General features: G+C 38.2%; 5 protein-coding genes across 10 annotated transcripts; 3 read left to right on the plus strand and 2 right to left on the minus strand.

Moving 5' to 3' along the window:
- Positions 1–4,693: 4,693 nt before the first annotated feature.
- LOC127623148 (2-hydroxyacyl-CoA lyase 2) lies at positions 4,694–28,122 on the plus strand. The gene is made up of 16 exons (XM_052097421.1): positions 4,694–4,757; positions 4,929–5,072; positions 6,810–7,011; positions 7,422–7,549; positions 7,720–7,858; positions 9,022–9,133; positions 10,866–10,965; positions 11,772–11,869; positions 14,899–15,035; positions 15,160–15,294; positions 22,147–22,261; positions 22,432–22,601; positions 22,757–22,827; positions 23,878–23,949; positions 26,745–26,850; positions 27,285–28,122. Exons 2-16 carry the CDS (start codon positions 4,971–4,973, stop codon positions 27,461–27,463), a joined length of 1,866 nt encoding a protein of 621 aa, XP_051953381.1. The 5' UTR covers positions 4,694–4,757; positions 4,929–4,970; the 3' UTR covers positions 27,464–28,122.
- Positions 28,123–30,716: 2,594 nt separating this feature from the next.
- Positions 30,717–51,471, plus strand: LOC127623167 (protein FAM118B-like). Of its 3 annotated transcripts, none has more exons than XM_052097467.1 (8): positions 30,717–30,812; positions 36,720–36,809; positions 37,738–37,990; positions 41,416–41,643; positions 46,558–46,686; positions 47,250–47,559; positions 49,304–49,369; positions 49,668–51,471. In XM_052097467.1, exons 1-8 carry the CDS (start codon positions 30,787–30,789, stop codon positions 49,679–49,681), a joined length of 1,116 nt encoding a protein of 371 aa, XP_051953427.1. In that variant the 5' UTR covers positions 30,717–30,786; the 3' UTR covers positions 49,682–51,471. The 3 variants fall into 3 exon arrangements, with proteins under 3 accessions (XP_051953427.1, XP_051953429.1, XP_051953428.1); XM_052097469.1 differs by lacking the exon at positions 30,717–30,812 and adding an exon at positions 31,311–31,377 and having other exon boundaries at positions 49,484–51,471; XM_052097468.1 differs by lacking the exon at positions 30,717–30,812 and adding an exon at positions 33,077–33,474 and having other exon boundaries at positions 49,484–51,471.
- Positions 51,472–53,081: 1,610 nt separating this feature from the next.
- Positions 53,082–67,858, minus strand: srpra (SRP receptor subunit alpha). Of its 3 annotated transcripts, none has more exons than XM_052097688.1 (15): positions 67,807–67,858; positions 67,534–67,683; positions 65,205–65,288; positions 64,803–64,966; positions 64,418–64,578; positions 64,034–64,193; positions 63,148–63,295; positions 62,894–63,018; positions 62,632–62,750; positions 60,558–60,644; positions 60,270–60,442; positions 59,185–59,398; positions 58,226–58,389; positions 54,812–54,910; positions 53,082–54,530 (listed from the first exon to the last, which is right to left on the minus strand). In XM_052097688.1, the coding sequence occupies exons 2-15, from the start codon at positions 67,654–67,656 to the stop codon at positions 54,402–54,404; spliced, it is 1,950 nt and encodes a 649-aa protein (XP_051953648.1). In that variant the 5' UTR covers positions 67,657–67,683; positions 67,807–67,858; the 3' UTR covers positions 53,082–54,401. The 3 variants fall into 3 exon arrangements, with proteins under 3 accessions (XP_051953648.1, XP_051953650.1, XP_051953647.1); XM_052097690.1 differs by having other exon boundaries at positions 67,798–67,845; XM_052097687.1 differs by lacking the exon at positions 67,807–67,858 and having other exon boundaries at positions 67,534–67,791.
- A 3,281-nt stretch (positions 67,859–71,139) lies between these two features.
- On the plus strand, positions 71,140–87,897 carry LOC127623251 (ADP-ribosylation factor GTPase-activating protein 2-like). Of its 2 annotated transcripts, XM_052097607.1 has the most exons (17): positions 71,140–71,239; positions 72,347–72,465; positions 74,046–74,118; positions 74,278–74,409; positions 74,916–74,996; positions 75,434–75,548; positions 75,667–75,723; positions 77,585–77,629; positions 80,385–80,437; positions 81,835–81,971; positions 82,190–82,318; positions 82,562–82,690; positions 83,383–83,532; positions 83,655–83,781; positions 84,373–84,463; positions 86,233–86,354; positions 86,494–87,897. In XM_052097607.1, exons 1-17 carry the CDS (start codon positions 71,168–71,170, stop codon positions 86,512–86,514), a joined length of 1,653 nt encoding a protein of 550 aa, XP_051953567.1. In that variant the 5' UTR covers positions 71,140–71,167; the 3' UTR covers positions 86,515–87,897. The 2 variants fall into 2 exon arrangements, with proteins under 2 accessions (XP_051953567.1, XP_051953569.1); XM_052097609.1 differs by lacking the exon at positions 77,585–77,629.
- A 23,439-nt stretch (positions 87,898–111,336) lies between these two features.
- LOC127623124 (peroxisomal membrane protein PEX16) lies at positions 111,337–121,420 on the minus strand. The gene is made up of 11 exons (XM_052097386.1): positions 121,216–121,420; positions 120,825–120,860; positions 120,476–120,552; positions 117,985–118,118; positions 115,939–116,039; positions 115,580–115,657; positions 115,225–115,374; positions 112,846–112,918; positions 112,627–112,746; positions 112,124–112,188; positions 111,337–112,016 (listed from the first exon to the last, which is right to left on the minus strand). The coding sequence occupies exons 1-11, from the start codon at positions 121,340–121,342 to the stop codon at positions 111,958–111,960; spliced, it is 1,020 nt and encodes a 339-aa protein (XP_051953346.1). The 5' UTR covers positions 121,343–121,420; the 3' UTR covers positions 111,337–111,957.
- Between the last annotated feature and the right edge of the window lie 22,759 nt (positions 121,421–144,179).

Genomic DNA, 144,179 nt, shown 5'->3' on the forward strand with positions numbered 1-144,179 from the left:
ATCAAATAATCATGACAAGATTCCATTATTTATTGAAACATTATAGAGCAGGGACTCCACACTGTGCTCATTTTGAAGTTTCTGTTAAAATTAGTATGTGTTTTTGTGGCAGACGGTAAGGGCATACAGTATTAGACACAAGCACTTGAAGGGGTGGATATTTTACTTTATCCCCTTCACGTATGCTCTTTTATCTTATGTTATCTGAGGGGTAATAGAGGGTCTGGCCCATGCCAGGAATACAGTGATAATTAATTTAGCCCGGCTCCCAGAGAAAATGCATTTACATTGTACTGTATTCATATACTGTATATTCATTCATAATCATTGTATATCATTATAATCTATTTGATTCAACCTTTATTACTGTAAATCACATCATAATGAATGGAGAGATTTTATTACATGCTTATTATTTTGACTTTTCTGTCATGGTTCGTAAAAGCAACCATAGATGGATGGATGGATAGATCGATATGCCCAAGTGTTTTGCGGATGGTGAGGTCCTGCATTCCACAACTAGGTGATAACTCACATGATACACTGTGTAAATTATCTAACTGAAGGCTTTTTTATAGTTCATTTTTGACATGTGACTACCATAACAGCTGGAACCTCAGAGACATCCAGAAAAGTGGTGTGTTCCAAGTTTTTGTGTAAGAAGATTTTTTTGCAAAGTGCCTTTTTTGACTAGAGGGATGGATTTAAAAACATTACAGTAAATAATGCTGGAAAAATGAAAATATTTTAAACAAAATAATAAACCTCAAAGCTGAATGGCATGGATAAAGCTAATACTTTCACATGATTATAGTTAGTCCTGTTCAAATATTCTCCACCCTTGAGCCACCATGACAGTAGGATATATGTTTGTTTGTTTATATATATATATATATTGTGACACCTTCAGCCACTAGAGAGACAGAGAATGACAGATAGAGAGGAACTGAGAGCAGACTTGACTCACTTCACTTTGGAGGGAGCACCATTTCGGATCCTAGAGGGCTCCATCCACTACTTTCGGGTCCCTAGGGTCCACTGGTTGAGACCGACTACCAAAACAGAAGGCCTGCAGTTTTAACACTCTCACTATGTAATATGATGACATATTTTCAGGACAGTTTTGAAAAATAGCTTTTTATCTCAAAACGTTCTTGAGAAATTCTATCAGTTCTGTCTTTCAGGTTTATCTGTTTCACAAGCAGCTGATCTGGAGTGAGAGCTTTCAATAAACATTTGAACTATTCTACCAAAGAATAAGATAAAGATAAGATCAATCTAAAAAAAATGTATTTAATTGATAAAAGTGTCTATCAATGCAAAATGTTATATTATGCAAAATATTGCATAATATCAAAATGATATTATGCAGTTGCCAAGTTTTTCTGATTTGCTGGCAACTAGAGTCAAAAGAGTAAACCCCCAGGTGTCTATGACCTTTTCACGTTTTTCAATGCTAGTCTTTTTCCATTTTTTTATCGTCCATTTGATTGCTGATAGCTTAGAAAAGTGAAAACACACCTCTCCTCAACATTGTAAAAAAAACATTGTCATTGTTAAACCACAACAGCTTTATTTCCATCCATTTAACTCAATTTATGTCATTATTTACATAATTTATGAGCTTTCAGTTTCAACTCGATTTTCTAAATCAGTAATTAAATTAAAAATGTTTGAAAATGTTGAATTAACATATCATTGCAGGTTTTAACCTTGCCACTAGCCACTTTGATTGACAGTACGTTGAGTAGCAGACGAGACTTGTAGAAAGAAACCAAGTGCCATTTATTATTAAACAATGTGAAAGCAGTAAAGAAACAAACAAAAGATAGATCGAAAAAAACGCCAAAACTTGACTAAACTACGATAAAACCAATGAACAAGAACCATAATAAAACATTACCAAATCAACACACGACAAAGGACAAGGAGGACATGATGGCTCAAATACATCAAAGCAAATAAGATAACAAGACTAATCAACATAAACCAATCACAAGACAAGACTAACAAGGGACGTGCACAGAAACTTTGAGGATCAGGGGCCGATAAAGATAACACATCTGATTTTTGGTTGCCATGATTTTATCCGTTTACTTTTGTCCATGACATTGTCTCTCCTCGCCCTACAGATTTAAAAGAGGGCCCTGTTATTGCTATTCAAGTAGAGAAAGAATATAGTTCATATGGATGAACAGTACCTGTCATTCATCAAAGAGGTATGGAATGTAATAACATACAGCACACAACAACTAAATAATAATAATCTGCATAAAAGTAAGCCAAAGTTAGGGAGGGAAGGGAGGAAAGCCAAGGTGGAGCCAGAGGCAGAGACCAATGCGGGACCGGCAGGACAGACCAGGGGAGGGAGTGTGGGGGAAACCAGAGGAAAGGCTATAGAAAGGGGGTGGGGTGCTACAGCCTAGAAGGAAAAGAGAACAGGAAAGAGACATGGTCCGATGGCCAGGGAGGAGGCTTGAGGACAGGGATGAGATGCCACTGATGAAGGGTCAGACTTGGTGGCAGCACCCGCTGGAGAAGGGTTAGACTTGGCAGCGACATCCACTGGCAAAGGGTCACACTTTGCGGCGACCCCTGGACAAAGGTCAGCGGTTACTGGGCTGGGGTGGCAACCGTAGACAATTGGACTGACTGGCTGATGGCCGCTGGATTGGGGTCTGTCTGGGTGGTGGCCGCAGGGAACTGGACTCACTGGGAGGTGGCCGCTGGATAGGGTTCAGTCTGAGTAGCGGCTGCTGGACAAGGATCAGTCTGGGTGGTGACCACAGGGAACTGGACTGACTGGGCAGCTGCTGCTAATGAGAGGTCAGGCTGGTTGGCAACTACTGGTGAAGGGTCAGACTGGGAGGCAGCCACTGGACAAGAGTCAGGTAGGATGACAGCCGCTGGACACTGGACAGAATGGGCGGCGGCCACTAGTGAGGGGTCAGACTGGGGCATGGCCACTAATGACGGAGATGGGACATGGCGACCTCCACAGAAGCGTATATATCAACGTATGAACTTAAACAGGCTCCAGGGTGTGAGACATACATCTCGAAGGAAGGATGACATTTTCTATGAAATGGTTAAACATCTTTCAGATTCTCCACTGGGTAGTATTTTGGATCTTTTTAGCATGGTATGGGAAGAAGGGAAGCTGCCATTCTCCTGGAAACATGGAGTTATCATACCTATTGCAAAACCTGGGAAAGATCTTTCAAATCCAGTGAATTACAGACCCATAGTTCTAACATCAAATCTGTGTAAAATAATGTAACGGATGGTGATGTCACATCTGACATATGTGCTGGAAAGTAAAGAGCTATTAAACCCATATCAAAATGGGTTTAGGAAGGGTCGCAACACAATAGATTCGACTATATGTCTTGAGAATGATATTAGAAAAGCTCAAGTGAATAAAGCAGTACTAGTGTGGGAGTGTTTGTTGATGTAGAGAAGGCCTATGATATGATGTGGAGGTAAGTGATATTAACTAAACTAGGAAAAATAGGAATAAAAGGGAAATTATATAATTGGATTATGAGTTTCTTAATGGGAAGAATAATACAAGTTTGAGTGGGAGAATCATATTCAAAAATACTGATAATGGAATGCCTCTAGGAAGTGTGTCATGTCTAATAAATTTTAATATAATGATAAGCAATGTTTTTTCCTATGTAAGACCTGAGATAGGAAGATCAATACACGTGGTTGATGGAGCATTATGGAAGAGAGGAAGAAATGTATGTTATGTGGAGGGAAAAATACAGGAGGCTATAAACGATGTAGGAAAGTGGGTGAACTGTTGGGGATTTCGATTTTCCGCCTCTAAAACCCAGGTAATATGAGTCCAACAATAGCAATGCATATTATACCATCATGGTTATTACCCATTCCTTCAGTTGATCTCCAGCTGAAGAACATGATTATGGATATAAAAATATGTATTTCGAAGCAGCTGTCAATGATGCAATACTTTGAACAGAAATAAAATCATTGTTTGGAAATATATACTGATGGATCAAAAGATCCAGATTCTGGGCGAATAGCTTCAGCAGTGGTCATTCCCCAGTTTGAATATATAATAAATGTAAGGAAAACAATTCATTTATCTGTTTGCACAGCAGAAATGATTGCAGTTCTGTTGGCAATTCAGTGGGTGGAGGGCACTCATCCATTAAATGTGGTGATCTGCTCAGTTTCTTTTTCTGTTTTATTAAGTGTAATGAATGATAAATCATCACCAATACAAGATAAATCATTAGAAATCGATTTGTGGAAATAGAAGGGAGGATTCGGTTATATCACATCTCCAAATCAGTCTATACATATCATAGGAAAACATGATGCAGGCTTGTGTAGCACATGTGGACTACCAGAGATAGTGGAGCATGTGTTATTTCAGTGCACAGGATATTACAATGACAGGATCATGCTCGAAAATCAAATCAAGTCATTAGGTATGAACAGATTGTCACTTCAGAATTAGCAAAGAAAGTCACCAGAAGTTTATAAGGTTTTACTAGACTATTTGAAAGCAACTAATCTAATTAAAATAATTTAGTACAGATATGTTTTTATTATTATTAATTATTTATTTTTTTCCCCTCAACATTAATGCTCCACACTCCATCTCAGTAGGTGGCGGAAATGCACAATAAGTTTGTTTGCCAACTGCCGCAAAACTGATAGAAGAAGAAGAAGAATAATAATAAGAAGAAGACGACTGCAGCCGGGGTGAAAAAGCTGGGCAGGTATGTTGTTTGACTTTAACCTAGCCGTGCTAAGTTTAGACATGACAACCAAGCGACACGAAAAAAATCACTTTATTTATCTTTCCAGTACCTGCACGAGAATAAACTCCAAAGCCCGCTTCATTGTAATGTCATTGGTTATTTATTTGTGTTCCTGTTTTTGCTGGACAGGTCAGGTGGAAATTAGTTTGAGGCTCTCCTCTTACGCAAGCGATGGACATTAGTGTGTTTTTGGGCTGCTCTCTGGGTGCTGCTCTTGGGGCTCTGCTCTTTGCTGCTAGTAAACTTGCTTTACTGTACCAGCTATTTCATAAGGTACGTAACATTGAAAACAAACAATGAATTATAAATGAACCTTTTAGACAACTCCATGTGCAATTTGACACCTTCACCTAGCACTTCACTACAATTTGTTAAAACTTATTTGAACCTGTCATGCAAGCAAAAAACTGGAAGACCTGTCTGGCACATTATTTCCATTAATCAAGACACTGTAGGTTGTAATGGTTGAACTTGAGCTTAACGCATCCAATACATGCTTTTAACTCTGGTTCTCAATTGGTTTTGGAGTGGTGATGGCGTAGTGGGCTAAAGCACTGAACTGGTAAGCAGAAGGTTGTAGGTTTGATCCCCACAGCCACCACCATTGTGTTCTTGAGCAAGGCACTTAACTCCAGGTTGCTCCGGGGGGACTGTCCTTGTAATAAGGGCACTGTAAGTTGGTTTGGATAAAAGCGTACGCCAAATGCATAAATGTAAATGTGTTGTGCTTCAGGATCCTGATTTGTATTTAAAAAAATATGTTGTTCAAATGTATACACAAGTCAACAAAATGCCCTGAAATCAAATATTAACATTCATTTAACTATGTCTTTATTAATTATATTTATTAAGCCAATTAACCTCCCAACACACATCCTTGTTCAGGGTTCCAACATGTTTAGGACGGAATCTGCAAATAATAAATTAATTAATCCACATATTCGTGCATAAATATATTTATAATAATTAAATATGCAAATAAGTACATAAATAAATGCACCCATGAATACATGGTTGGGGATATACAAAAATGTAAAAGGAAATGCAAAATGTAAAGTTTATTTTTAATTCTTTCAATCATTTATTTCCGTATGTAGTTGTATATTTATTTTTCCTTTTGTGCAGTATGCTAATGATAGGAGGTAAATCAAACATCGGCTGATCAACTTTCAATTTAGAATTTCATTTAGTATTTTGGCATTTCCCCAACCATGTATTCATGCTTTATATTGTGTTATTTTTGTGTTGGTTGGTGCATTTATTTATTTATTAATGTATTTAATTATATGTATATCTCCTCGCACATTTAATTAATTATACATGTATTTATGCACACATGTGGATTTATTTATGGAGGTTTCATCCTCCATAGCCATGGTCATCGAAAACCTGGAAATATCAGAGAATTATTTATTAGTGTTTTTCAGGCCTGGCAAAGTATTGGAAATTAATCAAATCTTAAAAGTCTTGAAAAAATCATGGAAATTTCTAAAGTGAATATACGTTTTTGTGGTTAGCTTTGCTTTAAAATATTTTATTAGCTAGAAATCACCCTTGTGTAGAGTTAAACTTGATCATAACAGAAGCCATAGTGCCCAGCTCAAGTCTATTCAATTAATTTGTGTATCGATCTGAATCAAAATACATTTTTTAAACCTTTTATAGTAATCATAAATAACTGGAACATTTTTGGAAATTCATTGGTTTAAAAAGGATGGGAACTCATCACATTGCAAGTGAAGTGCAACATAGTCTGGATGTTTTGTTAATGGTTTTTATAGGTTTCTCTTTAGTTTCCCTTGGTGTTCGCCACCCTATCACATCAGATCTGTGACCCTTTTTTTGGGCTGCAACCCACAAGTTGTGAACGACTACCTTAAAGGCTTTAAGTCTGCATCTCCTTTCAGAAAAAGCCTCCTATGGCCATGTGCAGCTAAGCTTAGATGCAATTTTCAACTTTAGCTTAGTGTGTAGAGTCTGTAGAGTAATACCAATGTTCACCATTCTCAGACAGAGAGTAAGAGCCCTCGGCATGGAGGGGAGAGTGTGGCGGAGGTTCTGCGGGCTCATGGGGTGAAGTTTGTCTTCACATTGGTGGGAGGACACATCTCACCCATCCTGGTGGCCTGTGAGAAACTGGGAATCCGCATTGTTGACACCCGCCACGAGGCCACAGCTGTGTTTGCTGCAGATGCTGTGACAAGACTTTCAGGTAAGATTGAATTGAACAGCAACGTATTTTTTGTACATGGGGCACCCATGATGTCACTGATGTTAAACCTTCCAACGTGTCTAAAGGGACCATATTTGATTCACTTTTGCCAAATGGAAAAGATAAAAGCCATGTGGTTTAGGTCTTTTGGCTTTTGAAACAATGTGTATTTTAATGTAAATGGACTGGCCCCAGTACAGTACTCTGTAACTGTGATTTCTCCTTTTTCTTTTTTTTATAATTTTTTTTTTAACAAATGAGTGACAGTTTTTTTTTTTTTGTGGTAATCAACATTATCCCACAAATGCTGTTAATTGAGCTTAACAAGTATTGGACCTGGGATGTTTTTTTTTTATATATATATCAGTAGCAGTAGAGGAGGCTGATAATCTTATGTTTTGCTGACATAGGCACAGTCGGCGTGGCCGCAGTAACAGCAGGACCAGGGCTGACCAACACAGTAACTGCAGTGAAGAACGCTCAGATGGCTGAATCACCGCTGCTTCTTATCGGTGGTGCTGCCGCTACTCTCCTGCAGGTCAGGAAATGCTCCTTTACATTTCAAATGAGTCATTTGCACATGCACTTTGTGCATGTCACCTGCATATTTCAAATGTAATCGTCATTTTTCCAAAATTCTTAGTGCCGTTGTCTCCAGACACAGGGGTTGTTGGTAGTATTTTCTCTGACTGTTTTTCTGTTTTGCAGGGTAGAGGTGCCCTGCAGGATATTGACCAAATGTCGTTATTCAAGCCCCTCTGTAAGTTCTGTGCTTCAGTGAGGACTGTGAGAGAAATTGTTCCCACTGTAAGAAAAGCTTTAGCCATCGCACAGTCCGGCACTCCAGGTAATGTTTTGCTACAGCACAGTTCAACAATATAAAAATATTTTTGTTCAAAGAATGTTTTATTTTCATTTTTAAACTTGTTTCCTGAACAAATTATCCTAAAGTGAAATGCAGTTTTTTTTCAGACCCAAATTTAAAAGCTCGTTTTACAACTTACAGAGCACTAATTGCATAGTTTCATTGGTCTCATTTGACAGAGTCTTTAAGATGTCTTTCAGGTCTTTGTTATGTTTCGCAACATAAATACCAAAGTGATTGAGTTCTATGAAAAGTTCAAAAGTCTTAAGCTTTCAAATAGTACCACATATGCCTGATTTGTGGATCAGGGGACTTTTATTTTGTGATCCTAAACTTATAACATACTCCTGGCCCCACCCACGGACCCGATACCAGGTCCACAGTGTTGGTTTAGGTTAAAGGAATAATTCAACTGAAAATTCTCATCATCATTTACTCACCCTCATGATGTTCTGAACCTATATCACTTGTTTGTCTTCTATGAAACACCTCAATCACCATTAAGTTTCATTGCGTCTTATTTCCATACAATGAACAATGAAATTGAAAGTTGACTGAGGTTAACCTTCTGGGTAACATCACCTTTTGTGTTCCATGGAAGAAAGAGAGCCATACAGGTTTGGAACAACATGAGGGTGAGTAAATGATGACAGTATTTTTTATTTTGGGAGGATCTATACCTTAAATCTGCATGACGATGAATACTGATTGTAAAAGAAGTATATACTTTTTTATCCCCTTTTCTCCCAATTTGGAATGCCCAATTCCCACTACTTAGTAGGTCCTCATGGTGGTGTGGTTACTCACCTCAATCCGGGTGGCGGAGGACAAGTCTCAGTTGCCTCCGCTTCTGAGACTGTCAATCCGCGCATCTTATCACGTGGCTCGTTGTGCATGACCTCATGGAGACTCCCAGCATGTGGAGACTCATGCTACTCTTCGCAATCCACACACAACTTACCACACACCCCATTGAGAGCGAGAACCACTAATCACGACCATGAGGAGGTTACCCCATGTGACTACCCTCCCTAACAACTGGGCCAATTTGGTTGCTTAGGAGATCTAGTTGGAATGAATACTGTTTGTTGTCATACCGTAACCGTATGAGTGCAATTATTTGTAATGCTCTGCTTACTTCACAGGCCCAGTGTTTATTGAGTTTCCCATAGACACGCTCTACCCTTACCATGTGGTGGAAAAAGAGTTTGCCCCTAAAAACACACCCAAAGGGATGATGGGGAAAATCATTGCATGGTATAAACATGTTTTCGTATTTACATACACTATTAATCTAACACTTTATCTCCTTAATAAAGGAGAAATAATCACATTTAAAGCAGCACTCAGTCATTTTTGTAGTGCTTTTTCTGTAATTTTATGTAGCAAATGCCAATATGGCAGTCATCTGAGCCTTGAAGTATTACACCTTATGAAAGCAAAAGCTTTCAGTTACTGATGCCATTGTAGAAATGAGTTATTCACAGTCAGCCAAAATGTATTACAAGAGCAAAAGTGTCAGATAACAGGGGAGTTACCAAGATAAAGTGAGTCATGTGATCTCAACATGGTGACCTCCATGAAGGGACCCTCTCCATTTAAAAATAACAGGTTTTATTAGACCACTGATATGTCTAGAGTCTTATGCATATCGTTTAAATAATATTTTACAATGGTATTATTCAATTCTTAATGTGTAAATCATAAACTGGCAACCAAAAGTAATGGAATAATGTACAGATTTTGCTTTTATGGAAATAAATTGGTACTTTTATTCACCAAAGTGGCATTCGACTGATCACAATTTATAGTCAGGACATTAATAATGTGAAAAATGACTATTCCAATTTGAATTTTTTTTTCAGAACTTCTTAAACTACTTCCAAGAGTTCTCATCTAAAAAATCCTTCACATGGAGCAATGACAGCTTTGCAGATCTTTGGCATTCTAGCTGTCAGTTTGTCCAGATACTCAAGTGACATTTCACCCCACACTTCCTGTAGCACTTGCCATAGATGTGTCTGTCTTGTCGGGCACTTTTCACGCACCTTACAGTCTAGCTGATCCCACAAAAGCTCAATGGGGTTAAGATCCATAACACTCTTTTCCAATTATCTGTTGACCAATGTCAGTGGTTCTTTGCCCACTCTAACATTTTCTTTTTGTTTTTCTGTTTCAAAAGTGTTTTTTCTTTGCAATTCATAAGTCCTGAACCCCTGAGTCTTCTCTTTACTGTTGTACATGAAACTGGTGTTGAGCGGGTAGAATTCAATGAAGCTGTCAGCTGAGGATATGTGAGGTGTCTATTTCTCAAACTAGAGACTCTGATGTACTTATCCTCTTATTTAGTTGTTCATCTGGCCTTCCACATCTCTTTCTGTTCTTGTTAGAGCCAGTTGTCCTTTGTCTTTGAAGACTGTAGTGTACACATTTGTATGAAATCCTCAATTTTTTGCCAATTTCGAGCATTGTATAACCTTCATTCCTCAAAACAATGATTGACTGATGAGTTTCTAAAGAAAGCTGTTTCTTTTTTGCCATTTTTACCTAATTTTGACCTTATGACATGGCAGTATATTGCATACTGTGGCAACTCAAAGACAAACACAGACATTGTTAAGCTTAATTTAATGAATAGCTTTCAACTGTGTTTGTTATAATGTTAAGTGATTTTCTAGTACCAAATTAGCAACTTAGCATGATTACTCAAGGTGATGGCTTCTGGAAATGGGGCCTGTCTAGATTTGATCAAAAATGACTTTTTTTCAAATAGTGATGGTGCTCTTTTTTTACATCAGTAATGTCCTGACTATACATTGTGATCAGTTGAATGCCACTTTGGTGAATTAAAGTACTAATTTCCTCCCGAAAAAGGAAAATTTGTACATTATACCAAACTTTTGGCCGCCAGTGTATGTAACGATGAAACAAATATTTAGTGCACTTGTGACTTAAGTCATTTGAAATACTTTTTTTTGTCATCTCACAGGTATCTTCATAATCACTTATCTAACTTATTTGCTGGAGCTTGGGAAACCCGTGATTTGACCCCACTTCCTGTTCACATCCCTCAGGCCACAGAGGATGAGGTGAAACTTCTCCAAAAAACTGTTATGGGCAATTTTCTGTATTGGAAAATAATAGGGCTGTCAATTGATTAAAGTGGTTAATCACTATGAATCAATTTGCGGCAATTTGCGTGGATAACATTCCAAGTGAAAAATACTGTATGTGCATATCTGTGTAATGACACTGGAATGAGGTAGATTTCTGCAACACTGTACTTTACTCATTTTTCTCGTGCAAAAAACAAACAAAATCTGTATCCCGCAAACTGCTTTGAAATGCAGGAGAAATGCAAACACAAAATGCAAGAACGCAATTTTCAATTCAATTCTATCCAATCAGAAAACCACTTCCCCGCTCTTTATTGATGTAATCTCACGTGCCGTACTCCGTCGCATGCCTTTGCATTATCATTTCATTGTTGTGGGTGATATTTCACTTAATGAGCTTCGATGATAATTAAATTACACCATAAAAAGAAAGCCAAATTACTTTTGATAGGTTTGATTTGTCACATCAAATTGAAAAATAAATAAATAATAATAATAAAATAAATGCATTAAAAAACAAACAGCATTAAACATATTTCATTATTTGCTGCATTAATGTGTTAATTTTGACAGCCCTAAAATGTAAAGAAACAAATGTTAAATTATCTGATAATGATACAAGATTTATGTTCACAACTTTGTTTATTAGAAGTCCTATAATATAACAATGTAGCATGTAACAGGACAGCACATATTGGAGCCTGTGACTTTTGCCCCAAATACAGAAGATTAGATAGCATCTTGACTTGAATGCCCTCTAACTGTTATACCCTTCCCAGATCCAAAGGTGTGTGGAATTGGTAAGCAGAGCTAAGAAACCTGTCATACTGTTAGGCAGTCAGGCAACCTTACCCCCAACACCTGTGGATGATATCAGGTAATTTTAAGCTTTTCTTCCTTGTTTCATTGTGCAGCAAACTCTTTAGATAGTTAATGGAACAATTCATGGAGGTTTGAACCTATGGGTTCAATGTTTAAGTCACCAGTCCTGATCCCTAAATTAAACAAGTAAAATTGGATTTAAAGCCTGACACGAATGCATGCTGTACCAGTTCAAAGTTTTACACGCCTACTCATTCTTTATTATTAATATTTCACACATTTTATAATAATGATAAAATATGATATGATGCAAATGGAACTGTGTGAAGAATCTTATAACCAACTTATATTTATGCTAGGGCTGTCAATTGATTACAACTTGTAATTTAATTAATTACATGGTATGCCAATTAATTAATCAACTTAATCGCAATCAATGGCATATATGAATATTTGCTGAAAAAGCCCCTCAAATAACAATTAAATATATAGTGATTAAATAATTATGTTTAGTTATATTTAAATGATTCTAAATAATATATATATACACAGTATATACAATTGAAGTCAGAAGTTTACCTACACTTAGGTTGAAGTTATTAACTTTTTTTAACCACTTCACATATTTCATATTAGCAAACTATAGATTTGGCAAATCGTTTAGGATATTTACCTTGTGCATGACAAATAATTTTTCCCACAATTGTTTACAGACATTATTTCACATTTAATTGACTATATCACAATTTCAGTGGGTCAGAAGTTTACATAAACTAAGTTAACTGTGCCTTTTAAGCTGCTTGGAAATTTCCAGAAAATTATGTCAAGCCTTTAGGCAATTAGCCAATTAGCTTCTGATAGGCTAATTGGAGTCAATTGGAGGTGTACCTGTGGATGTATTTTAAGGCCTACGTTCAAACTCAGTGCCTCTTTTTTGTTTTTTATTTTACATCATGGGAAAATCATAAGAAATCAGCCAAAACCTCAGAAATAAATTGTGGACCTCCACAAGTCTGGTTCATTTTTGGGAGCAATTTTCAAATGCCTGAAGGTGCCATGTTCATCTGTACAAACAATATTATGCAAGTATAAACACCATGGGACAACACCGCCATCATACTGCTCAGGAAGGAGATACATTCTGTCTCCTAGAGATGAACGTAGTGTGGTGCGAAAAGTGCAAATGAATCCCAGAACAGCAGCAAAGGAGTCTACCTGGTTCTTCCAGCATCTTCACAAGTATCTACATCCACAGTAAAACAAGTCCTATATTGACATAACCTGAAAGGCTGCTCAGCAAGGAAGAAGTCACTGCTCCAAAACCACCATAAAAAAGCCAGACTACAGTTTGCAAGTGCACATGGGAACAAGAATCTTACTTTTTGGAGAAATGTCCTCTGGTCTGATGAAACAAAAATGTAACCGTTTGGCCATAACGACCATGGACCAAAGGCACATGCGAGCAGGAAGGCCTTCAACCTGACTCAGTTACACCAGTTCTGTCTGGAGGAATGGGCAAAAATTCCAGCAACTTATTGTGACAAACATGTGGAAGGATAGTGAAAAAGTTTGACCCAAATTAAACAATTTAAAGGCAATGCCACCAAATGCTAACTAAGTGTATGTAAACTTCTGACCCACTGTGAATGTGATGAAAGAAATGAAAGCTGGAATAAATAATTATCTGTCCTATTTTTCTGACATTTCACATTCTTTGTGATTACATTTTTTTTTATTGATTCCCACAGAAGACGCAAAAAACAAAACATATATACATGGAATCAACATTTAAACCCCACCCCGACCCCCAAAACATACTCCTGTGATCACATGAGCATATTCATTCAAATATAAATAAATAAAATGATCATAATCACACATCTACATCTAAACCTCTCTCTCTGCTACCTCTCCCCGAGAGTCCTCCAAAAACGCCAACAACGTGCCCCACTTCCCAACAAACAAATCCAAATTACCCAGTCTACTAAATATAATTTCCTCATACACCGCCACTCTCCCCATCTCCATGCTCCACTCCTGATATGGGGGCGCTCCAGCTGACTTCCATCCCCTCAAAACAATCTGTCTAGCAACCTTCACACTGGTCAGGACCCAGTTCTTTATGCTTTTATTCCACACATCGATGACCTCCCCATTGCCCAAAACATAGAGTCTGGGGCAAAACGAAATCTGAGTGCCCCAACACGTCACACACAACACTCTGAACCTTCATCCAAAACCCCTGGATCTCAACACACCAAAAACAATTCATGGGCCGTGTCTCCATCCTCCAATTGGCATTGCCAGCTGGTGGGTGTGTCTTTAAGACCAATCCTTTACAATCTAGAGGGTGTCCAATAGAATCGATGTATAATCTTGAATTGCATAATGCACACCCTTGCATCTCTAGATGCAGACTTGACGTTATTTAAAATCCTAGCCCACACTCCCTCCTCCAATACCAAGTTTAAATCTTTCCCACATAATCTCTTGATAGAAGTTGAAGCTTTGTCCCCCAGACTCTGAATTAGCAGGGAGTAATACACTGATGCCTTGTGACTTTTTCCAAAAGCAGTAATCACCTCTCCCAGAGTATCAGCCACTTTAGGGGGGTGTATGCTACTCCCAAAAAATAGTAGAGTAGGTGGCGCAGCTGTAAATTCCTAAAATAAAAAGGAATTCTAAAATGTTGAACCAAATCTTCAAAAGATCTCAACACTCCGATCTCATAGGTCACAAAGAGTAGTAACCCCCCTCACAATCCACTCTGACCAGCAGAAAGGGGACTTATTAATACATAATTTTGGGTTCAGAAATATGCTCAAGGCAACATTTTAAATAAATGTCCGAATTAAACATTCTGAATGTCCAATGAATGTCTGAGACCGAATACATAATAATAAAACAAAAATCTTGGATAGGCTGACATTTCACACTCTTAAAATACATTAGTGATCCTATCTAACCTAAGACAGGGAATGTTTTCTACCAGTAAATGTCAAGAATTTTGAAAAACTGAGTTTAAATGTATTTGGCTGTATGTCAACTTCTGAATTCAACTCTCTATATATATGTCTGCCACAGAAATGCCTTGGAATCATTAGGAGTTCCCTGCTTCCTGGGCGGAATGTCTCGAGGCATGCTAGGAAAGAACAGTCCACTGCACATCAGACAGAACAGGAGAGATGCCTTGAAAGATGCTGACCTTGTGTTGCTGGCAGGTGGGAAACGGTGCCACCTACTGTACAGGTGGACTTATAATTTCTTGAAAGCTAAGAATAAAATCAGTAGTTCTGTTGAGTGCCTGTTCCTCTAGCCCAGTAAATGCTTTGTTTTGGCTGATAGGCACGGTGTGTGACTTCAGGCTGAGTTATGGACGGGTGCTGAACAGACGGAGTAAAATTATTGCAGTCAACAGAGACAAGAGTCAGCTATTGAAGAACTCAGACATGTTCTGGAAACCAACAGTGGCCATTCAGGGTGAAGAACTACATTTAATTTCCTTTTACATAATAAATAATAGTTACTGCATAATAGTAGGAAATAACCGTTGTCGGGGTAGCTATTTTGATAAGGTATCAAGCTATTAACCTCTCAAAATGTAATTAGTGAAACTACAGTAAAAAGTAGGAAGGATCACTACTAGTTACTAGGTTTAAGCTATATAAGGGGGTAGTGTCTTTTTGAAATTATAACTATGAGATGACAATTTATTTTACAATCAGATTGATTTGACACAAAACTCTGAACAGATAAATGGACTTTAAAAGCAACTTATAAAACTAGAAACACTTCCTTTTAGCATTTTAACAAAATTTTTTACTTTACATAGCTACTTGTTGGTAACAGCTTGGAAAGTAGCTCATCACTTGAAAAGCTAAACTGATCATCTGGGCTGCTGTCTTGCTACTTAAAAATATAGCTACAATAGTTGTGTCCCTCCTTACAATATACAGTTGTTAGTTATTCCCTAATACTGTATATTAAAGGGGTCATGACATGAATCTAATTTTCCTTGATGATTTAATACATAAGAGGTCAATGTACTATACTATATAAACTTACTGTAAGTTTCAGAACTCAAAAATCTTTCATTGTGATGTCACACTGTGGAAGACATTTGCATCTAACCGCCTCCATATCAACACATCAACGCTTACTTCACCTTATCACTTCTGTATCCCCGCCCAGTGGTGGTAAGCAGTGAGATGGCAAGAGCAGAGAGCCAAACAGTAGGGTGGGCGTTTACTGTCAAGTCTTAAAAGGGAACCAGCACCAAAACCAAGCGTTTCTTACAGAGGGTCAGAATGAGGGTGGAAAATGAACATGTTTTGCAAACATGACTAATTTTTGTGCAACTAAAAAAAACGTAACTTATATTATCACAGGACTTGATGACTACAGACCCCTTGCTCTGACATCTGTGGTCATGAAGTCATTTGAAAGACTAGTGTTAGCCCACCTGAAGGACATCACTGGAACCTTTCTCGAGTTTGCTTATTGAGCAAACAGGTCTATGTCAAAATGGGACTGCGTTACATACTTCAAAGTCTAGACAGACCAGGGACCAATGCAAGGATCTATTTTGTGGACTTCAGTTTGGCTTTTAAATCCATCAACCCTGCTTCCCTATGGACTAAGTTTACCCAGCTCTCTGTTCCCACCTCTGTCTGTTAGTGGATCGCCAGCTTTCTGACAGCTTTCTGCAGTATTTAGTGAGACTGGGGAAATTAACTTCCAGCACCTGTACAATCAGCATTGGTGCCCCCCCAATGCTGTGTGCTCTCCCCACTGCTCTCCTCCCTTTACACAAACAACTGCACTGCCAAGGACCCCTTTGTTAAGCTCCTAAAGTTTGCATACAACCCAACTGTCATCTGCCTCATCCAAGATGACGATGAGTCTGCATACAGAAGGGAGGTTGAACGGCTGGCTCACTGGTGCATTCATAATAACCTGGAGCTTAACACGCTCAAAACAGTGGAGATGATTGTGGACTTTAGGAGGAACACCCCAACACTGACCCCGCTCACCCATTCTAAGCAGCAGTGTGGCTGAAGTGGAGTCATTCAGGTTCCTGGGTACTACCATCTCACAGGAAGTGTGAGACTCACATTGACTCCATTGTGGAAAAAGGCCCAGCAGAGGTTATATTTCCTTCGCCAGTTGAGGAAGTTTAAACTGCCACAAGTTCCTCTCCGGGAACCAGCACCTTATCGTGGTGGAGATGTTTGTGTGCCCTTATGATCCTGAGGGTTGTGTTGTCTGGAGCCATGTGCTCCTGGTTGGGTCTCCCAAGGCAAAGTGGTCTCATGTGAGGGGCCAGACTAAGAATGGTTCAAAATGACTCATGGATAAAACGGCAAGAGGAGGAGTTACCCTGCCCGGAGGAAGCCTGGGGCCCCTGTCTGGAGCCAGGCCCAGATGGAGGGCTCGTCGGCGAGCGCCTGGTGGCCGGGCTTGTCACGGAGCCCGGCCGGGCACAGCCCGAAGAAGCAACGTGGAACCCCCCTCTACATCCCTTGGGCCCACCACCCATTGGAGGAACTGCAGGAGTCAGGTGCGCTGCCATTTGGGCGGCAGTGAAGGCCGTGGGCCTCGACGGACCAGACCCGGGCAGCAAAGGCTTGCTCTGGGGACGTGGAATGTCACCTCACTGGAGGGGAAGGAGCCGGAACTAGTGAGGGAGGTGGAGCGTTACCAGTTGGATCTGGTGGGGCTTACATCGACGCACAGTTTTGGCTCTGGATCCGTACTCCTGGATAGGGGATGGACTCTATTCTTCTCTGGAGTTTCCCAGGGTGTGAGGCGACGGGCGGGTGTGGGGATACTCACGAGTCCCCGGCTGACGCCACTACGTTGGAGTTTACCCGGTGGACCGAGAGGGTCGCCTCCCTACGCCTCACGGGTTGTGGGGAAAACTCTGACTGTTGTCTGTGCATATGCACCGAACAGCAGTTCAGAATATTCAGCCTTCTTGGAGACCCTGAATGGAGTCCTGAATAGGGCCCCAGTAGGGGACTCCATAGTGATGCTGGGTGACTTCAACGCACACGTGGGAAATGACAGGGACACCTGGAAAGGCGTGATTGGGAGGAACGGCCTCCCTGATCTGAACTCAAGTGGATGTTTGTTATTGGATTTCTGTGCTAGTCATGGATTATCTATAAAAAACACCATGTTCGAACATAAGGATGCTCATAAGTGTACGTGGTACCAGAGCACCCTAGGCCGAAGGTCGATGATTGATTTTGTAATCGTGTCGTCGGATCTGAGGCCATATGTTTTGGACACTCGGGTAAAGAGAGGGGCAGAGCTGTCAACCAATCACCATCTGGTGGTGAGTTGGGTCAGGGGGTGGGGAAAGACTCTGGACAGACCTGGGAAGCCCAAGCGAGTAGTGCGGGTGAACTGGAAACGTTTGGAGGAGGTCCCTGTCCGGGAGATCTTCAACTCACACCTCTGGCGGAGCTTTTCAGGCATCCCTGCGGAGGTTGGGGACATTTGAACCGGAGTGGGCAATGTTCAAAGCTTCCATTGCCGAAGCCGCGGTGGAGAGCTGCGGCCTCAAGGTTTTAGGTGCCGCAATGGGTGGTAACCCTCGAACACCGTGGTGGACACTGGTGGTCAGGGAAGCCGTCCGACTGAAGAAAGAGGCCTTCCGGGATTTGTTGTCCCGGAGGTCTCCGGAGGCAGTTGCAAGGTACCGACAGGCCCGAAGGGCTGCGGCCTCGGCCGTGAGGGAATCAAAGCAGTGGGTGTGGGAAAAGTTCGGAGAAGCCATGGAGAAGGACTTTCGGTCCGCACCAAAGTGCTTCTGGAAAACCGTCCGCCACCTTAGGAGGGGGAAACGGGGAACCATTCAAGCTGTATACAGCAAAGATGGGACGCTGTTGACCTCAACCGAGGAGGTTATTGGGCGGTGGAAGGAACACTTTGAAGAACTCCTAAATCCCAACACGCCCTCTATGGTAGAGGCAGAGCCGGAGGATGATGGGGGATCAGATTCTATTTCCCTGGGGAGGTCACTGAGGTAGTCAAACAACTCCGCAGTGGCAAAGCCCCGAGGACTGATGAGATCCGACCAGAAATGCTGAAAGCTCTGGATGTGGAGGGGTGTCATGGATGACACGCCTCTTCAACATTGCGTGGAAATCTGGGACAGTGCCTAAGGCGTGGCAGAACGGGGTGGTGGTTCCCCTCTTCAAAAGGGGGATCAGAGAGTGTGTGCCAACTACAGGGGTATCACACTTCTCAGCCTCCCTGGTAAAGTTTACTCCAAGGTGCTGGAGAGGAGGGTTCGGCCGATTGTCGAACCTCAGATTGAAGAGGAACAATGCGGTTTTCGTCCTGGCCGTGGAACGACGGACCAGATCTTTACTCTCGCAAGGATCCTGGAGGGGGCCTGGGAGTATGCCCATCCGGTCTACATGTGTTTTGTGGATCTGGAGAAGGCGTATGACCGGGTCCCCCGGGAGAGACTGTGGGAGGTGCTGCGGGAGTACGGGGTGGGGGGGTCCCTTCTTAGGGCGATCCAATCCTTGTACGTCCAAAGCGAGGGCTGTGTCCGGGTCCTCGGCACAAAGTCGAGTTCATTCCATGTGTGGGTTGGTCTCCGCCAAGGCTGTGCTTTGTCACCAATCCTGTTTGTGATATTCATGGACAGGATATCGAGGCGTAGTCGGGGTGGGGAAGGTGTGCGGTTCGGTGGGCTGGGGATCTCATCGCTGCTTTTTGCAGATGATGTTGTCTTCATGTCATCATCAGTCCGTGACCTTCAGCTCTCACTGGATCAGCTTGGCAGTCGAGTGTGAAGCAGCTGGGATGAGGATTAGCACCTCTAAATCTGAGGCCATGGTTCTCAGCAGGAAACCGATGGAGTGCGTACTCCAGGTAGGGAATGAGGTTTTGCCCCAAGTGAAGGAGTTCAAGTACCTCGGGGCCTTGTTCACGAGTGAGGGGACAATGGAGCGGGAGGTTGGCCGGAGAGTCGGGGCAGCAGGGGCGGTATTGCAGTCGCTCTATCGCACCGTTGTCACGAAAAGAGAGCTGAGCCGAAAGGCAAAGCTCTCGATCTACCGGTCAATTTTTGTTCCTACCCTCACCTATGGTCATGAAGGTTGGGTCATGACCGAAAGAACTAGGTCGCGAGTACAAGCGGCCGAAATGGGCTTCCTCAGAAGGGTGGCGGGCTTCTCCCTTAGAGATAGGGTGAGGAGCTCAGTCATCCGTGAGGAGCTCGGAGTAGAGCCGCTGCTCCTTTGCATTGAAAGGAGTCAGTTGAGGTGGTTTGGGCATCTGGTAAGGATGCCCCCTGGCCGCCTCCCTAGGGAGGTGTTTCAGGCACGTCCAGCTGGGAGGAGGCCTCGGGGAAGACCCAGGACTAGGTGGAGAGATTACATCTCCACACTGGCCTGGGAACGCCTCGGGGTCGCCCAGTCAGAGCTGGTTAATGTGGCTCGGGATAGGGAAGTTTGGGGCCCCCTGCTGGAGCAGCTGCCCCCGCGACCCGACTTCGGATAAGCGGTTGAAGATGGATGGATGGAAACTGCCACAAGTGCTGCTGATACAGATCTACTTGGCAGTCATTTAGTCTGTCCTCTGTACTTAAGCAACTGTCTGGTTTGGTTCAGCTACTAAGTCAGACATCAAATACTTCAAAGGACAGTTCGGACTGCTGAGAGGATTATTGCACTCCCCTACCCACCCTGCTAGAACTGTACAAATCATGAAAAGGCCTTGAAAAATCACTCTACCCCATTCACCAGGCACACTTCCTTTTCAAACTGTTGCCCTCTGGCCATTGCTGCAGAGCACTGAGCACCAGAACAGTCAGGCACAGGAACAGTTAAAACTGCCCCCAAATACTTTCCTTTTTTCAACTCAACCATGTGCAATATCCAATCCATCCATTCCAACTATATTTCATTTATATTTTTTAACATATCCTACCTCTTCTTCAATACATTACATCACCTGAGCATAACTGTATATCTGCATATAAAATATTCAGACAATATTATTGCTCTTGTATATTTCTGTCTTTTTATTTATTTGTATTTTTTTGTACTTTTGTGTCACTGTTGGTATATATGTTTAAATGTACAATGGTTGCCAAAAGTTTGGAATAATGTACTGATTTTGCTTTTTTTCAACAAAGTGGCATTCAACTGATCACAATGTATAGTCAGGACATTACTGATGTAAAAAATGGCACCATCACTATTTGAAAAAAGTAATTTTTGATCAAATCTAGTCAGGCACCATTTCCAGCAGCCATCACTCCAACACCTTATCCTTGAGTAATCATGTTAAATTGCTAATATGGTAAAAAAAAAAAAATCTCCATTAAATGAAGCTTAACATTGTCTTTGTGTTTGTTTTTGAGTTGCCACAGTATGCAATAGACTGCCATGTCATAAGGTCGATATTAGGTCAAAAATGGCAAAAAAGAAACAGCTTTCTTTAGAAACTCGTCAGTCAATCATTGTTTTGAGGAATGAAGGTTATACAATGCTCGAAATTGGCAGAAAACTGAGGATTTCATTCAAAGGTGTTCACTACAGTCTTCAAAGACAAAGGACAACTGGTTCTAACAAGGACAGATAGAGATGTGGAAGGCCAGATGAACAACTAAATAAGAGGATAAGTACATCAGAGTCTCTAGAGAAATAGACACCTCACATGTCCTCCGCTGACAGCTTCATTGAATTCTACCCGCTCAACACCAGTTTCATGTACAACAGTAAAGAGAAGACTCAGGGGTGCAGGACTTATGGGAAGAATTGCAAAGGAAAAACACTTTTGAAACAGAAAAACAAAAAGAAAATGTTAGAGTGGGCAAAGAACCACTGACATTGGTCAACAGATAATTGGAAAAGAGTGTTATGGATCTTAACCCCATTGAGCTTTTGTGGGATCAGCTAGACTGTAAGGTGCGTGAAAAGTGCCCGACAAGACAGACACATCTATGGTAAGTGCTACAGGAAGTGTGGGGTGAAATGTCATTGGAGTATCTGGACAAACTGACAGCGAGAATGTCAAGGATCTGCAAAGCTGTCATTGCTGCATGTGCAGGATTTTTTTGATGAGAACTCTTTGAAGTAGTTTCAGCACCAATTTCTTTCCATAAGAGCAAAACCTGTACATTATTCCAAACTTTTGGCCACCAGTATATATTTTTGTATGTATATATGGTTGCTTTCTGTTTGCACTGTAAGCTTCTGTCACCATGACAATTTCTTTGTGTAAGCATACTTGGCATTAAAGCTCATTCTGATTCTGATCCTGTTATGCGCTATGTTACAAGGCTTTCTTTCAAAACTTTTTCAGGCGATGCTGGCTCTTTCCTCCTGCGTCTCTCAAAAGCCCTAAAGGGCCACAAGTGCCCAGAGGAATGGCCTCAGAGCCTAAAGGAGGGAGATCATATTAAAGAGAAATCTAACAGGTGATCTTATCCAACTGTTGTGTTGTTGCTTGTTTACTTGAATGTCTCAGGAGACAGAGGGTGGAATTCACTAAGAATGTTTAGTAAATTCATTACTGTAAGCTTTTATTCTCAGAACTATGATTTCATCCACAGTTGATATACTTGATCTTGCTACCTGTTTATCTCAGAACGAAAGCAGATGAGAAGACGGAGAGGCATTTGAACCCTCTGAATGTTTTGCACTGGGTGGATGAGTTGTTGGCTGAGGACAGCATCATAGTGGCAGATGGGGGGGATTTTGTTGGCAGTGCTGCATACATCATGAGGCCACGGGGCCCACTGCGCTGGCTGGACCCAGGTTAGAGGCAGGGCCTTCACAGAAATAAAAGAATGTTATAATAATGTCTCTAAGCTACCATATTGAATGAAATCTGTGCAGCTTTCTGCTTTGTCAAGCTCTGACAAATCTACTCGTATTGGTTTTGTGTGATTTGTGGCTTGTTTTTACACCAGGGGCTTTTGGGACTCTGGGTGTGGGAGGAGGGTTTGCACTGGGAGCAAAGCTTTGTCGACCTGACTCCGAGGTAAGATCTTAAAGTCAACATGACATCAAAATATAGGATAGTCCGTTCAAAAATTAAAATTCTCTCATTAGTTACTCACTTTCATATGGTGTATATGACTTTCTTCAGCAGAACACAAATTATGATTTTTAGAAGAATATTTCAGCTCTGTAGGTCCATACAATTCAAGTGAAAGGTGTCCAGAAATTTGAAGCTCCAAAAAGCACTTTATAGCAACCTACAAGAAATCCACAAGACTCCAGTGGTTAAATCAATGTCTTGTGAACAGATATGAGGTGTTGTTGAGAAATAGATCAACATTTAAGTCCTTTTTTTTTCTCATTTATTTTTTTACTATTATGGCAAATTCACATTCTTTGTGCATATCACCACTTGCTGGTCAGGGTAGGACTTAAATATTGATCTGTTTATCACCTATCATTTCACTTTAGAAATATGGATTAAACCACTGGACTCATATGGATTACTTTTATGCTGCCTTTAGATGCATTTTGGAGCTTCAAATTTTGGCACCCATTCACTTGCAATGTATGGGCCTCCAGAGCTGAAAAATTCTAAAAATCTTCATTTGTGTTCTGCAGAAGAAAAAGTCATACACATCTGGGATGGCATGAGGGTGCGTGATGATGAGAGATTTACATTTTTGTGTGAACTACCCCAATTAATATGTGTTCCTGGTGTTAATATGCACGATTCATCAGAACATATTATTGTAAAAAAAAGTTGTTGTCTTTATCTTTTATTCAAATGTAATAATGTTTTAATGATGGAATAATTTTCACAATCCAATCAGTTCCTGATGTATAACATCAAGTCCCACCCTTATTTCCCCCCCACATGTCATGTCCTGTTTCACTCTAAAATTGTATATATTTCGGAAATAAATTACTTTGACCTCAATCAAATAGCATTATGGTTGATTGACTGTTATATTGGTATTTAATTGCCCCCTCTCTTTGACCAGTTACCCTTTGTAATATGCCCATAGTAACATTTGCCCCAATATATTAAAGAGCTCTTTCTGTAGGGCTTACTATGTCTTTTTAACAGGTATGGATCATTTATGGCGATGGTTCCCTTGGATACAGCGTGGCTGAATTTGACACTTTCACTCGCCACAAGGTAGAAACCACAACTTGTATAACACCCTGTCTTTTCACATGTCAGTATATTGATACATTTTATGAATTGGGGCCATGTTCTTTAGAAGTAGATAGTTTACATATTAATTTAGGCTTTTAACAGCATAAAGTTCAGAATTGATTGGAATGCATTTTTGTATTGATTTATTTATTTGACTTCAAACACTTTTGATTACTTTAACAAATACTGTTGGCTCCTACAGTTTCTATGCAAGGGTTTGGTGAAATTCGGCAAAGAGTTCAGGAAGTTCTGGCTTTCGCTGCTATATCTTTTTTTTTTTTTTTTTTTAAATGGATGAAGATTTTATTTCCATTACATTTCCAGGCCTGGAAATTCCAATGTAATTTTTTTTATTTACAAAAAGTACTGACATGAACGTTTAGAAACTGGGGAAAAGTACACAAGGATAAACAAACAATTTTATATATATATTAAATCTAATGAATAAGACTAAATCAAAAACAAATGTAGTAACTGGTTTAAAATTATAGTAAATATAATAACAATAGTTATTATAGTAGAAAGTAGTAGAAATAGTGATAATAATAATTATTATTATTATAAAGAATACATAAGTAGCAATAGTGGAGGTATAAGAAATTAAATAATACATATTAAATAAAATATTCTGATAATATAACTACATATTAGTAATATTATACAATAGTATAATAATAATAACAATAATAAATAAATAAGTAAATCAATCAATAAATAAACGGTTCATATATGGCAGGGTCCTAGCAGGGTTCAAGAGCTGTCTATACTCCATTTGGGGTGGACCTATTAATAGTCTATGTGATTATTTTTAGTGCTATATGTCTTTCTATTAATATGTATTTGGTTAATAGATGGCACTTCTGGGATATTGAGAGGTTAGTTCTGTCTTTCCAGTTTTGGAGGATCGTTCTTTTAGTGATTTGTTAAGGCTACCAGTATGGGTTGTTCATATTTCAGTGGCGGTTCAACTGATAAATGATCTCCTAGCAGTCAAACAGAAGGAGAGACTGGAATGCTGCGTCGTATAGTTGTGGATAAAGTATGTGTGACGTTTGTCCACAGTATTTGAATAGGTTGGCAAAGCCAGGTGGCATATAGATAATCACCTGTTGTGTTTGATGAGAAGTGTGTGCATGTGTTGTTGTCTATAAGTTTCATTTTATGTAGTTTATATTGTCTAAAGTAAGCTCTGTTTAGAGTTTTATATTGAATGAGTTGCAGTTTGGGTTTGTGGCCCATGGGTCATTGAGAATATGTTATTACAAATGCGCACCCAGGAGTTTTTATCGATTTGAGATGGATAGGTCTTTATCCCAATCTTGAAATGATTGAGGTTGTTGTCTGTTTTTAATAGATATTTATATATTTTTTAGTGTGTGTGTGTGTGTGTGTGTGTGTGTGTGTGTGTGTGTGTGGCTATGAGTTGAAGTTGATTGATCAGTTGAGGGCGTTGTAAAATGTTGTTTGGTAAGCTGATTGTTCCTTTTAAACAATGTTTAACTTGTGAATATTGCAAGAAGCTATTGGGACCGATGTCATATGTCTGTTTTTGTGATTCGTAAGATATGAGTGAGCCGTGATGAAATGTGTAATTCTATTTTTCCATGAATTGATGCTAACGGTTTATTATTGATCTGAAAAGTCCAGGTTGTGCCAAATTGGGGTGAATGTATTTAATGATATGGGGTGTCCAGTGATTTGATTGAATTTCCACCCAGCTGCCAGAGCCATTGCTATAAATGGGTTTTTTAAACTGTTTTGCTTTTTAATTGATTGGGTAAGAACTGGATGTCTGATATTGATAGTTCTTGGCAGTCATATTGTTGTAATATCCAGCCAGGGGTAGTGTGATTGTTGAGTCTCTTGCAGCCATATTGGAATATATTGAAGATGATTTGATTTGTGGTAGAATCTGAAATTTGGGGCAGCTAGGCCTCCATGATTTTTCGATTTTTGCAGAGTGAATAATTTGATTTGTGGTTTCTTATGTTTCCAGTAGAATTTTGTTGTGATAGTCTAAAGTGTTAAACCAATGAGCTGTAGGTTGGACTGGGGTCATGGAAAAGAGATGAAAAGTTTAATTTGGGGAGTTTGGTCATTTTTATAGCTGCTATTCTTCCAATTAGTGATATAGTTTATTATAATTATATATTATAATCATAATTATTAGTGATTATTTTTTATTGATTTTAAGTACATATTTTAAATTGTGTTAAAGGAATATTGTGGGTTCAATAAAAGCTAAGTTCAGTCAACAGCATTTATGACAATGTTGATCACCACAAATATTAATTTCATCTCATCCCTACTTGAAAATAAAGAAGCAAAAATGGAGGTTACAGTGAGGCACTTACAATGGAACTGAATGGGGCCAATTTTTGGAAGGTTTAAAGGCATAAATGTGGAGCTTTTATTTTTATAAAAGAACTTACATTATTTTTTTTTTGTTAAATCTTGTTTATTATTTGAGCTGTTACATTGTATAAATCTCCATTTTAGCTTGTTTACAGCATTGTGTTTTCATGGCAACGAAGTTGTAAAATTGGACATAACTTTAAACAGAATAGGTTAGCAAATGATTTTATCCATTGTAAGTGCAGAACTATTCATGCAGTTTTGTTTCAACTATTATTTTCTATGAAAATTGGTGCAATCAATAGAGTTTAACAGAATTCGCCCCATTTGCCCTTTTAAAAAGACCATCATTGTGATTTATTTGTGCTGTTGTCTTGAAAGTTATAACAACTAAATAGTAACTTATTGTTTCATGCCAGACCCCAGTGATCGCTCTGGTGGGAAATGATGCATGCTGGAGTCAGATCTCCAGAGAACAAGTGCCTATGCTCGGGAGCAACGTAGCTTGCGGTCTTGCCTTTACAGGTGAGTGTATTTAGTGTAATTTTTAACTGTTGTTCACTGCATTTGTTTAGTCCTGTGTCATAAGTTTACATGCATATGACAATAGATTTACTCTACATGGAGTTTACAGTAAATCTCCTGGGTGTTTTGTTCCACCAAAAATGCACAATCTGTGCTGCACAACTAAGCCAAAATGCAATGACTAGCCCACACTGAAACTAAGAAAAATGACTTCAAAGCTTTTTGATTGTCCAGCCAAATGTTTGACTCCATTTTCTCTTAATCTGAGCATAGTTGAGCCACAATCATCTATCATAGGAAAGATCTTAATCTAAATGACCCAATTGTCATAACTCAATTTTGCCAACTTGTGTAGTTACTTACTGTAGTTGTGAGCAATCAAAGTGGGGCATTTCATCACATGCTCATCATTTGGTTTTATCTCTTGCTCGCAGATTATCATATTGTAGCCGATGGTTACGGGGGCAAAGGTTACCTGATTGGGCGAGAGGATGAGTCGCAGCTTGATGATATCATCAAAAAGGCCCAGAAAGAGTGCAGAGAGGGAAAGGCAACTCTGCTAAATGTTCTGATCGGGAAGACCAACTTCAGGGAGGGTTCAATCTCAGTTTAGAGCGAGAGACACTGTGCACCATTTTGCCTAGGAACCCAAAGTATGTTGTAATGCACACCCTTTACTACATTTTACAGATTAAGTTGATTTGAAATAAAATTGTAACGATGAAAATGGGCTATTAACTTATTCCATAACTTGTGCAATCTGTGTGAATTTTACTACCATATCAAGGTTCATGTATGATGGGCCAGTAAAAATGTATTTAATTTTCATAGCATACATTATGAATGTATGACTTTATAATAATAATAATACTATTGAATATTGGTTAAATTCTTTAAAGTCTCTAAACTTTTTCATACAATTGTGTACAATTACTAAATTTGTAATTAAAAAAATCTGCAATTTGGTGGATAAAAAAAAAGGAATAAATTAATTGGTCTTGCAGTTGTTGTGGACACTAATGTTTTACTATGTATTGAATCAAAGGGATCTAAATTTGTTTCTCAAGAAATGTGAATTCAAACCAAAGGAATATCCTTAAAAATATTCAAAAAATCTTTTCCTGAGTTTTGCTGTAATAGGAGACCTGGGTAAACCATTATCAGGTTTGTGATTTGATCACTCCAGCATCACACATTTCGATGTGGATACATCATTTATCAACATATTTATTGCAATAAAATCGTGAAAAAGGACAGTTGTTCTTTTTGTAAACCTGCTTATGCCTCTTTAAAATTCTCCTTTTCTTCTTGTTCAACTTGCTTTTGAAGACATAAACCAGCTGGTGGCAGCAAGGGCATAGATTCCAGGGGGGATGGAGGAGAGGTAACCCCCCACAATATTTATACCATGATCAATGGAAACATGTAAATGCTTCATGCTGCAAGCCTCTCCTATGCACTTAAACACTTAAAATAACATATACATTAGGCATCACTCATCAGATAGTAGTAGAAGTAGTAGTAAAGACTAACTGCACTAAAGGGATCCTGAAGATTTTGGGAAATTGGATACAAATGTAGTGTGTTACCTCCAAATCCCATCGAATGACAATACCATTTCTAATGGCATCACTTGTCCTTTGCACCGGCTTATGCATGACCCTGCACACATACAATATAGTCCCACTAAATGACCATAGTTGTCTTTTAACTGTTTTATGGAAGGCAGTATTCGAATGAGGACATTTCCTACGTTTACTGAGATGGAATTGCCATAAAAGAACAACTTCCCTGACTTGAGCCCTTTCTATGGCCATCTGCTAATGAGTTGTGTCTTTGCAAACATTTGTAATTATTATATTGTATTGTATTATGTTATGATGATGAAGCATGAACAAGCCTAAAGCCTATCAAATCTCCATGTTTAGCCCATGTATACCCAGGGTTGGGAGGATTACTTTTGAAATGAATTCCACTACAGTTACAGAATACTTGCTGTAAAATGTAATTTGTAACATATTCAGTTAGATTACTCAAGGTCAGGAAAGTATTATAAATACTTTGGATTACTTCTTCAGCACTGGTAGATTGTTTCACATGTTTTGACTATAAAAACTCTACCAGTACAGTAAGACAAAATACACATGTTAAAATTACATTCTCTGAAAAAAACTAAATATATTATGCAGTGTTGTTTCTAAAACAAGAGCAATCAAATTGATTGATAAATGTGTTGATTCTATATGTTCTAGATATTTAAAATGTCAAAATAAAGTTTAATTATTTTCTAAAAATACAATTATATAATATCAGATTTATCAATAGAGAAGAACATGATTTAATATCACACATCATTTACTGGACCCAATGTTTAATTTAGCTGAAAATGAATATGACGCTCCAGATGTTCTGTTTTTTCAAACAATAGGGTTGTTTCAAGATGCACAGTAAAATTATTAATAACTGAATTATTTATTTTATATTTATAAAAGCAATAAAAATTTGTCAGCTAAGTTACTAACAGAAACCCCCCTTTAAAATGAGCAATGGTTTGGCCCAAACATTTGACTTGCATCACATGATTAGAGTAAGACATTCTGAAAATAAACTAGTCAGTAATCTGTTTTCTTCAATATTTGATCTAAAATAGCACATTGTCAGAAAGCATATTAATTAATGGTCAACTATGACTATGAACTAATTATTTGAAATGTTGTGTTTTTTTTTTCAATATTCATGTTGACTTTTTTTATTATTATTTTATTAAATAAATAAAGTATCCCTTGTTGTCAGCTATAATGCTGAAGTTACAGGTCAATATGATGAAAATATCAACTTTGTTATCTGTCAACGAACTGAGTTAGTCTGTAGTGTTAGCTAGGCATGGATTATATTTTTGTCATAATTGAAGACAATATGATGTCAGTATTTCTATCAACACTTCACATTATTAAGACATGTCAGCAGCAGCAGAGAAACAACGGAGATACAGAGCTCGGCGGGATAGGCCTAAAAGCAGAGAGAGGCATGGCACAGGCTTATAAGACGAGGTTAAAGCGATCTCGGTGTTGAGTGAGAGGAGAAACGATGCAAAGGAGATGACTGGAGAAAAGCACAATAGAGAAGTCGAAGACAAGACAGTGATTGTTTGAAAACATAACTACTTCAACAGACAGCACTGAATTTGTCCAGCCACCTGCAGAATCAAGGTAGAAAGTTACATTTCATGTTTATGTTCGAAGGGTTTAATCAGTGGCTGTGAATACTGCTTTTTCTAAATGTTTTATAATAAACAATGTTCAGATTGTCAGTAATGTGTCATCTGTTACTCTTGTCAGCTATGTGATCCTTAGGCTACTGTCTGTAACTCTTGATGTTTAAAATGTTTTGAATGACTGTAATAAATACATATTTTTAATAATATACTTATAACAATAAATGTTTGTATTATTTATGTTTTAAAAAACATTACTAAAGGACGTCATTTAATAAATACTTTATATACACTGAAGGAACATATTCAATGTATGAGCATATAATTTGACCGTTTATGCGTAATACTAACTATGATGCCCAAACTGGTCTGATAAATTGATGGAATGCACATATGACGCCCAAAGATGCTCGATTTAAACTTTTCAACACATCTGTAATGCTCAAACTGGACTATTTTAATGTTCAAATGCTCACATGGTGTCTAAGGCCATACGTCTACTAAAGATTTTTTCCTGAGGCCAGTCAAGAGTTGAAAACGTTCAACTTTGGGTAAAGCGCAGAACTTTTTACCCAGCCGTCCAATCACAGTGGAGGAGGGGCGGGACAAATACCACACCAACCAACCGTCACATCCTATTTGAACAATAACTGAACAACAATGTTTGCTGGTCTCTGAGTATTCATGTCTGTACCAGGTGACTTTCCCGGACTACCACAATAATGCTTCAGCCTTCCCTTCACCCAGAGCAAGTACTCTTCCTTGTGCAGACATTTTTACATTCAATACTTTGATAACACAAACTATCTGCAAAATTAGATACTTGCAACACATTACTTCCGTGGATATTCCTTATTATAGCAACCAAAGCGAAAAAATGCTGCACCTCCAGAGCGCTCTCAAGTGGAGAACTATGGATCTGTGAGACCGAAGGATGACCATCACTACGGCCTAAATAGAATGATAACCTTCGTTCTGCCTTTCCTCCAGACCTTATGTAATCAAAATCATGCCTATGACCCCGGAGGCGGAACTTTACCTTGAATGCCCCAGTGTTCCGAGGGACAAAGATAGTGACGGTCATCCTTCGGTCTCACAGATACATAGTTACATTCATAATTTACTATCTGTTTTGACCTCACTCTGACCGTCGCTACAGTCTAAATAGGATGACTCATATCAAAAGGGTCAGTTTTAGCACACTCCTTACCAGGACAGCAAGAATTAGCAGAAACACGAGCTGGCCATAGGGCTGACCATGATGCTGTTGACTGCGCTACCAGTGACGTATCCCCAAGACCGGTTTCTACTGGGTAATGGTCTACAGCCTGCACTAAGAAAAACACCTGTAATGCCCAAACTGGTCAATTTGAATTTTCAAATGCTCCTATGATGCCTAAAGATGCTTGATTTGACCGTTTGAACACACATATGGTGCTCAAACTGTTCTATTTTGAATGCTGATATTACAGCTTAGGAGCTCTATTTGAACTTTTGAACACGCATGTCCAAACTGCTTGATTTTAACGTTTGAATGCTCAAACAATGTCCAAAGAAGCTCTCTTTGAACGTTTGAACACCTATGATGCCCAAACTGCTTGATTTGAATTTCATATGCTCATGACACCAAAAGATTTGAGCATTTGATCGCACCTGTAATGCTCAAACTGGTCTATTTGATTGTTCGAATGCTCATATGATACCTAAGATGCACAATTTGAACATTTGAACACACCTATGATCCCAAACTGGTCAATTTCATTGCTCAAATGCTCATATGATGCCTAAAGATGCTTGATTTTAACATTTGAATGCACCTGTATTGCACAAATTGGTCAATTTGAATGTTTGAATGCTCATATGATGCCTAAGATGCACAATTTGAACATTTGAATATATGATCCCAAACTATTCAATTTCATTGTTCAAATGCTCATATGATGCCTAAAGATGCTTGATTTTAACATTTGAATGCACAAACTGGTCAATTTGAATGTTCGAATGCTCATATGATGCCTAAAGATGCACAATTTGAACATTTGAATATATGATCCCAAACTATTCAATTTCATTGTTCAAATGCTCATATGATGCCTAAAGATGTTTGATTTTAATGTTTGAATGTACCTGTAATGCACAAACTGTCTATTTGAATGTTTGAATGCTCATATTGAATGTACCTGTAATGCACAAACTGTCTATTTGAATGTTTGAATGCTCATATGATGCCTAAAGGTGCTCAATTTGAACTTTTGAATGCACCTGTTTTGCCCAAACTGGTCTATTTGTGTGTTGGTTGGTCATATGACACCTAAAGCTGCTCGATTTGAATGTTTGAACACACCTATGATGCCCAAACTGGTCTAATTAAATATTTGAATGCTCAAACAATGTCCAAAGATGCTCGATTTGAAAAGTTGAACATGCCTATGATGCCCAAATTGCTCAAGTTTAATGTTTGAATGCACATATGATGCTCAAACTGGTCTATTTGAATGTTTGAATGCTCAATGCCCAAAGATGTTCGGTTTGAACGTTTTAGCACACCTACAATGCCCAAACTGCTAAATGTGAACGTTGAATACGCATACTGTATGATGCCTAAACTGCTCTGTTTGAATATTTGAATGCTTATATGTCTCGTCACTGTCATGACTGCTATGTTGCTCGGAACTGCACACAAGAATGTCACCTACTGTTGCACTTGTGTACATGGTAGTGTGACAATAAAGTGATTTGATTTGATTTATATGATAAAGATGCTGTATTTGAACGTTTGACACCTATGCCCAAACCGATCTGTTAAAATGTTCGAATCTCTCTCTCTCTCTCTCTCTCTCTCTCTCTCTCTCTCTCTCACTCACTCACTCTCTCACACACACACACACAAATGTACGAACTATAGATTCTATCCCCTACCCCTAAACCAAACCCTCACAAAAAACTTTCTGAATTTGTACATTTTCAAAAAAACATTTAGCGATTTGAAATATGGGACACTAGAAATGTCCTCAAACCACATTTATAGCATAATACCTTGTAATTACTAGTTTGTAACCCCCCACTCACACACACACACATCCGCATACACATTCGCATACATACACAAAACACACACATGATGCATGGAAGCGTGTAAAGCCTCAGTCTGTGTACAGAAGGATCCGCAGAGGCAAGTCTTTGGCCCTGTACTACAGTAAAGACTGATCTATTTAAGGACTTCAGTGGATTTGACTAGAAAGCCTTTATACTGGGACTGATAACTCGCACAGGAACTGACAGACTTCAAGTTCATACCATAAAAAGTAATTCTGTCCTTTTAAGAGTGTTCTTCGTCGTTAGTGAATCTTTTGTTAGCCGAGTACATTTAAAACGATATTGGGATCAAACTTTACCACCTTTTTATCAGGGTAAGTCACGTTTGAAAACTTTTAAGAAGCAATATGCTTTTGTTTCAGTGTTTTAGTTTTTGTTGCTTTAAATGTTTGTCAAGGATTAGTATCGTCTTCGTTAATGTGCATTAAAAAAAAATATTATAATTGTATTGTTGTTAGTCGTAAGTGTAGAGCGTAAACAAATGTATAAAGACACTAGTTTAATATGATCTTTCATACTAAAGCTGTATGTTGTGTCACATATGGAACAAAAGCAACAGGTGACCTAGCAACATTTACCTACTGAAACAACCAAAATGTATTATATCATAGGAATTACTTTATTAGCACTCATCATGTTAGTGTCAGGATTAGCAATATGTTATTAGGTCTTAATAATTAGATTATTATGCCTGGAGAAAAAAAAAATCCTACATGTAGCTAGCCGGTTAGCTGCGGTCTTGATTTCCTGGGCTGAGATTGTTGTTGTCGATTTTAATAGATTTTTCCGGGCCTTCATGTGGGTTTGAAGCTGCCTGAGATGTGTTTGGTCTGAATGGCCAGATAAAGAATAGCAAACGATTAAATCTATTCCCAGTACTGGGTTGACTTACAGCTTTTAGCTTCATAAAGAAGAGTGAAGTGTACACACACACAGCGGTTTTAACCGCCACGCATTTGAATGGAGTCCCAGGCCCCGGTAGGAAATCTCAGCAAAAACCGCTTGAGGGGTGACATGTTGTTTTGGGAACACTTGCGGCACGAATACACTGTTGTCAGCGCAAACAGAGCGGTTCACGTTAGAGGTATGCCGGGTTTTTAAGTCAGTTTTTCGAGTAGGATTTTGTGTTCGGGCTTGTAATTTATGAAAAAAGATACAGTCCTTCCGAACTTGTTTCGCGCACGCGCTCTCACTCACATACGTACGCACGGATATGTTAGGGGCCGTTCACACAGAACATGTTTTTGCGTGCGTCTACTCTGTTTTTCCATTGTTTCCTTTGTAAACACGCTCTGGGTAAACTTTCACATCTGCTACATCACGTCTCGCTATTTCTTCAGTGTCTCACGCAGGACCGGCACATTTTTAGACACTGTGTCAAGTTAAAAAGAACACCAGGTCTCAAAAACACATGTCGAGACGCCTGCGTGCTGTTTCATTCTTTGTGCTGCACCGTGATTGTTTGCAGTGCATGTGTCACAAAGATTTAACGTTCTGAACAAATTCAGGCTGCAAAGAGGTGACTGTTACAATGCTTAACAATATTCCAGATTGTTCTGCGCTTTATAACCGGCTACGTTTTCCCCCTTCTGCTCTAGTGTGCTGAGGGGCTTCCATGCCTTGTATGTTTACTGTTCAAATACTGTTACGAATGTTGCTCACGATGCTTACATAAAATACAGCCTTTTGCAACATTTTGGACAATACACTGCAGCTTCCAGGTGAAAAAGTAAATAAGACAGAACTACACTCACCTAAAGGATTATCTTGCAGTTGATGGAGATTTGTGGGATGCACATCCAGGGCACGAAGCTCCCGTTCCACCACATCCCAAAGATGCTCTATTGGGTTGAGATCTGGTGACTGTGGGGGCCATTTTAGTACAGTGAACTCATTGTCATGTTCAAGAATCCAATTTGAAATGATTCGAGCTTTGTGACATGGTGCATTATCCTGCTGGAAGTAGCCATCAGAGGATGGGTACATGGTGGCCATAAAGGGATGGACATGGTCAGAAACAATGCTCAGGTAGGCCATGGCATTTAAACAATGCCCAATTGGCACTAAGGGGCCTAAAGTGTGCCAAGAAAACATCCCCCACACCATTACACCACCACCACCAGCCTGCACAGTGGTAACAAGGCATGATGGATCCATGTTCTCATTCTGTTTACGCCAAATTCTGACTCTACCATCTGAATGTCTCAACAGAAATCGAGACTCATCAGACCAGGCGACATTTTTCCAGTCTTCAACTGTCCAATTTTGGTGAGCTCTTGCAAATTGTAGCCTCTTTTTCCTATTTGTAGTGGAGGTGAGTGGTACCCGGTGGGGTCTTCTGCTGTTGTAGCCCATCCGCCTCAAGGTTGTGCATGTTGTGGCTTCACGAATGCTTTGCTGCATACCTCGGTTGTAACGAGTGGTTATTTCAGGCAAAGTTGCTCTTCTATCAGCTTGAATCAGTCGGCCCATTCTCCTCTGATCTCTAGCATCAACAAGGCATTTTCGCCCACAGGACTGCCGCATACTGGATGTTTTTCCCTTTTCACACCATTCTTTGTAAACCCTAGAAATGGTTGTGCATGAAAATCCCAGTAACTGAGCAGATTGTGAAATATTCAGACCGCCCGCCTGGCACCAACAACCATGCCATGCTCAAAATTGCTTAAATCACCTTTCTTTCCCATTCTGACATTCAGTTTGGAGTTCAGGAGATTGTCTTGACCAGGACCAAACCCCTAAATGCATTGAAGCAACTGCCATGTGATTGGTTGATTAGATAATTGCATTAATGAGAAATTGAACAGGTGTTCCTAATAATCCTTTAGGTGAGTGTATATTACTATTGTATACAAACAAATCCTCAAAGTTATAAAATAATTCTTTATCACCCTGTTCATAATTTTTTTTGTTGAAATATATTTATTGCCTTTTTTATATATAAAAAACAACAACATGGAAAACATGTATTAATTATCTTTAACTATATTTTATTTCATTAAACATTTTGAATGTGCTTTGCTACAATGGCTGACAGGATGAATTTAAAATGATAATTTGATGCAATTTTTAAAGCAAACATTTTCTAAATTAGGCCCCGTGCTGATCGGTTGCATGGGGCCTCAGAAATTGTTAACTCGCCCCAACCCCCTGCACACACAACAAATCACTGTAGCATATTTCGTTTCAGTCAGATTATGAGCAGCATTTAAATACTCTCACACTTGAACCTTCAGGCAGGGAGGAATCAATATATTTCAATGTCAAGATGACGAAGGACAGTTCATAAAATTAGGCTTTATTAACATCTAAATTAATTCAAGGGAAGATCAGTAATCTGTAGGTTATATGTAGGATATTTGTGTAAGACAATATGTTATTACTGTGTGAATGTGTGGTGTATAAATGAATGTCATGTTGGACTGTGTTATGTTATTTTATTATTTTGAATTCCCTTAATGGACTTTAAGTGTCTGGAACTTGCAACCCAGTGATATTAGAGAAGCATCCCCTCTTATATCATATGTTATTTTTATTTATTTATCTCCTTGTTTTTTAGGAGTCGAATGGCCTCTGTTGTTACAGTCAAGACAGAGAAGCGTCCTGCCCCTGATTCTAAGGATGGAGACACAGTGTCTAAGAAGGCCAGGTATGAAAACAACAGATCTTTGTGTGTCTTGCTTTGCTGCCAGCACATTCCCAGAGCGAGTTTAAGTCTTCGAGTTCAAATATTCTTCAAAGCAGTCGGCTCTCTGCTTGCTAACAGGTTCTGACAAATGCGTGATTTATCACAGGCCAGACAGTAGCTCACGACTGTACTTCCTCATTGGAATGACCTCACCAAGAAGTTTTCTGTTCATATTTTTGGAAAAACACCTTATATCAACAAGCAACGTTACAATACAAGTTAAAACGCAACAGCATTTGTGGCATAATGTTGATTTTCACAAAAAAATCATGTCAACTCGTCCCTCCTTTTCTTAAAAAAAAGGACAAAAATCTAGGTTATATTGAGGCACTTACAATGGAAGTGAATGGGGCCAATCAATTTCAAAAGTATAGCCACAAGATGTAAACAATATGTGTGTTAACATGAATTTAGTTTGATAAAATCACTTTTTTTGTGTAAAATTTCTTTGCCATGAAGACATAAGGTCATAAACGCTAAAACAATTTAAACAACTTAATATACAGCTTAAATAATGCACACAATGCAAATAATTATTATTATTATTTTTTTTTAATTCATGTAAGTGCCTTTATAAAATTTTAAGCTTCACATTTCTGCCTTTTAAACCCTCCAAAAATTGGCCCCATTAAATTAATTTGTAAGTGGCTCACTATTACCTTGAATTTTCCTTTTTTTTAAAGAAAAGTACGGACGAGTCAAAATTATTTTTTGTGTTAATCAGCATTATGCCATAAATTCTGTTAATTGAGCTTAAATTGCAGTGAACCGTATTATTCCTTTGAGCATAAACGCTTACATGAAAGATAGTCAATTTAAGTCATACAGCTCAGTTTTGCATACACTTCCAAAGAATAGTCAACATCTCCATGTTTCTTCTGACCAACAGGAAGTTGTTGCCCAGCCTGAAGACCAAGCATGCCCCTGAGCTGGTGCTGGTGATCGGCACGGGGGTGAGCTCGGCCGTAGCTCCTCAGGTGCCTGCTTTACGCTCCTGGAAAGGTCTGATCCAAGCGCTGTTGGATGCTGCCAATGACTTTGATTTGCTTGAGGAGGAAGAGAGCCGCCGCTTCCAGAAAAGTCTGCAGGAAGACAAGAACCTGGTGCACGTCGCTCATGACCTCATCCAGAAACTTTCACCGGTAAGACCAAAATGTAATGCTTATTTTAGTCCCGTTTTGCTTACCATTTCTGGAATTACATACAGTACACGTCTTTTTATATGTTTTGAAATAAAGAGCCTTTCTAATCCAAATCCACTGATCAGTTTCATTTTAGTTGTTCAGTGGGTTTGTTGAGAATGTGTCTTAGTGGTTATGTCAAGATGTTTTCTCTGTTTACACCTTCAAGCACTCAGGTTTTCAGGTTTGAAGTGTTGACTATTGGGCTGTGTGCTATGGCAGGACATACAGTACATTCAGATCTCTATCAGGTGACAATACAATGTGTCATTCTAGAGATTTTGCGATACTGTTTATACAGTGGTGTATATATATATTTGTGTGGCTATCAGTGGACAGGGCTGATTTATATAATGTACATATGATAATGATGAAGCATGAAGTAATGTGACAACTTCGAGCAGGACGTATCCAAAAGAAGTCAAGACGGAGAAGAACTTATTGTTAATTGGGTTGATTTGTTAGTAAGCAAGCACAAATTCACAATGTCTCACCAAGTTTATGAGATACATAAATTTAGTTCATAGCTTAATTCAATTTAGCTTAAAAATAACTTTGCTTTTGCTTCAATGAACATGAGGATCATTGCGACGATGCCAGGCACCGGGCAGAACAGTGAAGAGCATGATTTCGGGTTTGTCCATCATTAGTCCATTACTTTCATGCTGAGAGGACTCTGACCCAAAAAAGTGTTAAGTCACACGTCACCTCTGGTGTTGTTGTTGTCATTCTTTCATTCAGCGGCATGCACGCTGACCAAACAAAACATGGTCAAACAGTGCTCAGTGCTTTATCCCTGTTTTTTATGGTCAAGCCCCTGTGCCATTTGCATCTAGGCACAGCAGTGTCACTAGAGGATTTAGAAGGCATTAGGCCTGTAAAAGGGTTTTAGATAATGTCTTTCAGCTGCAGTGCTGGTGTTTCATTGCCTGGAATTGTCATAGCTGTGCATTGTTGCTGAATAATCCACAGCAACAAAGCAAAGCTCCTCAAAAAAACATCAGCCTGCAGTCTCTCTGGCTTTGTTCACTCTGCACACAAACCTAACTTGGTTTTCATATTCGATCTTTAGGACTGACTGTCCACACTGCCACTTTGTGCTCCACTAGTCGCGCATGTTTTGCGTTGTAGATTTAAAATAATCCACTCATAAGAGTCATTCGTATGTTTCACGCTGTAAATTTAAAAGACCTGGTTCATAAGAGTCATTCGTTTGGGAATTGGGCTCCACTGTCTTGCATGTTTTGTGCTGTAGATTCAAAAGAACCAATTCCTAAGAGTCATTCGTTTGGCAATCAGATTCCACTGGTTGAGCAGTATGCTTTGCGTTGTATATTAAAAGAAACCAGTGATAAGAGTCATTTGTATGTTTCTCACTGTAAATTTAAAAGAACTGGCTCATCAGAGTAATTCGTTTGGGAATCGGATATGACTGATTGCGCCGTATGTTCTGCTCTTAAGATAAAAAAAAAAGCCCCTGTTCAAAAGAGTCATTCATTTGTGAATTGGCTCTTCTGGTCTTGCTTATTTCTCACTGTAGATTCAAAAGAACCGGCTCATAAGTATCATTCATTTGTGAATCAGACTACGATGGTCTTGCATGTTTCATGCTGTAGATTCAAAACAACTGGCTCATATGAGTTATTTGTTTGTGAATCAAATTCTACTGGCCTCGCTTGTTTTGCGTTGTAGATTCAAAAGAACTGGCTCATAAGAGTCATTCGTTTGGGAATCGGACGTGACAGATTGCACTGTATGTCCTGCGCTTAAGATTAAAAAAACCTTGCTTATAAGAGTCAATCATTTGTGAATCGGGTCTGCTGGTCTTGCTTGTTTCTCGCTGTAGATTCGAAAGACCTGGCTCATAAGAGTCATTCGTTTGGGAATCAGACTCTAATGGCCTTGCATGTTTCGCGCTGTAGACAAAAAAACAAGTTCATTAGTCATTTGTTTGGTAATTGTACTACACTGGTTGGACTGTATGTTTTGCGCTGTAGATTTGAAAGAACGTCTTCTTTTGAAGCAGTTTATAAGAGTCATTTAGTTTGGGATATGCCAAAAAGTCCGCTTTTTCCTGCCTGCCCGAACAAAGCCTCCATGCATACTGTAAGTTCTGCTCTCTCTACATCCCAGCACATTTCCAAACTCCTGTCATCAACCCGACCAGAGGTTTTTGTTATTGCCAGTTGCAATCCTCTGGTGTAAGGGTCTCAAATCTCCACAGTCCCTTCAGTGGTTTAACCTACTTGTGTGAGCAAGCATAGCAGACCCAGTGGATCACACTGACCCACTGGAGATCACTGGAAAAATTAGGCTAATCTGAACATGCCTCCTGGATTCACACCTCCTAAACAACAAGCTATAAATAGACGTTACTTTGTGCAGCTTCACCATCAAATATTTCTTGAGTTACAACAGATCTTAATTTTTGCTGGTACCAGCTGGATTCAGATCCAGTATCTAATGTAGTGGATGCCCCATCTTGCAAAGCAATTTATGCTATGACCTGCACCTAAATATATTTCATGAAAATGTAAGTATAATGACCAAAATTTTGTAAATAACTTGTGTGGAGGCGGTTGTAGATTGCCTCTTCCCAAGGAAGTGGATTCCTCCTAAACGCTGGCAAAAATCCGTAATCTCTGCAATCTTTGTGGCCTCTCAGGATTACTAATCTCACCATAGAAGAGATCTGCAAGCTATACATAGTGCTCGCTCTCTTTCTCTTTCTCTCCCTCTCTCTCTCTCTGTCTGCCAGCAATTAATGCAGCTCAGTGTAATAAGATTGACTCTGTTACTGACCATGGCAAGGACATTACTGTCAAGACTCCTCTATTCCCTGCATTCTATCCACAATCCATTACATACTTTCTGATCTCTGCACTTAAATGGTGTACACGGTGTCTAAATATTGGTGCTGGGTAAGGTGCACTATCATCACTATTACTATTGTTGGGTTTAGGCATTTCAACACTCCTTTAACTGGGCAGTTCACCTAAAAATTTATTTTCTGCCATAATTCCGAACCTGCATGACTTTCACTGCTGAACACATGGGGAGAAAATGATGATGAGTCTTTTCAATACAAGAGCAGCAGATAGTGACACATGTTCATGTAAGAACATTCTGCGCTGAACAGAGAAAGTCCTGGAGTAAACCACTGTGAACAAGCTTTTCTCACAGTGTTCATGAATGTTTAGCATCCTTTTTGAATCTTAAAGGTGGATCACTATGCACTTAATTTAGCCATTGAAAGTTAGAGACGGACTGAATGCAAAAGTACAGTAATGCAACTGATTTGCATGCTCTTGATATTTATACACTCCTGAAGTTTGCTTTAAAAAGATCTGAATTGTCTTTCTTTTCACCTCTTGCTTTTTCTGTAGCGGACGGGAAATGTGCGCTCCACCTTTTTCAAAGACTGCCTCTACGAGGTGTTTGATGATCTGGAGTGTAAAATGGAGAATGCAGGGAAGCATCTCCTCCGTTCAGTGCTGCAGTTAATGGAGAGTGGAGCTCTGGTCCTCACCACCAACTTTGACAACTTGTTAGAGATCTATGCCGCACACCAAGGGACCAAGTTGGAGTCTCTGGATCTCACAGATGAGAAGAAGGTATAAGCTACATTTACTGTTACAGCACAAAGTTTCTGCCATGAATTAAGCCCAAAGTACTGTATACTTCGATTATGACGTGAATGCTCCACGTCTGAGTACAGACGAATGCAAATCTGTCAAAGAATACTTCATTTTTACCGTGTGAGCATGCACAGGCGGTTGGCGTATGCACACTACGACTGCTATAAGACTGCTATAATTTTTCTTTAGAGTTTATAGTCCTTCAGACTTGAGTTGCAGGTATCTCCTGACCTCCTCACACACACACACGTGTTCTCGACGTGCATATCTACTGTTGTTGTTTTTACATCTTCTAGTGTTTTTTTGTGTGACAGGAACGGCTCAAATATAAGTATTGCCACCTTGTGGATCCACCAATTCATGCAAATAATTCCAGGTGCATACGTGTTCAAAAATGCACGGTTAGAAAAATCAAGCTGTATGCATTCAGTGCTCGAGCACTCTGCTGATGATGAGATTTGCATCATGCGTACTGAGCGTCCACATCTGACTGAAGTATACTTTAGATTTTAGCATAAAGATCTTGACTGTGTATTTGAGTACTTCTGATTAACATTTGAAAGTTTAATGTCAGAAAGAAGTAAGAGGAAACTTTAGTATTTGGTCTTTGCAGTTGGTGTAATTAATAATCCTCCTAAACAAGCTTACATAAATGAAGCATCAAGTAGAGAAGATACTTAAACAATCTAAACCGTTATGAAATTTATTTTCCAAAAAATTATATTAAATAAGGTCTTTTAGTTTAAAGAAGAATTACTTTCAAAATTATTATAAATACATTTGTCTTCAGATTAATCTGATTATAATATCAAAATAATCATATAAAATCCTATTAAATTGTGAAAATTTGTGAAATTTACCTTTAGACAGTTTTAGAAACGAGCTACACAAATAAGATGTAAAAATAAATAATATAAAAAATACAAACAATATTATAAATGAAAAATAAATATATGTGTGATATATATATATATATATATATATATATATATATATATATATATACACATTTTGTTCTAAATAATACATATAAAATATTTTCTAATTATTACATTTAGTCTGTATGTGTGTGTGTGTGTGTGTGTGTGTGTGTGTGTATATATATATATATATATATATATATATATATATATATATATATATATATATATATATAAAGAGACCACTGCAAAATGATCAGTTTGTCTGGATTTAATATTTATATGTATGTGTTTGAGTAAAATTAACATATATGTTTTATTCTATAAAGTACTGACAACATTTCTTGGGCTGCCTCCGACCAAAAAAATGTTCCTAGTCGTCGGTTTTCTGTGAAGGTTTTTTTTTTTCCCCAACTGACCAATCAAAACTATTAGTGGGCAGCCCTAAATATTTCTCCCAAATTACCATATTGTCATTTAAAGCAATTATTTGCAGAAAATAACAACTGTTCAAAATAACAAAAAAGATGCAGTGTTTTCAGTCCTTAAATAATGCAAAGAAAACAAGATCATATTGATTTTTCAACAACACAATACTAATGTTTTAGAAATCAATATTTGGTGAAATAACCCTGATTTTAAATCACAGCTTGGCATGCTCTCTACCAGTCTTTCTCATTGCTGTTGGGTGACTTTATGCCACTCCTGGCACAAAAATGAAAGCAGCTTGGATTTGTTTGATGGCTTGTAACATGCATGTTCCTCTTGAACACATTCCAGAGGTTTTCAATGGGGTTCAGGTCTGGAGATTGGGATGGCCATGACAGGATCTTGATCCGGTGGTCCTCCATCCACACATTGATTGAACTGGCTGTGTGGCATGGATCATTGTCCTGCTGGAAAAAACAATCTTCAGAGTAAGGGAACATTGTCAGAGCAGAAGGAAACAAGTTTTCTTCCAGGATAATCTTGTATGTGGCTTGAATTATATGTCCTTCACGAAGATGAATCTGCCCGATTCCATCCTTGCTGAAGCACCCCAGATCATCTCCGATCCTCCAGCAAAGGAATTTGTAGCCCTGTACAAAACCCTTTAAAGACTTAAAGGTGATGTGTGTCCACTTCATCCAGCTGCCATTTGACATTCTTTTTGTAGGTCATTTGATGTCATCCTACGGTTGTTGAGTGCCTTGCCAGTCATCACGGTCAGTGGAGATTCGTTTTCACCCTCTGCCGGTCTGTAGATTTGTTGTCCCCAATGTCTACTGCTTGACCTTGTTCTTATGAACCACTGTCTTTGAAATTTTAAGGATGGAAGCTACCTGATGTTCACTTTACCCCTCTGCAAGTAAACCCAGCATTTAATCATTTTCCTCATTTAAATATTTTCTTTTCAACTCTTTTGGCATAGTCAATAGTTATTTTTTGATTCCAATTACTTTTGAGGTACTACAATTGCTGTTTTTGCCATCCAGCAGGTCCTATTGCAAGAGAATAGTGATGACCACAGCAGTGGTTTTTATACTTTTCCTCCTTGAATACGATTCGGTTCAGATGATCACCTAATCAGAACCTCATTAAGTGGAATAAGGTGTGCTTGTCTTGGAATTGAACAGACACTGGAATTAAATGGCTGCCTTACATGTTGAGATGCTGATTTAAGAAAAATCTGGAGTGGTCTCTTAATTTTTTCCAGAGCTATATATATATATATATATATATATATATATATATATATATATATATATACACTCACCTAAAGGATTATTAGGAACACCTGTTCAATTTCTCATTAATGCAATTATCTAATCAACCAATCACATGGCAGTTGCTTCAATGCATTTAGGGGTGTGGTCCTGGTCAAGACAATCTCCTGAACTCCAAACTGAATGTCAGAATGGGAAAGAAAGATGATTTAAGCAATTTTGAGCATGGCATGGTTGTTGGTGCCAGACGGGCCGGTCTGATTATTTCACAATCTGCTCAGTTACTGGGATTTTCATGCACAACCATTTCTAGGGTTTAAAAAGAATGGTGTGAAAAGGGAAAAACATCCAGTATGCGGCAGTCCTGTGGGCGAAAATGCCTTGTTGATGCTAGAGGTCAGAGGAGAATGGGCCGACTGATTTAAGCTGATAGAAGAGCAACTTTGCCTGAAATAACCACTCGTTACAACCGAGGTATGCAGCAAAGCATTTGTGAAGCCACAACATGCACAACCTTGAGGCGGATGGGCTACAACAGCAGAAGACCCCACCGGTACCACTCATCTCCACTACAAATAGGAAAAAGAGGCTACAATTTGCAAGAGCTCACCAAAATTGGACAGTTGAAGACTGGAAAAATGTTGCCTGGTCTGATGAGTCTCGATTTCTGTTGAGACATTCAGATGGTAGAGTCAGAATTTGGCGTAAACAGAATGAGAACATGGATCCATCATGCCTTGTTACCACTGTGCAGGCTGGTGGTGGTGGTGTAATGGTGTGGGGGATGTTTTCTTGGCACACTTTAGGCCCCTTAGTGCCAATTGGGCATCGTTTAAATGCCACGGCCTACCTGAGCGTTGTTTCTGACCATGTCCATCCCTTTATGGCCACCATGTACCCATCCTCTGATGGCTACTTCCAGCAGGATAATGCACCATGTCACAAAGCTCGAATCATTTCAAATTGGTTTCTTGAACATGACAATGAGTTCACTGTACTAAAATGGCCCCCACAGTCACCAGATCTCAACCCAATAGAGCATCTTTGGGATGTGGTGGAACGGGAGCTTCGTGCCCTGGATGTGCATCCCACAAATCTCCATCAACTGCAAGATGCTATCCTATCAATATGGGTCAACATTTCTAAAGAATGCTTTCAGCACCTTGTTGAATCAATGCCACGTAGAATTAAGGCAGTTCTGAAGGCGAAAGGGGGTCAAACACAGTATTAGTATGGTGTTCCTAATAATCCTTTAGGTGAGTGTATATATCAGATACAGTAAACCTTATGTTTAAAAGTGGCAGGTCATTGAGACCTGGAGGCCCATCAGTGAGGTGATGTCATACAGTAATACATAAAGGGCAAGTTTATTTAGTCTATAATTGAATTGCCTTGTTTATTACAGAGAGTGGAATTCCTCTTAGAGATAAAACAGTCCCAGATAAATGACATAAAAATACCATTATGAAGATGTGAACAAGATCATCATTTGTTTATGTTTGATTGAAAAGCTACAGTATATTAGCTAGTATCTCTGCTTTAAGAGAAAGTTGTGAAACAATGTTCCTCAGACATTAGTTCAGTCATCGGGTTCATCTTTGTTTGCTTTAGGCCATAAATGTTCTTTAGCACAAAGCAGTGAAAGCTTGAGCTATTAACCATAAAACAAGGCTTATGGTACCTGGCCAAGCGTCATCTAGTGCATTAGTGCATGTAAGCTCTACCGTACCTCACTTGAAGCACAAATGACTGCATGTTCAGTTCCCTGTATTTTTATTCATCAGGCTGTGTGTGGTTTTCCATAGCATGGCCTTTAAGCAGGGTGTTTGTGCACCTTTTCCATCAAATGCCTCTTAATTAGAACTCAGTCATTAACAGCAGCTGGACGCTCCAAGTGGGAACCAGTGTTCTTATTAACCAAAACCAAAAAATTACATTTACTCTTAAATGAAAATAAATGGAATTGGAAACGAAGTTAAAAGATATTTTCATGATTAAAAAATTAACTACTTTAAAATTCAGTGACCACAAAGTAATTTACAAAAAGCTAAAACTAAACTAAAACTAGATAAGAATGAAGAAACTAAATGACAATATAGCACACAAAGTGAAAACTAAATAAAATGATGCTAAATTAAAAAACTATTTGAAAATAAAGTAGAAAAGTAGACTTTTCAGTTGAATAGATATTGAGAGCAATAATAAGTGTGGTGGGAACCAGGTTGGGAGCAATGAAGTTTGAAATGTAATCTGGTTGTGTTTAGGTTCTGGAGTGGGCTCAGGAGAAGAGAAGGCTGAGTGTACTTCATATTCACGGTGTTTACACAAACCCCAGCGGTATTGTACTGCATCCTGCCGGCTACCAGAATGTTTTGAGGAACACAGACGTCATGGTGAGTGAATGTGAATGGAGGAGTTCACCCAAAATAGAAAATTCTGTCATCATTTACTCACCCTTAGGATGCTCCAAACCCATATGACTTTCTTTCTACCATATAACACAAAAGCAGATATGTAGCAAAATGGTCATGCTGCTCTCGTCCATAAAATGGAAGCATACAGTGACCAGGGCCTGTTTAACTCTTTTGAAGCCATGCAATATTTTTGTGTGTTGAAAAAGTCTGGAAAACTAAAATAATTTCCGCATCATTCTCATATTCAAGTATGCCATGTTCAGATGTTGGTCTTGATGTTGGTGATGCTAAACAATGATTCATTGGAGAGCTTTCTGTGAAGTTTTGGAAGTTTGATTAAAAGCTGTGTAATGACATTTGAGAGCTACGGTACGGCAGCCTTTTCATTGAATATCTTACAATTCGGTATGCTCCATTCCAGACGTTATCGTATGTCTTCAGAAGACTTGGAATATGCCGCAGGAGTCATTTGGACTACTTTTATGTTTTTTTGTTGTTGTTGTCTGTTTTACAGCTTGATAACTTTTTTGGGGTCTTTGCAGAGAGAGATCCAGAAACTCTATGAAACAAAGTCATTTGTGTTTCTGGGTTGTGGGAGGACTGTGGACGACACCACCTTCCAGGCGCTGTTTCTCGAGGCGGTCAAACACAAGTCCGATCTTGAACATTTCATGCTGGTGCGTCGAGAGGACGTGGGGGAGTTCAAAAAGCTTCGCGATAACATGCTGGACAAGGGCATTAAGGTCATCTCATATGGCAATGAATACTCTGACCTGCCGGAGTACTTTGAGCGGCTGGCCAATGAGATTTGCAACCGTGACACGGATCGGGACATGGCGACCAATGGCTGGGGTAAGTCTTCCACACTCACACTTTAAAGCAGGGGTACTCGATAGGCAGCTCCGGATCCGGACCGAGCTCTGAATCTTTGTGCTAATTATCTGACACCTGGCTAAATGATTGTTTAAGCATACATGTATACATGTGTGGAGCAGGAATAAATAGTGTTCAGTGCTAGAGAGAAATAAAGCACGTAGGGGGGGGGTTCCTCCCCTTTTTCTCCCCATTTTGTAATGCCCAATTCCCAATGCACTCTAGGTCCTCGTAGTGGCATAGTGACTCCCCTCAGTCCGGGTGGTGGAGGACGAATCTCAGAATCTCAGTTGCCACTTGCTTTGCGTTGTATGTGAACTCAACATTAGAACTTTAATTGAGTACCCCTGCTTTAAAGACTTAAAGGGAATGTGTTTCCACTCCAGCCTCAGCTTTCTGCTCTTGGCTGACAGAAGTGGTTGTAAACCAATTGCCTCAAGGTTCAACGTGTTGTGCATCTGAGATGCTATTCTGCTCACTACAATTGTACAGAGGTGTTATCTGAGTTACTGTAGCCTTTCTGCCTGCCCGAACCAGTCTGGCCATTTTCCGTTGACCTCTCTCATCAACAAGGTGTTTTCATATATACAGTATCTCACAAAAGTGAGTACACCCCTCACATTTTTGTAAATATTTGATTAGATCTTTTCACTGAAGAAATGACACTTTGCTACAATGTAAAGTAGTGAGTGTACAGCTTGTATAACAGTGTAAATTTGCTGTCGAAAACGTAATAGTTTTGTGTGAACTGCATTTGTAATGTATTTTTTGATAAATTAAAGGTGGCAGTTTTATGCATAAAGGCATGAAAAGCATTTTTTTTTTGTAATATGATGAAAATGATGTGCGCTCACAATAAATAAATGCATATCAGTAACCCAATAAAAGCTGTTTCATTTTACATTGAAGGGGTGGCCCTCTCATGGCCGCTGCCATGTTGACAGCACATAACAACCTTTGTCATGCAATTGACTGAGTTACTACCACTAATAATGACAATATTAATAACATGTTTACTTTATATAGCGCTTTTAACCAATGCTCAAACATAAAAGTACATGTAAACAAAACAAGCCAACCAAACAATAAAACAACAAACACAATATACTCATCACATACAATAATGGAGCCCGCGTCAACAGTATAGTCCAGAGAGATGTATGGTATTGATAAAGAGAAATGTGCTCCATTAGACAGTCTGAAAATAATAAGTGCAAGTGAAAAGAGAAAATGTCCAAACAAGAGATCCCTGCTGGAGTGATGAAACAAACCACTACGACATGCAGCTCTCATGGCTCGGATCATGGATAAACACAAAGGTGTTTAGCCGACAGAAAGCTCACAAGTCCCAGCTGCCCGGTCAAAGTTAAGCGAGCAACAACATACGAAAATTCGATTGGATAGAATTTAAAAATATCCATAATATGAACGTGTAGTTTGAGATGGAGAAAAATGCAGACTAAAAGTAATGAAACAGAAAAGATAAAGAAACATCTTGGGTGTGAAGCGGCAGCACTTAGTAAACAAACTTCCAGGATCCAGGATGATGGGTGTCAGTGTAGAGTCCAAAACTCTATACAAAGAACTACTGGGACCAACAAGATGACTAAGAGCCAGCTAAAATCTTACCGAATGCACCTTTTAATAGATCCAGACCAACAACAAAAAAAAGAACATGACATCATGGCTTTTTGTCTCATTTTTTTTTCTATTATTCTCTTAGGATCTCCCATCTCACAGGGTGAAGACAGACAAAATGGCTTTGCAGCCCAGAAAAACCTCCTGCAAGGTTAGGACAGCCTTTGTGTTTTCATGTCAAGCAGCTTGCACGCTAAAGGCATTTTGGACATTTCACTAAGGCATGACGATGCATTTTGTTTCCTGTTTTCCTTCTTTCCCTCAGTGCATGCTTCTAGAACAATAGAAACATAAACCTGAATGCAGCAAATGGCCCTCATGTCTTGTTTTACACTGACTACACCTTTCCACTGTACTACGCCTGACCCCATGTGCACTGTGGCTTCTACCCGTGATGAATTCATCCGATGCTTCCTGTTGTAACAAGGTTTTCCTCTCTCCCTGTCCAGACTTCAACTTATGACACAAGTGGCAGTCTGAGAGCTTTTCATCAGCTCCACTATACAGTTCAGTTGCCCCCCTCCGCTCTAGTCTGGTATGACTACATCTTCACATACAACATTCTCAATTCTCCTCTTAAACGGAGCACTGTTGCTTACCGTCACAAGGGAAAGGCGTAAAGAAAAACATCACCAAGAAAACTGTGAACTCTGTCAACTCCAAAACATGTTTATGAAAAGTGTGTGAGGGAGCATGTTGTGGATTTATTTTGTATTTTTTTTTTAAATGTTGTGGTGTTAAGTGATGTGTGGACCAAGAATGATATGCAGGACTGGCCTGATCTTAAAGGAATAATTCAACCAAAAAATACAAAGTCATCATTTACTCACCCTCACGCTGTTCCGTACCTGATGTTTAGCAAAATGTTGATGCTGTTCTTCTCCATACATTGAAAGCATATAGTAAGCACAGGCTGTCAAGCTTTAAAAAGGACAGAAAATAATGATTAAAGTAGTCCAAATGACTTCTGAAATCATACGATAGCTTTGTGCAAGAAACAGACTGCAGTTTGAAGCGCTTTTCACTGAAAATCTTCCCCTTCGCCACAGCTCCCAAATCTCATTCGTACTTACGCATATTTAAACCTGCCATGTTGTGACTGGTCATTTGACTTACACAAACCAATGATGTTTGACATGTTGAGATTTCTTTACGCATCTGTGGCAGCGGGGGCGTGGTCAAGTGCCCGTCCGGAGAGAGGGAAGCGGTAAGGGCACTTACACCTGAGCTAAATTATGTCTAACACCTGTCTCTAATTCCAGTTAGCACGGGGAGAGCGGATAAAAGACCCACGCCACCAACACTTGAGAGAGAGAGTCTGGGAGTGAATTGATTACTACAGAACCTGTTACACTGGTGTGTCTAATGCATCCCGGCAAGGGACTGGAGGATCTCGGCCAGCTGGGAGGACTCCATGGGGCGTACTTGGAAATCCCAGGTTTCGGCACCAGTGTAACTGGTTCTGTAGTTAAGGAGGACACGAAGGCGAGTAGCTCCTCTCAAGGTAAATATTTAATTACAATTTTACACAGCTTTTAATTTATAGCAATCAATTCACTCCCAGACTCTCTCTCTCAAGTGTTGGTGGCGTGGGTCTTTTATCCGCTCTCCCCGGACGTCATATTTAAATAAATGCAAATGCAGATTATCAGTGAATAATGGTCTGTTTTCTGGAGCTCCACAAAATAAAGAAATTCATACGGGTTCGGAACAAAGTAATTGAGTAAATTATGAGCGAATTTTCATTTTTGACCCAACTACCCTTTAAACATGAGGTATCAAATGTGGCTTTCCAGTTGCCACGGACAAGATGGACAAAAAGGAGGGCAGTTTTTGCAGTTGCAGTGTCGTCTCCAGTAAATGCACCTGTAATATATGAATGGTCATTATCTGTCCTCTAAAAAGGACGAAATGCAATAAACATGCCTTGTCAAGGTGACTGAGATGTGAATGAAAAGCATTGTGATTTCTCAGGCTGTACTTAAAGCGTCTCGGCTTCCCTAAATCTACTTGAAATGGTCACATGACAAATGAAAATGATGATAAAATGCCATTATTCCCCTCAAGCTGCCAGTTAATGAAAGACATGTATTTCAATACATGTTATTGCACTTTGAGAGTTATTTCCCATTTATAGGCCTAGGCCATTTGTGCTAAACAAGATGTAAACAATGTTTATGAACCTTTTGTATTTTACTACAGTGGTCATCTTTTAGGTATTCATATGCTGTTTTAAAATAAAACATGTGCAACACTGCAATTGGTATTTCACACACCCCTTTGTGCAGAGTACTGTCAACTCTAATCCCTTTATTGTCACTCAACCATATCCATAAGTGCAACAGTGGATGAAAGTCTTGGGTGCTGTTCCAAGCATCATAGCAGTATGACAATTACAATAAATATATAGTTACACAACACAATATACACTAATAATATACAATATACACAAAATAAGGCTGTATACAATAAAAATGCATACTGTTATTAAGTTGAGTATAAAATATGGGTCCAGTCTGAGGCTAATAAAGTGCAATGCTGATATATGAATCGTCGTGAGCGATCAAGAGTTCAAAAGTCTGATTGCTTGCGGGAAGAAGCTGTCATGAAGTCGGCTGGTGCGGGTCCTAGCAGTGAGAGTAGCTCATGGCTCGGGTGGTCTCTGATGATCCTCCAAGCTTTTTTTTCCACACACCGCCTGTTATATATATGTCCTGGAGGGAGGTAAGCTCACCTCTGATGATGTGTCTGGCTGTTCACACCAACCTTTGCAGGGCTTTGCAGTTGAGGGTAGTGCTGCAGCTAGTCAGGAAGCTCTCTACAGTACTAGTGTAGAACCGTGTGAGGATGTGGTGGTACATTCCAAACTTCCTCAGCCATCTCAGGAAGAAAAGGCACTGGTGAGCTTTCTTCAGAACGGCCTCAGTGTGGACGGACCATGTGAGTTCCTCAGTAATGTGGACACCGAGGAACTTGAAGCTGCTGACTCTCTCCACCGGTGCTCCATTAATGGTGATGGGGCTGTGTACTCTGTCTTTCCTCCTGAAGTCCACTACAAGCTCCTTGGTTTTACTGACGTTGAGGGAGAGGTTGTGCTCCTGACACCAGCATGTCAGAGTGTGCACCTCCTCTCTGTAGGCTCTTTCATCATTGTCAGTGATCAGACCTACCACCGTCGTATCGTCAGCAAACTTAATGATGGTATTGGAGCAATGTGTTGCCACACAGTCATGTGTGTACAGGGAATACAGGAGTGGGCTGAGAACACAGCCCTGCGGGGCTCCAGTGTTGAGGGTCAGTGATGAGGAGATGTTGCTGCCCATTTTAACCACCTGACCTCTGCCTGACAGGTAGTCCAGGAAACAGCGAGCTGTTTAAGCCCAGAGCCCGGAGTTTCTCATCAAGCTTGGAGGGCACTATGGTGTTGAATGCTGAGCTGTAGTCTACAAACAGCATTCTCACATATGTGTTCCTTTTTCCAGGTGGAAGAGAGCAGTGTGTATTGCAGATGCAATGGCATCATCAGTGGAGCGGTTGTTGCGGTAAACAAACTGTAGTGAGTCCAGTGAGGCATGCAGCACAGAGCAGATGTGATCACAGATTAGCCTCTCAAAGCATTTGCTGATGATGGGGGTCAGAGCAACAGGATGCCAGTCATTTAAACAAGTGATTTTGAGTTACTTTGGTACAGGCACAATGGTGGATGTTTTAAAGCATGTGTTGTTTTTTGCCTCTGTTTTTAATGCCCTGTATGGTTAAGTTAGGTGTCTTTTTTTTTCCAATTCGGTACAAGAACTGGCTCATAAGAGTCATAGGAAATGCTGTTATATACTATTAATATTAAACATGACAAGGCATTACAGGATTAAATAGCAGCTTTATTTAAGAAATGGTACACATTCTCAAAGTTACAACAAATCTTCTTGATGCAGCTCTCCAGTTTTGCCATTGTGCTAGCACAAATAATATAAGGTAAAATAAGACCTGTTTTTGTTCTAAAATAATTGGAAGGTTGAAAAAACAAAAACAACAAATGTACAGCCACTAATGGATAAAAATGCATAACTTGCAGGGCTTCAGAAAGTTTAGTATACAGTAATGTTTGGCCTTTTAAAAAAATCAAGACTGCCATACACGTGATGAGCTGAGAGGGGAGGTGGAGTATTATGTCATAAAGGGGGAGGAACAAAGCGACCTGTCTGTTTGCCAAGGTGCCAACTATTACACTCTGGGTAAGCGCTTTCAACAACAGTCTGATATCTAGGCAAGCAGACCTCGCCCTTCACACTTCATGCGGCAAATCTTTTAATACCCTTCATATCCACTGACATGTAAAGCCAGTCAAAAAAGAAAAGACATTGTGAATTAGGAATGAGGAAAAGGCAGTGTTTATAGAGTATTGTTTTGGGAATTAAGTCTAAAGAGAAACGAAACTACAAGATTTCAAAATATAACTGACGTTCATTGTGGAATATTACAGAGCCCAAGTTATGGGAGCAATGGATTATGGGACTGAGCTGAGGCACTATGGTAGTGAATTCAGGAAAACAAGAGTGTGGGTTGTAGGCCGTTCTCTGAAACCTTTGACCACCATTTATCAAATTAAAAGTACACAAAATGCATTTACAATATATTATCTCTCGTATACTGTTTGAATCTCTCCTCTACCCTCGTTTGTCTTGGACAGGGAGTAAGAGAACACTTAAAAGGGATAGTTCACCCAAAAAAATCTAAAATTGTGTCATTTCCTCACCTTCATGCCATTCTAAATGGATGACTTTCTTCTGTGGAACACAAAATGTAATGTTAAGTAGAGCGTTGGCCTCAGTCACCATTCACTTTTATTGTAAGGGGGAAAAATGCAATGAAAGTGAATGGTGAAAGAGACTAACATTGTGCCAACTTATGTGGTCTATGGAAGAAGAGGGTGATATGGGTTTGATCAACACGTGGGTGAATAAATGATCACAGAATTTTCATTTTTAGATGAGCTATCCCTTTAATATGAGAATTCATGAACTGAATTTCAGTTAAACCTGTAAAAAAAAATGCCAAACATTGACACATAGGCATGTCTGCATTCAAGTTAAGCACAGTGGGTCACAAGGTCTGATGTCTAGTTTGCAGCAATGCCCCAGAAGCAGGTCTTTAGAAGCTCTGTTGTGTACATCAGCGTGTATTGCTCAGGCCTTCATGAGCGCGCTGACCACAGCCCTGGCGTTGAGGCTGCGCAGATCGCTGTAAGTCTGCCCTGTGCCAACAAACACGATGGGCTGACCTGTGATGTAGGTCATGGAGACGGCAGCACCAACCTAATGGGAACATAATGAAACATTTCAATTACCAGTTTTTCTTAGCAAGCCCTAAACCAGACGAGGTGACCTTTGATTTGACCCATTATAGTACTTCACTAAATCTCTATAAACATTCACTCCATCGCTGTGATCCAGTACAACTTCACAGAACATTTGAAATAATCTGTAAATGGATGAGGTTGAAATACTTGAGCCTACAAATATATAGTTTAAATGCATATTGGTTGTTAATGCAAGTCATTTTTAAAAAAGGTGTAAATTGTTTTCAGGAGTCATACCTTGTCATCAATAGTGTCAAACTTGGTAAGAACGATGCCATCAATGAGTCTGGGCTTGTCAGTCTTGGAATGGTCAGCCAGTGCTTGATTAAATTTTACCTACAACATTGCAGAAAACATAATAAAAAAGAAATAAACTAATATTATTAGAATATAATTATTCATATTAATTTGATAGTAATACTACTATTGTGTTTATCATATTTGTTGTTATAATATGCACAATGCAGAAAAAGGCAATTAGAATAGTCTGCAATGTTGGTTATTATGTACATACAAATGATTTATTTTTAACATTGCAAACATTAAAATTTAAAGACATATTGGATTTTAAGACCACACAAATTATGTACAAAGCTAAAAACAAAGTACTTCCTAGTAATATTCAAAGATGGTTTAAGGAAAGAGATAGCAGACACAATTTAAGAAGGAGAGGAAATCTCTCTCAAGCAATGGCACGCACCACACTCAAAAGCATGTGCATATCCGTCAATGGGGTGAGGTTGTGGAATAATTTACCTGTAATAATTAAGGAAAGCAATCATATTGTGCAATTTAAAAGAAGGTTTAAAATGTCTATATTAGAAAAGTATATGAATTAAGGTGGACTTGGGACAAATGTCTCATTTCCTCTTCAAGAGGTTGATTTGAATTACCATACAGTCTGTTTTTTGCCATTTCATTAATATTTATATTATTGTTAGTATTACATTTAGGGTTTTTCCTTTTTTCTTTCTTTCTCATTTTATAATTGTATTGTGTGATGTTGTGTTTTTTTTTTTCTCTCTCAATAAGGATAAATTATGATATTTTTTACTAATGATCATGTTCTGAAGAGGAAAGGGAAAAGAAAGGAAATGAGAAAGAAGACAAAAAAAAAGAGAAAAAGAAAAGGAGAAAGACAAAAAAAAAAAGAATAAATAAATAAATTGTAAATAATATATTAAGATAGGATTAAGATGATATAATTATGAAGCCAATTTAATGATTATTAACTAGAGGTGGAGAAGGGGTAGGATTAAATAAGCTTATGCTTCTTCCTACTCCTTTTCGGACATGTATATGTTAATATTGTTTTGTTTCTTGTTTATTGTATTATTATAATTTTTGTATTATTATTTGTATTATTGAATTATTTTTACATGTTCGAAGTTTTTCATTCATTCATTCATTCAATATGAAATACTAATAATAATTTCAATAATATATATATAATACAAATTTACATTAGTAATATTTTACCATTCTAATGTATACTGGTGGCCAAAAGTTTGGAATAATGTACAGATTTTGCTGTTTCGGAAGGAAATTAGTACTTTTATTCACTAAAGTGGCATTCAACTGATCATAATGTATAGCCAGGACAGTAATAATGTGAAAAATTACTATTACAATTTAAAAAGAATTACTTCAAAGAGTTCTCATCAAAAAATCCTGCACATGCAGCAATGACAGCTTTGCAGATCCTTGTTATTCTAGCTGTCAGTTTGTCCAGATACTCAGGTGATATTTCACCCCACACTTCCTGTAGCACTTGCCATAGATGTGACTATCTTGTCGGGCACTTTTACAGTCTAGCTGATCCCACAAAAGCTCAATGGGGTTAAGATCCATAACACTCTTTTCCAATGTTTGTTTCTCTTTGCCCACTCTAACATTTTCCTTTGTTTTTCTGTTTCTTTTTCTTTGCAATTCTTCCCATAATGCCTGCTCCCCTGAGTCTTCTCTTTACTGTTGTACATGAAACTGGTGTTGAGCGGGTAGAATTCAATGAAGCTGTCAGCGGAGGACATGTGAGGTGTCTATTTCTCAAACTAGAGACTCTGATGTACTTATTCTCTTGTTTAGTTGTACATCTGGTCTTTCACATCTCTTTCTGTTCTTGTTAGAACCAGTTGTCCTTTGTCTTTGAAGACTGTAGTGAACACCTTTGTATGAAATCTTTTTTGGCAGTTTCAAGCATTGTATAGCCTTCATTCCTCAACACAATCATTGACTGATGAGTTTCAAGAGAAAGCGTTTCTTTTTTGACCTAATATTGACCTTATGACATGGCAGTCTATTGCATACTATGGCAACTCAAAAACAAACACGAAGACAATGGGAAGCTTCATTTAATGAACCAAACAGCTTTCAGCTGTGTTTGATATAATGGCAAGAGATTTTATAGTACCATATTCGCAATTTAACATGATTACTCAAGGATAAGGTGTTGGAGTGATGACTGCTGGAAATAGGACCTATCTAGATTTGATAAAAAATGACTTTTTTCAAATAGTATTTTTTACATCAGTAATGTCCTGCCTATACTTTATGATCAGTCGAATGCCCCTTTGGTGAATTAAAGTACCAATTTCCTGCCGAAACAGCAAAATCTGTACATTATTCCAAACTTTTGGCTGCCAGTGAACAGTATATATGACAAAGCCAACATTAAAAAAAAAACTCTAAAATTGGTATGGTTTTCCCAGAATCCCTCAAAAGAGATGCTTCCAGAGTAGAGAGCATCATTGATTATAATGGGTTCCATTGCTTTTGACATGACGCAATGCTCTCACATCCGGTGTTGACAGGGTGTCACTGTAATGTCTTTATATTCATCAAACTTAAAACTGTTCAAACCTGGTTAAACTTTCAAACAAAACATTTTTTTTTCTTTTTTTCCAAGCCAACAACAACGTTTACCAATCTAGTTATTCAAATGTGAGTTCAGGTCCAGACCACTGTTGAAACACTATTTAGAGGGCATTGTCAGGATGGACCATTAACAATTGTTTGAGCTTACAGGAAAAGTCATTTTTAGTCATTTGATAGTGATTGCTGAAATGGACTTCCGTTTGTACAGTATATCAGCAAACAATCAATGGAATTAATAAACAGCTGTAATTTGTAGAGTACCAATATCGCCAATAAGACACAAAAAAAGGCTTGAGATTTCAATGCAGCCCAATGGAGGATTCGGCTTCTAGGCAGAAGAAACCATTCACTTTCATTGCATCTTTTTGTATTGTTTTCCTGTAAAAATATCTAAAAATCCTTAAAACAAAATCAATTTGATTGATCTTGTTTTAGAAGCAACACTGCATAAGATATTTAGGTTTTTCAGAGAACGTATTTTTTATATGTGTATTTTGTCTTACTGTACTGGCAGAGTTTTTATAGTCAAAACAAGTGAATAAATCTACCAGTGCTGAAGAAGTAATCCAAAGTATTTAGAATACATTACTGACCTTGAGTAATCTAACAGAATATGTTACAAATTACATTTTACAGCAAGTATTCTGTAACTGTAGTGGAATTCATTTCAAATGTAATCCTCCCAAACCTGCATACAACTGCAGTCCACACAGTGATGCAGTGTCATCTATTGGCCACATCTGGTATAACATTTGCGCTGTGTCTTGCAAAACCTACCAGCTGATCCACAGCTTCATTGCCCACAAGTGCTTCTCCCACAAACAGAACAAGATCCGGGGTATTGACTGCGATCAGCTTAGCCAGTGCAGTCATCAGAGGAGCGTTATCCTGCATACGACCAGCCGTATCTATCAACACCACGTCAAAGCCCTGGTTACGGGCTGCAGAAGTGAAGGAAGAGAGATAGAGAAAGACATTTTAAAGTTGAATCCACTCAATTTTGTTAAACTCTTATGGAAACCAGGGATGGGTCATGATCGTCGACTAGATGACCAACAAAACTACATTTTATATAAAATATACATGGGTGTGTATATATGTACAGTATATGTGTAGTGGCTGTGTTGTGGTTGTGTTGTGGCTATTTCGTTGTGTTGTGGCTATTCCGTTGTGTTGCGGCTTTTTTGAGTTGTGTTGTGGCTTGTTTCCGTTGTGTTGTGAACTTATGTTTGCTTTTTGAATTTCGTTGTGTTGTGCACTACTGGGCCACCGTAATTACCAGCCTTAATTTTTTGCTTTAATTAGTGTGCTGTGCTTTAGCAGTTAGACAGTTTGCACAGCAAAACCCTACTGGAGAAGTTGCATCTTTAAAGCACTACCGTTAAAGCCATACACATGCAGATGGATGTTCCTGGCTGTTGCGTCATGACTCACGCTGTTTTTTTTTAGCTGTCCGCCATAAGCACTGCATTTTAATACATCATGACAGGTTCAATATAGTTTAACTTTTAAGATTAAAAAGCAAGAATGCAACTTATGTTAACTCCCTAAGAAAGGTGTTTTGATTGGGGTCAGGTGTACCTGAAACCAGCCTAATTTCATTCTTTAAGACAGATTAGTGGACTAATCATTAAGACAATTTACAGTATATATATGTAGTTGTCACTGTATTATTTAGTTTTGCACATCCCTTGTGGAAACCAAGTGCTTCTTAAGAATGTGATGCTTGTGGTTACCAAAAGCGACAGCTTCCATGGCGATCCCAGCAGCATCTTTGCCATAGCCCTTCTCAAAGAGCTGTACAGCAGGGCATCCTCCGTGCTTCTCAGGGGGGTGCAAAGAGTTCAGACGACGCTGATGAGTCCTCAGCTGCTCCACGGCACCTGCTCTGAACGTGTCACAGGCGGCAATCAGCACAGTGAAGCCATTCTCAATCAGCCAATAAGAGATCTGTACAAAAAAAGTCACAAGTGACATTAACGCTCTGATCACTACAATAAAATTCACCACTTTTCCACAGACAGCACCAAATGTTCCAAGTTGAAGTAAAAGTTCAATAAAAATGGAAAACAGGATGTGCCTTATCTTCTGTGCGCATTGTGTGATTTTGAGGAAGTATGGCACTTTTAACAGACTTTGAAATAGCCCTCTTGTGTTTACATGAATTGTTTCAAAATTCTATAGAATGTCAAGACACTGCTGATGTAAAATTGTAAAGAAATATTTTATATCTTAAATACTGTTGTATTAATAACCCACTGTTATTATTCCTTCCTATATTTGGGAGTTTTTGAGGCACTTGTCATGCTTAAAATGTAATATACACACACACGGGGGGCAGGTTTTTGATGAACAGGTTTTTGATGTATCGAACGATGTTGCCATGGCGAGGCATTAATGACGAAAAATGGGAAACAGGAAGTGTCCATATCTTCTGTGTGCAATGTGTGATTTAGATCAAAATTGAGATGCATGTATAGTCTTGGGGCAAATCAAATGAATGTGACTATTTTAGGTCTCGGACATAGAATCACCACCTGGCAGCAGGAAGTGTGGCTCTTACAACAGACTTTAAAATAGTCCTCTTATATTTAGCCAAATTGCTTCAAATGTTTTTGAAGAACGTCAAATGCCAAATGCATGTACCCACATTGTATAGTTTTCTGAAAGCCACCAGGTGGAAATGGACCAATGGTGCTTGGGTCCGTTATTGCTGCTTGCAGCTATATTTTAACTTCTATTTTTACATTTGATCCACTCAATATACTCAAAGAAATACTGGGCCAAAAGCGTTTAGCAGTTGGTTTGGCAAAGTCTTCACCTTGGCGAGATTCGTGGACTTCCCGACACCGTTGACACCACAGAAGGTGATGACGAAAGGTTTGTGCTGAGAACGAGCCTCCAAAACGTCCCTCAAGATGTCCACACGGCGCTTGGGCTGCAGAATCTGCACCAGAGATTCCTGTAGAGCTTGCTTCACTGTAGAGGCCACAGCTGGAGAGGACAACACAGAAAGATTTAAGAGAAAGAAAGGGCACAAGACAAACATGCACGTTTGTGGGAGGCTCTTATTTGGACTGGCTGTTCAGCAGGTGCGTGCTGTACTCACTGGTGAAAGTGCCCATGACTTTGCCTTCCAGTTTCTTAGCCACAGAGTCACAGAGCTGGGAGGCTATTTCAGCTGCTACATTCTTGGCTGAAAAACAGTATTACACCTTAAGATGTTCCCAGAGCTTTCGGTTCAAAATTTCATTTGCATCCAGTTATAAGTTAGGCTGTCACACACAGTATACTGACTAGTAAATACTAGGGCTTTCAATTTAACACATTAATGTAGTGTGATTAATAAATTATATAAAAAAAATTACGTGTTAAAATTTGTTATGTAATTAAGCATGCCCATGATCCTGATGTAAATTCTGTAATAACGAACGTTCCTACTATATTGTATATGCACAGCCCAATTCAAGTTTGGACAGCATGGAAAATGCTAACAAAAATAAAAATAAGTGATACGTAAATTCTATTGACCCATTGCTATATTGAAAGCACAAAAACAAAACATTATTTGATGTTGTACCTTGAGTCTAATTGTTTTTTGGGAGGGAAAATTGCTTGCTAAACTTCAACTTGTGTCTTCAGTGCCCAAATGCTTAAGTGTTATTAGAAGAAATTGTGATGTTTCACAGCGGTAAACACTTTTTGGAGAGTGTTGCAATTATCTGATTTAAAATGAGTGCATATTTTAAAAAACATTTAAATTCACAAGGTAAAACATCAAATAATGTGTTATTGTTGTGTTATCAATATAGCACAGGGTGAATGTAATTTACCTTTTTGTTTTTATTAGCATTTTCCAGAATTGGAGTTGTATATAAAGGTGTACGAAATTATCTTTATTTGTGGGCCTCTCAGTAAATATTGATATGCGATTTATTTGATGAATTAATCGGCACATCGTGTTAGATCTGAACGATTCATCAAAATAAAACAGAAATAGTGGTATGACCCGGTGCAATTATCAAACCGCGAGGGCTGCGATTTAATTAATTAAATAAACAAATAGTACACCAATTAATGGTGTAATGTGCAGATACAATTTTATTGTGATGTTTTTTTTCTCTGTTTCATTGTTTTAGTCATTTATTTATTTAGTTTGGCTCTTTTAAAGAGGATTCAAGTATCCTTTTAGAACAGTATTTCTGGTCAGCAAGAGAGCATGGTCAAAACATGGCTTAATTTTTTATAAAAGCAATCACAATTTTTTTTTATGTTTATTAAATCACAATATTTTTCTAAATGATAACAAATAGATTTTTTGTTTAAACCATTCAGTTCTACATCATGTAATTAATTAGGTTAAACATTTTAATCAACTGGCAGCCCTTGTAAATACATTTTAAAAAACAAAGAAAATATGAAGTTCAATTCAAGTTTATTATTGTTAATGAACACAAACTAGCAGTACATACATTTTTTTAATTATTTAAAGCTGAAGTATGTAATTCCTGCGACACTATAACAAGAATAAACTGTTTTCGAAACAGCTTTCTGAATACACCCGTTTGCCGTTGGGCAAACAAAGAGATAGTCCCGCACCCAACACATGCCATTGGTTGAGTAAAGTTGTTGGGGTGGGTTTAAGGGGGTCGCTCAAAACGGAGTTGTTTTCAAAGCGCCACAGAATTACAATGTTTACAGTTTTTGAGAAAATGTAATTATTAATGGCTTATTAATAGTTGTCTCTGCATATTAAGCTCGGATAGAAGGAAGTATTTTAACACAGAAAAAGTTACATACATCAGATTTAATAGATTACATTTACTTCTAAATGTAGTGGCAATGGCATTTTTAGCACATTTCACTTCCAACAACTACTGCAGTCTGCTGTTGTTGCGATTTTGACAAATACAACTTCATTTTATGGCAATATTTTGAGCATGGGTAGTTTTTGATAATGCGTCATCACAAGCACATAATATTTTGTTAATTTCATGACTTTATTGAAACTTAAATAAATAAATAAATAAAAATAGCCATTTTCAAATAATACAAACAAATTAAAAACTATTTATCCACCACTAAATCTAATCAGAAACTGAAAACAAAAGTGTAAATATAAAAACTCTGAATATAACCCTGGTTAAAATAAGGTGTCATGGTGCAAAAAAAAAGTGACATACCGATGAGATGGTCCCTCATCTTGTCTAAAACTGGCTCCATGTCCTCCTGAGTAAGATTCTTAGAACCCACCAGGCCTTTCAGCATGCCAAACATTCCCCCAAACCCACCTTTTTTAGCTCTAAAGAAAACACACAATGAAAACCCAAAATGTAGCATCTCCATAATTACTAGCAAACACATGTAGCAACAGCATGTTCAGCTGATAACATTTAGTTATTGGAGGCAATATTGGAGGATACAATTACACAGTTAAACTGTTACCCTTTCTTGTCAGTGTTTTCCACCACAACTCTCTCCTCCTGCTCCTCCACCTCCTCCTCCTCTTCATCCGAGGACTCATAATCAACACCTCGCAGGTCACCTTTCATTGAATCCACCTGGATCAGCTGAAGGAAAATACAAGAGGATTTGTTACTTTATGACAACATGACCTGATAGGACCATCAGGTTATCCTCAATGTCAACTATGAAGAATATGAAGAACTTGCACAAGCTGGAAACTTTCTGTTGCTTACTGGTTCAGGAAAATCCTTATCTTGGGTTTGTCCATCACTGGAGTTGTTGCCATTGGTTCCACTGTAATCCAGAGGTCCAGTGCTCTTTCCACCCATATCCCACACACGCTTCACCTTCTCCTTTGTCTTCTGGGGTTTAGGGGACTTACTGTGAACATCAGCAATAAACATGCCAATTAAAGGGAGTGTTCACCCAAAAATGAAAATTCACTTATCATTTATTCACCTTCATGCCATCCCAGAGATGTGTATGACTTTCTTTCATCTGCAGAACACAAATGATAATTTTTAGAAGAATATCTCAGCTTTGTATGTCCATACAATGCAAGTGAATGGGTACCAAAACTTTGAAGCTCCAAAAAGCACATAAAGGCATCATAAAAGTAATCCATATGATTGCATTGTTTTAACCCATGTCTTGTGAAGTGATATGATGGGTGTGGGTGAGAAACAGATCAATATTTAAGTCCTTTTTGCATGAAATTCTTCTGCCTGCCCAGTATGCATGAAGAATGTGAATCATCAAAAACACAAGAAGAATGCAAAAGTGATCTGATTCTCATCCACACCTATCATATCGCTTCTGACAGTGTAGATTTAACCACTGGAGTCATATGGATTACTGTAATGCTGAATTATGTGATTTTTGGAGCTTCAAAATTCTGGCACCCATTCACTTGCATTGTAAGGTCCAAAATAGCAGAGAAATTCTCCTAAATATCTTAATTTGAGTTCAACAGATGAAAGAAAGTCATACACATATCTGGGATGGCGTGAGGGTGAGTAAATGATGAGAATTTTTATTTTTGTGTGAACTATTCCTTTAACACTGTGGCTTCATCTGCAATGAAAGTTGTGTTTTGAGACTATTACAAATGCCTCATACCTGGTCTTTTCCACTTTTCCTCCACCAAGCTGCTTGCTGATGAACTTGGCACGCTTCCTCTCAATAATCTCCTCTGGGGTCAGGCCCTCATTTCCATTCTCCACTGCCTTTTTTGAGGCAACCTGTGAGGGCACTTTAGCCTGTTCCCCTTTTGATTCAGCTGCCACAGTGGTGAGAAAAAAAGAAATAATAAAAATTGATCAATAAATAAAGTGAATAATGACGGAGTCTATCATTCCGCCTAAAATCTACTTTTGAGTTCCACGTAGGAAAGAAAGTCATACAGGTTTGCATGGAACAACAAGACGGTGAGTAATCTATTCTTCGAACTATCCCTTTTATCAAATCTCTGAAAGCACCAGGAATTCTCCTTTTCTTTCTCACCTTCCTTTTTGGCATTTTTACTTTTCTTGCCTCCTTGCACCTTGCTTTTATCTCCCTCCTTTGTTTCAATCATGGACTTCACAGTTTTCTGGGACTTCTGGGACTCATTGAAAGTCCTCATAGAGACAGGGGCCTTTGCTTTGCAGCTCTCCTCCGCCTCTCTACAAAAGACACACATACACTTTTTACCTAAAATATGGTGCATATAGGCCTATTTATATATTTAAAAGTAAAGTGTGTCATTTCTGTGCTACAAGTAAGTTTTCCAACATGTTTCATGAAAACTCCCCCATCTTCCACTGATCAGGATGCTCAAACAAACATGTGCTTTTATATTTTGGGGAAATCAACCTTAAAATGGCTCACAACTTATGAGTAGGCTTACCGCAGAAGTCTGTGGAAGTCATCTCCAAACTCATAATTATGGAGGAGAAACTTCAGGGCTCCTCGCTGCTCCAGTTCATTCTTGTAACGATCTCTGAAGTAAAGCTGCACATCATCTATGAACTTGTCCACGTACGTCAGTGTCAGGATCTTTTGAAAACCCACCTAAAGCATCAGAACCACGCGATCAGGCATAAGGGCAGGGGTGGTACTAGGATGTGATCTCTGGGAGGGAGGGGCATTTTGATCTTTAGAGTGGGCAACTGGTTGTATCTACTGCCTTGTTTGTGTTTTATTGTTGGTCTGGGGTTGGGGGGAGTCAGATGATATGGGGTCTGCTTGAAATGGATACAGCTGGTTTGTGGTTCAATTACTAAAAAAAAAAAAATCAGAAAACACTCACCACAAACACAAGCTCAAACTCATTATCCAGCTTGTATTTAAGACTGAGGGCATTGTGGGTAAAAGAGGTATTCCCACTCCTCTCCTGCAAGTATGAAAGCAAAGAATGATTGGAAAATCTTAAATAGGTAATTACACACAAACACAGAAAAAAACACATCTGAATTTGAAGGAAAGTTTAATTAAGGTTGTTGTCAAATAAAATAAAATCATCTGGACAAACTGCTCATTCAATCATTTATCTTACAGTTCATACACAATCCTTTAGTTTTAAACATTGCCTACCAACATCTAGTCAGTTTATTAATTTAAACCATTACTTGTATTACACACTGATAACTAATATTGGCATTATATTACTGCCATAGTGCCAGGGGTGCACTGGCTCCCCTGTGAGCCTGGTTTCCCCCAGAGGTTATTTTTCTCCATAAACTAACATGTGGAGTTTTGTGTTCCTTGCCACAGTCGCCATTGGATTGCTCACTGGGGCCTAAAGACAAATATTTTTAAGGCATGACTTTCAATCGTGTTTTTCATTTAAACTGCACAATGAGGATTTTAAGACATTGTGGTTTCATTTTCAGTTACAGAATAATCTTCAGTAAAACTGCTTTTGAAACGACGCATGTTGTGCGATAAAAATAAAATGTAATTGACTGCTCCCATCAACATTTTCATCTTTTACACTGACACACAGCATATATAAATTCACATTCATAAATCTTTTTACATGGTAACTGCACCTTCTCTGAAACTTTTCATTGACATTTTATGACTTTCTTTCAGCTGGAAGAAATAATATTTTGTGTCAGTAATAAACCTGAATGAATTATCTTTTAATAAAATGATGTGATCGTTATTATTATATAATGCATATTTATTAAATGTAATATTATTTTAATATTTATTTATTATAAATGTCTCTGCAAAGGCTGGTGCATGCACTATTTCACAATATACTTGACTGTAACATGGACAATCTGATATTCAACCTCAAATGACATCTAATGCATGTCTCTGCCAGTATTCATGCTATTATACTCGGAATGAGCTTTATTGCAAAGTATGCTTACACACAGGAATTTGTCTTGGTGACAGAAACTTCTAGTAAACAAACAATACAAGACAGAGATAATAATAATAATACAAAAATAAAACGTGAATAGAAAATAAAGTATATTGAAATACATACATATATATATATATATATATATATATATTAGTGTTGTCAAAAATATCGATATTTCGATAAATATCGATACTGAAATATCTGAACGGTACCAATACTAATTTCCCTAAGTATCGATACTAGCCGAGCTGTCACTTTCACTTCTCTCCAAAGGCGCGTTGACAAACACCACACACACTCGCACTCCTCTCATTCAGCTCTGGTTAAATAGCAAAAGTGAAGTGAATGTAAAGATGGCGAGTGCATGCGGCGCCCCGCGACCAGTTTTGTTTGATAAAGAACACAGCAGGAGTGCTATCTGGAAATATTTTTGATATGAAGCCAGACATCCCAAGTCTCCCGGAAGTTCCGGAAGTCTCCCGCATATTGATAGCTTCTCCCTGATTCCCGCAATTTAGTTCAAATCTCCCGGAATCTATAGCGCACATGCGAGACAGAACATACTGCACGCATAACATAGATAGCGCGCACACAACATACATAGCGCGTGCACGGCAGAGAGGGAGAGAGCGAGAGACCTTATTAAAGCTAGTCAACCCCAACCCCCCCTTGACGTTTAAGTATCTTTTGTTGACATTGAGATTGGATTTGATTTGACTTGGAAATACAAAAGATTGCACTTTTTATTTACTTGCACTTTATTGGTTTTTGAATGTATGGCAATCTGAGAGGCTTTTGAACAAGTGCAATACCTCAGGACATTTTGTTCATGTAAAATATACCTCATTGTCATGTTCTAGACAGTTCTACCCTCTTAATATTGTGGCAGTTTTTTTCTCTGTGGTATCGAAAATGGTATCGAATATCGATATTTTTCAAGGTATCGTATCGAAGTTAGAAATTCTAGTATCGTGACAACACTAATATATATATATATATATACACATATATACACATATATATACATATATATGTTCTGGTGCTCTGTAGCACCGGCCAGAAGGCAACAGTTCATAAAGGTAGTGGGCTGGGTGGGGTATTATAATCGATACCAAAAACATAGTTACTAAAGTATCATAAACTAAAGCCATATGTCTGCTGGCACACATGACAGGCGTTTATGCCCTAGTACTGCTGATTTAACGGGAATAACTGTAATCCCGTGCTGTAAATCCCCAGAAGGCTGTCCACGGCCTCTTACCTGGAGGATGACTGAGCGGATGAGAGCGTTGACAGGCCCGGTAAAGGATTCAGTGACCGCGGCCCCCTGAAAACACCACAACACGATCCCCCCCTTGCTGAAAATGGCGAAGAAGTCCAGCATCTTTGCCAAACACGATTGAACCCAATACTACGAGGAACAGAACAAACATAGACACAAATGGTTATGAAAAACTGAGATTAAAATGAATAAGTGCTCTAAAGTTCCCACATGCTTGAGGAGAGATAATATGGAAACCGCTACCGTCTGTACCTGCCGTCAGAATCAACTCTCGATCAGACACGTCAGTGTCACAATGAGGAAGTGACGCAATGTCCTGTTACGTCCTCGCTGTGTCATGTGATCAGGAGTTGCGGGCTGCGGGAGAAATGTGGATTAAAATAGAGGACAACACTAGGATAATAGCTAATACTTTTATAATAAATAATGTATTTATTTTAAACAATATTGTATTAATTAATTCAGGTTCTCAAAAAGGTATATGCACACAGTATTTTTGTTTGTTTATTTTTTCTAGGACTTGACACCTAGAGGAATGATTGCATCATTCAAACACAATAGTTTTCTGATATATGCCATTGTAGAAGTTTACTATTTACAGTCAGCCATGATTAATTTAATCCTTGAGCGAAAGTGTCCAATAACAAGGCGGAGATTAAGCAAGTAGATTTCAGCTGGTCATGTGATCATAACATGAAGAATAAAACAGTTTTTATAAACTTACTGATATAACTGTGAGCCTTCATCTCTTGTAAGTGGTCATGATTTTATACACGTTTCAAAATTACTATTTATTTCTTCAGGATTAAAACTTTTTTAATGAGGAATAAAAAACCGAGTAGGCTACTCCTTGCAATAATGCCTTAAAAGTAATGCACAATTCCTCACAAATACATTATATTATTTGTTAGACTAATGTAATTTGATAAAACCACAATACATTCTTATTATATTTGTATTGTTATGTTGTTGCCATTGTTATTATTTTATTTGTGTGCATGCGATAGTGATGGCTTAGATATGTATATTGTTAAAGAAACTATAAGTTGAATTAGTAGACCATTAAAATATATAATCAATTTGTCTCTTAATACAGGTTTCTTTCCAGATAAAATGAAGGTGGCTAAAATTATTCCCCTTTTTAAATCTGGTGATAGGTATAGTCTCACAAATTATAGGCCTATATCTTTGCTTTCGCAATTTTCTACAATTCTGGAGAAGCTTTTTGTTAAAAAATTGGATTATTTTCTTGAAAAACATTCTTTGATTCATGATAATCAGTTTGGGTTTCGAAGCACCCGCTCAACAGCTATGGCTTTGATGAAAATCACAGAAGACATTACCACAGAATTGGAGAATAAAAATCATACAGTTGGTGTTTTTATTGACCTTAAAAAGGCCTTCGACACTCTTGATCATGGTATATTGATATCTAAATTACAGACATATGGAATTAGAGGTGTAGTATTAAACTGGATTATTAGTTACTTAGAAAATAGACAACAAGTAGAGTATTTAGGCCATGAATCTAAGTTGGAAATAATACAGTGTGGAGTCCCTCAAGGCTCTGTGCTCGGGCCAAAATTATTTACTTTATATATTAATGATCTCTGTGATGAATCAAAGATTTTCCGTTTTGTTCTTTTTGCGGACGATACAAATTTTTTTGTATCGGGAAAGAACATCAAAATATTAATGAAAACTATTGAACAAGAATTGGTTCTTCTACAGAAATGGTTTAATAAAAATAAACTGTCGTTAAATTTAAGGAAAACAAAATTTATGTTGTTTACAAATCAAAAATGCCCTGTAAATGTTCGTTTGACTTTAAATAGAATAATTATTGAGAGAGTGTCAGAATTTAGGTTTTTATGAGTACTCATTGATGAAAAATTTAAATGGAAGTCACATATATCTTATGTAAGAAATAAAATTTGTAAAAACATTGCCGTTTTGAGTAAAGTAAAGTTTATGTTAAATTATAAGGCAACGAGAATCCTATATTGTTCCTTTATTTTGCCATATTTGATGTATTGTTTGGAGATATGGGGTAATTCTTATTTCACAAATTTAATGCCCTTATTTATTTTGCAAAAAAGAGCCATAAGAATAATTAATGGAGTTGCTCCAAGAGAACATACTACAGGACTGTTTCTGGAGTCAGGACTACTCAAACTGAAGGATTTGGTTGCTTTACAAATTGTATTAGTTGTTCATAAAGCAAAATACTGCTTGTTACCCCATGGACTGCAAACTCTTTTTACTGTAAATAGTGGGACAAGCAGAAGAAATAAAGACTTTAAACACCCTTTTGCTAGAAATACCCTCAAACAAATGTGTGTTTCAGTTTCTGGTGTGAAAAGATGGAATTTTTTAGAAAATGTTCTAAAATGTTGTTCAAACATTCTCCAATTTAAATACAAGTAGAAGATACTTAATTTATATAAAGATGATTGTGAAAATTGATAAAATTACAACAACAATGGTCTCGTTGTCATCATTCCATCATTGTTGTTTTTGTTTGTTTGTTTAGTGTTGTGTAAGTAGAATTAATAATAAAAAAATAAATAAAACAAAAGAAAAAGGAAAATTGTTGAAATTGAAAGTAGATTATCTGGTCTGGGCTGTTTTGTTATTTTTTGTTGTTGTTATCTTTTGTCATGTTGGTGAGGTCATCTAATTTGTACATTTTTTTATTATTATAAGAATGGGGTAGGAGTTTATAAGATTTTTTTTTTCTTCTTCCTACTCCTGTTCTTTTTGTCATGGAATGTATTTTTGTTGTGTTTGTTGGATTTGTTAAATTGCTGTTGTGGCATTTCGTGGTGCATTACCATGAAAAGAGAATACATAAATAAATGAAATGAAATGAAATAAATGAAATGTAATGCTATGAATGTTAATGGCTAGTTCATTCATTTTTGTTGTATTTTTATAAGCAAAGTTTGTATTATGCAATACAAATTTTTTATGAAATTTCGATGTTGTTTGTAAATTGCTTTTAATGCAGCTTAAAGAACTCAGCAAGGACTCTTTTCATGAGACATTTTAAAGATGTCTTTTTTTATGTAAGAAGCTTAATGACTAAGAAATTATCAGATGTTTTAGATGCATAACAATACAAATATATACCACTTAGTGTTGGTTGAGATGGTTAATGCCATCTCAAAAGAAAGAAAGAAAGAAAAACTAAAAGTCTAATTCAGTGATGTAAAAACAACAACAGCAACACATTATATAACATTACATTACACAATTTATATAGAGAAGATGAGTATTTTGTCTTCCCATTTTGAATATCTTGATTCTTCGTTTTTTATAAATTCAAAGAATAAACTTTAGAAATGTTTTTGTTTGTTTATAAAATACATTCATTCATGCTTTTGCGTACTTCAACCGATAAGCAAGCAAACAGTTTTCTTATTTTTTTTTTTTTCTTTCAGAACTGGAATTAATGGAAATGAATAAATTATCACTTAGCACACCAATTTAGCTTCACAAATTTTAGGAGATTTTGTTTTTGCTAGAGACCTTTAATATGTAAAACACATATTTCCGCTGTCTCTATTTTGATCTCCTCTGGTTTCTGTGTTCACTCTGCTCAGTTGGCAAGATGGCGTCGGAACCGAACAAGACAGAAATTCTCACAATTTTTAAACGACTACGCTCCATCCCCACAAACAAGGTGATACGAGATATATTACTGAAACTGTCCTGTGTTTATATTAATCATAATTTTACCATATTCCGATATATCAATATGTGTGTTCCGAGTGGGATTACGTGTCATTTGTCTTTCCTTAAACCGGTGTTGAAGCGGCCTGTCTGTCACACACATAGTAACAGATTTATTACCGACATCACACCTGAAAAACAGTCCAGTATCAATTTATCAAACACTAAAATATTGTAGGATGTAATAAGAGATGTAAAATTAATAGCTGTCTGGAAAGAAATCACTTTACAGGTTTACACCATTAATTATACCATTAATTTGCATATGTAAATAAGCAATTTGTTAATTTCACTATAGTAAAAACCTGCACTTCTATAAGTTAAAACGTGAAGAAAATATGTTTGTCATGTATTGAGGTAGATTGCTGGCAGCTGGTGTAAAAAAAAAAAAAAAAGCAATTATATGACTTTAAAATCATGTAATGACGAAAATAACCAGTAGCTGCAGAGATCAACTAATTAATTCCTGGTTGTAAAAATATGAATTTGTGTGTGTGTTCTGCTTTTTGGCTGAATTGTTGATTTTCCAAAGTAAAAAACAAAACAAATTGCTCTGTGTTATAGTCTCGCCCATTCATTTCCTATGGTTGGTCAAATCTGACTGCGAACAAGTGGTGTTTTTTTTTGTCATGTGGCCTAAACTCATTGAAACCAGTCCAATTTTTTTGTGTGTGTTCAGATGGCAAATGTAGAAAACGGAACCAAGTCTTGAGCCACTCAGCTAAAGTATGCCATTTTTATTAAAGAAAAAATGACCAAAGAGTGCTCGAGGGTTAAAATCATTTAATAAAATCATAGTCATTGGAAGTGCTAAAGAAAATAGAAAGATCTATAAGTTGTGATCAGCCTTAATAATACAATTTAAAAAAAATCCTCAACTATAATTAAATTACCTTAGATTTGTGCAATCTCTATAGAATGATATTTTGAAATCAGCATCTTATCAGAATAGCCTGGGAAAAATCATGGCATTTCATTGTTTATATGGTTTGGAATTTACAGAATCCTTTGTGAAATAGCTTTACACATGTTTGTATTTTTGTGTGTTTGTTTCTAGGCCTGCTTTGACTGTGCTGCTAAGAATCCGAGTTGGGCTAGTATTTCATATGGAGTGTTTCTGTGCATTGACTGTTCTGGAATTCATCGCTCATTGGGAGTGCACTTAAGTTTTATCAGGTTTTACTGACTCGCTGCTGTTTACCTCTTATTACATTATGATGTTATGTGAATGTCTGTCAAGGTTTTCATTCATTCGTGGCATTGCAGAATGTTACTTTCATGTTTTTTGAAATTTCACCCGCTCATACGAATGGCTTCATTACTTACGTGGTCAACAAAATAATTGTTTGTAATGACTTCAACAAACAGATAGTCCCACCCCAAACTAACTTGTTTGAGCCAATGCTACTATATCAGGCTGATTGGAATGCACAAACAAAAAGAGCAATGTTTTGCACCACAGAGCCATATTGTTTAAACTTTTAGGGGGAATTGGGATAGTGCCACTATAACACTTTGTTTTTTATTTACATATTTCAATATCATAACAAATTTCCATCAAATTTAATAGTCTTTTACAAAATAAAATGCCATTCTTTTGATTACTACTGTTCAATTTTAAGGAATTTTGTTGTGAAATTTAAATGTGTAAACTCTTAATAGCCAAAATGTTTTTAGTGTATATCTCTCATCATATCAGCTGGGATAGGCAGGAGACGGAGTATTGTAATATCATAAAAAAATAATGGCACACTTCACTTTTAATCTCTATACAGTTGAAGTCAGAAGTTTACATGCACTTTAGCCAAATACATTTAAATTCAGTTTTTCACAATTCCTGACATTTAATCATAGAAAACATTCCCCGTCTTAGGTCAGTTAGGATCACTACTTTATTTTAAGAAAGTGAAATCGTAGAGAGAATTATTTATCTCAGCTTTTCTTTCATCACATTCCCAGTGGGTCAAAAGTTTACATACACTTTGTTAGCATTTGGTAGCATTAACTTTAAATTGTTTAAATTGGGTCAAACATTTTGTTTAGCTTTCCACAAGCTTCTCACAATAAGTTGCTGGAATTTTGGCCCATTCCTCCAGACAGAACTGGTGTAACGGAGTCAGGTTTGTAGGCCTTCCTGCTCGCACATGCTTTTTCAGTTCTGCCCACAAATTTTCAGATTTAGGTCAGGGCTTTGTGATGGCCACTCCAATCCCTTGACTTTGTTGTCCTTAAGCCATTTTGCCACAACTTTGGAGGTATGCTTGGGGTCATTGTCCATTTGCGACCGAGCTTTAACTTCCTGGCTGATGTCTTGAGATGTTGCTTAAATATATCCACATCATTTTCTGGAATTTCCATGCCGCTTATAGGCACAATTAACTTTGTGTATGTAAACTTCTGACCCACTGGAATTGTGATAGGTTGTTTCACTTTTAATTGACTGTCTGTAAACAATTGTTGGAAAAATGACTCATCATTCAATTAAATGTCCTAAACAACTTGAGTAAACTATAGTTTGCTAATATTACATTTGTGGAATGGTTAAATAATTTGTTTTAATGACTTCAACCTAAGTGTATGTAAACTTCTGACTTCAACTGTAATTGCTTGAATGATTTGACAATTGTCTATTAATGGTGTGTTTGTTTACAGTTATTAAATTGTCGCAAATAAAATAATACAGCATTATTTTAAATGAAGTTCAGGGAGCTTGCAAGAGTTTCAATATTCAGTGACTTTGTTGGCAATCATTTCAGATCCACAGAGCTGGATTCTAACTGGAGCTGGTTTCAACTGCGATGTATGCAGGTGGGAGGAAATGCCAATGCGGTAAGTTCTTCCTTTTTTAGCCTTCTCTATAACGGCACACCTTCAATTACACCATTTCTGCTTTTTAAACATAGCCACTTGATTTAGACACTGATGTTGACTTTCTGTACGGGATGTTACATCACTCTGCTTACTCCCGTGTTTGCTTTTTGTGCACAGATGGCGTTTTTCCGTCAGCATGGCTGCACCACCAACGACACCAATGCAAAGTACAACAGTCGTGCCGCTCTGATGTACAGAGAGAAGATTCGACATCTTGCCAATACTGCACTCTACAAGTATGGCACTGATGTGAGTATTCAAACCACATGCTGATCAAGCATCGTCACTACCTAGAAAGTTAACTATGCCTTGAATTTGCCAAATTTCTTGTTTAAGTATTATAGGACAATCAAGCTTATAACATGATCTAAAGGATTTCATTTTTATTCTATATTTCAGTTTGATTTGAATAGGATTTTTTAAATGAGTTTAACTGTTTTTGAACTTGTTTTCCTGTGTTTAGTTGTTCTATGTTACTGTTCAGTTCATAACAAAATTATTGTATGTTATGGAATATGAAAAGTTGTTTGGTTTCAATTTGCGGACCTTGTTTTTTGATATTGGCTAAACTTTGAATTTGATAAGTCACTGAGCAAACTCCATGTTACAGCAGTTGTAATTTAGATTTGCCTTTCCACAGTCAAAGGTTACGTAATCACACAAGACATCCAATGTGTCTGGAGTGCTGCGTTTATGACATTGATTTTGGTTTCAACATTTGATTTGAGACTTTGTCTTGTCTTTTCACTGTTCAGCTGTGGATTGACAGCTCCAGCTGTGCTCAGCCATCACCTTCCGAGAAAAAAGAGACCGATTTCTTTGATGTGCACACACAGGTATGACACAGACTTGTGCGAGTTGACTAGGATACGCTTGTAAACACTTACGTTTTGATATTTAAAGGGCACATATAAGGGAAGGAATATGGGTTGTCAGGGAAACCTGAACATATCAGGAAAGTTATGCAGATAATAAAATGATGAACATTCTTTTTTTCTGCCTAGAAATTGCGCTTAGTGAGTAGTCTTTATAAAATGATTTTTAATAATCGTGCAGTTATTATGAATGACTGGAAAAGCTAGTTCCCACAAATGAAAATCCCTGGTCAAAATGTTTTAGAACCCTGAAGACACAACAAGTTGCAGATTTATAACTTATCTAATGTTGTAAGTGAACTTAAAGTGCAGAATATGGCCCCTTTAATATTACACTCATGCATATAATATTACACTTTGTGTCAAATTTGACAGTCATTGTATTGTTTTACCTGTAGCCTGCCAACAGCTGGGACATGGCATCACCATCCCTTACCGATCAGAATGGAGCAGTTACTGTGACCCCTCAACTGGAGCAGAGCAGCCTTAAGACTTTAGAGCCTACTAGCACCCGTGAGATCACACACATGCATTTAAGCAGCCACATTGTCATTGTGTTCCACAATTGGTCAAACATATCCTTGGCTTGTCAGTAAATTTGATTTAAAATGATCTTGTCCATGTGATCCAGAGCCTGAAGAAGGTCCGAGTATTGAAGGACTGAGCACAAGTCCTAAAGCCACAATAGGTGAGTAATTGCCTGATTGTGTGCGTGTGTGCATATGCTTTGGCTTAATGTTTAATATGTTCAGATTATCAATCATCACAGCATCCACATGTTTGTGTTGTCCATACACTACCCCGTCCCAACTGAAATTCTCACCAAATATTTATTTTAACATCACTTTAAAAAAAGTAACATTGTTTTTATAGGCTCATATGACCAACAGTAAAGTAGTTGTTCACCCAAAAATGAAAATTCTCTTATCATTTACTTACCCTCATGCCATCCCAGATATGTATGACTTTCTTTCTTCTGCAGAACACGAAGATTTTCAGAATTCTATCTCTGCTCTGATGGTCCATTCAATGTAAGTGAATGGGTGCCAAATGTTTGATGCTCCAAACAGCAAAAAGCCAGCATAAAAGTAATTCAGTGGTTGAATCAATGTCTTCCAAAGCGATGATAGGTGTGGGTGGGAAACGGATCAATATTTCAAAACTTGTTTTATGATTAACTCTCACTTTCACTCTCAATTCCACATTTGTCATTTGTTTTTACCTGCTGGTGAGGAAGGAGAATTTATAGGGAAAAAAGGACTTAAATATAGATCTGTTTCTCACCCACATGTATTATATCGCTTCTGAAGACATGGATTTAACCACTTGAGTCGTGTGGATTACTTTTATCCTGCCTTTATGTGCTTTTTGGTGCTTAAAGGTTCTGTTCACCTTTCACTTGCTTTGTGTGGACCAACAGAGCTGACATTTTCTTCAAAATTGTACTTCATTCGATTAAATAACAGAATTTTCATTTTTGTGTGAACTGTGCTTTTAATGAATCCCATGAACAAGTCAAGCTCCATGACCTGCTAAGAAACCTTATTGATATTTTGATAAGTATTGCTCTAACAGGTTAACCTTTTGTAGAGCAGCAAGTAATTGCTAAGATACATGTAACATTACATTATTTTAAATATATAAAATTTAAGTCAATGTAAACCCTAGTTCGCAACCCAATTTACTTCTGTAATGTGCTATTTTTAAAAATGAATTGAGTCACGAGTTCAAATCCAGGTGTGCTGATTGACTCAAGCCAGGTCTCCTAAGCAACCAAATTGGCCTGGTTACTAGGGAGGGTAGAGTAAAATGGGGTAACCTCCTCATGGTCACTATAGTGTGGTTCTCGAGCGTGGTTAGTTGTGTGTGTGGGTGCCGCGGAGAATAGCGTGAAGCCTCCACACGTGCTATGTCTCCGTGGTAACGCGCTCAACAAGCCACCTGATAAGATGCGCGGATTGACGTCTCAGACATGGAGGCAACTGAGATTCGTCCTCCACCACCCAGATTGAGGCGAGTCACTACGCCACCACGAGGAACTAGAGACCATTGAGAATTGGTCATTCCAAATTGGGGAGAAAAATTCATCGAGATATTCAATGACAAAAATGTAATCTATAGGGACTTGATTTGAAAAGTGAGTGTTCTTTATCAGAATGAATGCTGATACAATACAGAAATTGCTTTCCAGACATGTTTATCCAATAGCCTTAAAGTGACATCATTGATAAATTCCTTTCAATGGTAGACCAGGTTATTGCATTTTGATTTAAGATAACAAAGATTTTTTTGTAATTTAGAATAACGTGAATCATCCACAATAAGACCAGTACATGCATTAGGAAGTAAATATTTTGATTTCATGTTGAATATATTTTTTTTTATAAAAATGTACAAAAAAGAAATCATTATAATCCAATCTACTCTAATAGCAATCTAGTAAATCTGCCAAAGTAGTTTTCTATCATTTCCCCTCTAATTAATATTATCCCATTTAGCCAAAGAGGCCTGTACCCTCAGTAATGGTTATGTCTGTTCTGTTAATGTAGAGGACTCAATGAGATTGGCGTCAGGCGAGACACAAGCTCCTAAAGGTGATTTGAATGGTTTAAAAATTGCTGGTTGCCTATTGGCTGGTGGGAAAGTAGCTGCATAGTTCTGCGCTTGACTGACACCTGATTTGAGTATGTGTGCCGCTTTAACCCCACCCCTTCCTATTTATCATAATATCACCCCCAACACCACATTTAAGCTTTAAACTTTCCTACTGTCCTTGTGTTTCTGATAGGGGTGTTAATAATTCATCAGTGATCAATGTAATTGTAAATAAATTAATTGATTGAGCATATCAACTGTCAATTAATAAATGTTTAGCACAAATGTGTTCGGTAATCATCTGAGCCATTGCTTATACATGCATCCAAATATAGAGTACACACTGCAGCATGTGGTACTTGTCATCGTGACATAGATGTGCACCCTTGACTTTTGAAAATAACACTGGCTTAAATCAGTTGTGGGAGTGTTTATAATTGTCTGCATTCACTCCAAACACTTAGTGTGTTAAAATATAAATTGACAACTAACACCATGCGGATATATTGGTCTGCTTGTATCCAATTCACACAAACTTTGATTGGAGAAAGTGTTGTATTTGTGTTTTCTTTAAACATTACTATTATTATTATTATGAATGATAATAAATGAATGATAAATTCAGCAAAGATTAAATTGACCCAAAGCATATGCATTAAAATATAGCAGATTGAATGTTTTAGAAGAAACTAGTACTTGCATTTTTTTTTATCTTTGCTTAAATTGTAGCTGAAATGGTAGTAGTTAGGCTGTATGTACAGTTTTAGGAGTTGTCCACATGTGTTTTGCAATATTAACGTAACGATTTATTTATGACAGTCAACTATGAAAATTCTTAAAATTCACCCAAAAATTTTAATTCTTTCATTTACACATCCTGATGATATCGCAGGTGTGTATGACTTTCTTTGTTCACCAGAACACATTTGAAGAAAAATATCTCTGCTCAGAAGGTGCTTAAAAATTCAAATGGATGGTGATCAGACTTTTGAAACTCCAAAAAGAACAGACAGTCAGCATAAATGTCATCCATACGACTCCAGCTGTTAAATGAATGCCTTCTAAAGTGACATGATCGCTTTTGATGTGAAAGATACATTTTTCAGTACTATTTAACTATAAATCATCCCTACCAGTCCGCATCTGTATCTCTAGATGCTGTGCATGTATATGAGAACTAACCTGATCATCTAATTGAAAATCTTGTCAGCAGTGTTTCACATGATCACAATACCCATGTCATCAGTTTTGGTTTACTCTGATTGACTGTCTTCTGCAGAACTCCAAAATTTTTACAAAAATATCTCAACTCTGAAGGTCCTCACAATGCAAGTGAATGGTGATCAAAACTTTGAAGCTCTAAAAAGGACAAAGTCAGTATAAAATAATCGATACGACTAATTTATTTCACGTCTTCTGAAGTGATCCAATTATTTTTGGGAGAAAACAGAACAAAATGTTGCTAATTTTTCACTGTACACCTTGCCAATGCAGTCTCTAGGCACGATCATGATTTCAAGCTCAATTACACTTCCTAGTGCTTGATGCATGCACAGAATGCTAGATGGTGCTATAGGGAGTGTAATCAAGCTTGAAATCATGATAGCCAAGGAGACTCTGTCAAGATTTAGAGTGAAAAAGGAATTACATTTAGCTGGTTTCACCCAAAACTGATTGGATCACTTCAGAAGACATTAATTTAACCACTGGAGTCTTATGGATTACTTTTGTGATTCCTTTATGTGAGATTTGGTCCTTCGGAGTTCTGACCACCATTCACTTGCATTGCATGGACTTACAGAGATTTTGACTTGATGTCGGAACGTAAACAGACGTGTAATTTAAATAAGCTGACGGTAATGGTAATTAGGTTTTTCTTAAACCATTTATGACCATTTTCATTGTGCATTTTAATAGTACGTTTACATGTACGGTTGTAATCGACCTACAGATTTGTATTGTCAAGTGACGGTCTTCTGTCTGTCTACCTAAACATGACACAATGTTTAATCAAAAATCGAAGGAAGGACATCGACTGAGAAAGTGCCATTAACACCTTGCACGTTACCTTAGTCGGCTTCCATTGCATTCTCTAGATCTGTTAGTCCGACTTTGCAAAATTCGTCATGCGTTTGCATGACATTTTAAGATAAATTAATGTCTCAGTCCCACTGAAAACTGACCTTTGAAATGTATGTAAACGTACTGATACACTGGTGTAACTTTATGCTTTCTGTTCTCATAAAGAGCTTTTTGGGTTCTTTGACCTTCCCCTCTGGACACAGTTTTTTTTTTTTTTTTTTTGTATCCCAAAATTCTCATGTACACAGTCCAGAATGATGTGTGCGCTGGAATGAGATTAGAATGGCTTAAACTGTCTTGAACCTAATTTTGTCTGGGAAAAACTTCAGGCTGTTTGCACTTTGTTTGGAGATTATAGGTCCAGTCAACTACCAATACTCCATGAATGTGCAGTTTAGAGAGATCTGGCCTCTTCCTGCTGTTCCAAGTATATACTTTAAAGGCTTTCATGCTCTAATAATCTAATTGATTGTGTGTAGGTGGAACCTCTTTCATTCCCCCAGGCTTTGCTGGCATGATATTTCACTGGGCGGTGTATGCCATTGCCTCCCTTGCCATGCACTAATGATCCCCGTCTGGAGAAGTTTTATTCGCTAGCATAATGTGAGCTTGGAGGAGTTGCTTTCTGGTTTGCTGTTCTCTGACTAACTGCTCTATGCTGTCTGATTTCAGAAGTTAAATCCTCAATCATTGGAAAGAAGAAGCCAACCACAGCAAAGAAAGGGGTAGGTAAAAAAAATCAGTGCTCAGTCACTTCCTTTTAGGTGAATTTTGTATTCTGATTATGAAATGTTCAGCTTTTGCCACAATGTGTCAGGCTAAGAACACTGAATATTTGTCAGGCTCCATACAGAAACTAGAACTGTGTGACTGCGTCCAGCCTAATAAGGAATCCAGTGTAATCATTAGAACTCTGGCATTACTTGAACACAGTGGGATTATTAAAGCTGTGAATAATAGACTAATCTCACTAATGTGTGCCAATTGAGCTCAGCTGTGACATTTTTTAGCAGCCTGGGTTCCATAAGCATTTTTCCCATTCTATTTGCTTTAAAGGCTTTTCATAAAACCACCTAGAAACCACTCAAAATACCCACCCTAGCAACCACATCTTGCATTTTCATTGCTAATTATAAAATTAAGTTTAAATGTAAAATTGGCACCATTGGTTGATTGTGTTATTGTGTCAGTATGGACAAGTCGCTCAAAACAAACAGAAGAATTTTTATAGTGGCACAGAGACTGTTTACATTTAAGAAAATTAACCTACACATGACTTAAAGTTGTCTGTAATTTAAGATGGGATAAAAGCATTTTAACATATTAAAAACTTACTACATAATTCAGCTTTAACATTCTTGGAGCTTATAGTTGCTATGTTTTAAAAGCTGTTTGTTCTAGAGCTTCCGTTTTAACGTGTTACTTTAGTGTGAATAACTATATAAAAATAATGCGTAAAAAATGAACGTAATTAATCATGCCTAGTCGGCAAATCTCATAAGCCGCGTAGCCGCAGAATGAGAGCTGGTGGTCACACGCAGGATGCGTTCTTGACAGCTGGATGGAGGGCAACAAAATGAAAGGATCTCGATATGTCTTTTTTCTTTTGTAAGTTTCCAACTACTTTAACTTGTTACAACATACTAAATCAATGCATTTATGACACTGAGATGCTCCAAAATGCATCCATCTGACACATATATATATATATTACCAGCAATTTATAAAAAATAGTGCTGATGGAATACAATAACATGGTTGCAAAATTGTCTCATGTTCAGTGAAATGGGAAATGGGAGTAAAACAAACTTGTTAAATTGTGTAATTTCTATACATGTACAAATTTAGAATTCGCTTTATAACAAATAGCATTGTCATTATTGTGGGGGCTTTCTCATTAAATATTTATATATGCAATTACTATTAATTTAATCAGCATGCCATGGAATTCATTCGATTAAAAATGTATTTCACAATGGAAGTTATAAATGGCATTTTTTACTTTAGGAACCCTATTGAACTGTTAGTTCATTCTGATGTAAATTAATATTTTTTGTGATGAAACTTCAATTTCAAAATAAGTGTCTCGACACAGGATAATTAATTTATTTTTTACTATTAGCTTGGCTCTAAAAAGGGCCTTGGAGCCCAGAAGGTGAGCGGCAAGAGCTTCAATGAGGTGGAGAAACAAGCCCAGGTGGCTGAGAAACTGAGAGAGGAACAGTTTACTGAGGCCAAGAAACATGCTCAGGAATCCATGTGAGTCTCCAGACACCATGAATAAACCACTATGTGTTTGATTAGTACTGTTGAGAAGGCTTTCCTATGGACTGCCTTTTCGGTTTAGAGGTTTTGCCCTCCCTTTGAATGATTGAATAGTTGACCATATATTTGAGGCCAGGTCTGGCTCTTCTAAAAGTGCAATTAGAGCTATAGCTTCAGCAGTTTCATCTGATTGCATTCCCTGTTTCTGGCAGAGTGGCCTCAATGCGACTGGCCTACAAAGAGCTGGAGATTGACAGGAAGATGGAGGAGAAGAAACTGCAGAACATGGCGGGGAAGAAAGAACAGGCGGAGAGGTTGGGCATGGGATTCAGCAGCAGGAGGTGATGATACAGTGCCAGCCTTGATTAAACCACTATGTCATAATTACATCACTCATTTCAAGCATGATAGCACTTTCACAGCGAGTTAATAACCCAAAACGCCATGACCCAGAGTAACGATTGGTGTAGGAAGACTGTGTTTTCTGTTTGTACATATTGTTGGCAAAATGTTTCCTAGGAATTATAAAGTTCAGGCTTATGTGACCTGACTTTGTCCTTTTTAATCTCCTTGAATTTCCACAGTGCCGTGTCTCACTCTGTGATGGCTGAGATGCAGGTGATCGAGCAGGAGACTCCAGTGGGAGTCAAATCCTCCTCTCGATCCAAGCTGGACATGTTTGATGAGCCTGGATTTGCCTCTGGACCACCCAAGTATGCCTCTGAACCACTCATGCCATCCCAGATGTGGATGACTTTCTTTCTTCTGCAGAACACAAAGGTTTTTGGAAGAATATTTCATCAATGTATGTCCATACAATGCAAGTGAATGGTGACCAGACTTTTGTAGCTTCAAAAATCACAAAGGCAGCATAAAGGTTATCCATAATACTTTGTTTGTTTACTCATGCTTGTTTATAATAGGTGTGGGTGAAAAACGGATATAAAAGTCCCCTTTTTTCTTTTTCTTTTTACCCTAAATGTCTGCATTCACTTTTACATCTGAAAGTCACACATGGTGCCTGTTTAGTTAAACTTTCAGATGGAAAAGTGAAAGTTAAAGTGGATATTTTTAGTAAAAAAGGACTTGAGTAGTGTTCTGTTTCTCACCCCAACCATTAATATCCCTTCTGAAGATATGGATTTAAACACTGGATGATTTTTGAGTTTTAAAAGTCTGATCACAATCACTTGCATTGTGAGGACCTACAGAGCTGAGACATTCTTCTAAAAAAAATGTATTTTGTGTTCTGCAGAACAAAGTCATGCACATCTGGGATGGCATGAGTGTAAACAATGGGAGAATTTTCATTTTTTGTTGAACTTTAACTTTTTCTAACACTTGAAAAAAAAACCTTGTAACAAATATGTGCATAAACAATTTGTACCTTTCATTGTCATTTCAGATACAAGGACAACCCTTTCACTTCAGGCGACAGTTTTGGATCACGGTGGGACAGTGATGGAGCATCATCTTTCTCCTCCTGGGCTCTGGAGAACGAGGAGCCTAAAGAGAGCGAGGTCACAATCTCAAGCATCCAGCCAATCGGAGAAAGGTTTGGCATTCTCTTTTTCTGAATGCAGAATCTTGAATATTATATGTCTGTCTTGAAGTTGTCAGTGATTTTGATGTGTTTTATGATTGACTGAGTAAGTTGTCAATGATTACACCTCTTAGGTTGCCCAGCCGACGGAAGCCTGAGATGTCTGTGCCAGTCACAGAGTCTAGCGAAGCGCGGCAGAAGTTTGCCACTGCTAAAGCGATCTCATCGGACATGTTCTTTGGCCGTGAGAGCAACCCAGAGGTACTACAGTGAGCCACTTTATATAGCCTTCATTACAACCGCAAATATTAGCTCTGTTCCAAAAGCTAGTGAGCTGCACACCAGGACACCATTTTTAGGCATTGATTTGAAGCCAGGCAGTTATTCTTCATGGTTAAGGAACTCCAAGAACGCAATACAATGAGATCAGTGAAAATCTTCATGCAAGATATGTAAGAGTCTCAGGGTGGAAGGAAAATTTCATATGACAACACATGTTTATCTTATGATTTGTATGTTATATGAACAAATAACAAGTTTTTGACTACTAATGACTGTACTAATTAGAACTTTGAGCTCTTCGTTTAGCAACATGCTAACATCAGAGTAGTTGAACCAAACAATGAAGACCACCAGTCTTGCCATTTGTGTGGCGCGGTTCACAGCATTCACTTGAGAGTTCTGCCTATGAAGGCAGTACTAGACAGTGAGTCAGCTCTCTAGGTTTTGGAACAGATCTAGAGAGATCTGTGCCATTGGCATTAGTTTTTGGCAAACTGGAAACACATAGTGAAACTTGGCTGTTTATTAGTCCTCGATCCTCTCTGAGATGGTTATTTATTTCTCTCCAAGTATGAGGCAAAGACTCGTCTAGAGGGAATGTCTGGCAGTACCTCCATCAGCTCTGCTGACCTGTTTGGTGAAGGCAATGACCGTTCCACAGGTAAACATGCCATTTTCTTTAAAGAAACTGTTTACTTAACTATTTGATTTTACAGTGTGGTCCAAAAGTCTAAACCCACAAGTGAAAGTGCTTTTGCAAATTATATTTTATCTTAGCAATTGTGGTGAGAAGTAGGTATTACCCCCCTTTGCTTTAAAGGAACACTTCACCCATAAAAGTAAAATTCTGTCAGTATTTACTCACCCTCATGTCATGTCAAATCCATTTGACTTCTGTGGAACCCAATAAGTCTTCATGCGGTTTATTCTGCTTAATGTAAGTGTATAGTGACTTTGGTCTTTCAAGCTAATGAGCACAAAAATCAAGATAAACACCATATAACCACAGTAAATGTTATCATTATGACTCATGTACTATATTCCTAGACTTCTGAAGCTGTACAAATATTTTGAGTAATCTGAATATAATTGAAGTTGTTAAATCAAATAATAGGCTACGTCAATAGCATAAAACTTTGTTGGTTCTCATAACGTCTCGTGCTCTCATATGCAAAATTATGTCATGAATTTTGGCATGATGAGAACCAATGAGGTTTAATGTTATTGACATAGCTGCTATATTTGATTTAAGCACTTTATTAATTATTTGACTTAAATTTAGTTTGGTTCATAACAAAAAGTGATCATATTGCTTCAGAAAACTTGGAATGTAGTGCACTGTATTGACTACTTTTATTGTGGTTAAAGGGTTAGTTCGCCCAAAAATGAAAATTCTCTCACCATTTACTCACCCTTGTGCCATCCCATATGTGTATGACTTTCTTTCTTTAGGAAAACACAGACTTTATAAGCTCTGTAGATCCTCACAATAAGAAGTGAATGGTGAACAGAACTTTGAAGCTCCAAAAAGCACATAAAGGCAGGATAAAAGTAATCCATAATACTCCAGTGGTTAAATCCATGTCTTCAGAAGCGATATAATTGGTGTGGGTGAGAAACGGATCAATATTTAAATCTTTCTTTACTATAAATATCCACTTTCACTTCCACATTCTTCTTTTGTTTTTGCCGATTTGCATTCTTTGTGCATATTGCCACCTACTGGGCAGGGAGGAGAATTTATAGTAAAAAAGGACTTAAATATTGATTTGTTTCTCACCCACACCTATTATATCACTTCAGAAGATATGGATTTAACCACTGGAGTATTATGGATTACTATTATGCTGTGTTTGATTTGGTCACCATTCACTTGTATTGTATGGACCTACAGAGCTGAAATATTCTTCTAAAAATCTTTGTGTAGAGCAGAAAAAAACAGTCACACATCTGTGATGGCATGAGGATGAGTAGATGAGGGAATTTTCATTTTTGAGTGAACTATCCTTTTAAATGGTGCAGGTTTTTTTTTTTTTTTTAAGCGAAGACTGCAGTCACTATTATATCACTCGAACTGGCATGGACTTCACAAGTTAATGTAAATTCTCAAATTATGCTGGAAAACATGGGTCGTTAGAATGTTCCAAAGAGTATCTTTTGTGCTTTAATGGATGCAAGAAAATCCAACCTTTTGTACAAAGGTGTTAACATTATCAATTTCACAAATAGAAATAGTGCAGAATCTTTAATGTATTCATTTATACATCGTCATTTTTGTTTCAAAATTACAATAATTTTAATTCCAGGTCTTATTGGACATAAAATTGGATTTGTTAAAAGTTTTCAGGCAATTGAGCTCCACTTTAAATGACAGGAAGAAACGTTCACTCTGACACTCTTCTGTGTGTTATGCTCGCATTGTCTCTGTAGGCTCATCAGGATTCGACAGTGTGCTTCCCTCTGGTCCAGACATTGCCCAGTTCAAGCAAGGTGTGAAGACTGTAGCAGGGAAGATGGCAGTGCTGGCTAATGGTGTTATGAACACCATTCAGGTGAATGCACCAATCTTCTTTATATTAAAATCTGACAATAAATTCTGCTATCTCAGACTTTGAAATGAGCTTTTCCAATTTAACACTTGCATTGATGTGCCTCCATGTCAGCTATATTAACTCTGATCATCCATTTCAGGATCGCTATGGCTCTTACTAACTGGACTGCTTTAGGCTGACATGGAAGTCTCATCGTACAGGACGCACATCACTGCTGATTGGATTGGTCTGTCTGTCTTAAATGAATACACGAATCAGAGACTGAGAGACAAAGACCTGGGAGCTCCCAATCACCCCTGAGACCACTGTAGACATTCTCTCGCTGACAGTATTTTATTTACTTTTGGAAGACTAATTTTATTTGCAGATAACCGAAGCACCGAGAAAGAATGTAAAGTTTGTTTTCAGAATCACAGTGCTTTCTGTTTAAATAACAGTCCTGTTTTTATGCCATGTGCTGGTCTCTGATTTCACATAGTGATGGATTTGAAAAGTATTCTCTCCGGAATTAAATGTATAACTAAATTTTACAGCGCTAAAATTCTCTTTCTTTTTGCATTTTAATGACATCATATTAAGACAACAGATCATTCATTAAATGAGGAAAGGGAACCATATGATGAAATATATAGGCCTATTTATGAAATTTGAACCCATTTCTTAAACTCAATCATTAACATTGGGATGTATTACCAAGACAAAGTTATGAATGACTGGTAAAGTGTGTTGCCTTTTGCTTGAGGTGGTTTGATGTACATCCTAAAGTTTAGGTTTACTTTAAAGCAATGTTTAAAAATAACAGTAATATTGTGCAATATGACTTATGTCAAGGTTTTAAGGTTTTGTGGATGCAACCGCATGAGTGACACCTGGGAGTTTAAGTCAAGACTTCAGGACCGAACAGTTTGGTGTGCATTACATTTGAGTCAGATTCCCAGGATTTACTAACTTTCACATTTACAAATAAATTTGATTTAAAAGAAAATAAAAAAAAATCCTCAAAGCAGAATCCAAACTGAGGGTTTTAGTGATGAGACTACCAAAAATGAAAGGTGATGTGTGCAGTTTCAGCACCACTGGTGGCACTGAGAGGAATTGCAATCTGATTGCGTGAACCAACTGGGTGGGACTTAATATCAGCTCAACCAATTATGTGAGGTTAGGGCAGACCAAACAACATGTCACATTTCTTACTTTTGCAATTCTGTTTTGCACCCCTAGTTTAACTTGACACTCAGTATAGTTTGCATTTATGTTTTGTTTAACAAAATATCGACTGACTAAAAATGAAAACAATTTTTATTGAAATTAACCAATTTTAGTGATGTCAGTTTTCTGGTAATGTGCAAAACTGTTTCATGCATCAAACAATGCCTGTTTTCTTTCTTTGTTTGGGGTTTTACCATACTGTAAACGGGGAAATTATTTGTTTTTGAGCTCTTCACAGATTATAATAAAGAACAACAACCCTCCGGAATAAATACTATTTATTGTTCCCTGTTGACAAAAATCTGTTGAGATTTGAGTGAATAAAGATTGAAATACCCCACAAAAGCTGTTTAAGGCTGATTCAGTAAACGCAAAGACTTGAATAATCATTGTTTGCAAAACAAACAAACAAAAGTGATCATATAATAGCAATTCATACTGAGTAGAAAGTGGTGAAGACGTTGACCCATTAATCCTAATAAAATGAAATCAGAGGAGGCCTAGCCTGTTAAACCTCAGAAAAGAGTCTGTGTTCATGTGCTCCAATTCAACAGACATCTTTCATCCTGTTGCACAGGAGCCAGGCGACCTCTGACCTCTCCATTCAGCCATGCAACTGAAGAATCGAGCCTGATGTTCAAGGTTGCTGCAGCCATAGCGGATATAACTTGATAGTCATAATGTATCACAAGCCCTTTTGATGTTTAATCAAGTGCAGGATATGAAGTACAGATATCTGTAATTAAATGTTCACTAGTTAAAGGGAGAGTTCACCCAGAAATGTAAATTCTCTCATTTACTCACCCTCATGCCATCCCAGATGTGTGAATTTTTTCCTTCTGCTGAATACAACCAAAGATTTATAGAAGAATATCTCTGATCTGTATGACCAAATTGCAAGTGAATGATGATCAGAAATGTGTTGCTCCAAAAATCACACAAAGGAAACATTGAAGTAATCAATAAGACGCCAGTGGTTAAATCTTCAGAAGTGATATAATAGGTGTGGCTGAGAAACAGAACAATAGTTAAGTGAGCTGAGATCTTCTAAAAATCTTTGTGTTCAGCTGAAGAAAGACACATCTGGGACGGCATGAGGGTGATTAAATAATGAGATAATTTTCATTTTTTGGTGAACAATCTCTAAAATGGTAATTATTGAGATCAGCAATGGAATTACTGCTAGTGAATGCCAATTTTTGATATCAGTAATTAAGCTTTGTGGAGGTGAGGGTGTGGGCGAGTGAACGTGGTAAGTACATCCACCTGAGATGAATTGTGACTAATTACTGTTTCCATGTGCACAGTGAGAGATGGGGAGATAAAAGCAGCCCAGTCCTCAGAGAGAGTTACACACAAGAGACTGTGTGTCTGTGTTTTGCTGAAAAGCTGATCTTGATTTCCATTGATGCTGAAATGCAATCTTTTGTTTGGCATAAAGAGTGACTCATGTGGACTGTGGAAACCGGCTCGCCTTCCTCCATCTGCTCCAGTCACAAACTGTTGCCACATGCTTGCACTATTAAAACTTTAATTCTTCATTTTAGAAGTTAAAGCAGTACTCACAGACATACCCATTTTTTATATCGAACATGGAGCTTCAACTAATAAAAGCTCAGTAATTTCACAATTATCGTTTAGTCACTCCTGCTCAAAATGCAATTACAGGTGTCTATAATTAATTTCTTGTTGAAATTTGGAATACACATATTAGCTATGATCTTCTTACTATTTACAAAAATGACAGATTCTGTTACTAGTGCAAATGCCCATTCTTGTCCATATCAGCTGAACTGAAACTAGTAAAATTGCAAATTTTTTGATATCTGGAATTTCTTTTTCACTGGTGGCAATGTTAATTTCAGATATCTGTAATGTAATAAGACAGTCTTTTAAAATATCTTTAATTATTCTTGGATTTATTCATATCTGAAATCCATTTAATTTAAATCTAACAGGTTCAAATTAATTTACAGATCTAAAAATAGCATTTGTATTAGTTGTATTTCCATTGTTCCCAGTACAAATATCAATTCCTGATATCAACAATGTAATTATGTATATACACTCAATGGGCACTTTATTAGGAACACCTGTTCACCTACTTATTCGTGCAATTCTCTAATCAGCCAATCATGTGGCAGCAGTGCAACGCATAAAATAATGCAGATACGAGTCAGGAGCATCAGCTAATATTCACATCAACCATCAGAATGGGGAAAACATGGTGATCTCCACGATTTCGACCGTGGTATTTTCACACACAACAGTCTCTAGAGTGTATAGAGAATGGTGCCAAAAACAAAAAACATCCAGTGAAGGGCAGATCTGTGGACAGAAATGCCTTGTTGATGAGAGAGGTCAATGGAGAATGGCCAGACTGGTTTGAGCTGACAGAAAGGCTACGGTAACTCAGATAACTGCTCTGTACAATTCTGCCCTACAAAGGCTAAGTGCAGTAACTACGCAAACAAAGAAACGGAGAAAAAGGCCTTTAAAGTTTTTATACCAGCCAGTCAAACATGTTATGCGTAGATTAGTGGTAATGCATTTATCCTGAAACAGGACATAATTTAACCCAGATATTTTTTCACAAGACAGAACACATGTCATAAAGCCCATTAGAAGTCTTAACTCATTTTTGACCAAATTTGTAGTTACTGCACTTAGCCTTTGTAGGGCAGAATTGTAGTGAGCAGAACAGCATCTCAGAATGTACAACATGTCGAACCTTGAGGGCTATAACAGCAGAAGACCATGTCAGGCACATTATTAGGACCATAGTGTTCCTAATAAAGTGCTTAGCAAGCTTTTTTTCAATTCAAGCTAGTAATAAAGGACTTAAAGAGATCTATAATTGTTTTGTGAATAGGAGTGAATGACAGATCAGTTTAGATTTTTAGAATTAAATTAGAATTAAATTAATTACTTGCTCAAATGTAATTACTAATATAACACATTCACATTTTAACCACTAATTAAATTCCTAATATCAAGAACTAGTATTTAATCTAGTAAACATTTAATTATAGATATCCATTATTTATATCCTACACTTGATTAAATGTCCAAAAGATTTGCGATAAATTGTGTTAAAGAGACAGTTCACCCATAAATGAAAATTCTATCAACATTTACTTCCCCCATTTTCATTCCCACATGGAACACAAAGGGAGATTTGAGGCAGAATGTTTGTGACTGACACCCCATTTACAAACTCTATTACTTTGAATGGAAAGTGCATTGAATATTAATGGCGACTGAGACTGAGTCTGCATAACATCTCCATTTGTGTTCCAAAGAAGACTGAAAGTCATACAGGTTCTGAACAACTTGAGGGTGATTGAGTACGCCTACATGACAGCAAAATGTACATTTTTGGGTGAACTGTCCCTTTAAAGCGCGGAAAGTGGTTTGTGATAATTCCTGATTTCAAGGTGTTCGGTTTAGCAGCAGTACAAGACACTGATCGCAGATACAAAAACACATAAAAGCAAATCACCTTCTGATATTACATCAATAGTGAAGATCTACATTCAAACAAAAGATCAATTTAACTGCAAGTCCTCCAGTGTTATTTGCATAGCAGTTAAATTGAAAAGGGGTGATGAAAGAGCCACAATATCCCTTTGTGGGCCCTGACTGCATCCCTGCGTTCTCATCCATGTCAAAGCTTTGGATTTATTTAGTCACACAATACAAGAATAACAAATTTGGATACATAGTGGATATATTCTGCAAATAATGAAGCCGATTGGTGCAACAAACAGCAAGTAATGACCTGAATAATAGGGATTTATGGATCTTAATAATAATGATAATAATAATAGAAAACTTAACTCATTCAAATGCACATTCAAACTGACTCAATTAATTAAATTCCCTTTCTAAGCTTGAAGCTAAATTAAACCCAGAAAAAAGTTGTTGATGCTCAGTGGTTGCTTGTTCATACCTCAGGAAACTGAAAATAAATTCTCAGTTACTGTATATTTCATTTAAGTAAACTTTGTCTCAGATGTTTCTCCTTAAATGCCTTAGGAGGAATAAAACTGGACACAAATGTGACAATTGTTGACAGAGCTATAAGACTTACTGTAATGAGGATAGCATAGCTGAGATCATTTGATCTTGCAAGAATTTGATGAGAAATCAGTTTTGTATCTTGGAAAATTTGAGCACATTATTGAGATCACTCTAGAGGAAACACATGGTATTACTAAAGTTCTGAGATGTGAGAAGCAGAAGCCTTAAGCAAATGTCACAATGTGCTCTCCATTTACTGTAATCTCATTGCTGTGTAGGAGACAATTATGGGAACGTACATATTTTTCTCCAGGTGCAAACATCCAGCAAACTCTTATAAACGTATCAATACTGTAGCATAATTACTTTATTTCACACAGTCAGATATAACTGGAGTAGATGGATGAATGATGTGGTTATATTAAACAAAAATAAATAAATAAATGAAAATGGGAAACAAAAGCATCTTTTAAAAATGCCACTTTATGGGGGCCTGTGTAGCTCAGCGAGTAATGACGCTGACTATTAGCCCTGGAGTCACGAGTTTGAATCCAGGACGTGCTGAGTGACTCCAGCCAGGTCTCCTAAGTATCAAAATTGGCCCGGTTGCTATGGAGGGTAGAGTCACATGGGGTAACCTCGTCGTGGTCACTATAATGTGGTTAGTTGTTCGTGGATGCCACGGAGAATAGCACGGGCCTCCACGCTATGTCTCTGCTGTAATGTGCTCAACAAGCCATGTGATAAGATGCACGGATTGACATCTCAGATGTGAGGCAACTGAGATTCGTCCTCCGCCACCCAGATTGAGGCAAGTCACTACGCCACCACGAGGACTTAAGAGACCATTGGGAATTGGGCATTCCAAATTGGGATAGAAAAACAATCTATAAAAAATGCCACTGAATGACCTTCACTAAATTCCAGGGGAAAAAATACTTGATACTTTCTCTTAAGAATACTTCCTATTAATTTTCATTTATTAAAAGTTAGCCTACTATTGTTATTTGTCTTGTTTTCCATGTTAAAGTATCTTAAACAAGATACAGTTACCCAAGAACATTTTAAATATTTAGACTTGCTTCCAGAGAATATATCTTGAATGTAAGTCTACTTTGTATATAAGTGTATTTTTTCACTTGTTTATAATTATATCAGTGCAGTAAAGACAAAAAATTTGCATATGTTCAAGATTATGATTAACATTATCTGAAAACAGATTCTAATGTCTTCAGCAGTATAGCTCCTCAAGTAAATGTACCTTGTTTTAAAGGAGTTTTAGGTATTTACTGTATATTGGAAAACAAATTAAAAACTGATTTTGTTGCAGTGTTAACGGGCCAAGACTACCCTCTCTCTCTCTCTGCCTCTCTCTCTCTCTCTCTCTGCCCTCTCTCTCTCTCTCTCTCTCTCTCTCTCTCTGTCTCTCTCTCTCACACTCTCCCTCTCACATTTGTGTACACTTGATTTCTTGATTACACTTGACACTTGAAACTCGCTCTTCTTAACAGAGTTCCCTATCGCTGATTTCTTCACGATTAGATACACACACTGTGACAGATATACTGTTTTATGATTCAATACGTTGTGAGTCATCACATTAACTGTGTCATCACTGTACACAGTTTCTGCAGCCCGACTCCATTAAGCAGATTTAACTTCCAAAACCCAGGTAAAGAACTACACCACCCACAATCCTGATCCAATCAGAGAAGTTGCTGTGATGAAAACAAAGCTCACCAGTGAACTCCCACTACCATAAATCATCAATATTGACAGACCCCCCCCTGCCTATGTCATGTTCAGATTTAAGATTTAAGTCTGTCAGTTTCTCTGTATGAAGGTTGACCAGAAAGTAGTTGAGGAAAAAAACACATTTATTCTTAATGTTCTCATTTTTCAATATCTCTTAGGAATGGCTTGTCTCAAACCACCGATAGTCCCACCAAGTCAATGTTGAGATGTTCTCATAAGGAGGACTAGAGTTCAAGGAAAATGACATCACATTCACAAATACCACACACATTCACAACATCTAAATAATTATCAGGGTAGGTCAAAATGCAGAATGTAAGAATTGGTGCACTTTCAATTTATGAGTTGGAGTTTGAATTGAACTGGCCACACACAGGAAGTTCAAATGGAATGACAGGAAGAGAGAAAAAATTCAACAGGTCTGTGACAGGGCGGAGGGCGGGGCTGGGTCGTGATTATACACACTCGGTCCCATATCAGGCTAATCAAGCCTCCGAGAGGGATAAAGGGATAAAGGCTGACTGCGGAGAATTATGCGAGAGAGAGCGATAGTTTATTGACATGTCCGTCATGTGTGTTTGTGTCTGTTTAAGTTTTATATGAAACTATTATTTATATTGAAATGCTGGTTCTCACCTCTCACCTTACAAGGTCAAATTCAAATGTCAACAGGGTATTGTCATTAGTTCAATACAAATTTTGCAGCAAAGCATAAATAATTAACATAAATAATTTTGAATTTTGTTGCCTAATTATTCCCTGATATTCCAATACTGTCAATGCAATTGACAAGTCCTTAAAGTCCTTAAGTCCAAGTCCTTAAAAAGATTTGAATTTCTTTTCAAATCATTCAGCACAACAAAGTGCCACCACTACATTGTTTCATGTAAAAGTAAATAGTAACATATAGGAAAGGTAGTATTCTCACCGCCATCAAATTCAGGAATTGGGTCTCAAAGGGATAGTTCACCCAAAAATGAAAATTCTTTCATCACTTACGCTCATGTCAGATGTGTATGACTTTATTTCTTCTGCAGGACACAAACAAAGATTTTTAGAAGAATATTGCAGCTGTGTAGGTCCATAAAATGCAAGTCAACAGGGTTCAATCTTTTGAAGCTCAAAAAAAGCACATAACGGCAACATAAACGTAATCCATATGACTCCAGTGGTTAAAAACTGTGAGAAACAGATCAATATTTAAGTCATTTTTTTAACAATAAATCACCTTCACATTCTTCAACTTTTGTTTTAGGTGATTTGCATTCTTTGTGCATATTACCACCTACTGGGCTCGGAGGATAATTTATAGTAAAAAAGGACTTAGATATTTATCTGTTTCTAACCCACACTCATCATATCACTTCTGAAAATATGAATTTAACCACTGGAGTCTTATGGATTACTTTTAAGATGCCTTTTCTTCAAATTTTGGCCACCATTCACCTGCTATTCTTCTATAGTCTTATGTTGTTCCAACCACAAAAGGAACATCATTGTAGGGTGCTCCCTTCTCCCAGGTCTCAAACGGAGGGTCAAGGAGAACATGACCATCAACTACTGCAACAGGGCCAACAAAAACATATTTAACTGGAAGATCAGTTAGATCATCGGCTGCCCAAGATAGATACGGCTGCCATGGAATTGCCCGAGTAAGATCCAAAATGGCCATTCAGAGAATATAACCCTAGAACACATCTTTAAATCCTATCCAATCACTAAAAGTCATAAGTGAGGTTAAAACATGAAAACAGCTTCACACACCACACACAGTTATTAGTGATACTCTATGAATGGCAAACAAAAACTCTTTGAGTAATGCGGAAAATAAATTGCTGAATCGTTGCTTTAAAGCGACTAATTCCAATGAACAGTATAAAATGACAAAAAAACAAAAAAAATAAAATGATATATATATATATATTTGTACCTTATTTATTCTATGAAAGATATTTAAGACTTTTACTATCTTACATTTTGAAAAGTGAAATTAGGACATTTAAAAGAACCCACGGACACCCGTTTCATTGATAATTTATTGAGCGTGCTGTGAGATCTGGAGCTGGTTGAGGTTTGATGATTTATTAAACTGAGTTCACGGACGAGGGGGCCAACAGGCTAAGGCTGTTGTTAGTCAGCCATGACTCCACCGCCGCCTCGCCGTGAAAGGTTACGAGCTCGGAAATACATTTCTCACCTGAAGGATTTGATTGATGTTTAGTCCTCTCAGGCAGACCTCATCCTTGCAGCCAGTTCTCCTCAGGAATTCAAAGTTATCATTTTCTGCTGACTTCAGGGAGGCATTTACACGTACGAGCCGCTCATATCAATAGCGCGATGAAACAGACCCTTAAGCTGCGTTCACACTGCCAGATACTTTGTCGCTGCATGTCGCCAGTGGCTGAAGGTTAGATCGCTAGTGGTGTATGGAGAGTCTAAACAGCACTGTTTCTTTACAATTAATATTATTATTAAAATATTAGGATCACGTGAGCTCTACCATCTTCTCTCATATTGGCTGTCGCTCCCAAAAGTCGCTCTTAATTTGCATAAAGTTAAACATTTCTTAACTTTGCCGCGTCGTAGGGATGGGCGATACCACTTATTTTCTTTTCGATCCGATACCAATATTTTCAAGTCCAATATCGTCGATACCGATTCTTCTGTTAAATATATATTTTTGCGATTACTTTGGATAAAATGGGTAATTTAAAATAATATTTTTAGTCATTATTATTATTATTTAATTTTTTTGCCTAAACAGAAAATGATTAGACTTACACAAATTAACCATTTTACTATAGTAATACAGTATCCCAGATAGCAAGAAGTCGGCGGTCCGCTGGCGGTGCGCCGGCGGCAGTAGAAGCGGCAGAATGGCGATATCGCAAACACGTTCGGCAGCCGCTCTTCCTACCGCCTTCGATACGCGGACGGCCCGCTGGCCAGCCGCCGCCGTTATATCGAAGGCGGACCGTCGGAGGCAAACGCTTTTTTCGAGCGATCTGCCGCAGCTTATTGTATATATATATATATATATATTCTTGATATATATATATATATTTATAGCATGCAGTTTATCAAGAATAATGATTGATCAAACCAGACAAATTTCCATTTGGCGTTTTAATTCCACATTTCAAAGTACAGTAACTGTCATTGAAACAAGATGTCATATCACTGAAATATAAATAACAGAAAAATACAAACATTATATATACACACACACACACACAAAAGAACATGCAGGTTTCCAATTTCTTTTTTTTTTTAAAAACACTATTGTAACACTTACAATAATTGTTAATAATATAAAGAGGTCAGCTCTGGGATGAAAAGAATTACCAGTAAACACAAGCAATGAGGATATTTGGTACCAAAGAAAGTGCAGGATACCAAATAAATTGAGGTATAACATCATATTTACAAGTCAGTTCTAACAATAGGTTAAGTGGTAATAATTTAGAGTAAAGCTCTGGAGTAGAATATACCATTATAACTGCAATGCTGACCTGTGGCACAAGGATTTACAAGCTATATTTAACAATAGAATAACAGTTAAGCACTGTGACGGAATGAAAGTATAATTTTTGGTACTAGTTAATGTGCAATATCAAATATCAGAGGTATGAAATAGGATTTACAAACTATAATAGAATTGTTAAGCACTGACGGAATTAAATAAGCCAATACTAAAGTCACGGTAAGTAGAATATTTGATACCAGATAATGTGCAAATATCAAGCATTAGATGTATAATCTAGGATTTACAAGCTATATTTAAAAATAGAATAGTGAAGCACTGTAACAATGAAATAAGCAGCAAATTGTATATGAAATAATTGAGATCTTTGGTATCAAGAAATGTGCAGGTATAATATACATTTTGACATTCAACTTACACATGACAACAAGTGGGAATAAATATAATTAACAGCAGAAAATCTGGCTGTAGAGAACACAGCCAATCAGAATGTCTGGAGAGGTTGGGGACTTCTGGGCTAAGAATCACCGGTTTTCCCCGACCCCCAGAATGAGGCAGTGCAAATTGGCATATCTTCAGTGATTCCTCGTGCGCCTGTATAAAAGGACAAACCATCCCATATTCATCCAAGGAGCTGCCCTCAAAGCAGGGTCACGAGAAAAAAAAAAAAAAAAAAAAAGAGCAATTTCCACAGTGAACAGTGTGGATTGGGTGAGTGTAGTCTGACACTTTTAGCAGGCTTCTTTAGGGGTCTTGATGTTACTGACTGCAGGATAAAGAAAGGGTTCCAGTTGTCAGTGATGCTGGGGTGTCAGTAGTCAGCCTAGGTTTAAGGGGTCGGCTGTGGGTCCCTCTCAGCTGTCGCGGCGCCTTTTCCACCTTCATGTTCAGATGCTCCTTTCAGGTAAGCGTTAACCTGGATCAGCCTCATCAGTGGCATCCTGTGTTGCCGGGTTCTTCGGATGGCTCCTGTAGAAAATAAAGATCTGTCATTCCATTTGAATGGCATAAGGTCATACACATCTACTTAAATATAAAAAAATATCCAACTTACTTTGAACAATGGTCTTCAGGAACATGTCTCTAAAACATGCTTTATCCCCTACACCAGTCCAGGTTGTATTGATGGAAAGGTGATTAGAGAAGATACTCTGAAGCATTAGCCACACGGTTGTCTTTAGGTCCCTCCCACATTTGATTGCCAAAAACCGAAGCTGAAAATACAAAAAAAACATGTTACAAATTACATTTCTCTGAAGCTTCTCATAAATTTAAAATGTGACAGGCTGTGGATTCAGACTGTAGATTATGCAGTGTACGATCTTAATTTTACTTTTTAGATTACCCTATGGCGTTATAAACGAAATCGGCACACTTACAAATCGTTGCTGGAGCTCTTTATCCTGCCTCAAACTGTTGTCAAGCAACGCCAAATGTTCCTGGGTGTCTAGGGGAGTAACAGATCCCTGTCAGGGATAACTCTCCAACAGACACATTGGCACTGAAATGTTGCAGCATAGCATTTTGTCGTCCATGCTACGCACAACATCGCCAAACTCCCAAGACGTCGCAGCATTAGGGTTTGATCTGCACCTACAGGGGTTCCCAGAATAAAAGAATAAAGTAGTCAGTCCTGGTCCTTCAACTACTAAACTATGACATTTATTTCTAGGTCTACTACATGTACAGGTGGCCCCAGTGGGAATTAAACCAACAACCACAGGTGTTGTTTGCAAGTTGTACCCGATTGCCCAGTCGCGAGCAAATGTCTTCAACATTGTCCCAACTTGCTTCACCTGCTCTTGAAGTGAGCAGCTGTCATCTGGGAAGTAACAATATATTGATTAGCAATACACTAAATATAATAGTAATATAATATAACCACAATTATCATACCAGTAACTGTCCCTGTAATTTCTATCCACAGTATGTTATGCATGGCATACAAGTTCATAATGAAGAACCCTTATGATAACATCAATTTCATTTTTTTTCTTTGAAGCAGAATATTTGTTTGTAAAAGGGAGGAAAAAGAAAATGAAATATTGGTATACAGATTTTGGTTGATATATCATACTGTACAGTGAAATGTGCTATTGTTATATCCCTACTCACCTGAAGGACGGATAGATCAGGCAAATCTCCAGTCAGGCCTTTGTAGAGTGTGTGCTCCTGCATATCCACAGGTATTTTAATTCAAACATGCAACATATTGTAATAAATCTACAATATTCAGCCTTTACCTTACACCCTTGGTTGTTGCTCTACACTTTTATTATATTAAATACTTATTTATATAGCTTGCTCACTGTATAATCATGATAGCCTAATACTTATAACACAAGATTGCATCTTAAACGAATGACTGAGTTGAAAACTTGAATAAGAACGCATTTTACACAGAGGGGACCAGCTAGGGAAACTTACCTGCCTACAATAACTGTTTTCATTTGAGTTACATTAATCATGAATAACCTTAGCCGAGTCCCCAGGAACATCGGGCTATAAAAGTAACAAGCCTATAACTGCGGTCTTATTAATTCTAGCTTCACCATACACTCAAACTGTGAGGTTTATCTGATTTTCTCATGGACCTTTAACACAATGCCCTGACAGTGACTTCACCGGTGTCCTGATCTTTATTAGAAACTGAGAGGAGACCAAGTTAATATAATTGATATCACAATTATCACAAAAATTAACAAACAGTCTGCTTTAAAACTAAGAAAAAACAAGCTTCTATACTAACCTTACATTAAAAATGAACACGTGGCGAACTAGCTTAGCCGCTATCTGCCGGCACACCACATTAGATTAAAATACTTGCCCTTGTAGTTGTGCAGATAACTCGATATGTAGAGTTTAAAGCCCTTGTCCCTCTTGCTTGTCGGAGCAGGGGACCAGGCATCAACAATGCGATGAACATCGCTGACGCGTATTTTCGGAAGATTCTGGAGACGTAGAGTAAAAACAGACATTTTGGGCGACGCGCAAGTAAACCGGAAACAGATATGGCGACAGCGGAACTTCACTGTTCAGTCTTTGTCATGTGTTTTAGCAATACATTTTTAACATTTATAATGCGTTTAGATTTTTTGTATTACCTTTACAGGGACTTTAACACTTTCTTAAACATTTGTACAGGTCAAATTGCAAAACCTGTAAAAGGTAAAATAACAAAAAAATTTGAGGTTGGAAAAAATGTAGACATAAACGAAATTTCTGTGCAACTGTGAAACCAGAGGATAATTTCGCTTTTTCATTGAGTTTATCCTTCACGTCAAAACAGGGATTTTCATGTTTATGATAGATATCACCATGGTTGCAAATTAATAAAAAATAATTAAAGTATAGGCTACCTGATATTTTGGCCATGTTGCAGATGTCTTTCACTGTTCACTGATACAGGCATTGGTGAAAAGTCTAACTTCATCAATTTATTCTGCTAAATTGTTCATACCCTGTATTAAATATCTATTTTAAAACCTAATCATTATCAGAAAGATATTTATTGCCAAGTAAGTTTTACAAAAAGGAATTATTTTTGGTTTATTGGTGCCTGTCTCAATGTGCATCAATCAAATAAATGTAAACAATTTTCACCTGTGTATAAATAATTCAATATATTTTACACATATTACTGTATAATCGCTTCAGAGTTTCAAAGTAATTTAAATGTCATTTCCTAAACCTTACCTTATAATGGAATCAAGAGTCAAGACTATGTTATAAACCCTAATGGCTTTGGAGCAAAAAATAATAATAGCCAACATGGCTGGTCGATTTTGAGAGTCTAAGCTGTCCTCGTATTTCAAAGCGGCTTGCCGCCGGCCGGCCGCGGTCGATTGCCGCGAGGCAACCGCCAGAGAAAATGAAGCGGGCGGCCCGCCGTCTGAACGCACCTATAGCCGACAGCTTGGGGACGGCGGCAAAACGAAGCCGTGCGGACATTTTTTGCTATCTGGGATATTTTAACCATGGTATTTAGTTAAACCATAGTTACCATGGAACCATGGTTACTACTACAATATTACTGTAGTAAATCAATGAGTTCAATGGTATAGTAACTTCATGTTAAATATGTATTTAAATTAATAGGTGTCATATTATTGTTACTTTTATTATGCTACTATGAAAATTGTTAATACTTGATTATTATTCTAACTAATAAACTAATTCACAATACTCAATATACTGTTTAGTAATGAGTGTAGTAATTTTCACGTTAACACTTTATCTTGTATTACCATATATAGCCTACATAAAAATTTATGTTTTTTTTTATTCATTTGTGTAATATTATGTGCACTCTGTGTAGAGTGAAATTGTTTTCCTACTTAGAAATATAAATGATTTGATATCACGAAAAAAATCACCACAGACAGCAGTAAAAGGCAAGAAAAAGAAAAAAGAGCATCAAAAAGGGGTGCAATAACATGCAGTTAATTGCATAAGTTACATTTAAATGTATATACATATATTTACGTTTAGCAGGGAAATAAATATGCAGTGCAAATTATAGTTTCTCCGGGGACGCTTGCGTGTCAGACGCTGGAAATGTCCCGCCCCTTACTGAAACGGAAAATATGTTTGGTTGGTAAATATCCAATCTCGTCTGAAATGAACGTTCTGATTGGTGGATCAGCTCAGTCGAACTGTCTTGTCTTGCTAGTGCTCCCCATTGCATCTCTGTGCGCGTTTAGAGAAAATCTCTGTACATTTTTATTATTATTAAAAATAATAATGAAACAATTCACTCAACGATGCGGCATCGCGTTATTAGATTGAAAAGTTCCGGGTCAAATGCTCGTTGTTTTGGCGGCCACACGTGTCAGAAGTTATTTCATGTGGGCATATAGGCTACGCAAAATCCAAAAACAGATAGGATGGCATACGACGTGTATATGCCCTAGACTACACACCAGAAGCTGTTTCTCTGATTTTCTATCATTACCTCTACAAGTCACTGATCCCTCTTGTTTGACCGTGTCTTGTGACGGTGCAAGTGCTTGTCTGCTTGTGTTTTTCAGCATTTATTTATGAATGTTAAGTTGAGTGGAAGTAGAAACAGTTCCCATCATGCACAAGTATTTGCTAAAATAGCCAAATCCATTTTATTTCACTTTGAAGCTTATGATTATTATTTGTGGTAACCAAATAATGATACCCCTTGATAATACATTATTTAGAATCATAATTTTCACATAATGTTTGTGTAAGGATCGATATTTTCGATACAACATCAGTAACGGATGTATCGATACTTTTAGGATCGATCTGCCTATCTCGTCGCTGGATACGCCCACATCCGGTCGCCAATGGTCGCCAGCGTTCATTGAAAATGAATGGTATGAGTTAGTTTTGTCGCTGCGTGTCGCTGGCAGTGTGAACGCAGCTTTAGGTCGCTAGTGGTGTGTATGGAGAGTCTAAACAGCACTGTTTCTTTACAATTCATATTATTATTAAAATATTAGGATCATGTGAGCTATACCACCCTCTCTCGTATTGCTTGTCACTCCCGAATGTTCTCAACTTTGCAGTGTCGCTGGACACATCCGGTCGCCAACGGTCGGCGTCCTCATGTTGCCGGAAGTTGCCAGCTCTCATTGAAAATGAATGAGATGAAGTCGTTTTGTCGCTACGTGTCACTGGCAGTGTGAACGCAGCTTTAGCCATTAAAAACATCATCATGGTCCAAAGAGATGTGCCAACTTATGAACACAGAGAAAGACAGTGAAGATATACAATATATCAAAAAATATATTTAATATGACTTAAGTGTCCCAGTATGTGTGGCCACCTGTCCTGCATCACCACCAAAGTTGTGGATATTTCACTGGACCCACTGAAGTGCTTGGATCAGGTCCATGAATCAATAATTCCCTTTGACAGAAAACAGAAAGGCTCCAGTAAATTAACAACTGTTGGGAATCTCCATGCCTGTAAAATTAGTGCAGTCTAGATGGGCTTGATGAATTTCAATATGCTATATGTGTCATACTTGATGGAACATCTTATCAGTGCATTTGACAAGCAGAGAGTTAATGTAGGAATAGAGTGCTATGCTTTGAGAAAGACAGGAGACCTGAGTATGCTTGACAGGTATGGACCTAACAAGACAAACACTCTCGGGGTCTAGTCTCAGCTTTTGACGGCACGGCAACAGTCAGTTTACAAACCGACTGATGCATATTGAACACAAAATTGAAAAACACTTTCACAATCTATTAAGCGCCAATCTGATTGGCTAGTTTGATGGAGCTTCCGTAAGTAAAAGGACATAGGAATTTGTATCAGTTAGTCTGGAAATAGAGTTGTGTTTAGATCAGGGCTGGACTGGTAATCTGGCATACCAGGCATTTGCCTGCAACTTTGGGGCATCAAGGGCGGACTGACTATCGGGAGAACCGAGCGGGCTGGTGGGTCAGCTAGAAAACGGGCCGAATGGGCCGCGATAAGCAAAAATGAGCCGCCGCGTTATGCAGAACAGACCACAAAAGGTGCCGCGATGTGCAGAAAAGGACACCCCGCCCCCCCACACATTTTTCTTATCATTGGAGCAATTAAAGCTTGCAATACCTCCTTCATGTTTTCAGCAGGGGGCAGTAAGCGGAACTGTAGCTGTACTTACTGACAGCAAACAGCACAAGATGAGAACATTTTCTTACATTCAATCACATCTGGACAGAGCACAACTACGAATGCAGACCCTCGAGTTGTTTCAAACTATGTTTAAATTGACACAGCATTCTAAAAACTCTGTTTATGACGTGACACAACCAACATCAGATGCTCCAAAAGCATCTGTCTGATGCAAGTGTACAGTACATTGATGGATCCCTAAAAAAGCCCTTATAATAAGTCTACCTCGGACAGATTGACGCATTTAATTGCTAAATGGATTACTGTGGACTGTAGGCCAATAACAGCCTTATGTTCAATAATATAAACAATATATTCCCATCTAAACTCACCTTTTGTATTGTCTAATTACTGCTATAATCATCTGCCACAATAACGTAATTTATTTTAATGAACTGAATTTATATTTATATTATGTTTATAAATATTTGAATATAATTATTTAATCATTATATATCGAAAAAAACGTGTGTGGGCTTTCTAAGCAAGTATAGATGTATACAATTATTCACCATATCATTTAATTAATTATATTAAAAGTTTCATTGATTGACAGTCCTAATAAATTATTTCCCTCCATCTATTATTATGGTATAATATATCTCAGACTTGAACAGATCAATATAAAAAGAGCAGGGAAGAGAATTTATAGTAATAAAGGACTTTAATATTGATCTGTTTCTCACCCACACTCATCATATAGCTTCTGAAGACATGGATTTAACCACCAAGATTACTTTTATGCTGCCTTTATATGCTTTTGGAGCATCAGAGCTGTGGTCACCATTCACTTGCATTGTATGGGCCTACAGAGTTGAAACATTCTAAAAAGACGTCTGGGATGTCATGAGGATGATTAAATGATGAGAGAATTTTTATTTTTGGATGATCTAACCATTTAATGGCAGCTTCCAATATGTCCTGCTGTTTGGGCATGTTGTCAAATAAGGTCAACGTACTGTGCATTAAACAAACTATAATGTATATTTTTCATGGGCAGTAGTGGTGAAAATGCTTTATAGCTTTTTTATAGCTAAGACTTAAAGGCATGTGGCTATACAGACATTTACTTTAAAATAAATCCTGAGAAAAATTCACTAGAGCAAAAGAGTGACAACTAGCCCCACTCTCCACTTTTTATGAATAGTTAAGTAGTAGTGCTGTAACTGTGGTTAAATTGATTTACAAGAACATATACAGTGGGTACGGAAAGTATTCAGACCCCCTTAAATTTTTCACTCTTTGTTATATTGCAGCCATTTTCTAAAATCATTTAAGTTCATTTTATTTCCTCATTATTGTACACACAGCACCCCATATTGACAGAAAAACACAGAATTGTTGACATTTTTGCACATTTATTAAAAAAGAAAAACTGAAATATCACATGGTCCTAAGTATTCAGACCCCTTGTTCAGTATTTAGTAGAAGCACCCTTTTGATCTAATACAGCCATGAGTCTTTTTGGGAAAGATGCAACACGTTTTTCACATCTGGATTTGGGTATCCTCTGCCATTCCTCCTTGCAGATCCTCTCCAGTTCTGTCAGGTTGGATGGTAAACGTTGGTGGACAGCCATTTTCAGGTCTCTCCAGAGATGCTCAATTGGGTTTAAGTCAGGGCTCTGGCTGGGCCATTCAAGAACAGTCACAGAGTTGTTGTGAAGCCACTCCTTCGTTATTTTAGCGGTGTGCTTAGGGTCATTGTCTTGTTGGAAGGTGAACCTTCGGCCCAGTCTGAGGTCCAGAGCACTCTGGAGAAGGTTTTCGTCCAGGATATCCCTGTACTTGGCCGCATTCATCTTTCCCTCGATTGCAACCAGTCGTCCTGTCCCTGCAGCTGAAAAACACCCCCACAGCATGATGCTGCCACCACCATGCTTCACTGTTGAGACTATTGGACAGGTGATGAGCAGTGCCTGGTTTTCTCCATACATACTGCTTAGAATTAAGGCCAAAAAGTTCTATCTTGGTCTCATCAGACCAGAGAATCTTATTTATCACCATCTTGGAGTCCTTCAGGTGTTTTTTAGCAAACTCCATGCAGGCTTTCATGTGTCTTGCACTGAGGAGAGGCTTCCGTCGGGCCACTCTGTCATAAAGCCCCGACTGGTGGATGGCTGCAGTGATGGTTGACTTACTACAACTTTCTCCCATCTCCCGACTGCATCTCTGGAGCTCAGCCACAGTGATCTTTGGGTTCTTCTTTACCTCTCTCACCAAGGCTCTTCTCCCCCGATAGCTCAGTTTGGCCGGACGGCCAGCTCTAGGAAGGGTTCTGGTCCTCCCAAACGTCTTCCATTTAAGGATTATGGAGGCCACTGTGCTCTTATGAACCTTAAGGGCAGCAGAACTTTTTTTGTAACCTTGGCCAGATCTGTGCCTTGCCACAATTCTGTCTCTGAGCTCTTCAGGCAGTTCCTTTGACCTCATGATTCTCATTTGCTCTGACATGCACTGTGAGCTGTAAGGTCTTATATAGACAGGTGTGTGGCTTTCCTAATCAAGTCCAATCAGTATAATCAAACACAGCTGGACTCAATTGAAGGTGTAGAACCATCTCAAGGATGATCAGATGAAATGGACAGCACCTGAGTTAAATATATGAGTGTCACAGCAAAGGGTCTGAATACTTAGGACCATGTGATATTTCAGTTTTTCTTTTTTAATAAATGTGCAAAAATGTCAACAATTCTGTGTTTTTCTGTCAATATGGGGTGCTGTGTGTACAATAATGAGGACAAAAAATGAACTTAAATGATTTTAGCAAATGGCTGCAATATAACAAAGAGTGAAAAATTTAAGGGGGTCTGAATACTTTCCGTACCCACTGTAATGGTTAATGCATAATGATAGCATTGATGTTCATTACGTTTACCTTTATAAAGCTTTATGCAGACTTCACTGAGAGTGTTCTTTGATTTCCGTTGGTGTTTGCGTCAGACTGAAACAGCATGAAGTCTTTGTGCTGGAATGACAGACAGGATGAACCGCATAATCAGCAGATACCACAATGACTGACCCACCACAAAACTAGACCTTCTGATTTCATTTTCCTATTTATATTCCTATTTTCTGTTCTTCATTAAATTAACATATTAAATAATGATGCAAAATGATTGTTTTAGCTTTTGTCAGCTGTTAAAGTAAACAAGTAGATAACAAGTAAAAAGTACATTTGTTGTTCTTGACTCGACAAACTCATTTTAGCATAGCAAGTATCTTTACTGCTCTGAACAGAAAAAACTATCTGATGGAAATTATGTTTCCCCCAGATAACGTCAACACAAAGTTACAGGCTATTCATAACAGCACAGTGACATTAAACGCCCCATGGGATAAAAAGTGACACTTTCTAATGAAATGATAAATGTAATATATTTACCATGTCAGTTACGTTAATGCACGCATGTACCGTCTCCGACAAAACACGTTGTAATCTCTCTCAGCCAATGAGTTGAGGTGTGGCTGAATAAAAGGTGTCTGCTGAAGTGCTGGAGCAAATCTTCGGTTGCCTTTCAGGATTTCAGTCCTCACCAACACCAGCATTACATAAATGAGGTCAAAGGAACTGCCTGCAGAGCTCAGAGACAGGATTGTGTCAAGGCACAGATCCGGGAAAGGAAACAAAAACATTTCAGCTGCACTGAAGTTTCCCAAGAGCACAGTGGCCTCCATTATTCTTAAATGGAAGAAGTTTGTAACAACCAGGATTCTTCTTAGAGCTGGCCGCCCAGCCAAACTGAGCGATCGAGGAGAAGGGCCTTGGTAAGAGAGTTGAGCAAGCACCCGACTGTCAATCTGGTTGAGCTCCAGAGATCATGTGTGGAGATGGGAGAAACTTGCAGAAGGACAACCATCACTGCAACACTCCACTGATCTGGGCTTTATGGCAGAGTGGACAGACAGAAGACTCTCCTCAGTGCATGACACATGAAAGCCCACTTGGAATTTGCAAAAAAGCACCTAAAGGACTCTCAGACTGTGAGAAACAAGATTCTCTGGTCTGATGAAATGAAGATTGAACTGTTTGTCCTCAATTCCAAGTGTCATGTCTGGAGGAAACCAGGCACTGCTCATCACCTGGCCAATACTATCCCAATGGTGAAGCATCATTCTGTGGGGGAGTTTTCAGAGGCAGGGGCTGGGGGACTGGTCAGGGATGAAGGAAAGCTGAATGCAGCAATGTACAGAGACATCCTTATTGAAAACCTGGTCCAGAGCGCTCAGGACCTCAGACTGGTCCGAAGGTTCACCTTCCAACAGGACAATGACCCTAAGCACACAGCTAAGACAATGCAAGAGGGGCTTAGGGACAACTCTGTGAATGTCCTTGAGTGGCCTAGCCAGAGCCCAGACTTGAACCCAATCGAACATTTCTGGAGAGATCTGAAAATGTGTGTCCACTGACAGTCTCCATCCAACCTAACAGAGCTTGAGAGGACCTGCAGAGAAGAATGGCAGAAAATCACCAAATCCAGGTGTGCAAAGACTGTCGCATCATAAAAGACTTGAGGCTGTAATCGCTGCCAAATGTGCTTCAACTACTGAGTTAAAGGTCTGAAAACTTTTTAATTTACAAAATTATGAAAAATCTGTTTTTTGCTTTTTATTATGGAGTATGGAGTGAGGAACAAATTGATTTAAAGTATTACATTTCTTTTTTAGTATAAGGCTGCAATATATCAAAATGTGAAAAAAATAAAATAAATGAAGGGGTCTGAATACTTTCTGAATGCACTGTAAGCCAGTGTTTGCCAGACAGCAGTGTTACAGTTTTAGGCATGATAAAGCTTGAAACATTATGTCAGATTAGCTAATTGTATGAATTAATACAATATATTAAATTAATATAACAATAGAAACAACAACAAAAATAATAATAATAATACTGTATAAATAAAGATACTGTATAAGCATACATTAATTATATATGTAGTGTTATAGTTTTAGGGATGGCAATAAGACACAGGATTGTTTGCAAATATTATAAATCAATAAATTATGAACAAAACATAAACAACAATAATAATACAATATAAATACAAATAAAAGCATATATTTATAAATGTCTGTTTCTATTATTAATGTGTTGTATGAGAATAGTTATTTCTGTATTTCAAAGTTATTTCTGCCAAATAATCTTTATTTCTGTATTTCAAAAGTTTTGTACAGAAAGAAAGTAAAAAGAAAGAAAGCTAGAGGAATTGGAGATTGGAGACAGACAGACAGACAGATATATATATATTATCTAAAACAAAAAAATGAATTTATATATTTTATTTTTGAACAGTATTTTATAATAATAACAAAATGATAAATATTGCCACAAGTGACAATAATCAGGGCCCAAGCACCAGTTAGGTCTTACAATTGTACATGTGTATTTTCAAAATGAGTAAAAAATTAGGTTTTTCAAAAAATTCTAAATAGATCAATTTATTCAAAATTATGGACGGAAATGAAATTGGAGAATTTTTATTTGAGCCCTTACGGTTGCAAAAAAATTTGCCAAAACTTCAAGTGTTTATTATAGTGCCATGTTTAGTCAGATGGGTGTGTTTATGTGTTAAGTAGTGGGGGGGAATTGAGACAATCCTGCTAAGTTTGGTGTCTCCAAGACAATTTTAGGGCAGAAAAAGAGAAAATCAGTACAGATACAAAAGGGTTCCAGCACTTTCAGCGCTTGGCCCCCTAATAATAACAATACAGATGAACATTAGTATGATATCATAAATAAATAAACAGTTCATAAATTTATGATTTGTTTTGGTCCATTCAGCAATTTATCTGTAATATTCCAGTATTGAATGCCTGACAAATTTATGTGTTACTCTACATATATTCATTTGTGTCAGTAAAATAATTTATAAGGAACACCGCAAGAGCAAATACATTTGATCAGGAAATCAATTCTAGCCATGATTAACGAACTCTATAAAGGTTTAATTGGGTTTAAATTGATTTCGATATTGATCCCTTCCAAACAAGAAAGGTAATTTGTTGGTGGTGAAAAGGCTTTAGAATGTAATATTCTAATTGCCCTATACTCCGGCTAGACAGATTACGTGTACATGCAACATAATAAAATCCCGGGTAAATGAAGTAAATCACACAATATAGGCCTATATTCATAAAGAAATAAAGTGAAGGATATATATTGTACAAGGGAGAGCTTGTGAATGTCCAGGGGCACAATTCAAGAGAGATATCTTGTTTTCAAACCCACAGGGATGTATAATGGATAGCTTGGCTATTCCTAACTCTGAGTACCATGAGGATTATTTGTCTTCCTTCAACAAGCAGTTTGTCATCTTCAGCACTGCTGATTCTTCAGTCCAGTGTGTTTCTTCACGAGTGTACACAAGAGCACAGTGAGGGCGTGAGTCCAAGAAACAAGAGAGTACAAACACTTATGTTTAATTCACAAATTGATTTGAAAAGCTGACTTTGAGTCATAGACCATGGCGCAATGAATGCATGAGTAGCTCATTTTCGTTCTGCATTCTCTTATTGACAGATGTATCACATGAATACAGTATATACAAAACTAATTATCCATTTCATGCTTTCAGCATTTCAAAACAGTGATGCTTTTTTGTTGCTTTAGGTCTCTCAAGCAAAATAAGGATAGGTTTTCAAACAGAGACTTCAATGAGTGTTTCACACAGTGAAAAATCATCTCATTATTAAAGGGTAGTTCATCCAAAATTGAATATTCTGTCAATATTTATGACTGGTAATCACAACTAGTTTATGGTGATTTTCTCCGTGTGGAGTTTGACCGCTCCTGGTCATTATCATTTTATGGCAAGAACTACATAATTATTGTTAAAAAAAAGTATAGGTCTCTGCAAAACAAAATTGGTCAATTTCCAAACCAGAATGGGCATTTTTTAACCATCCAATGAAAGTATGGAATCTCTATGAAGTAGGCAAACTGAATAAAGCAGTTGGAAAAAACCTATCCCACTGATTGGAAAATTCCCATTTTTGTTCTGCAGAGACACCAGTCTCAAAATAATTATACTTTTATGTTCTACTGAAAAAATAAATAAAAGCATACATGTTTTAAAAATTCTTGAATGCTTAATTCTTATTTACTCATCCTGATGATATCGCAGGTGTGTATGACTTTCTTTGTTCACCAGAACACATTTGAAGAAAAATATCTCTGCTCAGAAGGTCCTTAAAAAGCAGGTGGATGGTGATCAGACACTCAGCATAAACATCATCGATACGACTCCAGCGGTTAAATTAATGTCTTATAAAGGGACACGATTGGTGAGAAATAGATCAATATTTAAGTACTTTTTAACCATTAATCATCGCTTCTGGTCAGCAGCAGAATGTGCGTTCACGGGAGAGCTGAGCTCACGTGGTCTCTCATGTGACACATTCGCATTGGCATGTTAAGGACGTAATCTCACGTTCTCCACCCAGTTGAGACATCCAGAATTAGCACACTAATGCACCATTGTGAGTAAACAAACAGATAAAAATACAGATCTAAACCAAAACCAACAAAGCTTCTGTAAAGAGTTCCTCCTACTCAGTTGTAAACAGCGCTGCTCTTACAGGTGTGACGTACATGTGTCGGTTCTCGCATGTCTCGCATGCCAACGTGATTATCTCACGCGTGCATAACGCTGCTGACCAGAAACAATGCTTTATAGTTAAAAATTACTTAAATATTTATCCTTTTCACACCAAAAGCAATCATTTATCTTGAAAATACATTAATTTAACCGCTGGAGTCGTATGGATAACGTTTATACTGACTGTCTGTTCTTTTTGGAGCTTCAAAAGTTGGATCACCATCCACTTGCATTTTAAGGACCTACTGAGCTAAGATATTTTTCTTCAGACGTGTTCTGCTGAACGAAGAAAGTCATACACAGCTGGGATATCATCAGGATGAGTAAATGAGAGAATTTTCATTTTTGGATGAAACTATCCCTTTAATGCTGGTTTAGATAGGAGTCTCATAAGCCCTGTAAAACATGGGGGAACCTTTTGACTTAGTGGATAATAAAGATTTTAATTAGAATATGCATCTATATTTAAAAGATTAAACTTCAAAACTGTAGCAGAAACTCTGTAGACAAACTGAAGGAAAACAAAAATAAAACAAAGAAACAGCTGTCTAACTAACTTCATCTCAGCCAGTCAATTATTCTGTACATTAAAACCATTCCCTGGATATCATCATCTTAATGAGAAGGCATTCGTGTTGACTGAGGCATATATGATTGGGTTTCCAGTGTGGCTTATAAGTCATTCAACATCAGTGTAAACAATGTGTCTGAAAATGTCTCAATGCATAAAACGATGCCAGCACTGTATCTCTTCCTTATTAACCTTAAAACTCCTTGATTAAAGTTGTAATGTTCTGGCACATGTGTGATTTTAGTTATTGTGTAGTTGAAGCATCCAGCAAGTTGTTGAAAACAGTTTGGGTGTGTTGACCTGTGAATGTTTCACTTTGACGTCAACCCCAGTTATAAAAATAGATCTTCTGCCAAATGGGCAAGTAGTCCATCAGTGGACCTGAGAGGACAGGAAAATAAATGCAGTCAGCATATATAGAGGTTTTTTCAAAGCTTTTAGTGTGACAGCACTGAACATCCGTTGGGTGAGATGGATACGCCACTTACGTGCGACCAAACCGACTCCAGGAACATAATCTGCCAAGAAGCGCAGCAGGAAGAGGATCTTTGTCCTATGGGTGTACATGAGACATTAGACCATGGCATAAAAAGCTTTAAATGCACAGAAAATGCAGTTGCTAGTGTTTTTTTTTAGCATGATGCTATGCCGTTGCTGTGGAACCTTGGTGGTTAACCACTGGCTCAATTTAAAAGACCCCACCGCTAAGTCTGTATATTATTCAGGTCCCTATATGGTATAGGTCCCTCCTTCAATATGAGTCTGACCGCTTAGAAAAGTAATAGCACACCTCTTCTACAAGGTGTGCACAATTTGAAGTGTCATTCCTGTATGTAACACAAACACTGCAGGACGAGTAAAACGGCAAAGTTTAACATGTGTTATAAACAGTGTTATAACACCACATTCTAACACCGCGTTGAAGCAATGGGCAGACATAAGGACATTACTGATAAACATGGAATTAAAGACATAAACAGGTGACACTGACTCAGAGTATCGGTCATAAAAGGGAGAGCGGAGCAGGTAGTAGAGGAGAAGGAAGGCGCGTCTCCTCATCTCAGCACGCTCTCTGCGGTTCAATGTCTTCGTGTCGCTTAACAAACTGAAACTGGACAGAAAACATATAATCAATTTGAACTTAAATATTCACAGAGAGACTAAGAAAGATAGCAACAGAGAGAGAGAGATATGAAGATGCTCTCAGTACCTGGTTATTTCTAAGAGGCCAGAGATGATCCACGGTTTCCAGGAATGTTTTACACAAATCCTAAGACTGGCCACTTAGTTATGTTAAGGAGGATGCAACATTTAAACAATTTCATCAACATCAGCAAGGTGAGTCTCTAACCGATACTATGAAAGCTTACTAGGGATGCTCCGATCGATCGGCCACCAATCGGTATCGGCCGTTATTCACATCCTATGACTCAATCTGTGATTGGCTGATCGCTCATGTTGCAAAAGACACGTGGCTCCTTTACGCTGTTACGGCATCTCGGAGTGTGGGGAATACTGGCATAGTGTTGTAAGACAACAAACTTGATAGTTAAGAACCATGCAGTAGGAGAGATATGGCGAATATGAACATTTTGAGTATAGTGCCGTTAATGTGGCGTTTCGCACGCGACAAGGCAAACGGAAAACAGAGCAAGCTGTGAAACGGTCCTAATTATCATTGAAGGCGGCAGCTTCTCAGTCTCTGCCGAGCATAAGCATCTTAGTAATAGCGTGAGTTACAAGATCTGGTGTTATTCAAACTTCTTTATTAAATATCTCCCGAATAAACGGCATTAACAATAGCAGCACCTGTAGTCCAGAAACATGCACTCTTTCTCTGTTTTCCTTTCATCTCTTGCCCTCATGGGAGACCGTGTGTTCCCCTCAGTTTATTCAAGCAGCAACAAGTGAAAAAGTAACTATTAATACAATCATCCAACTAAATGAATAGGAAGGGAAGTAATTTATAAATATAATAATTATTTATACAATATTATTATTATAAAGTATAATAATACATTAAAATATAATATAATAAAATATAAAAATTAAATATAATACAAAAATCTTATATAAATAAAATAATGACAATGAATAAACAAAACATGTCACATTAAGATTAATTGCACCTATGGGTTATCAGATCAATAAAATCTGACAACGCTGGTATCGTAAATTGTGATTCTTTACCTCATATTATGCTAAAACACTACATTTTCCCAGCTTGTATAGCTAATCTGCATGCACGTTAGCGAAATAAACTACAATCCCAAGAAGCTCTGCTAATTACTTAATCTAATTGAAAACAATGGAAAAATATATGACTACTTATTTTGAGTAGATGATTGTAAGAATAGAAACAATATAAAGTATATTGCAAAATATTCAGATACAGTACATATACTAATGTATTCATATTTTGAGAGTGTAGGGAAAGTGCATCTGATCAGTAATTTTCCCCCCAAGGATCATGGGAAGTGTAGTTCTTCACCATAATCCACTAAACTTTTTCACACTTTTTTTACGTCGAAAAATGCATCCTGATGGCTTCAGCAAAAGCGTATACATTAACAAACAACCTCAGAGCTGACAGAGCTTTAGGGCTGTGAATAATTAATCACACAGTTTTCTGTGATTAGTCGCGATTAATCATGATACATTAAAACAAACATTAAAATATAATCACCAATATAATAACTTTATACTTGGTCTCAAAGAACTTTCAAGAAATTGTTTAGTCAAAATGTATTTTAATTATTTAAATATGCACATATTAAAGGTGGACTCACTTATTTTTTTTTTTTTAAATATGTCGAAGTGACTTACAGTGACACCTATTGGTGTGGATGCTGCATCATTCAAACAGTCATTTTCAGTAACAGATGTCATTGAAGAAATTCACTATGCACAGTGTGCCTGGATTAATTTAATCCATGAATGAAAGTGTCCAATAACAGGGCGATTACTGAGATTAAGCAAGTACTATTCAGCTGGTCATGGGATTCTAAAATGGCAGCCCCCTGCCCCATGTAGAATAAAAGAGCTTTTATGAGGTTACTGTTACTCAGAAACTGTTATAGTGGTCTGGGTGGTTGCTTACAAGTCTAAAGAGCCCACCCCCAAGTCCCTATGATATTCTGATCCATAAATATATCTCGGGTCTCTTTTTATGTTTAAATCTATGGGATTTTTTTCGTCCAATTCTTCATCTGCCAGCCGTGAGTCTGATCGCCCTGATTGTCCGTAGCACAATCAGTGCAGGACGAGTTGTGGGCAGAAGCTTAATACTTAGATGTTTTTTTAAAAAATAACTAATCCTAAGTATGACCAATAGTAATAGCTTTGTTTGCCTTATCAAACACTACTATTATTCAGTTTTTGATCACAACATTAATGTCAAAGTGCCAAAAATGTTTCTGCAGCTACACTGGTGGAGCATGGCGCTAACAATGCCAAGAACATGGCTTTAGATAAAAGCGTCTGCCAAATGCATAAATGTAAATTAAGAACTTTAGATCTCCTCTGCTGATATTGGACTATACTGACTGTTGTGAGAATGATCACAAGCGTAAAATAACAGGAAGGATACAATGAACGAGAGGTCGTGCAATGTACAGGGACTCTGCGATTGTTTCCTGCAGACCCAGAGGGGTGGGGCTTGAGTGGAGCTGCTCTTCCCGGTTCCTGCTTATTTTATTTTTCCAAGGGAGACCCCAAAGACGAGACTGTAATGACGGAGCTGAGGAAAAGAAAATATTTTTTTTCCCTTTTTTTTTATGAGACAGCATAATTACAAAATGTTCGTTTCAGGTTGAACTATTCCTTTAACTTGTTAGAGAAGAGCTGAACACTACAACGCAGAAACACATTCGTTTCAGACTCCTGTGTAGCTACAATAAATTCGTAAATTGGGTTAAAGGATGACAGACATTGTCAGGTCTTACCGTTTCCCAGTGGTCGTACCACTCTCCCTGAACGCTGCCCTACAAAAGTTGTGTCCTCCTCCTCTTCTGTGTTATTCTCTGTAGAGGGAGATCAGTGTATGAGCAATACATCCATCCATCCATCCATTCATCCAACCTCAAGAAAGGCCAGGCTTTGTCAAGTCAACAGTCAAAGTACGACAAACGTTAATTTTCCAGTTCTTTTTGCAATTCCATTTGCTGCCACTAGAGGCACAGAAAACACACTTCACTTTTAATTATTATGCTTCTACTAAATGATACATCACATGCAGGGAGAATAACATCAAGGGAAAGTCAACATGTAGTTCTTTTGAGGTCAAACATACATGACCTCTCACCTCCACTACAGAGCTGTGTATCTCTTTCCAGAGGAATTATAGGCGGTGATGTCTGAATGCCTGATTTGTACCAGAAAAGCAGGAGACAGCGCAGGATCGCTCTGAAAACACAGGAAAGATTGGAGAAAAGCAGCTCAAAAGGGAAGGCAAAGACAGAATGAGGACACAGAAATGAAGACTGTTATAATGATCGCATTATGACATCAAACAAACTATAGGGGGCTCGACACAAAAATTCTACTGTAACCGACAAAAAGTCTCACGAAATTCAAAATATAGTGGAGAAAAAAGCCCCATAATGAATTCCCCTATTTAGGCATATATATTGTGTATGTTGACAATGATTTAATTTTATGGGTAAGAGGTCATAAAGTCTCAATCTAGTTATTCAGATTAAGAATTTATTTTAATTGATTAAATGTAAGTATTTGATATGTAAGGATAACACCTTATATTTTTCATTTGGTATTAGAAATGCCATATAGGCGGTACAAAACACTCCTGAAAATCAAATCCTGGGCAAATATTACCCCTTTTAAGAAAAGTTCATTTCTGCCCCGGCATCAAAGTGAAAGTTTACCCTTATGTTGTCGTTTCCCTCCAATGTAGCGGTCAAATCTCATCTGCACTCTCGAACATGGACCTGGCACCAGGTTTGATGTTAATAGTGATCGCTCACAAGGCGTGTGAGAACCAAAGATGTTTTATGTCATTAATGCCAGATAATGAAATAGGAAATTTAGGCTTTTGACAATATTCACAACAGTCAGAGTAGTCAAATATTATGAGAATCTCTAGAGTTTATTTATACTTCATTTGTACCACTTTGCTATTAATCTTGTGATCAAAAGCAGGGTTTTTCCACAAGGGGGTGCTAGGGGGATTACAAAAAAAAAAGTGTAAAAATGTTCACATTATTTGACATAATTCTAAAATCATTTGATTAATTATGATTATTTTATTGTACTGACAGCCATAGTACAAAATAAAAACAGAAATACAAATAAATCAGCAATTAATTGAATATATTTTGAAAATAATAAAACGTATTTGTAAGAAACAAGGGTTGCAAATCACTATTCTCAGTAAAACTACTTTGAAACAATATTGATTGTTTTTTGAATACTTCTACAAATGTGTGTGTATAGCACTTACTGTTTTATACTGTTATATTTATGTATACAGTCACAATACAAAATATTTAAAAAATAAAATATCTCGCAAGGAGATCATCAAATTTGGGGGTCCTTCGTATCAAAACGTTTGAAAACCCCTGATCTAAAGCAGACTAACAAAGACCCTTTATGGGTCTTATCCCTTTAAAAGGAATATTCTGGGTTCAAATAGTTGATTATAAGAATAATGTTGATTACCACAAAAAAATGAATTTCAACTCGTCCCTCCTTTTCTTTAAAAAATGCAGAAATCTGGGTTACAGTGAGGCACTTACAATGGACGTGAATGGGGCCAATATTTAGAGGGTTTAAAGGCAGAAATGTGAAGCTTATAATTTTAAAAAAGCACTTACATTAATTCTTCTGTTAAACCCACGATTACTTGAGCTGTAAAGTTGTTTAAAACTTCATTTTGCACACCGGTCTATTATTGTAGTAACACGATGCAAGTAACAACAAAACGAACTGTGACTGGTTGTTTACATGTCTCAGTTGCTTCACATGGAAGCAGGCGATTTTCGGCACACTCAAGAGGAATTTTTTTTTAATAAAATCGGCAGATGCGATAATTACAAAAATCTGAATATCGGCTGATTTGTCGGCATCTGTGATATATTGTTCTACCACTTGGTTATGGTTTTGAAACAGTGAGTATTTTTACGTTAACTGATTGGCCCCCATTCACTTCCATTCTAAGTGCCTCACTGTCACCCAGATTTTTGCTTTTTTTAAGAAAAGGAGGGGCAAGTCGAAATTCATTTTTGTGGCAAACAATATTATTCCACAAATGTCATCGATTGAGCTAAACTTGTATTGAACCTGGAATACTCCTTTAAGCATACTGTTCCTGCCTGTGCAACAAGCTGCTTACTTGGCAATCTGAATAAGCAGAATGACGAGCCAGCGTCCAGCCTCACCCCACAGCTTGTTGGCCCCCATCTCTGTAAAAACCTCCACATACTCCAGAACCGACAACCAGGTTAACAGCCTCTGCTGAAAGAGAGACTAAACACACATGAGAAAATAAAAATCCGATCAAAGCAAAGAAATGCTCAGTATTTTGCCAATTGCTTGTTCCATAGGGTAATGGGTTAGCTGGACTATCACAAACTCAATATAAACTCAAGCGGCCAATGAGGAGATCTATTAAGGTCATGGTTTGTGTGCCCAGGGCTGTAAACGCAAACTCATTCCTCCTGTCCCAGTGGCTGAGAGCTGACGTTTATAGCTGCTTTGAAAGTGCCTCTGTCTTTGGCTGTGCACTGAAATAAACACATTTAATGTAAACGGAAGAGATAAATACGCCTCTCAAGTACAACTATAAAGGGGAAAAACAAAAAAACTAAAACAAATGGAGTTCTGTGGCCTGTGCTTTCTCACAATAATGAGTGTGTTTGTCTAAAGGGGTCAGACGAATTTCACACACTGCCAATTTCAAAGCTGTTTTGAGCGGTACAGGGCTGTCATCAGCAGGGCTAGAGGTGGATAACTACAAGACTATTGCAGAGAGGCCTGAAACAGGGTTAGGGCAAAAGACTTGGGAAATAAACTCCCTGAAATTGTGCAGTCAAAGGAAAGTGGTGGGCTGTGACTCCAAACCCACAAAGCTTGCATCAGTTTCAGTTTTCCACTGTCATCTTCTCTTTAAGCAGAGACAGACTGTGCTTTTCGAAAGTTTCACAATAGAAAACTCTCATTCCTAGAAAACTTTATGATGGTTGCCATGCCAACTGCACATGCTGTCTAGCAGTGCCTTATGCAAGAGGGCTGCAAATTATAAGAAAGGAAGATAGAGATACACAGGCTTTGTTTACAGCTGGTATTACCATCAGATCAGACCGATCCGATCAGAAGTGGTCAGCCGAGACAGGTCACTACAGTTAACACCTGGTATTTACATGCATACAGAATTAAAAGAGTCTCCTGTGACCACTTTTTTTCTCTCTTTTTTCTAATTATACTTTAAATGAGTATTAGGTTTTAACACAGTACAGTTACTGTAATATCAGCAATACAGTAAAAACAAAAAGACCACTTGTGATTGGATTTGGGGGTAAGGGTCTCTGATTTCATGACTACATAGAGTAGACCACTCACTATGTCAGCATGTTACTGCACACTGACAAAGTGCAAATATAATTACAATTTAATCACACTTCAAATGTGACACTTTGAGCAAATTGCTCTTTGTTATATTAGTCGAGCAGCTGTATTAACTGAACTTCACATGCATCTCTGCATGTTGATGTCAGGTGAACCAAAGATATTCTGTGAAGTCTTCTACCTGTATGTGAATGAATGCATGAATAATACCCTTTTTAAAAATAAAATAAAAAAACATGAACACCCATCACGTATCGAAGCACCCTAAAAGGAATATTCTGGGTTCAATCCAAGTTAAGGTCAATCGACAGCATTTGTGGAATAATATTGTTTACCATAAAAATAATTTTGACTCATCCCTCCTTTTCTTTAAAAAAAATAAATAAATTATAGTCAGTGAGGCATTTACAATGGAAGTCAATGGAGCCAATCTACAAACGTTAAAATATAGTCACGAGACATAGGTGCGTAAACATGACTTTAGTGTGATAAAATCCCTTACTAATCTTTTCTGAGTAAAGTCATATCCAATATTACTACTAAGTTGCCATGGCGACATTACGCCGTAAACCCTAAAACGATGGGTCTGCATTATAGAGCGCCTTTTTAAACTTAGTGGTATTCAAAGCGCTTTACACTGCATCTCATTCACCCATTCACACACACACATTCACACACCAATGATGATTTAAACAACTTAACAGCTCAAACAATACACACGTTTTAACACAAAAATGTATGTGAGTGCTTTTATAAAATTATAAGTTTCACATTTCTGCCTTTAAACGCGCCAAAAATTGGCCACATTAACTTCCTTTGTAAGTGCCTCACTGTAACCTCCATTTTTGCTATTTTTAAAGAAAAGGAGGGACGAGTCGAAATTCATTTTTGTGGTAATCAACATTATGCCATAAATGCTGTTGATTAAGATTAAATTGTATTGAACCCAGAATATTTCTTTATCACAATTTGTTCTATTGAATGGCTTTTTATTTTAAAACTGTACCTAAACCCTTGTTCAAGTGCAACGTTTGAATGATAGGATTGGTAGGTGGTCCTTCACTGCTTTCCAAGACACATCAGGATACTAGCATTTGCACTACTTTTTACAATGTGGTTTTGGACACTGACGACACCCATACTGATGACAGACCAGAGAGAGACTACACAGAAATTACTGTTAAGGAACTGAATTAACATGTAGAGACACAGGGATTCGAGTATATGTGGTAAAGATGACTGTCTGGGACATGCATTACCACAGGCATCGTCCGAGAGAAATTCTTCCTTAAGATGCCATCGTTCAGAAGCACAAGCAAATTGGATGCTGAATACACTGCGAATGAAAGAGAGAGAAACACAAAGATCAAACAGAATTTATACGACAGCATGAGCTGGCAATATTTTGTGATTAACTCCATGTTCCTGGGCCAACATGTCTTTTAACCAATCACAGCCCTGACCCTAAAATCAGAGGTCAGTGATTGGTTGATAGGAATATTGACCCAGGAACATGTACTGTTTTTGTACTATATCACATTAAGCATCAATCACACCTGCTTAAAAGTTTATTTCGACATAAAGCATCAACATAGTAAAGAATCCTACCCAACTCTGAGAGTTCATGAGAGTCTGAGAAGCGACCTGTATTGGGAAAGATACTCACAAAATTAGTGGACCAAGTGACTTATTACAGTTTTGCTTTTAGTGTAATGTGTAACAGCAAACTGTAACTGAAAAGAGTAAAAAATAATGCCTTCCATTGCAAAATTGGTGGCGGGGCATTGCAGTTGCCCAGCACGATCATGCAAACGTTAACCTAAAATCCTGATGTTGAATAAATGAATTACAGAAGACAATATAAAACAGCAAACGGCACACTATAACACAGTACCAGAGTAAATACATATATTGATGTGACCTATGCAGATAGTGAGTAATTGCAATGCTTTTTATGAAGTGTCAGAGTTTGTTTACTTTCACTTTGACAGTCTCTCACCTGCGATCAGGTAACTCAGCGTGCGCACTGTGCTCTCGAGATGAGCCGTGGCCGCGGGATTCTTCCTCACATACTCCTGATAGCGCTCATACAGACGCTTCAGTTTATCCACATAGAGCAACGACATTACAGCACAAACAATTTAACTTCGATTACAGAAAACCCATTGCAGAAACACACGGTGCAGGGAAACTGAAACTTCTGCAAACTCTTCCTGTGACGACACTTCCGACATGACGAGAGCTCCATTTAAAGACGCAGTAACCTATTTAAAAGCCACTTGAGCTTAGTTTGTGAAAACCAGAGCCAAGTAGTATATATATATATATATATATATATATATATATATATATATATATATATATATATACAGATATGGGTCAGCAGCTTCAGTTAATGTTCACATCAACCATCAGAATGGGGAAAATATGATCTCAGTGACAGAATGTAAAAGTGTATATTTACAGCTAAAAAATGACTTAAATATTGATCTGTTTCTTACCCACACCTATCATATCACTTCTGAAGACATGTATTTAACCACTGGAGTCATATGTATTACTTTTAAGCTGCATTTATTTGCTTTTTGGACCTTCTGAGTTCTGGTCACCATTCACTTGCATTGTGAGGACCTACAGATTTGAAATATTCTTTTAAAATTTGTATTTGCATTTAACAGAAGAAAGAAAATCAGTGCAAATGCGATCTTCCATTGATGTAAGAGTTTCTTGCATTCCTTGAATCGATCAAGATTCTCTATTTGCAAAGTCTGGGATCAAGAAAATGTTGTGGTTCTTCCAAGAAAGACTTCCTTTACTGCTCGCCTTGCGTAAAACTTTATCAGAGTTAGCCAGAATTGATCAGGGCCTCTCCCTTCCCGGATCTCCGAACCGGGACCCTGTGAGCTTGCTTGATTTCCATCTAGGTGCTCGTCTAGGAATTTTACCATATCTCTGCCTTTTTCATGCTGAGGAATTCCAACAATTCATACATTGTTTCACCGATTACGATTCTCAAGGGCTTCCACATTTTCCCAAATGCATTCCAAATCTACTTTGGTCGCTAGCTGATTAGCAGCTAATCCCCTCTGCGATGACTCCACATAATCGATCCGTTTCTCAACGACTCAGATTCTTGTAACCAACTCTTACATTTTGAATTTTGTCTCCATCGCTGTGAACAATCGATGTATTACAGCAAGGTCCTCCAAGTTCGCCATGACCTTCACCAGCATTACAGACATGCTCAACAGTTGAGATAGAATTTCTCCCACCACACCGTCCAAACTGAGTCCCTGGTCTGCGGCCCTGTCTGGGTATCAGCTTGAGCAAGAAAGTGTCTTTTAATTTCTCCAGAGCTCGAGGATTTTGATTTCTTTGACATGTTGACTTCATGGAACTGTTATGGAACAGGGTGTATCGAATCTCACCAGTTTAAGACACAATTTGTTTTTAAAACAAGCAAAGTGCGCATACCTCTCCGTTCACACGTCTGATCCTCGCATGGCATCAGGTGACCTCAAAACTGTTCTTTTGTTTTGAAAAAACACTACAATAATGGCAAAGATGCAGCATCACGCAAGAGCAAAAGATACCTATGCCATTGTATAAATGCACTTCGCAGTTATGGATAATGAAGAAATTCTAACTTGGTATAGCATAAAACAAACTCGCTTGTTTCTTCAGTCATTCTCTCTGCGTCTATTGCAGGAGTGGGCATGTAATCTGAAACACATAAAGTATTATTATAGACATTATAATAGTTTTTTTATATTTCATAATTGTTGTGTTGAACTATTTTCATATGGATGCATTTTTAAACCTCTGCTATTATGATTTTTTTTTTCACTTTGCACCAGTAATCTATTAAAACCTTTTATACAGGTCAACAGCAGAGACAGGGATTAGAAAACCTCTAGATACCTGACCTAAAATCGAATATAGCCCATAACATCAGCAGCACATTCACATGCACTGGAATAAATTGAGCATAGTATATGCATTTACAGCAGCAATCCAATTTCATTTCTTTAAAAGATTAATTATGCATTTCTAACTTTATGTAAAATAAATTAACACTAGAGGCTGCAATTCTGAGTAAGTGTATCTCCAGCTGGCATTTGTGGGCAGATCAGGTATGCGTGATGTTTAGCAGATGGGGGGGTGGGGGGGGGGGGGATTAAGCTGTTGTGCACCTTCTCCAGGATGTGGGTGGGTCTGAGTTGAGGTGGCAAGAGTGGTGGAAAAGTTTACTTTTAGGGATGCCACCCTTCTGGCCCACCCCTGTCTGGCCTACTTAGGTTCACACCTTTACAGACACAGATACAACTCTAACAATATAGACTAGAGATAATTAAAATACACATAATCCTTCAATCCCCCCTCTATTAATGTTTGATCACATAAAATACAAATAAAAAAACAACATTTCTCTAATCATATACACAGCATGCTGAATGCAGGCATCTTTACATTAAGGTGCTGTAAGTGGTTTTGGGGTTCTGAAGCTTTCACGTGACTAAGCCATTGAATTAGCCATGTTTGCTGCTTACAAAGTCTACAGCTGTCACAGAGGCCGGTGAGATTTCTCAGGACACTAATTTCATTAATATCTTTAAGGGAGTTGGAATTTTGATTGATCCAAAATATCACTATTTGCCCTCAAATTTGTCCCTAAGTTTGGCAGGGCTCTGTGCAGTGATTAAGAGTAATGGTATGTTTGTCCTCTGGTGACAAGCTAGAGACTAAAAACTCTAGTCCCACCAATTCTGGATAAACACTGCCGTCATCCATCCCTCAACCAGAACCCTTCTAATAGGGAAGCCTACAAGCTTAGCCTGAAATAGCATAACACGGTGCTCCCATAGACACTATATGAGAGGTACACTGACGAGGAGACAAGAGGCCATCATTTTTAAATGAATGTCTATGGAGGAGATGCCTCAGTATGCTGAATATACTGCTTTTGTGAGGAAACTGCCTTTTAGAATTTACTGCCTTTCAGCTAATCTCCAACATGTATTACACTAAACAATCCTTTGGAATGATCTGAGGGTAGAGTTTTATAATAAATTGCTGCTTTATAAGAGAAGTAATGGAAGATTTTGCGACAGGTAGGTGTCACTTTATGGCTCTCCCCATTCATTTATATGGTGTCCAAAAATTGTGAATTACTGTTGTAACACGCTAATTTACCTTTAAGCTCTCTCCTATTGTTGAGCCGTGGAGGATTTTATCTCCTATATAAAATAATCTCTGCCTTATCTCTAGTGATGTGGCAGGACACAGTTAGCGGGGGTTGATACACTTTGCACATTGATGATATTGTTGATGTTTACTTTAGCTCTCTCTCTCTCTCTTCATAAAGCACAAAAGGTAGGGACTTTTTAAAAAATAATTCCTCTCTGAATTAATTTTTAATCTGCCTCTGAATTTGACTGGCATATGGATCCCAACTCTCCAATGATTCATTCGGTCTAAATCAAAGCTACAGATTTAATTTAGTATTTTAGCCCTCTGTTATAACACCCATTGTCCGAAAGACTACTGAGACGAAGATGATGCCATTGTAATTGTAATGTAAAATGTAATTGAACCTAAACTATATTATTTTTACTAGGACTGTCGATATAACTCATGAATTTAGTCTGATTAATTATATAAAAAATGAGTTAAAAGTTAAAGCAATTAATCATGCCCCCTGACCCGTAGGTGAATTCCATAATAAAAGTAGGCCTACATTTTTTCCAACCATCAATGTATTTTAAGCTTGAAGTAAATGCAACTTTGTGTTTTCATGAGCCGTATCAGCAGGGGCAGTCAGCACGCCTCAACAAACATCACAAGCAGCGCAGCCAAAGAGAGACGGTCGCATCACGAGATTATATTTTCCAAGTTTCAACTACTTTTTTAACTTGACACAGCATCCTAAAAACTATGGTTTATGATGCTGGTAACCAGTTTGATGCTCCAAAAGTATCCATTTGACGCACATGTACATAGGTGGCAGTTAAAAATAGCACAGATAAAACACATTAAGGCTGTTACGCATGCAGACGAGGGCAGACGAGGAGTGGGGATCTAACAGCGGGTTCTCTATTAATCAAAGTGAAGGCAAACAAACAGGAACAAAGAAACATCCACAAGGGGAAATAATGAAACAAAAACACAAAAAAACATCCAAGAAGAACACAGGCTGGGGAAACATCCATGAAAGGCAAAGATAACATACGTCAACATTCAACGCAGTGAAACATACAAGACTATACAAGACCCATTACAAGCAACACTCAACAAGGGAATGGAAAACAAACAGGGTTTAAATACACAAGGTAATTAGACTAAATGACAACCAGGTGAAAACAATGAGAGAGTGATGAGGGCCGGGAATCATGGGAACTGTAGTTTGTGAGAGGTGACACAAGAAACACGGGGCAGACAACAGGGGATCGTGACAACTCCAGTGAGAATTGACAAACTCAGCTGCCAAATGAATTGCTGTCGACTATAGACTTGTTCGATGATATTAGAACAAAACAATATTTGAATTACCATATTTATTAAAAGCCATTGTTTGAACTGAGCATTATTTATATTAAATTATCTTTATTTGGTGGCCTTTCTCATCAAATATTGATTTGAATAATTGCAATTAATTAATCAGCATGTCATTTAATTTTTATGACAACCCTACTTTTTAGATGTTTCAACTTACATGCTCCACTTGATGTTGCTCTTGAAGTTTCCTTTTTAAACAAATACAATATAGCATTTTTGTTTTTACTTTTATCACAATATTAGTGTTTGAAAGTCAAAATAAAACTGCATTTGCAATCTCAACCCATTTTACTTCCATAACGCAACATATTTTAGAGTGAAACAAGATATTCATCCTGTATATTAATTTTATCTATTGGGAATGGACTGGATCGTGAGTGTCATGAGTTACGCACCAGAACGGAGCCATTTGATTGGTGGGGAAAGAATTGAAAAATAAGAGTGCTTCGTGAGGTCAGCTGAAAATGGAAGTTGTTGCAGTGGTGGATAAAGTTATTACATTTTGATGACCATGAAGAGAATAACACCAGGAATATGTATGATTTTATTTTTGACCCAATAGGGTCAAATTTGCTTTGATGTTGATTTTAAATGTAACTCAATATATTGTACCATGATGTACTGTAATTTGAGCAGAATGTTACAGAGAGAATTCAAATCTAAAAACTAGCTCTTTCTCAACTGAAATAAATGACTATAGGATATAGTCTTACTGTCTATCTTTAGATCACGTAAGAGGGACAGCTTCATATGGTATCATTAACTCTAATAGGGAAAGGATACACTTTAATGGATACTTTCTGGGAAGATTACAGGGGTCAAAAATCTATTTTTCTTTTCTAAAATAGTGAGTGCCGTGAAGCCAAGGCTTTCCCCCTAGAGCATCCTTTAGCTTGTGGTCTGCAGATTGAAAGGTGAACGATGATGTTTGTGATTTAGCACAGCAGTTTGATGACATCTTTGTTCCACTAGAGCTCTGTTGAGGGTCATTCGTCAGACATGAGTGATGTTTATGAAAGGGACGAGTGTGGATTCGGCATCCCTCTCTTCACTGAATGCCATGTGTTGCCCTGTCTCTTCTGTTCTCTCCTCTCCTCTCCTCTCCTCTCGATTGGATATGTGTTTTTTACCTAATACATGATAAAATAGGTGAAATTGTTTTATAGACTTACATTGACAGAAAGTCCTGAGCCGTACCTAGGGACTAGAATATCATATATAGTGTTTTTCTTGTGCGTTTCAATGGAAGCAATGATATCTGACCTTTTGTGCAAAGAAGTGAATCATTTCAGTGTCACGAATTGGCTTACATCAGATTAGTGGCCTAGAAATAGTGCAGAATCCTGAATTCATCTTCTTTCATTGTGTGTTTTTGTTTATTCTATTTATAATCCCAGATTCTGTTTGTTTTCAGGTTTAAACCAGGTTTTTTTTTTTTTTTCAGATTTTCAATGTGATCTCCGACTTTTGTACCCCACTGCAACAATTTCTAGAAATCACGCAGAACTCCCTAGCAACCACATAGCAATACACCATCAACCACTCAGAACACCTTTGCAATCATACAGCAATGCCACGGAAACCACCCAGAACACCCTAGCATCAGTTTTGCATGGGCAAGCACCACAAATTTAGTTCTTTACTGTATTCTCAGCCTCCCTTGCCATCTTCAATCATTGTCTTGTATTGATCTTCGAGAACTGTTAACTGATGAGTTCAAAGGAGAAAATCAAGAAATTAAATAAAGAAAAAAAAACCATTATTCTTTCTGGCAAGTTTTTGCATTATTCTGTAGTTTTCACTTATTCAGATTCATAGTTGGAGCCCAAAGCTGTGTTCTAAAAAATGCCATACCCCCTTTTTTGCATGATACTGGATCCATACCACTAGGTGTCAGTATGAGTCCATGAAAACTGCATATTGGCCAGTGCAACATAAACAAAAATTACTGAGTGTACCTTTAAAGAGATTTAATCATTTATACACACACATGAATTACTTGAAGAGCCCATATTTTGCTAATTTCCAGGTTCATAGTTTTATTTTGGGGGTATACTAGAATATGTTTACATGACTTAATGTTCAAAAAATACAATATTTTTCTCATACTGTATATTTCTGCTAAACCTATTTTCATCCTCTGGCTCAAATGCTCTGATTTACCTCCTGTCACTTTAAAGCTCCTTTTTCGAAAAGCCCAGTCTGCTCTGATTGGTCAGCTGGCCTAGTCTGTTGTGATTGGTCAACCACGTAGAGTGTGTTTCGGAAATGTAACGCCCCTCACCATAACTTCCCTAACAGCTGTAAACACTATTGTAACTATGGTAACCGTGATGTCAGTTTTTGCCATACCAGTTTGAGTCCGATAATGAAAGTTTGGAAGAACAAGCTGATCAAGCCAAACCACCTTCACAAGCACAACTTGAGCAGGACGTTTCACAGTGATAAGTTTTATTTTTGTAGCATTCTTACAAGTAGACTGTTGATTATTGGGAACCTAACAAAGGTTCAAGTAAAAGACACATAGTGCATCCAAGTTAGTCATCTTTTGCTGGGATGGGTGTAGCCAAACTTTTTTCGCCCGAGGTATGAACGGAGAACAGAGGTTGGACATTACTTTACTTTACTTTACTTTATTGTCCAGTCTGTTTTCACAGAGCGGAAATTTTTCTTTGACACTGTAACATAAGACACATCACATATCAACAACACAAATACAAAAAAAATAATATAGTTAAACACTATAAAAAAGCAGAATTTAAAAATATTAGCAGTCGCTCTATTGTTTCAATTAAAACACTGTACGATTTAAGATAATCACTGCCATAGGAAGAAACGATCTTTTGTAGAGATTTTTTCTAGCCAAGGGTATTTTTAGTCTACATCCAGATGGGAGCAATTCAAAAGCAGAGTGAAGAGGGTGAGTGTTATCTTTAAAAATTGCAATTGCCATTTTTCCCATAAAATGATCGAATAAGCTCTGTAGTGGCTGTTGTTTTTGTCCAGTAATCTTATTTGCTTGATTGATTATTTGTGAGAGTTTGTTCTTTTGTTTCAGTGTTAGATTGCTGTACCATAAAATAATGTTATATGTGAGAATACTCTCAAACATTGATCGATACAACATAGTTAGGGTCTGCTGACTAACATTGAAGCTTCTCAATTTCCTAAGGAGACCCAGGCGTTGTCGTGCTTTTTTATGAATATACTCCACATTACTATCAAAATTAAGTTTCTCATCTATAATTGTACCCAAATATTTGAAATTCGAGACTTGCTCTACAGTTTTTTCTTTTATGACAACTGGTTTATATTCAGATCCGACATAACATTATTATTAACACAAACTCGCTGAGGGCGACCTTTTAAAAACTCCTTAATCCATAAAATCATCCGACTGCTAGCACCTAACTCATAGAGGCGCTTTAGAAGAAGATAAGGTTGGACAGTATTAAAAGCGGATGAGAAATCCATAAAGAGTATTCGAACATAGGAATTTGAGTTGTCTAGATGATTTTGAACCTTATTTAAAAGAGTAAGGGAGGCATCCACAGTGCTCCTATTGGCCCGATAGGCAAATTGCAGGGGGTCTATGCATGTCTCAATTTGGGATAACAATTCCTTACATACTATGCGCTCCATACATTTACACAGAATAGATGTGAGTGCGATTGAGTGAAAGTCTTTGAGAGATTTTGCATTAGGTATTTTTGGCACCGAATGACAATGGAATTCTTCCAGGCTAATGGTACAAAACCATTGTCCAGGAAGGTTTGAAACAACCTTGTACACACATGACCAAGTTGTGCTGCACATTCTTTCAAGACTTTCCCCTTCAGGCCATCTGGGCCAGGTGCCTTATGCGGTTTAATTTTATGAAGCACTGTGACAACCCCTCCCTCTCCTGTATAATCATAGGCTGTGATTGAGTCATGGTCATCATTAATTCATTACTAGCAGACAAATTATCGTTAAAATCATTATCAAATCGTGAATAAAAAATATTAAGATTATTTGCAAAACAATGAGGGTCTTCTTCACGTTGTTGAATTCTTTTCTTTTGTCTACCCATCATTGTATTCAAACCCTTCCATGCGTCTTTTACATTCCCTGTTTTTAATTTCTCTTCGACATTCTCTTTATATTCATTCTGTGCATGATTTATCTTACGTTTTACTGCTTTGTTGAACTCTTTTACTTTCTGCTGATCATTCTGCAAGAAGGCTATTTTCTTCATGTTTAGGTAATGTTTCAAATCTTTGTTAATCCACGGCTTATTATTTGGATAGATTCTGATATTCTTTGTTTGAACCACTGAATTTACACAGAAATTAACATAACAGGTTATTGTATCATTCAGCAATTCATGATTACTACAACAGTCATCATCGTTAAAAAATAAGTCCCATTCAGTGCACTCAAAACAGCCTCTTAGCTTTTCTATTTCATCTCTGGACCACGTTTGAACCTGCTGAACGGCAGGCTTGGTCCTCTTTAAAAGCTGCCTGTATTTTGGTAACAGATGAATAACGTTGTGATCCGAACGTCCCAGCAGTGGATGTAGCTTTGGCACATATGCACCTTCCACATTACCGAAGCATTTGTCCAGAGTCTAAACCAGTCTTGTCGGACAGGTTACATATTGCTCAAGATTTGGCAACAACGTAGATACGTTGCATTTATTAAAATCTCCAAGCAGGAAGACTGGGTCCTTGGCAGAATTGCAAAGCGCTCTGTTGTAACTAGCAGCTATGCATTCGGCAGCAAGTGCAAAGTTTGGTCCAGGCACATAAACTAAAATAATAGTTATTTGTCCAAATTCACGAGGCAAATAATATGGCCTAAAAGAGACAGTCAATAGTTTATAGTGAGCAGAGCAATGTGTTTCACGTACCGTAATATTATTCGCCCACCTGCTGCTAACGAACATACACAGTCCACCTCCAACTGTTTTAGTTGACTTGGCACTGTCGCGGTCCAGACGGATTAATGAGTATCCTTCCAAGTGTATGTTGTCAATCGCCTCCGTCAGCCATGTCTCCGTGATGCAGATCAGGTTAGCTCTTTTGAAGTCTCTATTATATTTCACCAATGCTGTGAGTTCGGACATTTTATTTTGAAGCGAACGAGCATTAGTTAAGGTTATTGTAGGAAGAGGAAACCGACTGCCGCGAGATTTAAGTCTGTTTCGATTCCGCCTCTGGAGCCCCTCCGCTTTATTTTCTTCTTTCTGTTTGTTGTGTGGATGGAGCAGATTATTTCAGAAGGTTCATGAAGGAGCTTTGGTAGGGTTATAACATTGTGTCGGAATCTCATCAGATCTTTGCGGCTATAAAACATTGTCCTCATTAGTCCATTGTTCCTTAGATTTCCCGAATCCACTCCATCTCCCAACGCAGACACACAGTCTATAGCGCATTTTAAAATCCAGAACACAACGATTATCTTAAAAAGCATGTTGCTCTTTGCAGTGGTGGACAGTAACGAAGTAAATGTAATTCGTTACTGTACTTAAGTAGTTTTTTTGCGTATCTGTACTTTACTGAAGTATTTAAATTTGGGGAGACTTTTACTTTAACTCCACTACATTTCAAAGTCAAATATCTTACTTTTTACTCTACTACATTTTCAAAATCAGTCGTTCCTTTTTATTTATGAGTGGATAAAAACGTAACTGGTCAAACGAGCCACCAATCACAGTACAGCCGCGCTTTGTTTTGAACTTGCCTTGGCGGCATCTACTAAGCCTGAACCAGGGGTGCGTTTCCCAAAAGCATCGTTAGCCAACTATGGTCGCAAGTTACGTCGTTATCATCATAGTTCAACGAGTCGGTGTTTCAACGAGTCGGTGTTTCCAAACCATCGTTCCAACGAACATTCGCAAACAGCATCGCAGAGTTGTTTGGTTGGAAGGACAGCTCTCGACCTGTGGTTGAGTTTCTTGTTATTATAACATGTGTGCTTAATAAATTATTATCTTGAGCCAAATAAGCAAGATGACATTCAGTACAATCAGTATAATTTATTTAGAAGACATACAAATGTCCTTTATGTCTTTTAGTTTGTCAATAGATTTAAAGCACCGTTTTTGAAGAGTGCGCATGTGTGAACGTGCTCTAGTGCGTAAGAAGGAGCCTATGATTGAATCTGGAAATAAAGCAAATAACTGAGAAAAATATGAGATAGTCCTCAGATGACATGTCCGTAATTTATAGCAAAACATCTAGCATTAATTCGATCGCAAACAGATTCATTAAAAGTAGTTTTTACTCCACCACATGTGTGACATCATTAACCAACGTGGTTGAACAACCAATTTGCGACAATACGGTTTCAGGAAACAGTTGTGACTAGCAAGTTGATTTCTTCAACAGTGCATCGTACTACGGTAGTGGAGCAGCAAGTTACGTCGTTGTATGGGAAACGCACCCCAGAGCCGTTAAATATGAGAGTTGCGAACATAGACGGTTGCGACAGTGATCTCGCCGCACGTGTCACGCTGATTCGTGTAGCTCTCAATAGTACCAAATAAATTACGTTGCCAATGATTTTAAGCGGGGCAGAGAGCAGCAGCTATTATTGCAGCAATTATCGGTAAATGTTGATGCATAATGTACATTGCTTATTATGTTGACACTAAAATGACTTGCATATAATAGCATTTTTTTCTGGGGAGTAGCAGAAACACTGCATTAATACGTTTTTGTGTTTAATTTTGGAGGAAATGGGCTGCTCCCATAACATAGAATATATATATATATATATATATATATATATATATATATATATATATATATATATATATATATATATATATATATATATCTATGTATGTGTGTGCACGTGTGTGTGTGTATATATATGTATGTGTGTGTCTGTATATATATATATATATATATTTAATGGTGTTGTGCAGGTTTATGTGAATGTATCATAACATTAGGATGTTAATAATTATGACCATAGACACTCCAGAAAAATATATACAGTAAATACTGTAAATGTATTATACCTTATGGGAACAGTCCCCTTCCCTCCAAAATTAAACACACAAAAAATTTATTCAATTCAAATATATATATATATATATATGACTAATTAATGTCATTTTATTAATAGATTGGTGTGCCAAGAGTGACATTAGTCTTCATGTAGACTGAGTTAAGCAAGAGTCTTGTGACAAATTATAATTGGACATTATGGCCATAGAAAATCATAGTACTTGGATACTTAAGTACATTTGAAGGCAAATACTTTTGTACTTTTACTCAAGTGAATGTTTAAAGGCAGCACTTCTACTTTTACTTGAGTAATATTTTACCTTGAGTATCTTTACTTTAACTCAAGTACATGGTATGTGTACTTCGTCCACCACTGGCTCTTTGAAACGTGGACTGTTTACACAGTTTAAAACAAACAGACAAGCAAGCAAACACATGAGCACGCCAGCGTCTGGGGTCAGCACTTGCGCATGCGCCCCCACAGTCGCATTACCGGGGGTATTCAAATGTAAGTGAACAAGTTAGCGTGGACTACCGTGGATAGCGGCCAAAACATTACAGCTTGTAATTGCATAATTATATAATATATATATATATATATATATATATATATATATATATATATATATATATATATAAATATATATGTATAAGACACTTGAGATCAACCATTTTGTTTTAGGTAAAAGCCAGGCCACAGCTGAATAGTAAACACTTACCAAAACAATAACATTACCTAGCAAGTTAGCCGAGCACTACCGTGGATTGCAGATGTAAAATGACCATTTGTAAAAAATAAAATCCATTGTCACACTTGATCACTATTCATGATAGTAAGAATGACAAACAATCTGCATAGTTCTACACAGTTGTAGGTAAAAGTGGGCCCGCAGCTGATTATCAAAACTATTTCATCACAATAACGTCTAGGTTACTATTGTAACCCCCATTCCCTGATGGAGGGAACAAGACGAGCAACACTAGGGGTCTTTCTTGAAGGCCTCGGTTACCTCTGAATTTGAGAAAAGGCCAATGAGAAATTGTCAGACAGAATTTGCATGTCCTCCACCGGACATACGGGTATGAAACAAGGGAATTGTGTGTCTGCCCATTCAGGTTTTGCACTGAGGAGCCGAGAATGAGGTTCGGCCGTTACAGTGGCTCGGTACAGCATCGTGGCTGGGGGGACACAATGTCTCGTTCCCTACATCAGGGAATGGGGGTTACAATAGTAACCTAGACGTTCCCCGTCTGTCGCTCACTTGCCGTTGTGTCAGATTAAGCGACACTAGGGATCCCTATTCAATCACGGAATGTGCTGAACCGTGTAAGTGAACTGCTGATGCAGGTGCGGGCACATACCCTTCCCCAACGCCCATAAAAACGTCATAAACTCTTTAGGTTCCCGGCATCCCGGAGGGAGGGAACAAAGTGACGTACCAAGCATGGGAGCAGGCCACGCCAGCTGTGCCTTTTCTCTCTCTATGTTTCTCACATAGAGTTAAAGTGGCTGGGGCCATTTTATCACTATAACACGCATTGGGGAAGGCGTTCTTTTCCAACCCCACGGAGACAACATCCTGCCCAGGCTGGGGGAGTTTAAATACGTCACATGAGTTTTTAGGCCACACGTGGAAGTGGTGCAGTGGTAGATCCTTCCTAGCGAGGGAGGAGTTGCTACAAACACAGTGACTGGGGGACAGAAGGGACTGCCCAAGGGAGACGCAGGACCTCCAGCAGGGGCCAAACCCTGTGGAGCACCTGTTCCAGTACAGAGTAGTTAGTACCCGTAGTGGGTCTGGTCAGGAATTCCTCCGCTGAATTCGCGGACCAGAGGGCTAGGGAGGAAAGACATCCAGGGAGCATGAGTTTATTGGACTCTCCTGGGAGAAAGAGCACACGTGATTGCCTCAGTGGAGGGGAAGGGTGTTATGAGCAAGCGGAACACCCGGTCAGTCGTTCCATATTCCCGAGTTCTACATGCTCGGACCTGAGAGAATATGGGATGAAAGTGACTCAACCCTGAGATTGTATAATCTTGTAAAGGTATTGGTTGTTACCCAGCCCGCCGCTCTGTAGATGTCTGCTAGGGAGGTGCCATTGTCCAGTGTCCACAAGGATCCCACACTTCTCATCGAGTGTGCTTGAACCTCATCGAGTGTGCTTGAAAAGGGGGTGGGCAGGCATGGCCCAGGTCTGATAGGAGAAAGTGATGGCATCGACGACCCAGTGGGCTAGCCTCTGTTTGGAGACAGCGTTCCCTTTCCGCTGTCCACCAAAGCAAACAAAGGGCTGCTCAGAACATCTAAAGCTCTGCGTGTGGACCACATATGTATGCAAAGCACGCATCGGACACAGCAATGAAAAGGCTGGGTCTGCCTCCTCCCGGGGCAGCACTTGCAGGTCCCTGAAGGGGGTCATAGGAACCTTGGGCATGTAGCCTGGCCGAGGTCTTTGGATGACATGGTGGTCTGCTGGACTAAACTCCAAGCAAGTGTTTCTGACAGAGAATGCTTGGAGGTCCCCAACCCTCTTGATGGAGGTGAGCGTGATCAGGAGGGCCGTCTTCAAGGAGAGGGCTCTGAGCTCGATTGATTCTAGTGGCTCAAAGGGGGGTCTCTGGAGGCCTGAAAGGACCACAGAGCGATCCCATGAGGGGAACAGGCATGGCCTGGGAGGGTTCAGCCTCCGGGCACCTCTAAGGAACCTGATGATCAGGTCATGCTTCCCTAAGGACTTACCATCCACTGCGTCGTGGTGAGCTGATATAGCGGCTACATAAACCTTCAAGGTGGAGGGGGACAGCCTCCCCTCCAGCCTCTCCTGCAGAAACTGACCCGACTGCGCTTCTTTGCGGGTCTTCAGATTGGGAAGAACACCAATTCGCAAACAAATGTCACTTCAGGGCGTAAAGCTGCTTGGTAGAGGGAACTCTGGCTTGGTTGATCTTGTCTATGACAGCAGGTGGTAGGGCACTTAGATCTTCCACATCTGCCTAGAGGCGAAACGTAGGAAGGGTCGATGTCAAGGCAAGATACAGACGTGGAAGTACGCGTCCTTCAGGTCTACTGCTGTGAACCAATCCTGATGCCGGACGCATGTTAGAATGTGTTTCTGCGTGAGCATCTTGAACCAGAGTTTGTGAAAGGCCTGGTTGAGAACTCGCAGGTCCAGGATTGATCACAAGCCGCCGCCTGTTATGGGTACGGTGAAGTAATGGCTGTAGAAACCCTTCATCTCGGCTGGAGGGACCGGCTCTATCGCGTCTTTGAGTAAAAGGGTCGGGATCTCCGCACATAGGGTGCTTGCGTCTTCGCCGTGCACCGAGGTAAAGCGGATACCGCCAAAGGGGCGGAGCCTGGTGAACTAAATCACGTAGTCGAGTCGGATGGTCCCGGAAAACCAGCGCGATGGGTTGGGAAGTCAAAGCCACGCGTCCAAGCGCCGCGCGAGGAGCACTAAGGGGACAATCGACGTACCTGGCGGTGCGGAGCAGGTATTGTTGCATTGGGAGGCAAAAGCACGTCCCAAGGCTTTGGTGCTGAGAAAGGACCTCGCTCCACACACCCGGCTGGGGGCGGGTTAGTGACTGAGGAGGAGGACCTGTGTAGGCATACTCTGGACTCGTCAGAACCGGCCGGCCAAGGGACAGCAGTCGTGGGTCCGGAGGCGAGGAGTCCACTTCTGGGGTGCCTGGATTGCCGATGTTTGGCACCAGGTTACCTTTGCCATTTGCGGGCCAGATGACCCAGGGAATGAGGAAGTATCTTTTTTATTGAGAATGTGGGTACAGCAGCCCGAAGGGGGTGCGGCCAAGGAAATAAAGGAAAATTAGGATTCTCCTCCCGGCCCTCCAACGGGGGACGGAGTTGTCTGCTTACCAGCTCCGGAGCAAATGTCTCGTTCCCTGGTCATCCATCTCAGGAACGCTTTGTAGCCTTCCGGGTCCTCGAGGACGTCTGAGAGATGGGGGGCATGCGCTTCCTGCGGGCTCTCGGCGCTGGGGCTGAGAGCTGGGCCCAGGTTGAGGCGGAGCTGCCTGATGTTTGGAAGTCGAGCGAGTGGCGAGCAGACGGAGCACGGCTTGCGCTGGAACGGCGGCGAGTCATGATGTGAGAGATGGACTCCATCTGTTACTTCACCGGGAGACGATGGTGTTGAGAAAGCGGGCTTTATCGACACCCGCATCTCGACCAGGTTCAGCCACAGGTGACATTCCTGGACCACGAGGGTGGCCACTACCTGCCCGAGTACCTGTGCTGTGACCTTCGTGGCCCTGAGTGCAAGGTCGGTCACAGAGTGCAGTTCCTGCAGCACATCGGGGTCAGGACTTCCCAAGTGCAGATCTTTAAGTGCCTTGGCCTGGTGGACTTGCAAGAGGGCCATGACATGCAGGGCGGCCTGTCTGGTGCCACTGTAGGTTTTGGCGATCAGTGACGACGTCATTCTAACGCCCAACCGCTCGGCTCAGAAGAACAAATCTGAATGGACAGACGCACGATTCCCTTCTTTATACCCTTTATATGTCCGGGGGAGGGACATGCAAATTCTGTCTGCCAATTTCTCATTGGCCTTTTCTCAAGTTCAGAGGTAACCGAGGCCTTCAAGAAAGACACCTAGTGTCGCTTCATTCGACACAATGTCGAGTGAGCGACAGACGGGGAACATTAGCTATCAGGTTAGCAGAGGCCTACAGCTGTGCACTGGATGTACACTGTAGCTACAACACAAAACACAAAAATGTGTTGCATTTGCATATTCAGATGCAGATAAATCCACAAATAATCAATCATATTTACAGGTTGTGATCCTGAAGCTCCAGATTGTACGCAACAAAGTGGGAACTGCACCATATTTCAGGAGTAACCATCTTTAAAATCCAGCATTGATTGTGTACTGCTAAATAATTAAAATAAAATTGAACTGAACACTGTTTCTTCAATTTGTCTGCCTTTGGAAGTCCAAACAAAGAGGTTTTGCTTTTGCAATGAAGAAAACAGCATCTTCTCGATATGCCGTCAACACTACCACAACTCATCCTGGCCTCGGCTATAACTAAGTTTGTTTGAGGGTGAACCAAAGTAGCCCTTAGCCGGACAATTTGCAAATGTGTTACATAGTGGTGTAGATACTTTATGGAAGAAATGGCTGGACTACAATCCAGCTGTTTTTTGTAGTTCTTGAGCAGTGTTGTCTATGGGAGAGAATAACTCCCTTATGCGTGGACCTTGTGCTTTGTAACTTTGCAGACCTTTACATGCACAAAAAGCTGTTACACACTAATAGAAAAGGTAAAACCCGAAAAGCATAATACGGTCTTTTTAATTGTTAAAGGTACTCATCTTTGCAGCTAATACTAATACATTGTCTAAAGAAGTCAGTGTACTGAAAATGATTAGGAAATATCATGTTTTGATGGATGGATCAGTTGTTGTCAAGGTTATCAAGGCTTGCAGTCTATGGCAATTTTGTGTGGGCTGTGATAGAGTAAAAGTGCATGTAGCCTACTTCCACACCAAGTGGAAGAAGAAAAATATTTTGAATTTAAAATGATCTATCAAGTAGATTATAAAAAGTTGAATTAAAACATCACTCGCAGAGGAATCTATTGTACAGCTCAAATAAAAACGTGGCTAAATATCCAGAGGCTTCCTTTAGGACAGCCCTGGGGTACTGAGAGTCAAACTGTTTACATATGATGTACAGCTGCCTGCCGAAGGCACAGATTTCCTCAAGCGTCACTTCAGAGACAAACTTTCCATATGATCCCACATAAACCTGAGTTGGAGGTCACTGATTGGCAGGAGACTAAATTTGTATACTTCTCTCTTGTGAATAATTTATCACTGTCTAAGTAAGTGGAGTAATTAAATATTAACCACAACAGCACACTATTTCAGTCTGTTTTAACATATTTCTAGGCAGGAGGGTCTGTGTTTAGAGACCAAAGAGAATGGTACATGTTCAATATAAAACGGTGTACTGCCTCTGTGTCTCTTTCTGTAATAGGGCCATTCTCAGGCAACAGTGCTTCCTAATCAGTTAACTGGTTTCAGAACAGTTTGAAAGGCACCTTATTTTCATCCTACCTCCAAATAAAGCCTGCTAAGGCAGAATTTTCTTGCATTCTGACACAGCCATTGATTCCCCATGGTGATCACACCCACTGGGTCTTGAATTCGCCATCTTGATGTAACAGATTCAATCTAAAAACGAAATTAGGTTTTTAACCAGATGCACTTTTGTTTGGTCTGCTCACATAGAAGCATTTCACCGAAACTGTCGCCGTCTTGTTTTTTTCATGTGAGTCCAGGCTTGGATAATTTGACCGTTAAATCACCCCGTTCTCACTCCTGATGTGAACACCAAAGTCAACTTTGACTAGCGTCAGTTTCCAGTGCATCCTTTAAGCACTTTGCTTTCAACAAGAAAACTTTGGCATCAATAGACTGATGTAGTAGACTGACTGTAGTCATTCTGCTCTGCTAAAGTGGCCTGTTTCCTTCTGGGTGTATTCCATGTCTTCTGATCGCTTTGTGTGAAGAACGGACCCAAATTTCAGTTTTTATTGACCCATCACGGTCCCCTTGCTTCTGCCGTAACACATCCCGCACTTAACTCATTCTAACACATAAAAAAAATGGCTGCTTTGAAAAGCGTACCACACAGTCTTGACGTCAGTTTGGATGTATCTTTTGAATGAGATGTTACTGGTGGAGCTCATGGCATTTACGGAGGGGGAAGCTTTTCAGCGATTAAATTCTTCAGTTTTACTTTGTTCCTTACACTATCATATGGTTTGAAATACTATTGAGGTGCTTTTGTATAAAAAAAAATGTATTAAATTATTGTGACTGTACATTTATCTGCTTGTTACGTCTTCTATATTATTGAGAATTGGTTGGGTTTAGGCATAGAGGTTGGGTTGGGTGCTCATAAATGTTTGTATAATAGTGTAATGTAAATCAAATTGTTGTGACTAAATCTACCCATCTGTTACTTGTTTTATATTGTTGATAATTGGTTAGGTTTAGGATTGGGGTTGGGTTAGGGGATCTAAAATATCTGTCTGATTGCATATGGAACTACACTACTATATTTATAAGTATAATAAAACCCATTCCTGTTAAACGGACATTGGCCCCTCCCTGGACTTACCTGCCACTTATATCGGAAACCGACGCTAGAGGCTGCTCTCCGAGTACATAGATTGACACTCTGGGCTCTTGCACAAGTGGCAGTATTTGACTCCTCCGGAGTGAGAATGGGTGGCTTAAATGAAAGCCTAGAGTCTTAAGATAAGAGGACAGATGGTTTATATGAATTGAAATTATGTATAGGGTACAGGGAAGCCAAAATTCAGTGTCCTCATTTGAGGAGGCTGGGTCGCACATGGTTAAAGGGGGAAATGTCACAACGTAACAGGGTTTAACAGAAAGTGAGAGAAAAGAACAAACACATTAAAAATCCTAGACAATGAAAGAATATTTTAATTTTAAGTTTAATAACGCTCAATTTATGTAAAATTGTAACCCCTTAAAATGAAATGGTAATGTAGTGTAATAATGAATTTGGACATGGTGAATTGCTGATATTCTGATAAAAAAAATATATATATATATATAATATATATATGTGGAGCGGAGGGGGGCGGGGCCGGGTCGGAATATCGCGCGCCCGGTCCCCAATCAGCCTGATGAGGCGCGTGAGGGATAAAGGTGGCCGGTGACGATTGTTCGAGAGAGAGAGAATTACGGGCATGTCCGCATATGTGTTTGTTTATGTTGTGTTTTAAGTTTCTTATTAAATTATTATTTATGTTGACAAGCCGGTTCTCACCTCCTCCTTGCCCATCCTTCAACTGTGTTACAATATAATATTATTAAGATTTTTTTTTTTTTGATAAAGTGCAATATCCTGTTAATTATAGCAGTAGTAATTCTTGGGAACACAAATGGACCAGGCCAGTGGTGCCAGTGCAGCAGAATCTTTATCTGACAAGTACCTTTAAATTCTTCTCAATGAGAATTCACTGCTCTGATCAAAATACTAGCTCATTTCTTTAAAGACTTGTGCCCGGGGCCTTGCAGGACTATGGAATGACCCAATAATATGAGTGCAGCCCACCTAAGACAGAGAGAAGGTAAAGTACCCTGTTCTGCATTTGAGTAATGAAAAGCATCTCTGCTCAGGTTAGATCTGCACTGGTTTGTTGACTTAAAATCCAAGGGTCTTTCTTAGCCTTTGCTTGTGCTCTCTGTTTCCACTGACTTATTTATCATGAAGATAGCTGTTTGTGTTCATTTTCTCACGCATCTATTTTGCAATGGAAATAGAGATGGAAAAGCACGTCGGATCCTGGTGAAAACCACAGCTGTGCACTCCTCTCCTTATCCCTTTTCCTGCTGTCTGTGTGTATGTGTGGGTCTCAGAAAGCAATCTCATGGTAATGAAATCACCCGTGCGCACATCCTCCTGACCAATCTTGGGGTAATGAAAGCCTGTACGCACACACACCTAGGCCAAGTTGGGCCCGGACACCTCACTGTTGGCAACACAAAGTCCATCTCCACACAGGTGTCTGTTTAATTCAAACCAAGACAAAGATGCCTCATCTTTCTAATTAGCTGATTGGCCAACAGGAAGGATTGCATCATACTGCAGAGACAATTTTAATAGCTCAAATTTGAATACAAGTACAATTGAAAAATTGGTTCAAAGCTTACATACTGTTATTGTGCACATCCATCCATCCATCCATCCATCCATCCATCCATCCATCCATCCATAACATTTAGATCTTAATTTATTATTATTATTTTTTCTATGAACAATTTTTTATTGATTCTTATATAGAAAAAACAGAATAAACAAAATATACACTGGCAGCCAAAAGTTTGGAATAATGTACAGATTTTGCTCTTATGGTAAAAAATTGGTACTTTTATTCACCAAAGTGGCATTGTGACTGGGCCGGGTCCTTCATGTGTGTGTTTGTGTCGTTGGTTGTCATTAAACTATTATTTATATGGTCTCGCCTCCTTCTTGCCCATCTAAATCCCTTTACAGGCAATCAGCTGATCACAATATATTGTCAGGAAATGAATAACGTGACAAAATTACTATTACAATTTGAAAAAAACTTACTTAAACTACTTCAAAGAGTTCTCATTAAAAAAATCCTCCATGTGCAGCAATGACAGCTTTACAGTTCTTTGCCATTCTAGCTGTCAGTTTGTCCAGATACTCAGGTGACATACTGAATGTAAGTGTGAAATAATGTGATGCATTTTTACTATGCAATTTGATAGAAAGACTTTGCAATGGTGAGATTGGGGCATTGACCTTCCCTGCCATTGACAAAGAGTGAAGCCACATCACACAAGAACCTTTTCATTAATGAGTAAAAATTAACTAACTAAATCTCTCAAAATTTGCTGGAAGTAAAATGTCTAAATACCTAATACCTTGCTTGGGACATTGAAAGGCGCAAGGTTTGAAAGCTGTAGCAGGGCAATATGCTGTCAGAGCAAGAGCTTCCGATTTAGACCAATTCACCCAGTATCCTGAAAATTTGGAGAAAGAATTAATCATTTTACGAAGGCTAGGCATAGATCTACTAGGGTCTGAGACAAATAATAATATATCATCTGTGTAGAGTAGAAGTTTATGAACCACACCTCCTACTACAATACCAGGGAAATCATCCTCTTTTCTTATTGTGGCTGCTAATGTTTCCGGGACAAGACAGAACAATAAAGGGGAGAGAGGACAGCCTTGATCAGTGATCAGGGTCTGATCATTCACTACTGACCACTTAATATTTATGAAACTCTATTATCAGAAGAACTATGACCATGAATAGACCCCACTTGATCTATATTTATAATAGATGTAATTACTCTGCTTTATCGATTAGCCAGAATTTTAGACAATATTTTTACATCTAGCTGGATCAGGGAAATTGGATGATAATGTTTACATGAATTTGGGTCTTTATCTTTTTAAAGAAGTTCACATTTCTTTAATGACTGTAAACTTCTAACAACATTTGAGCAAGAACTAAATATATTGCGTCCAGAAGACTTCACTGAAGTAATGGTGGAAAAAAACTCTCTCTGTTTTATGTATCTGGCAGGAAGTATCCCTACTTTGTCACCCAACTCAACATATGTCTGTCTTGCCATGAATAACAAAAACTCCACCTTCGGTGACAAAAAAAGAATATCCTATACTTTAGAAATCACCTCAGAAATGTTGATGACATTCATTGCTTTAGCTCTGTTTCAGCACTTTTAATACTCTTTTCCAATTCTTGCCAATCGGTTTTAGAGCACAGCACAGAGTCTGCTCTCCTTAAAGTTTTGAATGACTTGTTGATGTCTGTAGATTCAGGAGACTGTGCTATCTTAATGCTCCTTGATCTCAGTGTAGCCTTCGACACTATAGATCATGGTATTCTCCTAGACTGCTCAAGTCAATGGGTGGGGATTCAAGGGATTGCATTCAAGTGGTTCTCTTCCTATCTGAAGGAGAGAGCATTCTCTGTTGAAATTGTGAATTACTCATCCTCCTCTTTGCCTGTCTCTAAAGGCTCTATTCTTGGCCCGGTTTTGTTTTCTTTATATATGCTTCCATTATGTTCTATCTGACAAAAATACAACATAATACAATACAATACAAAACAATACAACCACTGTAATGCTGATGACACTCAAGTTGTGGCGTTTGGCCCCCCTGAATCGGCCAAACTATTAATTAAACATCTTGGCCCTCTTTCCAATAACTTAAATACTTAGGTGAGAAATCTGGGCATTATTTTTGATTCTGATCTAAAATTTGATAAACAAATGAATTCTGTGATAAAATGTGGCTTTTTCCAACTCAGAGCCATCGCTAAAATTAAACACTTTTTGTCATTCAGAAATCTAGAAATTGTTATTCATGCTTTTATTTAGTCAAGACAGGATTATTGTAACTCATTGTATTTGGGAGTTTCAAACACATCATTATCAAATTTACAGTTAGTGCAAAATGCAACAGCTAGGCTCCTGACTGGCACCAGAAAGCACACTAGTATTTTTTCTTGTGATGGCTTCACTACACTGACTTCCAGTTAAATATAGAGTTCAATTTAAGGTGCTTTTGACTGTTTTTAAGGGTCTGCATGAGCTTGCACCTGATTACATTTCAGAACTTTTACATCAATATCAAACCGCTAGACCACAAAGATCTTCACAGAGCCTGCTTTTGAGTGTCCCAAGTCTCGTTTAAAATCTAAAGGGGATCGTGCCTTCTCTGTTGCAGCCCCTCGCCTTTGGAATACTTCCCTCTTCACATTAGATCCTGTGTTATAACTGAGTCTTTTAAATCTCAGTTGAAGGCTCATCTTTTTTCTATTGCCTAT

This window comes from Xyrauchen texanus, chromosome 29 (genome assembly GCF_025860055.1).
Source record: "Xyrauchen texanus isolate HMW12.3.18 chromosome 29, RBS_HiC_50CHRs, whole genome shotgun sequence".
NCBI classification, from domain to species: domain Eukaryota; kingdom Metazoa; phylum Chordata; class Actinopteri; order Cypriniformes; family Catostomidae; genus Xyrauchen; species Xyrauchen texanus.

Coding starts and splice junctions, on each gene's coding strand:
- srpra (XM_052097688.1), bottom strand. CDS start 67,656: ATGCTGGACTTCTTCGCCATTTTCAGCAAGGGGGGGATCGTGTTGTGG. Junction 64,967..65,204: donor AGTTTGAGCTTGTGTTTGTG/GTGAGTGTTTTC, acceptor CTGATGCTTTAG/GTGGGTTTTCAAAAGATCCT. Junction 63,296..64,033: donor GGAAAAGTGGAAAAGACCAG/GTATGAGGCATT, acceptor TGATGTTCACAG/TAAGTCCCCTAAACCCCAGA.
- LOC127623148 (XM_052097421.1), top strand. CDS start 4,971: ATGGACATTAGTGTGTTTTTGGGCTGCTCTCTGGGTGCTGCTCTTGGG. Junction 7,859..9,021: donor CGCACAGTCCGGCACTCCAG/GTAATGTTTTGC, acceptor CTTACTTCACAG/GCCCAGTGTTTATTGAGTTT. Junction 22,602..22,756: donor ACTGCGCTGGCTGGACCCAG/GTTAGAGGCAGG, acceptor TTTTTACACCAG/GGGCTTTTGGGACTCTGGGT.
- LOC127623251 (XM_052097607.1), top strand. CDS start 71,168: ATGGCGTCGGAACCGAACAAGACAGAAATTCTCACAATTTTTAAACGA. Junction 75,549..75,666: donor TTTAGAGCCTACTAGCACCC/GTGAGATCACAC, acceptor CATGTGATCCAG/AGCCTGAAGAAGGTCCGAGT. Junction 81,972..82,189: donor AAACATGCTCAGGAATCCAT/GTGAGTCTCCAG, acceptor TGTTTCTGGCAG/AGTGGCCTCAATGCGACTGG.
- LOC127623167 (XM_052097467.1), top strand. CDS start 30,787: ATGCTTCAGCCTTCCCTTCACCCAGA. Junction 30,813..36,719: donor CAGCCTTCCCTTCACCCAGA/GCAAGTACTCTT, acceptor CTTGTTTTTTAG/GAGTCGAATGGCCTCTGTTG. Junction 47,560..49,303: donor CATGGCGACCAATGGCTGGG/GTAAGTCTTCCA, acceptor TTATTCTCTTAG/GATCTCCCATCTCACAGGGT.
- LOC127623124 (XM_052097386.1), bottom strand. CDS start 121,342: ATGTCGTTGCTCTATGTGGATAAACTGAAGCGTCTGTATGAGCGCTAT. Junction 116,040..117,984: donor CTGCTTATTCAGATTGCCAA/GTAAGCAGCTTG, acceptor CTGTGTTTTCAG/AGCGATCCTGCGCTGTCTCC. Junction 115,375..115,579: donor GGTACGACCACTGGGAAACG/GTAAGACCTGAC, acceptor TCTTTTCCTCAG/CTCCGTCATTACAGTCTCGT.